The following is a 137,586-nucleotide window of genomic DNA, read 5'->3' as shown; positions in this document are numbered from 1 at the left end:
ACTGGAACAGCTGAGTGATCTACCTCCTGTCTCAGACCACTGTAGAACAGCTGAGTGATCTACCTCCTCCCTCAGACCACTAGAACATCTGAGTGACCTACCTCCTCCTTCAGAACACTGTAGAACAGCTGAGTGATCTACCTCCTCCCTCCGACCACTGGAACAGCTGAGTGATCTACCTCCTGTCTCAGACCACTGTAGAACAGCTGAGTGATCTACCTCCTCCCTCAGACCACTGTAGAACAGCTGAGTGATCTACCTCCTCCCTCAGACCACTGTAGAACAGCTGAGTGATCTACCTCCTTCCTCAGACCACTAGAACAGCTGAGTGATCTACCTCCTGTCTCAGACCACTAGAACAGCTGAGTAATCTACCTCGTCCCTCAGACCACTATAACAGCTGAGTAATCTACCTCCTCCCTCAGACCACTATAACAGCTGAGTGATCCACCTCCTCCCTCAGACCACTAGAACAGCTGAGTAATCTACCTCCTGTCTCAGACAACTAGAACAGCTGAGTGATCTACCTCCTCCCTCAGACCACTAGAACAGCTGAGTAATCTACCTCCTCCCTCAGACCACTAGAACAGCTGAGTAATCTAAAACCTGTCTCAGACCACTAGAACAGCTGAGTAATCTACCTCCTCCCTCAGACAACTAGAACAGCTGAGTAATCTAAAACCTGTCTCAGACCACTAGAACAGCTGAGTAATCTACCTCAACCCTCAGACCACTAGAACAGCTGAGTGATCTACCTCCTCCCTCAGACCACTGTAGAACAGCTGAGTGATCTACCTCCTCCCTCAGACCACTAGAACAGCTGAGTGATCTACCTCCTTTCTCAGACCACTAGAAGAGCTGAGTAATCTACTTCCTCCCTCAGACCACTAGAACAGCTGAGTAATCTACCTCCACCCTCAGACCACTAGAACAGCTGAGTAATCTACCTCCTCCCTCAGACCACTATAGAACAGCTGAGTGACCTACCTCCTCCCTCAGATCACTGTAGAACAGCTGAGTGATCTACCTCCTCCCTCAGACCACTGGAACAGCTGAGTGATCTACCTCCTGTCTCAGACCACTGTAGAACAGCTGAGTGATCTACCTCCTCCCTCAGACCACTAGAACATCTGAGTGACCTACCTCCTCCTTCAGAACACTGCAGAACAGCTGAGTGATCTACCTCCTCCCTCAGACCACTGGAACAGCTGAGTGATCTACCTCCTGTCTCAGACCACTGTAGAACAGCTGAGTGATCTACCTCCTCCCTCAGACCACTGTAGAACATCTGAGTGATCTACCTCCTCCCTCAGACCACTGTAGAACAGCTGAGTGATCTACCTCCTTCCTCAGACCACTAGAACAGCTGAGTGATCTACCTCCTGTCTCAGACCACTAGAACAGCTGAGTAATCTACCTCCTCCCTCAGACCACTATAACAGCTGAGTGATCTACCTCCTCCCTCAGACCACTGTAGAACAGCTGAGTGATCCACCTCCTCCCTCAGACCACTAGAACAGCTGAGTAATCTACCTCCTCCCTCAGACCACTGTAGAACAGCTGAGTCATCGACCTCCTGTCTCAGACCACTAGAACAGCTGAGTAATCTACCTCCTGTCTCAGACAACTAGAACAGCTGAGTGATCTACCTCCTCCCTCAGACCACTGTAGAACAGCTGAGTCATCTACCTCCTCCCTCAGACCACTAGAACAGCTGAGTCATCTACCTCCTCCCTCAGACCACTAGAACAGCTGAGTAATCTAAAACCTGTCTCAGACCACTAGAACAGCTGAGTAATCTACCTCCACCCTCAGACCACTAGAACAGCTGAGTAATCTACCTCCTCCCTCAGACCACTGTAGAACAGCTGAGTGATCTACCTCCTCCCCCAGACCACTGTAGAACAGCTGAGTGATCTACCTCCTCCCTCAGACCACTAGAACAGCTGAGTGATCAACCTCCTCCCTCAGACCACAGTAGAACAGCTGAGTGATCTACCTCCTCCCTCAGACCACTGTAGAACAGCTGAGTGATCTACCTCCTCCCTCAGACCACTGTAGAACAGCTGAGTGATCTACCTCCTCCCTCAGACCACAGTAGAACAGCTGAGTGATCTACCCATCCCTCAGACCACTGTAGAACAGCTGAGTGATCTACCTCCTCCCTCAGACCACTAGAACAGCTGAGTGATCTACCTCCTGTCTCAGACCACTAGAAGAGCTGAGTAATCTACTTCCTCCCTCAGACCACTAGAACAGCTGAGTAATCTACCTCCACCCTCAGACCACTAGAACAGCTGAGTAATCTACCTCCTTCCTCAGACCACTATAGAACAGCTGAGTGACCTACCTCCTCCCTCAGATCACTGTAGAACAGCTGAGTGATCTACCTCCTCCCTCAGACCACTGGAACAGCTGAGTGATCTACCTCCTGTCTCAGACCACTGTAGAACAGCTGAGTGATCTACCTCCTCCCTCAGACCACTAGAACATCTGAGTGACCTACCTCCTCCTTCAGAACACTGTAGAACAGCTGAGTGATCTACCTCCTCCCTCAGACCACTGGAACAGCTGAGTGATCTACCTCCTGTCTCAGACCACTGTAGAACAGCTGAGTGATCTACCTCCTCCCTCAGACCACTGTAGAACATCTGAGTGATCTACCTCCTCCCTCAGACCACTGTAGAACAGCTGAGTGATCTACCTCCTTCCTCAGACCACTAGAACAGCTGAGTGATCTACCTCCTGTCTCAGACCACTAGAACAGCTGAGTAATCTACCTCCTCCCTCAGACCACTATAACAGCTGAGTGATCTACCTCCTCCCTCAGACCACTGTAGAACAGCTGAGTGATCCACCTCCTCCCTCAGACCACTAGAACAGCTGAGTAATCTACCTCCTGTCTCAGACCACTGTAAAACAGCTGAGTGATCTACCTCCTGTCTCAGACAACTAGAACAGCTGAGTAATCTATCTCCTGTCTCAGACCACTAGAACAGCAGAGTAATCTACCTCCTCCCTCAGACCACTGTAGAACAGCTGAGTCATCGACCTCCTGTCTCAGACCACTAGAACAGCTGAGTAATCTACCTCCTGTCTCAGACAACTAGAACAGCTGAGTGATCTACCTCCTCCCTCAGACCACTGTAGAACAGCTGAGTCATCTACCTCCTCCCTCAGACCACTAGAACAGCTGAGTCATCTACCTCCTCCCTCAGACCACTAGAACAGCTGAGTAATCTAAAACCTGTCTCAGACCACTAGAACAGCTGAGTAATCTACCTCCACCCTCAGACCACTAGAACAGCTGAGTAATCTACCTCCTCCCTCAGACCACTGTAGAACAGCTGAGTGATCTACCTCCTCCCCCAGACCACTGTAGAACAGCTGAGTGATCTACCTCCTCCCTCAGACCACTAGAACAGCTGAGTGATCAACCTCCTCCCTCAGACCACAGTAGAACAGCTGAGTGATCTACCTCCTCCCTCAGACCACTGTAGAACATCTGAGTGATCTACCTCCTCCCTCAGACCACTGTAGAACAGCTGAGTGATCTACCTCCTCCCTCAGACCACTAGAACAGCTGAGTGATCTACCTCCTGTCTCAGACCACTAGAAGAGCTGAGTAATCTACTTCCTCCCTCAGACCACTAGAACAGCTGAGTAATCTACCTCCACCCTCAGACCACTAGAACAGCTGAGTAATCTACTTCCTCCCTCAGACCACTAGAACAGCTGAGTGATCTACCTCCTTTCTCAGACCACTGTAGAACAGCTGAGTAATCTACCTCCTCCCTTAGACCACTAGAACAGCTGAGTGATCTACCTCCTCCCTCAGACCACTAGAACAGCTGAGTGATCTACTACCTCCCTCAGACCACTGTAGAACAGCTGAGTGATCTACTACCTCCCTCAGACCACTGTAGAACAGCTGAGTGATCTACCTCCTCCCTCAGACCACTGGAACAGCTGAGTGATCTACCTCCTGTCTCAGACCACTGTAGAACAGCTGAGTGATCTACCTCCTCCCTCAGACCACTAGAACATCTGAGTGATCTACCTCCTCCCTCAGAACACTGTAGAACAGCTGAGTGATCTACCTCCTCCCTCAGACCACTAGAACATCTGAGTGATCTACCTCCTCCCTCAGAACACTGTAGAACAGCTGAGTGATCTACCTCCTCCCTCAGACCACTGGAACAGCTGAGTGATCTACCTCCTGTCTCAGACCACTGTAGAACAGCTGAGTGATCTACCTCCTCCCTCAGACCACTAGAACATCTGAGTGATCTACCTCCTCCCTCAGAACACTGTAGAACAGCTGAGTGATCTACCTCCTCCCTCAGACCACTGTAGAACAGCTGAGTGATCTACCTCCTCCCTCAGACCACTAGAACAGCTGAGTGATCTACCTCCTCCCTCAGACCACTAGAACAGCTGAGTGATCTACCTCCTCCCTCAGACCACTGTAGAACAGCTGAGTGATCTACCTCCTCCCTCAGACCACTGTAGAACAGCTGAGTGATCTCCCTCAGACCACTAGAACAGCTGAGTGATCTACCTCCTCCCTCAGACCACTAGAACAGCTGAGTAATCTACCTCCTGTCTCAGACCACTAGAACAGCTGAGTAATCGACTTCCTCCCTCAGACCACTAGAACAGCTGAGTGATCTACCTCCTCCCTCAGACCACTATAGAACAGCTGAGTAATCTACCTACTGTCTCAGACCACTAGAACAGCTGAGTAATCTACCTCCTGCCTCAGACCACTAGAACAGCTGAATAATCTACCTCCTGCCTCAGACCACTAGAACAGCTGAGTAATCTACCTCCTCCCTCAGACCACTAGAACAGCTGAGTGATCTACCTCCTCCCTCAGACCACTAGAACAGCTGAGTGATCTACCTCCTCCCTCAGACCACTAGAACAGCTGAGTGATCTACCTCCTGTCTCAGACCACTGTAGAACAGCTGAGTGATCTACCTCCTCCCTCAGACCACTAGAACAGCTGAGTGATCAACCTCCTCCCTCAGACCACAGTAGAACAGCTGAGTGATCTACCCATCCCTCAGACCACTGTAGAACAGCTGAGTGATCTACCTCCTCCCTCAGACCACTAGAACAGCTGAGTGATCTACCTCCTGTCTCAGACCACTAGAAGAGCTGAGTAATCTACTTCCTCCCTCAGACCACTAGAACAGCTGAGTAATCTACCTCCACCCTCAGACCACTAGAACAGCTGAGTAATCTACCTCCTCCCTCAGACCACTATAGAACAGCTGAGTGACCTACCTCCTCCCTCAGATCACTGTAGAACAGCTGAGTGATCTACCTCCTCCCTCAGACCACTGGAACAGCTGAGTGATCTACCTCCTGTCTCAGACCACTGTAGAACAGCTGAGTGATCTACCTCCTCCCTCAGACCACTAGAACATCTGAGTGACCTACATCCTCCTTCAGAACACTGTAGAACAGCTGAGTGATCTACCTCCTCCCTCAGACCACTGGAACAGCTGAGTGATCTACCTCCTGTCTCAGACCACTGTAGAACAGCTGAGTGATCTACCTCCTCCCTCAGACCACTGTAGAACAGCTGAGTGATCTACCTCCTCCCTCAGACCACTGTAGAACAGCTGAGTGATCTACCTCCTTCCTCAGACCACTAGAACAGCTGAGTGATCTACCTCCTGTCTCAGACCACTAGAACAGCTGAGTAATCTACCTCCTCCCTCAGACCACTATAACAGCTGAGTGATCTACCTCCTCCCTCAGACCACTGTAGAACAGCTGAGTGATCCACCTCCTCCCTCAGACCACTAGAACAGCTGAGTAATCTACCTCCTGTCTCAGACCACTGTAAAACAGCTGAGTGATCTACCTCCTGTCTCAGACAACTAGAACAGCTGAGTAATCTATCTCCTGTCTCAGACCACTAGAACAGCAGAGTAATCTACCTCCTCCCTCAGACCACTGTAGAACAGCTGAGTCATCGACCTCCTGTCTCAGACCACTAGAACAGCTGAGTAATCTACCTCCTGTCTCAGACAACTAGAACAGCTGAGCGATCTACCTCCTCCCTCAGACCACTGTAGAACAGCTGAGTCATCTACCTCCTCCCTCAGACCACTAGAACAGCTGAGTCATCTACCTCCTCCCTCAGACCACTAGAACAGCTGAGTAATCTAAAACCTGTCTCAGACCACTAGAACAGCTGAGTAATCTACCTCCACCCTCAGACCACTAGAACAGCTGAGTAATCTACCTCCTCCCTCAGACCACTGTAGAACAGCTGAGTGATCTACCTCCTCCCCCAGACCACTGTAGAACAGCTGAGTGATCTACCTCCTCCCTCAGACCACTAGAACAGCTGAGTGATCAACCTCCTCCCTCAGACCACAGTAGAACAGCTGAGTGATCTACCTCCTCCCTCAGACCACTGTAGAACAGCTGAGTGATCTACCTCCTCCCTCAGACCACTGTAGAACAGCTGAGTGATCTACCTCCTGTCTCAGACCACTAGAAGAGCTGAGTAATCTACTTCCTCCCTCAGACCACTAGAACAGCTGAGTAATCTACCTCCACCCTCAGACCACTAGAACAGCTGAGTAATCTACTTCCTCCCTCAGACCACTAGAACAGCTGAGTGATCTACCTCCTTTCTCAGACCACTGTAGAACAGCTGAGTAATCTAATTCCTCCCTTAGACCACTAGAACAGCTGAGTGATCTACCTCCTCCCTCAGACCACTAGAACAGCTGAGTGATCTACTACCTCCCTCAGACCACTGTAGAACAGCTGAGTGACCTACCTCCTCCCTCAGATCACTGTAGAACAGCTGAGTGATCTACCTCCTCCCTCAGACCACTGGAACAGCTGAGTGATCTACCTCCTGTCTCAGACCACTGTAGAACAGCTGAGTGATCTACCTCCTCCCTCAGACCACTAGAACATCTGAGTGATCTACCTCCTCCTTCAGAACACTGTAGAACAGCTGAGTGATCTACCTCCTCCCTCAGACCACTGGAACAGCTGAGTGATCTACCTCCTCCCTCAGAACACTGTAGAACAGCTGAGTGATCTACCTCCTCCCTCAGACCACTGGAACAGCTGAGTGATCTACCTCCTGTCTCAGACCACTGTAGAACAGCTGAGTGATCTACCTCCTCCCTCAGACCACTAGAACATCTGAGTGATCTACCTCCTCCCTCAGAACACTGTAGAACAGCTGAGTGATCTACCTCCTCCCTCAGACCACTGTAGAACAGCTGAGTGATCTACCTCCTCCCTCAGACCACTAGAACAGCTGAGTGATCTACCTCCTCCCTCAGACCACTAGAACAGCTGAGTGATCTACCTCCTCCCTCAGACCACTGTAGAACAGCTGAGTGATCTACCTCCTCCCTCAGACCACTGTAGAACAGCTGAGTGATCTCCCTCAGACCACTAGAACAGCTGAGTGATCTACCTCCTCCCTCAGACCACTAGAACAGCTGAGTGATCTACCTCCTGTCTCAGACCACTAGAACAGCTGAGTAATCTACCTCCTCCCTCAGACCACTATAACAGCTGAGTGATCTACCTCCTCCCTCAGACCACTGTAGAACAGCTGAGTGATCCACCTCCTCCCTCAGACCACTAGAACAGCTGAGTAATCTACCTCCTCCCTCAGACCACTGTAGAACAGCTGAGTCATCGACCTCCTGTCTCAGACCACTAGAACAGCTGAGTAATCTACCTCCTGTCTCAGACAACTAGAACAGCTGAGTGATCTACCTCCTCCCTCAGACCACTGTAGAACAGCTGAGTCATCTACCTCCTCCCTCAGACCACTAGAACAGCTGAGTCATCTACCTCCTCCCTCAGACCACTAGAACAGCTGAGTAATCTAAAACCTGTCTCAGACCACTAGAACAGCTGAGTAATCTACCTCCACCCTCAGACCACTAGAACAGCTGAGTAATCTACCTCCTCCCTCAGACCACTGTAGAACAGCTGAGTGATCTACCTCCTCCCCCAGACCACTGTAGAACAGCTGAGTGATCTACCTCCTCCCTCAGACCACTAGAACAGCTGAGTGATCAACCTCCTCCCTCAGACCACAGTAGAACAGCTGAGTGATCTACCTCCTCCCTCAGACCACTGTAGAACAGCTGAGTGATCTACCTCCTCCCTCAGACCACTGTAGAACAGCTGAGTGATCTACCTCCTCCCTCAGACCACAGTAGAACAGCTGAGTGATCTACCCATCCCTCAGACCACTGTAGAACAGCTGAGTGATCTACCTCCTCCCTCAGACCACTAGAACAGCTGAGTGATCTACCTCCTGTCTCAGACCACTAGAAGAGCTGAGTAATCTACTTCCTCCCTCAGACCACTAGAACAGCTGAGTAATCTACCTCCACCCTCAGACCACTAGAACAGCTGAGTAATCTACCTCCTTCCTCAGACCACTATAGAACAGCTGAGTGACCTACCTCCTCCCTCAGATCACTGTAGAACAGCTGAGTGATCTACCTCCTCCCTCAGACCACTGGAACAGCTGAGTGATCTACCTCCTGTCTCAGACCACTGTAGAACAGCTGAGTGATCTACCTCCTCCCTCAGACCACTAGAACATCTGAGTGACCTACCTCCTCCTTCAGAACACTGTAGAACAGCTGAGTGATCTACCTCCTCCCTCAGACCACTGGAACAGCTGAGTGATCTACCTCCTGTCTCAGACCACTGTAGAACAGCTGAGTGATCTACCTCCTCCCTCAGACCACTGTAGAACATCTGAGTGATCTACCTCCTCCCTCAGACCACTGTAGAACAGCTGAGTGATCTACCTCCTTCCTCAGACCACTAGAACAGCTGAGTGATCTACCTCCTGTCTCAGACCACTAGAACAGCTGAGTAATCTACCTCCTCCCTCAGACCACTATAACAGCTGAGTGATCTACCTCCTCCCTCAGACCACTGTAGAACAGCTGAGTGATCCACCTCCTCCCTCAGACCACTAGAACAGCTGAGTAATCTACCTCCTGTCTCAGACCACTGTAAAACAGCTGAGTGATCTACCTCCTGTCTCAGACAACTAGAACAGCTGAGTAATCTATCTCCTGTCTCAGACCACTAGAACAGCAGAGTAATCTACCTCCTCCCTCAGACCACTGTAGAACAGCTGAGTCATCGACCTCCTGTCTCAGACCACTAGAACAGCTGAGTAATCTACCTCCTGTCTCAGACAACTAGAACAGCTGAGTGATCTACCTCCTCCCTCAGACCACTGTAGAACAGCTGAGTCATCTACCTCCTCCCTCAGACCACTAGAACAGCTGAGTCATCTACCTCCTCCCTCAGACCACTAGAACAGCTGAGTAATCTAAAACCTGTCTCAGACCACTAGAACAGCTGAGTAATCTACCTCCACCCTCAGACCACTAGAACAGCTGAGTAATCTACCTCCTCCCTCAGACCACTGTAGAACAGCTGAGTGATCTACCTCCTCCCCCAGACCACTGTAGAACAGCTGAGTGATCTACCTCCTCCCTCAGACCACTAGAACAGCTGAGTGATCAACCTCCTCCCTCAGACCACAGTAGAACAGCTGAGTGATCTACCTCCTCCCTCAGACCACTGTAGAACAGCTGAGTGATCTACCTCCTCCCTCAGACCACTGTAGAACAGCTGAGTGATCTACCTCCTCCCTCAGACCACTGTAGAACAGCTGAGTGATCTACCTCCTCCCTCAGACCACTAGAACAGCTGAGTGATCTACCTCCTGTCTCAGACCACTAGAAGAGCTGAGTAATCTACTTCCTCCCTCAGACCACTAGAACAGCTGAGTAATCTACCTCCACCCTCAGACCACTAGAACAGCTGAGTAATCTACTTCCTCCCTCAGACCACTAGAACAGCTGAGTGATCTACCTCCTTTCTCAGACCACTGTAGAACAGCTGAGTAATCTACCTCCTCCCTTAGACCACTAGAACAGCTGAGTGATCTACCTCCTCCCTCAGACCACTAGAACAGCTGAGTGATCTACTACCTCCCTCAGACCACTGTAGAACAGCTGAGTGATCTACTACCTCCCTCAGACCACTGTAGAACAGCTGAGTGATCTACCTCCTCCCTCAGACCACTGGAACAGCTGAGTGATCTACCTCCTGTCTCAGACCACTGTAGAACAGCTGAGTGATCTACCTCCTCCCTCAGACCACTAGAACATCTGAGTGATCTACCTCCTCCCTCAGAACACTGTAGAACAGCTGAGTGATCTACCTCCTCCCTCAGACCACTAGAACATCTGAGTGATCTACCTCCTCCCTCAGAACACTGTAGAACAGCTGAGTGATCTACCTCCTCCCTCAGACCACTGGAACAGCTGAGTGATCTACCTCCTGTCTCAGACCACTGTAGAACAGCTGAGTGATCTACCTCCTCCCTCAGACCACTAGAACATCTGAGTGATCTACCTCCTCCCTCAGAACACTGTAGAACAGCTGAGTGATCTACCTCCTCCCTCAGACCACTGTAGAACAGCTGAGTGATCTACCTCCTCCCTCAGACCACTAGAACAGCTGAGTGATCTACCTCCTCCCTCAGACCACTAGAACAGCTGAGTGATCTACCTCCTCCCTCAGACCACTGTAGAACAGCTGAGTGATCTACCTCCTCCCTCAGACCACTGTAGAACAGCTGAGTGATCTCCCTCAGACCACTAGAACAGCTGAGTGATCTACCTCCTCCCTCAGACCACTAGAACAGCTGAGTAATCTACCTCCTGTCTCAGACCACTAGAACAGCTGAGTAATCGACTTCCTCCCTCAGACCACTAGAACAGCTGAGTGATCTACCTCCTCCCTCAGACCACTATAGAACAGCTGAGTAATCTACCTACTGTCTCAGACCACTAGAACAGCTGAGTAATCTACCTCCTGCCTCAGACCACTAGAACAGCTGAATAATCTACCTCCTGCCTCAGACCACTAGAACAGCTGAGTAATCTACCTCCTCCCTCAGACCACTAGAACAGCTGAGTGATCTACCTCCTCCCTCAGACCACTAGAACAGCTGAGTGATCTACCTCCTCCCTCAGACCACTAGAACAGCTGAGTGATCTACCTCCTGTCTCAGACCACTGTAGAACAGCTGAGTGATCTACCTCCTCCCTCAGACCACTAGAACAGCTGAGTGATCAACCTCCTCCCTCAGACCACAGTAGAACAGCTGAGTGATCTACCCATCCCTCAGACCACTGTAGAACAGCTGAGTGATCTACCTCCTCCCTCAGACCACTAGAACAGCTGAGTGATCTACCTCCTGTCTCAGACCACTAGAAGAGCTGAGTAATCTACTTCCTCCCTCAGACCACTAGAACAGCTGAGTAATCTACCTCCACCCTCAGACCACTAGAACAGCTGAGTAATCTACCTCCTCCCTCAGACCACTATAGAACAGCTGAGTGACCTACCTCCTCCCTCAGATCACTGTAGAACAGCTGAGTGATCTACCTCCTCCCTCAGACCACTGGAACAGCTGAGTGATCTACCTCCTGTCTCAGACCACTGTAGAACAGCTGAGTGATCTACCTCCTCCCTCAGACCACTAGAACATCTGAGTGACCTACATCCTCCTTCAGAACACTGTAGAACAGCTGAGTGATCTACCTCCTCCCTCAGACCACTGGAACAGCTGAGTGATCTACCTCCTGTCTCAGACCACTGTAGAACAGCTGAGTGATCTACCTCCTCCCTCAGACCACTGTAGAACAGCTGAGTGATCTACCTCCTCCCTCAGACCACTGTAGAACAGCTGAGTGATCTACCTCCTTCCTCAGACCACTAGAACAGCTGAGTGATCTACCTCCTGTCTCAGACCACTAGAACAGCTGAGTAATCTACCTCCTCCCTCAGACCACTATAACAGCTGAGTGATCTACCTCCTCCCTCAGACCACTGTAGAACAGCTGAGTGATCCACCTCCTCCCTCAGACCACTAGAACAGCTGAGTAATCTACCTCCTGTCTCAGACCACTGTAAAACAGCTGAGTGATCTACCTCCTGTCTCAGACAACTAGAACAGCTGAGTAATCTATCTCCTGTCTCAGACCACTAGAACAGCAGAGTAATCTACCTCCTCCCTCAGACCACTGTAGAACAGCTGAGTCATCGACCTCCTGTCTCAGACCACTAGAACAGCTGAGTAATCTACCTCCTGTCTCAGACAACTAGAACAGCTGAGCGATCTACCTCCTCCCTCAGACCACTGTAGAACAGCTGAGTCATCTACCTCCTCCCTCAGACCACTAGAACAGCTGAGTCATCTACCTCCTCCCTCAGACCACTAGAACAGCTGAGTAATCTAAAACCTGTCTCAGACCACTAGAACAGCTGAGTAATCTACCTCCACCCTCAGACCACTAGAACAGCTGAGTAATCTACCTCCTCCCTCAGACCACTGTAGAACAGCTGAGTGATCTACCTCCTCCCCCAGACCACTGTAGAACAGCTGAGTGATCTACCTCCTCCCTCAGACCACTAGAACAGCTGAGTGATCAACCTCCTCCCTCAGACCACAGTAGAACAGCTGAGTGATCTACCTCCTCCCTCAGACCACTGTAGAACAGCTGAGTGATCTACCTCCTCCCTCAGACCACTGTAGAACAGCTGAGTGATCTACCTCCTGTCTCAGACCACTAGAAGAGCTGAGTAATCTACTTCCTCCCTCAGACCACTAGAACAGCTGAGTAATCTACCTCCACCCTCAGACCACTAGAACAGCTGAGTAATCTACTTCCTCCCTCAGACCACTAGAACAGCTGAGTGATCTACCTCCTTTCTCAGACCACTGTAGAACAGCTGAGTAATCTAATTCCTCCCTTAGACCACTAGAACAGCTGAGTGATCTACCTCCTCCCTCAGACCACTAGAACAGCTGAGTGATCTACTACCTCCCTCAGACCACTGTAGAACAGCTGAGTGACCTACCTCCTCCCTCAGATCACTGTAGAACAGCTGAGTGATCTACCTCCTCCCTCAGACCACTGGAACAGCTGAGTGATCTACCTCCTGTCTCAGACCACTGTAGAACAGCTGAGTGATCTACCTCCTCCCTCAGACCACTAGAACATCTGAGTGATCTACCTCCTCCTTCAGAACACTGTAGAACAGCTGAGTGATCTACCTCCTCCCTCAGACCACTGGAACAGCTGAGTGATCTACCTCCTCCCTCAGAACACTGTAGAACAGCTGAGTGATCTACCTCCTCCCTCAGACCACTGGAACAGCTGAGTGATCTACCTCCTGTCTCAGACCACTGTAGAACAGCTGAGTGATCTACCTCCTCCCTCAGACCACTAGAACATCTGAGTGATCTACCTCCTCCCTCAGAACACTGTAGAACAGCTGAGTGATCTACCTCCTCCCTCAGACCACTGTAGAACAGCTGAGTGATCTACCTCCTCCCTCAGACCACTAGAACAGCTGAGTGATCTACCTCCTCCCTCAGACCACTAGAACAGCTGAGTGATCTACCTCCTCCCTCAGACCACTGTAGAACAGCTGAGTGATCTACCTCCTCCCTCAGACCACTGTAGAACAGCTGAGTGATCTCCCTCAGACCACTAGAACAGCTGAGTGATCTACCTCCTCCCTCAGACCACTAGAACAGCTGAGTAATCTACCTCCTGTCTCAGACCACTAGAACAGCTGAGTAATCGACTTCCTCCCTCAGACCACTAAAACAGCTGAGTAATCTCCCTCCACCCTCAGACCAATAGAACAGCTGAGTAATCTACTTCCTCCCTCAGACCACTAGAACAGCTGAGTGATCTACCTCCTCCCTCAGACCACTATAGAACAGCTGAGTAATCTACCTACTGTCTCAGACCACTAGAACAGCTGAGTAATCTACCTCCTGCCTCAGACCACTAGAACAGCTGAGTAATCTACCTCCTGCCTCAGACCACTAGAACAGCTGAGTAATCTACCTCCTGCCTCAGACCACTAGAACAGCTGAGTAATCTACCTCCTCCCTCAGACCACTAGAACAGCTGAGTGATCTACCTCCTCCCTCAGACCACTAGAACAGCTGAGTGATCTACCTCCTCCCTCAGACCACTAGAACAGCTGAGTGATCTACCTCCTGTCTCAGACCACTGTAGAACAGCTGAGTGATCTACCTCCTCCCTCAGACCACTGTAGAACAGCTGAGTGATCTACCTCCTCCCTCAGACCACTGTAGAACAGCTGAGTGATCTCCCTCAGACCACTAGAACAGCTGAGTGATCTACCTCCTCCCTCAGACCACTAGAACAGCTGAGTAATCTACCTCCTGTCTCAGACCACTAGAACAGCTGAGTAATCGACTTCCTCCCTCAGACCACTAAAACAGCTGAGTAATCTCCCTCCACCCTCAGACCAATAGAACAGCTGAGTAATCTACTTCCTCCCTCAGACCACTAGAACAGCTGAGTGATCTACCTCCTCCCTCAGACCACTATAGAACAGCTGAGTAATCTACCTACTGTCTCAGACCACTAGAACAGCTGAGTAATCTACCTCCTGCCTCAGACCACTAGAACAGCTGAGTAATCTACCTCCTGCCTCAGACCACTAGAACAGCTGAGTAATCTACCTCCTGCCTCAGACCACTAGAACAGCTGAGTAATCTACCTCCTCCCTCAGACCACTAGAACAGCTGAGTGATCTACCTCCTCCCTCAGACCACTAGAACAGCTGAGTGATCTACCTCCTCCCTCAGACCACTAGAACAGCTGAGTGATCTACCTCCTGTCTCAGACCACTGTAGAACAGCTGAGTGATCTACCTCCTCCCTCAGACCACTAGAACAGCTGAGTGATCTACCTCCTCTCTCAGACCACTGTAGAACAGCTGAGTGATCTCCCTCAGACCACTAGAAAACCTGAGTGATCTACCCCCTCCCTCAGACCACTATAACAGCTGAGTGATCTACCTCCTCCCTCAGACCACTGTAGAACAGCTGAGTGATCTACCTCCTCCCTCAGACCACTAGAACAGCTGAGTAATCTACCTCCTGTCTCAGACCACTAGAACAGCTGAGTAATCTACTTCCTCCCTCAGACCACTGTAGAACAGCTGAGTGATCTACCTCCTCCCTCAGACCACTGTAGAACAGCTGAGTGATCTACCTCCTCCCTCAGACCACTAGAACAGCTGAGTAATCTACAACCTGTCTCAGACCACTAGAACAGCTGAGTAATCTACCTCCTCCCTCAGACCACTGTAGAACAGCTGAGTAATATACCTCCTCCCTCAGACCACTGTAGAACAGCTGAGTGATCTACCTCCTCCTTCAGACCACTAGAACAGCTGAGTAATCTACCTCCTCCCTCAGACCACTAGAACAGCTGAGTAATCTACCTCCTCCCTCAGACCACTAGAACAGCTGAGTAATCTACCTCCTCCCTCAGACCACTAGAACAGCTGATTGATCTACCTCCTGTCTCAGACCACTAGAACTGCTGAGTGATCTACCTCCTTCCTCAGACCACTGTAGAACAGCTGAGTCATCTACCTCCTCCCTCAGACCACTGTAGAACAGCTGAGTGATCTACCTCCTCCCTCAGACCACTATAACAGCTGAGTTATCTACCTCCTCCCTCAGACCACTAGAACAGCTGAGTGATCTACCTCCTCCCTCAGACCACTGTAGAACAGCTGAGTGATCTACCTCCTGTCTCAGACCACTGTAGAACAGCTGAGTGATCTACCTCCTCTCTCAGACCACTGTTGAACAGCTGAGTGATCTACCTCCTTCCTCAGACCACTGGAACAGCTGAGTAATCTACCTCCTCCCTCAGACCACTGTAGAACAGCTGAGTGATCTACCTCCTGTCTCAGACCACTGTAGAACAGCTGAGTGATCTACCTCCTCCCTCAGACCACTAGAACAGCTGAGTGATCTACCTCCTGTCTCAGACCACTAGAACAGCTGAGTGATCTACCTCCTGTCTCAGACCACTGTAGAACAGCTGAGTAATCTACCTCCTTTCTCAGACCACTAGAACAGCTGAGTGATCTACCTCCTGTCTCAGACCACTAGAACAGCTGAGTGAGTCGTTAAATGCTTTTTTTGCCCTTCCATGTGACTTTATACACAGAAGACCTCTGCTAAACATAGAATCACATGGTTTATCAGTCTCTCTGTGACCCCCGATAACTACAAAGTTGCCAATATCTTTACAATTGATTCAAACAAGGGACGTTTGAAATTATGCTTCAAATGAAAACCGAGATGACTGCATTAAAATATCAGCAGTAGGCTTTAGGTCAATTTCAATCATATTGAAATATATTCCATGTTCAATATATTGACTTCTATTTTGCTACTTGTAGGCTACTGTCTGTAATTTGTCTCAATATATTTCATGATGTGTAACCTAACATGAACACAATGATGTGCCAAATCTGTGATTTAGCGCACTTTTATTGGGTAAACATTAGAATAAGCCTCCTCAATATTTGCTGCCATAGGTGATACAATTTCTCGAGGTGCTGAGCCGTCATCAGTTTTGTGAAATAGTTATAATGTTAAGGAAAGATTTGAATGGAGAAAACTGATCTGAGAGCAGTGCTCCCTTTTTTTCCCATCCTATCAGTATTGATACATGATCCACCAGACGTGATACCTTGTAGTGCTGCTGATCCAGTTTCTACTGGTCTGACTGAGGATATGAACTCTGACCTGTCCACCAGACGTGATACCTTGTAGTGCTGCTGATCCAGTTTCTACTGGTACGACTGAGGATATGAACTCTGACCTGTTCACCTGACGTGATACCTTGTAGACTGGTGTGACTGATTATATTATTATTGATGGTATTATTAATTCTCTCTCTCTCTCTCTCTCTCTCTCTCTCTCTACCTCTCTCTACCTCTCTACCTCTCTCTACCTCTCTCTCTCCCTCTACCTCTCTCTCTACCTCTACCTCTCTCTCTACCTCTACCTCTCTCTCTACCTCTACCTCTCTCTCTACCTCTCTCTCTACCTCTCTCTCTCTCTACCTCTCTCTCTCTCTACCTCTCTCTCTCTCTACCTCTCTCTCTCTCTACCTCTCTCTCTCTCTCTCTACCTCTCTCTCTCTACCTCTCTCTCTCTGAATACTAGGCTATGAAGAGCCAACTGACATTTACTCCTGAGGTGCTGGCCACCCCTCAGAGCCTGGTTCCTCTCTAAGTTTCTTCCTAGGTTCCTGCTATTCCAGGGAGTTTTTCCTAGCCACCGCGCTTCTACATCTGCATTGCTTGCTGTTTGGGGTTTTAGACTGGGTTTCTATTTAAGCCCTTTGTGACAACTGCTGATGTAAAAAATGTCTACTGTTAACGCATATGAAGCAGACCAGGCCAGGGTTTGGGGTTTGACAAGTCAATTGAAGAGGTAAAAATGACTTCCTTATTTGTTAATTTTGAAAATGTTCTGTCTTAATGAAAGGGACAAACTGACACATTTCCATGTTGGTCAAAAACAACTTTATAATGAAGGAGTGGCTTTGATTTGACGGCCTGAACATGTGCAGTTCGGCGCGAGATGACCGTTCGACCCGATGACATGTTTTTACGCACACGGTTCAAATAAACCAAATTGAATTTGTCACATGCGCGGAATACAACAGGTTTACACTTTACCATGAAATGCTTACTGACGAGCCCTTTCCAAAAAATGCAGAAAACACTCGTAGTAAGAAAAATGTGCTAAATAAAAAAAGGAAATAGTAACACAATAGAGTAACAATAATGAGTGTGACGTAGAAGTCCGTCACTGGCCGCGGGCAGCATTTGGTACTTTAACGCACGCACACATTCATCACTCCTCCCTGCTCCGTTATCAGATAAGTTAACAATGTGGGTCGACACACAAGTTAACGTCTCTATCTTAGTACATACATTTCACACTTACTTCAGTAACCAGTTAGGGTATAAAGAAATAAAGACAGGTGTTCATATTTAATATAAGCAATATTTAGTATACTTATCGATGTTATGGATGAGCACGGTTGTTTGTTCTGTTCCTCTCTCTCTCCATCTCTGTAGCTTCCAGGTATGCTGGATAAGGACCCGAGCTAAGGGAATTGGGCTTACTTTGTAGTGCCTGTCCGGAATGGCTCATTAATGTAAACGGGCATATTGGAAGACACTGTCAGTAGTGATGTAATTTTGTAAATGTTATATTGTGATGTTGTTTCATAAACGTGTTGCAATGTATATATTTTGGTATGTTTAGATAAATGGAAACTGTATGTTGAATAGGTAATTGCTTAATTAATTAGTATTAATTGTTCTGAGGGGAGGGGCTACCCCTACAAAAGGAGCCTCTCTTTCAGTTCATGGAGGGGCATTTTGGATTGAGCTGTGGGTGGGGCAGCTTTGTTTTTAAGCTGTCCCATAAGGTATACGTTTGATGGCAGTACTGTTGTTTTGTTCCGGAATCACTATGTAAATAAACACCGTTGCACAGAAGAACTTTTGCGGCTCCGCCATCTTTTTATTTTTTATAGAGGTTAGGTTTTCCAGTTTAGCCTTCTGGCCTACTCTACGTGACATATGGTGGCAGCAGTGGGATGGCGCACCGCAAATCAGTGAATTCCAACAAGAGAGGTAAAGGAATGCGTGCAGGATTGCGTTCTCAGCAGCAGCATCAACTGTCATAAAAGGTAATTGAAGTTGAAACTGGGTGGAATACCATGGAATCTTCTGGTGAAGAGGTTAATTATGAGAAACTAGGAGCCCGACCAAGGGGCCAAACACAACCAGAACTGTTTGAACTACCGGTTGAACCAGCAGATACAGCAATAAGAGACCAGCTAACTGAAGGAGCAGTTGGGGGACCAGAACCACACCCAACCATGGTAGCCCTTTTCCAGCAACTTTTCACCTGCCTTGAGAAGAGGGACGAAGACCTCAAGCAGGAGTTTCGGGGCCTACGCCAATCTATCCTCACAGATCCTCACCAAGTGGAACTCGTCAGTGAGAGCCCAAGATTGGGTCTGCCAACACCAGGACGACAAAGGCTCGACGCAGCAGGGACTTCAACTCCACAGCAGGATCCCCAAGCAGTAATGAGGCCAGCCCCAGCACCAGGAGACCAGTCCAGCAGTGTTAACGTTCATCTTCCAGCATTCCTGAGGAAGGAGCCAAAGATGCCCTCATACCAGCAGGGGGAGGACATTGAAAACTACTTGCTGAGGTTTGAGCGAATGGCCAAGACGTGGCAGTGGCCGGAAGTAGAGTGGACCTGCAGGCTTGTCCCATTGCTCACGGGCAAGGCCTTAGAGGCTTACACAGCAATGGATGAGGGGCTGTCCAACGTCTACAAGGGCTTGAAGGAAGCGCTGCTGATGAAGTTCGACATCTCCTCGGAGACCTACCGTCAACGCTTTAGAGTTGCATCGACGCCATCGGGTGAGTCACCGACAGAGACGTACCACCGCCTCAAGGGTCTCTACCGACGATGGGTTCAACCAGAGGAGAAGACACAGGACGAGATCGGTGAGGTCATCATCCTCGAGCAACTTCTACAAGTTCTACCACACGACATTCGAACCTGGGTTCGAGAGCATGAGCCCAAGGACGGGCTTATGGCGGCCAAGCTTGCGCTGCAGTACCATAATGCACGTAAAGGGGGCCCACCACGACCTGCAGCACCCGCTCCAAGGAGTCTCCGAGACACAAGGGACATCAGAGATACCCGAGATGGTGGAGGTAACTCTGGGGGTTATGTGTCTGGGAGGAGGGAGGTAAGGGATTATGCAGTTCGCTCTGATGGGAGGGGTCTGACCTGTTTTTACTGCCGACAGCAGGGGCACAAGGCTTCAATGTGTCCGCTACGTAAATCCAAGCTCTCAGGTTACTGTTATGTGCCCAGAGAGGGGGATGGTGTTCAGAATAGACAGACTGGGGAAGGGTCAGTCTTGGTACCTGTAAAAGTGAATGGTAAAAGTCTTACTGCAATGATTGACACCGGCAGTTCCCTGTCGTTGATCAGAAAATGTAATGTACCTGTTAATGACATTGATTACGGTCACCAGACACTGATCCAATGTGTCCATGGTGACCAGTCACAGCAGCCCACAGCTGAACTCACAGTGGAGATTCAGGGTCAGAAATACCTCCTCAAAGTTGGGGTAATGGAGAAGCTACCTTTTGAGATGATTTTGGGGAGGGATGTGCCTGTACTCTCTGATCTGTTGGGAAGTGTGGGGGGTCAGCTATATGAGCAGTCAGTTTGCCAGTCTGATGTTCAGGTGTCATGTTCAGTTGTCACTCGTGCACAGGCCAAAGCTGGTTTACAACCTCTGCCTGACTTGTGTGATAGTCTGTGTGAGGGGGGAACCAAAGGGCCCAGAAAGTCACGCCGCCAGCGGCGTCTTGAGAAGTATGTGGGAACCCCTGTACCTGTTGCTGATGTGTCTGGGTTAGAAGTGCAATGGGAAGTTCCACAAAATTTTGCTACACTACAGAAGTCTGACGCAACCTTGAAATTTTATTTGATAAGGCCTTAGCTGGGGACAGCCAATCTTCATGTGGGGGAATATACACAGTAGACAACCACATACTCTACCTTGGGTCAGAAGCAGATAGCAGGAAGTTAGTGGTGCCATCTACATGTAGACCACTTGTTCTCAACCTTGCACATACAGTTCCATGGGCAGGCCATCTAGGGCAACATAAGACCTATCTTAGGCTAGGCTCCCGTTTCTTTTGGCCCTCCATGTATACTGATGTACAAACATACTGCAAAACATGCCCCACGTGCCAGAAAACCAGTGCTGTCCGTAGGTCTGACCGGGCTCCTCTATGTTCACTGCCAGTTATCTCTACCCCATTCAAGAGAATTGCAATGGACATTGTTGGACCCTTGGAGAAGAGTAGTGCAGGTTACCAGTATATATTGGTGATCTGTGACTATGCCACCCGGTTCCCAGAAGCCTTCCCACTCCGTTCCATAACCACTCCAAAAATAATCAGTGCTCTTGTTCAGCTCTTTTCTCATGTAGGAATCCCAGATGAAATCCTGACGGACCAAGGCACAAACTTCACTTCACGACTGATGGTTCAACTCCACCGACAGCTGGGCATTAAAGGCTTGAGGACCACTCCCTACCATCCCCAAACGGATGGGCTTGTAGAGAGATTCAATCAAACGCTCAAGAATATGCTGAGGAAGTTTGTGGCTGACACTGGTAAAGACTGGGATAAGTGGTTACCCTTTCTGCTTTTTGCTTACAGGGAGGTGCCTCAGGCATCGACAGGTTTCTCACCATTCGAACTCCTCTATGGATGGCCAGTGCAGGGACCACTGGACCTGCTGAAGAAGTGCTGGGAAGGTTCCCCAGTAGCTACCTCAGGACAGGGGATTGTCCAGTACGTTCTCCAGATGCGAGACAGGCTGGAGCGGTACCGAGAGGACGCTAGGGCAAATCTTCAGCAAGCCCAGAAGGCCCAGAAGCGAGGGTATGACCAGCACGCTCGCCACAGAGCGTTTGAGCCAGGACAGAAAGTCCTGCTCCTCCTTCCCTCGTCTACCAGCAAGCTCCTTGCGCAGTGGCAAGGGCCGTACCTAATCGGGAGGAAGATGGGCCCGGTGACCTACGAGGTGCTGCACCCGGACAAGGGTAAGGAGAAGCAAACCTACCATGTGAACCTCCTCAAGGCCTGGGAGGAGAAAGGGGAACTCTCCAAGGTAAAGTCCTTTCTGGTCCGCAGAGTAGAAGAAGAGGACGAGTCAGATGGGGTCACAGAGGCATGGAAAGGACGAGCAGAGGTCATACTGGCTCACCTAGAAGAAGACAAGCAAGATGAGCTGAAGCAGCTGTTTGACAAGTATCCGGCCCTCTTCAGTCAGAGGCCAGGAAGAACCAAAGTCCTGGAACACGTCATTCATTTGAAGCCTGGCCAGAACCCTGTCCGCCAGCATCCTTACCGTGTGCCTGAGAGGCTGGTGGTAGCCCTCAAAGAAGAGGTCCACACCATGATAGAGATGGATGTTGTCGAGCCATCATCAAGTGAATGGAGCAGCCTTATTGTCATTGTCCCAAAGAAGGATGGCTCTTTGCGTGTCTGCATGGACTTCCGTAAGGTGAATGCCATCTCCCAGTTTGATGCCTACCCCATGCCCCGCATTGACGACTTACTGGAGAGAATCGGTAGAGCTCATTACATCACCACATTGGATCTCTGCAAAGGGTACTGGCAGGTGCCCCTGGACGAACAATCCAAGGCCTACACTGCCTTCCGGACACCGATGGGCCTGTTCCAGTTTAAGGTCATGCCGTTTGGCCTTCATGGGGCCCCTGCAACTTTCCAGAGGCTTATGGACAAGGTCCTCCAGGACTGTGACGATTACTGTGCTGCTTACTTGGATGACGTGGTGATCTACAGCCCCTCCTGGGAGGAGCACATACAGCATCTTAGCAGAGTCCTGGGGAAGATCCATGATGCAGGCCTCACGCTTAACCTCCTGAAGTGTGAGTGGGCAAAACAGGAGACTAAGTATCTGGGTTACCAGCTGGGTAAGGGTGAAGTTCGACCTCAGGTGGACAAAGTGGAGTCCATCAGGAACAGCCCTCAACCCAGAACCAAGACACAGGTGAAGTCCTTCCTAGGTCTGGCAGGATGGTACCGGAGATTCATTCCGCAGTTTTCGACCATCGCTGTCCCTCTAACCAACCTCACTTCAAAGGTGGCCAGCAACCCTGTGAAGTGGACTGAGGAGTGTGAGGAAGCCTTCAGGATACTGAAAAAACGACTGTGCTCATTCCCTGTTCTCCAGACCCCTGATTTTCAGAAGAGGTTTCTCGTGCAGGTGGACGCTTCGGCTGTGGGAATTGGAGCTGTACTGGCCCAAGGGGAGCCAGGAGAAGAGCTTCCTGTACTGTACCTGAGTCGGAAGCTGTTGCCGAGGGAAACCAGGTATTCGACAATCGAGAAGGAGTGCCTGGCTATAAAGTGGGCCCTAGATAGCCTCCGTTACTACCTTCTTGGGAGGGAATTTGACCTGCACACAGACCACAGAGCACTGACCTGGATCCAGACCATGAAGGACCGGAATTCTCGTGTGACCAGGTGGTATCTGGAGCTCCAGCCTTTCAGGTTCTGTGTCCGTCATAAGGCAGGAAAAGAAAATGTCACGGCAGACTACCTATCCAGACTCCCGAACCTGGTCGCTTCAGGAGAGGAGGAAGGTAATGTGACGTGGAAGTCCGTCACTGGCCGCGGGCAGCATTTGGTACTTTAACGCACGCACACATTCATCACTCCTCCCTGCTCCGTTATCAGATAAGTTAACAATGTGGGTCGACACAAGTTAACCTGTTAGGGCTAGGGGGCAGCATTGACACGGCTGGATAAAAAACATACCCGATTTAATCTGGTTACCACTCCTACTCAGTAACTAGAATATGCATATACTTATTACATATGGATAGAAAACACCCTAAATTTTCTAAAACTGTTTGAATGGTGTCTGTGAGTATAACAGAACTCAAATGGCAGGTCAAAACCTGAGAGATTCCTTTACAGGAAGTGGCCTGTCTGACCATTTCTGGAACTTCTTTGCCATCTCTATCATTTACTAAGGATCTCTGCTCTAACGTGACACTTCCCACGTCGTCCATAGGCTCTCAGAGCCCGGGAAAAAAGAGAATGTCGTCATTCCAGCCCCAGGCTGAAACACATTATCGCCTTTCTCAAGTGGCCCATCAAGAGACACTAGCTTATGCGCGTGACCCCGACCGCCCCCGCCTTTGGGATTTTTTCCTCTGTTTGCCGAAAAGGAGATTCCCTGTCGGAATTTTATCGCTTTTCTACGAGAAAAATGACGTAAAAATTGATTTTAAACAGCGGTTGACATGCTTCGACGTACGGCAATTGAATACTTTGAATTTTATTGTCAGGAATTGCGCCAAGCGCGCGACACTTCTTTACTATTTCGGATAGTGTCTGGAACGCACGAACAAAACGCCGCTATTCGGATATAACGATGGATTATTTTGGACCAAACCAACATTTGTTATTGAAGTAGACGTCCTGGGTGTGCATTCTGACGAAGACAACAAAAGGTAATGACATTTTTATAATAGTAAATATGATTATGGTGAGTGCTAAACTTGCCGGGTGTCTAAATAGCGAGCCCGTGATGCCTGGGCTATGTACTTAGAATATTGCAAAATGTGCTTTCACCAAAAAGCTATTTTAAAATCGGACATATCGAGTGCATAGAGGAGGTCTGTATCTATAATTCTTAAAATAATTGTTATGCTTTTTGTGAACGTTTATCGTGAGTAATTTAGTAAAATGTTAGCGAATTCCCCGTAAGTTTGCGGGGGGTATGCTAGTTCTGAACGTCACATGCTAATGTAAAAAGCTGGTTTTTGATATAAATATGAACTTGATTGAACAAAACATGCATGTATTGTATAACATAATGTCCTAGGGTTGTCATCTGATGAAGATCATCAAAGGTGAGTGCTGCATTTAGCTGTCTTCTGGGTTTTGGTGACATTATATGCTGGCTTGAAAAATGGGTGTCTGATTATTTCTGGCTTGGTACTCTGCTGACATAATCTAATGTTTTGCTTTCGTTGTAAAGCCTTTTTGAAATCGGACAGTGTGGTTAGATTAACGAGAGTCTTATCTTTAAATGGCTGTAAAATAGTCATATGTTTGAGAAATTGAAGTAATATGATTTTGAAGATTTTGAAAATCGCGCCACAGGATGGCAGTGGCTGTTACGTAGGTGGGACGAATTCGTCCCGCCGGTCCCATAGAGGTTAACGTCTCTATCTTAGTACATACATTTCACACTTACTTCAGTAACCAGTTAGGGTATAAAGAAATAAAGACAGGTGTTCATATTTAATATAAGCAATATTTAGTATACTTATCGATGTTATGGATGAGCACGGTTGTTTGTTCTGTTCCTCTCTCTCTCCATCTCTGTAGCTTCCAGGTATGCTGGATAAGGACCCGAGCTAAGGGAATTGGGCTTACTTTGTAGTGCCTGTCCGGAATGGCTCATTAATGTAAACGGACATATTGGAAGACACTGTCAGTAGTGATGTAATTTTGTAATGTTATATTGTGATGTTGTTTCATAAACGTGTTGCAATGTATATATTTTGGTATGTTTAGATAAATGGAAACTGTATGTTGAATAGGTAATTGCTTAATTAATTAGTGTTAATTGTTCTGAGGGGAGGGGCTACCCCTACAAAAGGAGCCTCTCTTTCAGTTCATGGAGGGGCATTTTGGATTGAGCTGTGGGTGGGGCAGCTTTGTTTTTAAGCTGTCCCATAAGGTATACGTTTGATGGCAGTACTGTTGTTTTGTTCCGGAATCACTATGTAAATAAACACCGTTGCACAGAAGAACTTTTGCGGCTCCGCCATCTTTTTATTTTTTATAGAGGTTAGGTTTTCCAGTTTAGCCTTCTGGCCTACTCTACGTGACAATGAGGCTATAAGGAGTACCAGTACTGAGTCAATGTGCAGGGGTACCAGGTAGTTGAGGTAATAATGAGACTATAAGGAGTACCAGTACTGAGTCAATGTGCAGGGGTACCAGGTAGTTGAGGTAATAATGAGACTATAAGGAGTACCAGTACTGAGTCAATGTGCAGGAGTACCAGGTAGTTGAGGTAATAATGAGACTATAAGGTGTACCAGTACTGAGTCAATGTGCAGGGGTAGCAGGTAGTTGAGGTAATTGAGGTAATATGTACATGTAGGTAGGGTTAAAAGTGACTAGGCAATCAAGATAGAGATTACATCTCCTCATCCAGGGACAGCACACACACACTCTCTCTCACACACACAAAGGGAGAGAACGTTGTGTTTGTTTAATATTGTTTTAGGACTATGAAAATGGACAAAGGGATTAGCCTATGGATTATGAAAACAACAAAAAGAAATGGGAAAATGGGAGAGGAGAAATGACTAGAGACAGTGTTGTTTAACTCTCTGACCATGACCCATGAGTTCTTCTTACCTTTGTTCAGTAGAAAAGTCTCCCTCTCTAAACACTATAGGTTCACCCATAGACCAGTCACTCTTCATGGACACACAGCTGGGTACAGGGGAGGCTGGTCTCTCCTGCTTGATTGGTCTTCAACACAACAGAGACAAACATTACATATCTCATCTACTCTGAACTCAGATGGGGAAACATAAGAGTTTCATTCCAAAAAGCTATATATCCATTTTCAGAAATGTTAGTAAATTAGCTTTTATTTCTTAAAGACATATTGAAAGAGATTGGTGTGTTTTTTGGGGTTGCAGGGCTACCAGGTAGTTGAGGTAATAATGAGACTATAAGGAGTACCAGTACTGAGGTATTTGAGGTAATATGTACATGTAGATCGGGGTAAAACAGACTAGGCAATCTGGATAGAGATTACATCTCCTCATCCAGGGAGTACACACACACACTCTCTCTCACACACACACACACACACACACACACACACACACACACACACACACACACACACACACACACACACACAGGGAGGGAATGTTGTGTTTGTTTAATATTATTTTAGGACTATGAAATGGACAAAATGATTAGCCTATGGATTATAAAAACAACAAAAAGAAATGGGAAAATGGGAGAGGAGAAATGACTAGAGACAGTGTTGTTTAACTCACTGACAATGACCCATGACTTCTTCTTACCTTTGTTCAGTAGAAAAGTCTCCCTCTCTTAACCATATAGGTAGATACATAGACGAGTCATTCTTCATGGACACACAGCTGGGTACAGGGGAGGCTGGTCTCTCCTGCTTGATTGGGCTTCAACAAAACAGAGACAAACATAACATCTCTCATCTACTCTGAGCTCAGATGGGGAAACATAAGAGATTCATTCTTAAATGCTATATATCCATTTTCTGAAACGTTTGTAAATTAATTGTTTAAAGAAATTATGAAAGAAAATATTTTTTTTTTCACTAGATAATCAAGGCATAGGGTTGTTCAATGACAGACATGCATTTGTTCAAAATCTATCACTTGATGGTGTCATTTCAGAGGGACAAATAATAATGTTTTTTTCCGCAAATTGTTATATATCTGCCTCACCCTCAAATGTGACCAAACGGCTGAATTTTGTCTTATGTAGCAAAATTTGAAAAAGTGTTTTTTACATTGGATAAAAGTAGAGAGTCAGGGCTATAAAATGGTGTATCATACACTACAGTTGAGGAACAATGGGAAAGTCATTCTGCTTTGAATGTTGATAAACTTGTAACCTCATTTTTGAGAAAATGTCCTTTGAACATTTTGGTATCTACTGGAGAGCTCTTCTTTGTCTACAGGGCTGTTACTTTGGCAGATAACGTCACCCATCTAAATAAATAGTTATATATATATATATAACTCTATATAAAAAGACAAGTCACACTCTTGTCTTTTTTTAATATATATATATATATATATATATATATATAATTAAATAAATGTATGTTGTTTTTGGTTTATGTCAGTTTCAATGTTTGTTATGATATAAGTGGTTTTGGTTGTAAGTGGTAAGATGAACTAAAAGATTTTATATTTCACAATTCTTAGTAATTACTACTTTAGTAAGGAATTACACATTATTCAGTACTACTGCAGTTGCTACATAATCCCAATAGATGGCAGCATAAGACCACAAATTACATTTCAGAAGATAAGTTTAGTTTTCTCCCTGGATACACCACCACTCCCCCTCACAGGAAAACTCCTGTGTGAGCGTCTTTCTGTCCCTTTCCACACTGCTAACGCAAGAGGAAGGACCGAAAAAGCATTTAACAGATTACTGTGACGTAATATAATGATGATTATCAATAAGCCTGAACATTAATTTAGTCACCTCTTCCATGTACATTCATTGTCAAATTCATCAACCTGCTCTGCCTTCTCCCGCTAGTAGTCAACTCAGCCTCGCTAAAAAGCTTGTGTCGTCACTCTGCCTTCTCGAGGGGCATGTTGAGGTAAATTTGCTAACCGGGAGGGTTGAATGATGTAATTTATTGGAGGTCTGGAAGACTTGTCTTTTCTATTCCGAGGTTGTTTACTCGCAATATCAGATATTAACATGATTTTTTATAACGCAAAAGTAACACAGGCCTAATACGAGATATATAGCTAACTAAAGTAATGTAACCATTTTAGAAAATCATGGGACATATAGTCTGTTGTTGCATACTATTTTATGTCAATCATATTGCTGCTTGTAGCCTATAACTGATGCTTCGTGATCTTATGCTGCCATCTATTGGAAATATTTAGCAATTAAAAGTTATTAATTCAGGAACAGACATTGGTGAGGCAGCTGAGAAATAAAGTGTATTTTTCTGGTTAATTCCTTAGATCAGTCTCAAACTTGCCCCACAACAATTGCTGGACCTTCTCATAGAGGTTACTCACATAGAGGTCACAGTTCAAACCACATTTGAAAAATAAAACTAATGTGGCTTGTTTATCAGGTGTTCTGCCTTGCAATAATATATGAAATTAACAAAACAAAAAAATGCTTAGACAGGTATTGATTAACAAAATAATCAAAATGCTATTTAGTACAATAATTGTATTTACTAACATAATGTTATTACTAAACTAGTTTCTAAAAGTGTTCTCGGCTACCTTACCCTAGAATTAGGGTTAAGGCTAAAATAGGTTATACCTAGGGTTAGGGATTAGGGTTGAAGTAGGTTATACGTAGAGTTAGGGCTAAAAAAGTTTGTATGTAGGTTAGGGGTTAGGGTTAAGGCAAAAATAGGTTATACCTAGGGTTAGAGTTTCTGTATAGCACTTTGTGACATCTGCTGATGTAAAAAGGGCTTTATGAATACATTTGATTGATTTTTAGGTTTCGGGTTTATAAGGTAAAAAATAGTGGCCGTCTGCAGGTATGACATAACTCATTCATGACACTTGCTAGGCTCATAATCTGAGGTAGCAACTGTGTCAGATCTACAAATCAATGAGCTAGACCTATCCACTTGGTTTGCAACTCAGTGAACCTGCACAACATTTGCTCAATTCAATGCCTACGAATGAAAATGTTGATGGATGTCAAATTACCCAGCAGCCATTTAGAAACAATAAGTTGTCAAAAAAAGTGTTGCTCGATAGAACTAATAGGGTGAAAAATGACCTAAAATAAGGCCTGTTTTTTTAGCCATTACTAAATCACAAGGGACATAACGTAATATTATGAAGCTGGGCTCACTGGTGGTTTCAATGAACTAGTTATCATCAGAAAAAACATCATGTGTCCAGTCTGTTTGTGGCGCCCCGAAAATAATATTAAAAAGTTTGGTCTTCGGATACAGAGGTTAAACACTTAAGATACCGTCCATCTAGTGAAAAGAGGAGAACCGGACAGAGATAGCCAGCATCCGTCAACGAGAGAGGGAGAAGCCCGCCACAGGATTTAACAGGTAGAAGAAACAACTCAGTCAAGTAGGCCTACTCCGCGACCCACAGAAACGCAGTCTTCTATGGACCAGTTTATGCCAAAGTCTATGTCTGAGGCAAAACAAGGCAAATTGATATTGCATTAGCTAAAATGATTGCCACCGATTTCCATACATTTTTGATCGTGGAGGACAGACGTTTTAGAAATTATTGCAATAGTCTAAATCCAATGTAACCAATTACAAGCAGGAAAACCCTTTCAAAATCACTTATTCCACAGCTGTACGAGAGCACACAGGCTTCATTGAGGGAAAGAGTCCAAAAAGCTACTGCAGTTTGCCTTACCACTGACTGCTGGACATCAAGGGTAACCACTTCTTACATGTCGGTTACATATCACTTCAGTGAAGATTTTTCGATGTCTAGCTGTCTTCTGGACTGCTTTGAGTTCAGCGACAGACACACCTCAGAGAACTTGACAGAGGAACTGTTGAGAGTGGCCAGAGAATGGCAAGTAGATGGAAAAGCGCTCTGTTGTGTTAGCGACAATGCAGCTAACATAACCAAAGCCATGAACATTTTTAAATGGACCCATCATCCATGTCTTGCCCACACAATTAACCTGATTGTAAGAGATGCTCTGAAGGTGATGAAGCCCACTGTGGACAAAGTGAAAGCAGCTGCTGAATACTTCCACAGGATCACAGTAGATGCTGAAAAACTAAAGTCTACACAACGTCAGATGGGGATGCCTGAGCTGAGGCCTAAACAAGACTGCACAACAAAGAGGAATTTAACATTTTATATGTTGAAGCGGTTTCTTGAGTCAAACGATGCCATCATCTCTACCCTGGCCATTGTCAATACCCCTGTTGATGCTCTGACCCAAGAGGAATGGGAGGTGGTGGAGGAGGTGTGCAGAGTCATGGAGCAGGTCACTGTGGAGATCAGTGAGGTACAGTAAGCAGTTATTACTACATCATTATTTATTCCAGTATTATATATGTATATGAGCAGTAGATGAGAATGTAGTATCAGTAGACAAAACATGAAACAGAACTATTAAGTTACTGTTCTCTCTTTTCAGCTATGTGACAGCTTCAAAAATGATACTCCTGTGTAAGGGTCTGCAGCGAATCACATTCAGCAGCCAGAGAGAAGCAAATGTATCCACAGGACATGTGACAGAGTTGATGGAAACCCTATGTTCATCAATGGACAGAAAGTTCCACAGAATGGAATATAATCACGTGCTATCAGAAACGCTGCACTTGACCCCAGGTTTAAGATGTTAGCCTTCAGTGATGCCAGAGCAATTGATGAGGCTCTTCAAAGAATAACTGTCACGGTTGTCGTAGGGTTTAGACCAAGACGCAGCGGGAAAATGTATACTCATCTTCTTTTATTAAAGGATAAAGAAGGAAAAACCAAAACAAACACGTATACAAAAACACGACGACAAAGAACAGGCCGGTAAGGCACAAAGCTATACACAGCAACAATCTCCCACAAAATCCCATGACAAAACACATACCTATTTATAGGACCTTCAATCAGAGGCAACGATAGACAGCTGCCTCCAACTGAAGGCCCCAACACCAATTAACTAAACATAGAAATACAAACGACTAGACTGAATATAGAACTAAACTGACATAGAACAATAACCAAAACCCTGGACTAATAAATCAAATACCCCTCTACATAAACAACCACCCTGAACCATATAAACCAAATACCCCTTCTACATGAACACATACACAAACACACCCTGAACCACATAAAACAAAACCCCCCTGCCACGTCCTGACCAAACTACAATAACAAAATAACCCCTATTACTGGTCAGGATGTGACAATAATCTCATTACCAGGGAGGGACAGCCCCAGCAGTCAGCTGAATCAGGTACCAGGGAAACAGGAAGAAGAGGGATCAGATGGAGCAGAAGCACCAGCAGTAGTGCCACAAACGTCTGCTGTTTGGATGCTGTTTGATGAGAGAGCAACTGGGTATGCAGCACGAAGGAATCCCTCAGCAGATGCCATAATGGAGGTCCGATCCTATTTGGTGGAGACCCTCCTCCAAAGATCTGCAGATCCTCTGAGCTGGTGGAAGAACAAGGCCTCTGTCTACCCACGGCTTACTAAAGTCATGACAGGGAGACTCTGCATAGTGGCCTCATCCGTTCCCTCTGAGAGGGTCTTCTCAAAAATGGGACAAATAATTATTGAGAGAAGAAACCGCATCAGCCCCTCGAAAGTGAGGCAGCTTGCATGAGCTTGCTCTCATAAAAGCAAAATATGGTCAGCATTGCTATGTGCTGCTGTTTATAACATGGCAATAAAGAAGAGTGTTGTGGACGAATCAGAATTAGTTGGGTAACATAGATAATTAAGATGTTTTATAAGTATAATATGCTTATTTGAGGTACTTGTCATTAGAAAGTGTCCATTGGACACTGGTGTCTTTTCAGTTGCACGTCTCCCTTAGCTGGGGCTCAGACACTTGGGGCCGAGAGAGGGGAGAGGAGTAACGCCCTGGCCATAGAGAGGTTTTTTGTTTGTTCTTTATTTTGGTTAGGCCAGGGTGTTACATTGGGTGGGCGTTCTATGTTCCTTTTTGAATTTTTTTGTATTTCTTTGTTTTGGGCCGTGTGTGGCTCCAAATCAGGCACAGCTGAAGTTCGTTGTTGCTGATTGGGAGTCACACATAAGGAGCATGTTTTTCCTTTGGGTTTTGTGGGTAATTGTTTCTGTTCAGTGTGTTACCTGTCAGTACTGTTTGGCTGTCGTTTTTCCTGTTTTTTTGTAGTGTTCTTTCGTCAATTAACCTGTTAGGGCTAGGGGGCAGCATTGACACGGCTGGATAAAAAACATACCCGATTTAATCTGGTTACCACTCCTACCCAGTAACTAGAATATGCATATACTTATTACATATGGATAGAAAACACCCTACATTTTCTAAAACTGTTTGAATGGTGTCTGTGAGTATAACAGAACTCAAATGGCAGGTCAAAACCTGAGAGATTCCTTTACAGGAAGTGGCCTGTCTGACCATTTGTTGAACTTCATTTTCCATCTCTATCATTTACTAAGGATCTCTGCTCTAACGTGACACTTCCCACGTCGTCCATAGGCGCTCAGAGCCCGGGAAAAAACAGAATGTCGTCATTCCAGCCCCAGGCTGAAACACATTATCGCCTTTCTCAAGTGGCCGATCAAGAGACACTAGCTTATGCGCGTGACCCCGACCGCCCCCGCCTTTGGGATTTTTTCCTCTGTTTGCCGAAAAGGAGATTCCCTGTCGGAATATTATCGCTTTTCTACGAGAAAAATGTCGTAAAAATTGATTTTAAACAGCGGTTGACATGCTTCGAAGTACGGTAATGGAATACTTAGAATTTTATTGTCACGAATTGCGCCATGCGCGTGACACTTCTTTACGAACAAAACGCCGCTATTCGGATATAACGATGGATTATTTTGGACCAAACCAACATTTGTTATTGAAGTAGCAGTCCTGGGTGTGTATTCTGACGAAGACAACAAAAGGTAATGAAACTTTTATAATAGTAAATATGATTATGGTGAGTGCTAAACTTGCCGGGTGTCTAAATAGCGAGCCCGTGATGCCTGGGCTATGTACTTAGAATATTGCAAAATGTGCTTTCACCAAAAAGCTATTTTAAAATCAGACATATCGAGTGCATAGAGGAGGTCTGTATCTATAATTCTTAAATTAATTGTTATGCTTTTTGTGAACGTTTATCGTGAGTAATTTAGTAAAATGTTTGCGAATTCCCCGGAAGTTTGCGGGGGGTATGCTAGTTCTGAACGTCACATGCTAATGTAAAAAGCTGGTTTTTGATATAAATATGAACTTGATTGAACAAAACATGCATGTATTGTATAACATAATGTCCTAGGGTAGTCATCTGATGAAGATCATCAAAGGTGAGTGCTGCATTTAGCTGTCTTCTGGGTTTTGGTGACATTATATGCTGGCTTGAAAAATGGGTGTCTGATTATTTCTGGCTTGGTACTCTGCTGACATAATCTAATGTTTTGCTTTCGTTGTAAAGCCTTTTTGAAATCGGACAGTGTGGTTAGATTAACGAGAGTCTTATCTTTAAATGGCTGTAAAATAGTCATATGTTTGAGAAATTGAAGTAATAGGATTTTTAAGGTTTTGAAAATCGCGCCACAGGATAGCCGTGGCTGTTACGTAGGTGGGACGAATTCGTCCCGCCTAGCCTAGAGAGGTTAAATGGCTGTAAAATAGTCACATGTTTGAGAAATTGAAGTAATAGGATTTTTAAGGTTTTGAAAATCGCGCCACAGGATAGCAGTGGCTGTTACGTAGGTGGGACGAATTCGTCCCGCCTAGCCTAGAGAGGTTAATGGGGAACCAATTACTAGTCTCCACAATGTCTGTGCGCAAGTCACTTCCTCCTTTTCTATTGGGGGAAGGTGTATGGCAGTGTCTGGAATCATTGTATGTCCTCTCTCATGTTGCACTTATCCTAGGATAGTGTATGACCTAGAGGCTCACTCCCCTCAGTGACCTTGTCCAGGAGTGGGGTCAAGAGGGGGTTTACTTGAGATGGGAGTATCTAGAGTTGACAATTGATTTATGCCATTGGATGAGTTGGTGGTTTTGTACTATGAAGTACCAGGAACGAGATTAGAACCTCGTCATAGGGACCAAACTGAATGATAATTTATAGCGAATGCTATCTGGCTATGGGATACTCCTCTCTCAAGTAAAAGTCTTTCTTTGTGAACAGTTCCTAAATATCTGTGGTTTGTCATGTCAAAAGGGGGTGGATCTTTGCTATAAAAGATCTCAGTAGCCATTGTGTTGTCACTTTCAATGGTTCATTAGAAATGGTGAATCATTGAAAGTCATTGCTAATGCAAAGCTTTTATTATTAAAGATGTAGTTTAAGTATAACTCTGACTGGTGTGTGAAGTTTATCTCTCCTTATTTGGTAATACAGAAATTATCACCACATTTGGTGACGGGGATGGGATGTGAATCTCTCTGCTATCTATCTATCTGCTCCTGACGACCTGGGTAAATCGTGCGCAAGGGATCCCTCAAACTTGGGATCTCAGGGAGACCAAACTTCGGGAATGGAGCAGATGGATCAACCTAAGATCTGAGAGGCAGCGAGCCGAGTGGATACCACATCCGGAACATAGTTTGAAAAAAAAGAGGTGAGCAAACCACACTTGAAGTCGAGTTTTTAGAAAAGCATCTGTTACGTAGGCTCTGAGTGTGTATTCCTTTTTGAGGGGGGCACCTTGGAGGCGTAAGCAGGGCCGAGTCAGAGGAGAGTAATCTGTGAGTTTGTGGACTCAAAGATCCTCTGCCACTGGTCGGTTGCAGTGACCTAGAGCCGTCCTAACACTGAATTGATCACAGTGGGGATTGGTGCGGTTTGTGGGGGTGAGGGGCCAGGGTGACTGTGTGTTCTGTGTGAAACACGGTACTTGGTGAAGCCCTATTGGAAGAAGGACCTCGTTCTGAAAGTGTCTGTGTGACTGTCTAAGTGACCCTCAGAAGTGGTGAATTCCAATTATTTTAAATGTGCTAGCCAGGTATGCCCTGGGTTACTCTGTGTGGGTGTTTTGTTTTGTAGGAGCGTTCTGTATGAGCGGGTAGGTTGACTCTGTGTGGGTAACCTTTCAATTATGTTCTGATGTTCTGTGTGGACATCTGACCGGTTCTGTGTGAGTATCTGACCAATCCTGTGTGGGTGATGATTAATGTTCTGTGTGAGTACCTAAGGCATTTCTGTTATAACTGTTTTTCTCTCCCTGTGTGTGTGTGTGTGTGTGTGTGTGAGTGAGATTTTGTGTTTGTGTGTGTGTGACTAAGGAGCCATGGGGCCATGCGCGCCGGTGCAAAGAACCAGGCATTCCAGGCCCTCCTACTGGAGCCTTGAAGGTTATGGTAGATAAATGGGGTAGGGATATTCTGGAACAGGTACCACTATGGCATAGAGAGGGTGGTTTTCCTTTGACAGGGACACTAAGTGTGATGCTGTTAGACGAGATAAGACAGAGATTGGTAGAGAAGGAAGGTAAACTAGGGAAAAAGGATCAAATTGACTGGGTGAAATTCAGGAAATGGGAAAGGGAAGCTGACAAACGAAAGAAGAGAGAGGACCCATTTCGGGGAAAACCCTGTCAGAATATGGTAGTTCAGACTGAGGAAGGAGAAAAGAAGGGGAAAGATGAAACAGTGAGAAGGAATAGGTAGGATGATGATGACAGAGACTGTCCCCCTCCCTACTGTACTCCTCAAATTCTCTACCCAGTGTTGCCGGACCTCCCTCCTCCTCAGCCGCCTCCTGCTGATCCTCTGGATGCAAGACCACTACAACCTGCAGCCCCACCCCCTGTCTCTCCCAGCACCACGGTGATTGATCGTCTGGCACAGAGACTGGCTGAAGTCCTGAAATTGTCTGGAGGCGCGGCCAGTCCCACTGGAGGCGCGGTGAAAGGAGCACGCCAGAAGGGTAAAAAGATCAACAATCCTTTTCTCAAGGCTCCTCCACTGAGCTCCAGTGAGGAAAGTGAGGATGGAGGGACACCCCAGCTGACTCACCCATTGAAGGACCGTCTACGGGCCAGGACGAAGAGGCGTGTCTCTACCCCCTCCCCATACGACCCAGCATCAGACATGTATCGACAATTCCCTCTGATGGCCTGTCCCAACCCTCAGCCTCGACCTGATGATGCTAATGCTGCTGCCGCCGCAGCATGGAACCCCATTGTGTATGTCCAGAGGACGTGGAGACATGATGAAATCAAAGACATTGTAGAAGACCTACCAGAACCAAGTAAGGACGCTGTGAAATATTCAGCAGAGATGAGGGTATTGGTGGGGCAGTACAAACCATCTGCTGCTGAGATAGCCCATATCTGTAAAAAGAAACTGGGACTCAGGTGGGTGGATGTACAGGGACAGTTTGATTGCAACTACCTGTGGGCTGAGAATGGTGCGTATCAGGACCAGATAACGGCTCTGCTGGCCAGGATTGTTGAGATGTATCCAACTAAGACCGACTGGACTGCCATCAGAGAATGCACTATGAAGAAAGATGAGGGCCTGGAGGCTTACAGAAAGAGACTTGAGACCTGTTTCAGGCTACACAGTGGTATCAGACCAAACGAACATGCATATGGGGATCTGCTGAAAGATGCCCTGGTGAGGGGTCTGACACAAGGCCTGGAGAAAGCTGTGAGGACTACCTGCATCAGTTGGGAGACTGAGCCATTAGCAACTGTGGTACAGCACTGGAAGCATGCTGAGAGACAACAAAGTACTCAGAAGGAAGAAAAAATTAACCTGTTGGGGCTACAGGTTAGCAATGAACCCCGAGCCGGGATTGCTAACAAGGCTGGAAATTCAAAACATCAAAAATCTAATAATTTCAATTTCTCAAACAATCAACTATTTTACACAATTTAAATGATAAACATCTCCTTAATCTAACCACATTGTTCGATTTTCAAAGAGGCTTTACGGCAAAAGCATAAAGTTAGATTATGTTAGGACAGTACATAGCCACAAAAGTACAAACATCCATTTTCAATTCAAGGTCAGGCATCACCAAAAGCAGAAACCAGCTTGAATTATGCACTAACTTTTGTCAATCTCCATCAGATGACACTCCTAGGACATTATGTTATACAATACATGCATTTTTTGTTCCATCAAGTTCATATTTATATCCAAAAACAGCATTTTACAGTAGCGTGAAATTCAGATTTTTTTCTTCTCTGAAATGCTTCCGGTGAACATAACAAAATTACTAATCGAAAACATTGGTAAATTATAATATTGTCATTCAAAGAATAATATATTATCATCTCGTAATTGCTACCGAATGGCCAGATCTCAAAATAACTTTACTGGGAAATCACATTTTGCAATAAACGGGGTGCTATGCTAAGAACAACAGGCTATGCTATACAGTTAGCATCATCTAAAATCGATAATAACATTGTAAATACCCCCTTACCTTTGATTATCTCCATCAGAAGGCAGGATCCCAGGTCCGGAAGGCATTCCAGGTCCGGAACAAATGTGGTTTCTTTTGACAAAGTTCATAATTTATGTCCAAATAACACCAAGTACTTAGCGTTCATTATGCTCCCACAAAACGTGGTGTGGGGCTGGTAAAATCACGCCGAAAAGCTAAAAAAACCTAGTAAATAATCTATTTATGTTCGTTCAAACATGTCAAATGTTGTTTAGCATTAATCTTTTGGTCCATTTTTAACGTTAAACATCAGTAATATTTTCACACAACCTATCCTATGTCTAGATAAAAAATGATGACAAACTCACGTTTCTCAGATTTATGCGCAGGCGCAAAAAAATGAAGTGATGACATGTCAACTTCCTTGGATTCTAATTTGCTCTCTGTTTATCATAGACGCTTCAAACAACTTTATAAAGATCGTTGACATCTAGTGGAAGCCGTAGGTGTTGCGAAATGAATACTTTCTCACTATGGTATCTATAAAACAATGACACTAAATAGTACAGTCACAAAATTCAAATTTTTTTGGATCTATTTTTCACAGGTTTTTGCCTGCAATATGAGTTTTGTTATAGTTACAGACACCATTCAAACTGTTTTAGAAAATTCAGAGTGTTTTCTATCCGAATGTGTTAATAATATGCATATCCTAGCTTCTGAGTTGGTGTAGGAGGCAGTTAAAAATGGGCACATATTTTTTTCAAAATGTCTCAATACTGCCCCCGAGCCCCAACAGGTTTTAAGGAAGAAAAAGTGAAGACACAGAAACTACAGGCTGCCCAGATGATGTTTTACCAGGGAGCAGCCCCAGCAGGGACAGGACAAGGGGGTGGAGTGCGCAAGTGCTACAACTGTGGGAAGCCGGGTCATTTTGCTGCTGACTGCGCCGAGCCAATGAATCCACAGAGGAACAAAGGCAGGGAGAAGAGGTGCCCAAAGGGAGGGGGCTAGAAGAGGAAGAAAAGGAGCACATGCATGGACAGCCCCATTCCAACAACAGCCGTGGCAGCCACGTCCCAACCAATGGCAGGTCGGGCCACCTCACGTGGTCCAGCAACAGCAACAGTGGAGTCCACAAGGAGTCCCATCAGGCAGAGGACAACCTGGAGTCTGGCAGATGGGGCCGCCGGCACAGACGACCCTGTACAATCCAGGATAGGGACAGGAGGAGGTGTATTGACATGATGAGGAGTCAGGGACAGTTGTGCTAAAATCCTCAGAGCAACAAGAGCATTTGTTTTTAAAGTGTCACACCCTTCCGAGAGTAGAGCCAACCGTGGAGGCTTGCGTCAATGATGAGTCAATAATATTTCTTGTTGATACTGGGGCTGCTATGTCTGTGATTAACTGCAAGGCTATGACAAAGCCTCGCATGTCTAATGAAACAGTCAAAACTGTAGGGGCTTCAGGCCTCCCATTCAGAGAGCAGGTAACTTTGCCTCTGCCTGTCTCCTTTTGTGAGGAGAAGTGTCAACATCGATTTCTCTACTCTGACCGCTGTCCTGTCAATCTGATGGGCAGGGACCTCCTGTGTAAACTGGGCATCAACATAACATGTGGCCGAACTGGTTTAACCATTATTCATGAGGAAGAGGAGGAAGGGGGGGAGCAATTGATGTTAATGTCTGAGTTTTGTGACTGGTATTATGCATGGGATGTTGATGATGAGGTGCCCAATATTGCTCGTGTTTTCTGTATGACCAAAACCCATTAGGGCCACGAGGGCAGTTTCATGTATGATGCAGGCTTACATTGCACCTCCCATTTTTCACCATTGACAAGAGATCTCCATTATGAGAAACAATGGCTGTGTGATACATTACAGAATGAGTCAGTGCAGTGTGAGGGTTTATACTGTAGCAGTGATTTTTGTGCTTTAGGGGTTAATCTAACACCTGCACAGAAAGAGCTCTACCTGTTTGAGGATATAGCACCACATGTGTCCCTGGCAAAATCAGACAGAGTAGAATGGGTGGATACTGGAATTTGGATGAAATGCTTGGTTGATGCTATAGACTGGGAGATGCGCCCTGATGGGTCAACTTATTCACCCAGCACACTGACAAGTTGTTACCCACTCAGTTGGGAAACGCCAACTGAGAGGGGTGTGCATGGGGTTGATCAGGTTTCTTTTTCTACCAATATCATGTTGTTGAGTGAAGACTCACCCCTCCTGAGAGGGGTCCCTGAATGCCTATGGGCAAGGGACAAATATGATTTTGGAAGAATAAAGGGAGCTGAACCAATGGTAGTCACTCCTAAAGATACCAGGCGCCCATCTAGAGCACAGTATCCACTCAGTAAGGAGGCAATAGCAGGTATTACTCCTGTTAATGCATCCCTGTTAGCTAATGGCGCTTTAATTCCCTGTCCAGAATCACCCTGTAACACCCCTATCTTGCCTGTTAGAAAACCTTCAGGACTTAAGGCATGTGAACGATGCAGTTTTTGCCCATGCCCCGGTGGTTCCTAATGTTACTACTCTGTTGGGGGCGGTACCACCCACAGCAGAGTGGTTCTCTGTGATTGATTTGACGAATGCATTTTTCAGTATTCCTGTGGCACCAGAATCTCAGTTCTGGTTTGCCTTCACGTTTCTAGGTAAGAGATTTATGTGGACTGTAGCTCCTATGGGTTATGTGAAATCCCCCCTATTTTTTCGGCAGCTTAAGCGCAAAATCTGGAGGGTTTTATACCCCTTGAGGGCAGCACTGATTCAGTATGTGGATGATTTGTTGTTGTGCTCCAGCTCAATGGAAGCTTGTGAAACTGATACTCGTGCTCTGTTGATATTTCTCGCTGAGAATGGCCACAAGGTTTCAAAGAAGAAGTTACAGTTGGTTTCACAGACAGTGAAGTATCTGGGTCATGACATCTCTCCCAATGGCAGGCAGCTGGGTAAAGAGAGGATACAGGCTATTCTCTCCGTCCCACAGCCGGTTACTAAACAACACATGATGTCATTGACTGGGATGGCAGGGTATTTTAGGGCGTGGTTACCTGACTATGCTGAGGTGGTGCAGCCGCTTGCTGACCTTATTTATGGCCACAAAATGGCTATGAATGACAAAATGAAGTGGACACCAGAGGGACTGACTGCTCTGACCAGACTGAAACAACTCATGACTACTTCTCCCTGTTTGGGACTCCCTGACCATTCTAAACCTTTTAACCTCTTTCTTTGTGAGAAAAATGGTTCATGGAGGAAAGCAGTGCCCCGGTTGGGTATTATTCCAAACAGCTGGACAGTGTAGCCAGAGGTCTGGTTTGTTGTTTGAGAGCTGTGGCTGCTGCTACTGAAGCTGTGTTGGCTTGTGCAGACATTGTTGCCACGTGTGAACTCACTGTACATGTTCCTCATGCTGTACATGCTCTTATTTCACAGGCAAAGACGGCCCATCTAAGACGGCCCACCAGCTCAACTGCTCCATTATCAGAATGTTCTCCTGACAATGTGTCATGTGACCCTGAAGAGGTGCACTGTGTTAACCTGTTATGGATAGGGGGCAGTATTTTCACGTCCGGATAAAAAACGTACCCGATTTAATCTGATTATTACCCCTGCCCAAAAACTAGAATATGCATATAATTATTAGCTTTGGATAGAAAACACTCCAAAGTTTCTAAAACTGTTTGAATGGTGTCTGTGAGTATAACAGAACTCATTTGGCAGGCCAAAACCTGAGAAGATTCTGTACAGGAAGTACCCTGTCTGACCATTTCTTGGCTTCTTGATCATCTCTATCCAAAACAAGGGATCTCTGCTGTTACGTGACACTTCCTACGGCTCCCATAGGCTCTCAGAAGGCGGCAAAAAGCTGAATCGTGGCTTTGCAGGCCCTGGCAGAAAAACATTAGCGCGTTTGGATAGTGGTCGGTCAGAGTACTATGAGACTGAGGCGCGTGCACGAGGCGACCCCATGTTTTTATTCTTTCGTCTTTGAATGTAAACAACGACTCCCGGTCGGAATATTATCGCTTTTTTACGAGAAAAATAGCATAAAAATTGATTTTAAACAGCGGTTGACATGCTTCGAAGTACGGTAATGGAATATTTAAAAAATGTTGTCACGAAACGCGTCGGGCGTGTAACCCTTCGTCACCCTTGGATAGTGTCTTGAACGCACAAACAAAACGCCGCTATTTGGATATAACTATGGATTATTTTGAACCAAATCAACATTTGTTATTGAAGTAGAAGTCCTGGGAGTGCATTCTGACGAAGAACAGGAAAGGTAATCAAACTTTTCTAATAGTAAATCGGAGTTTGGTGAGGGTCAAACTTGGTGGGTGTCAAAATAGCTAGCCTGTGATGGCGTGCTATCTACTCGGAATATTGCAAAATGTGCTTTCACTGAAAAGCTATTTTAAAATCGGACATAGCGAGTGCATAAAGGAGTTCTGTATCTATAATTCTTAAAATAATTGTTGTGTTTTTTGTGAACGTTTATCGTGAGTAATTTAGTAAATTCACCGGAAGTGTTCGGTGGGAATGCTAGTTCTGAACGTCACATGCTAATGTAAAAAGCTGGGTTTTGATATAAATATGAACTTGATTGAACAAAACATGCATGTATTGTATAACATAATGTCCTAGGCGTGTCATCTGATGAAGATCATCAAAGGTTAGTGCTGCATTTAGCTGTGGTTTTGTTTTTTGTGACATTATATGCTAGCTTGAAAAATGGGTGTCTGATTATTTCTGGCTGGGTACTCTGCTGACATAATCTAATGTTTTGCTTTCGCTGTAAAGCCTTTTTGAAATTGGACAGTGTGGTTAGATAAAGGAGAGTCTTGTCTTTAAAATGGTGTAAAATAGTCATATGTTTGAAAAATTGAAGTTTTTGTATTTTTGAGGAATTTCTAATTCGCGCCACGCCTATCATTGGATATTGGAGCAGGTGTTCCGCTAGCGGAACGTCTAGATGTAAGAGGTTAAATCCTGCTACTTTGTTGCCCACCGAGGACGGTGGAGAGCCGCACGACCGTGCTGCCCTGGTGGACCTTGTCTCTAAAACAAGGTCTGATTTAACTGATGTCCCTTTGCAAAATGCACATTTGGAACTGTTTGTAGATGGCTCTGCTCAGCGTTCTGAGAAAGGAGAACCATTGGTTGCGTATGCGGTTACTACTGCCTCAACCACACTGGAAAGTGCTGAATTACCCTCCCACCTTTCTGCTCAAGCAGCAGAACTCTTTGCACTCACTAGAGCTTGCATATTAGCTGAAGGCCAGTCTGCTAATATCTATACAGATAGCAGATATGCCTTTGGTGTGGTACATGATTTTGGTACTCTGTGGAAAGCGCATGGCTTCCTGACCTCCTCCGGTAAGACAATCTCTCATTCAAAACTTGTTGATAACTTGCTAAAGGCTATTTTGCTCCCTTCTGAAGTTGCTGTTTGTAAGTGCCTTGCTCATGCTAACTCTTCTGACCCTGTCTCCAAAGGTAATGCTATGACTGACTTGGCAGCTAAGGCAGCAGCTGTCTCCTTGGAGGCCCCTGTGTTACAGATGGTTTTACTTCCTGATCATAACCTCTTCTCTCCCCCTGATATCTCTGACTTGCAATCTTCTGTAGGTCCTGTTGAGTTGAGGAAGTGGAAACAACTATGTACATATGACCAGGTGCAGAAACTCTGGCTGGGCCCGGCTGGGCTACCAGTCTTACCACGTTCATGTTTCCCCAACTTAGCTAAGCTGTAACATGGTAGGGATCATGTGTCAAAGGGGGGAGTTGTTGATTTTGTAAATACATTTTGGTTTGCACCTGGGTTTTCTGTGTTTGCTGAACAATTTTGTGCAAAATGTGTGATTTGTATGACTAACAACATGGGAAGAGGGATTCCGATGCCACTGTCGACTCATCCAACCCCTGAAGGACCATTTGAACACATAATGATGCATTTTATTGAACTCTCTCCTTGTCAAGGTTACAAATATTGTCTGGTGATAGTGGATGCCTTCTCCAAGTGGGTAGAGGCTTTCCCATGTCGACATTCCACTGCTATGGCAGTAGCCAAGAATCTCCTTAGGGAGATCATCCCAAGGTGGGGGTTACCATCTAAATTAACCAGCAACAATGGCTCCCACTTTGTGAACCTGGTGATACAGACCTTGTCTGAGAGTCTGCAGATAGGCCTCAGGACCCATTGTAGCTATAGGCCGCAATCTGGCGGTTTAGTTGAACGAGCTAATCAGACCCTTAAATCTAAGATGGTGAAGCTTATGGCAGAGACAGGGCTTTCCTGGGTCACTGTGATGCCCCTGGCTCTGATGTACATGCGAGAGCGGCCCCACAGAACCACTGGATTAGCTCCTCATGAGGTTCTGACAGGTAGACCAATGAGGATGATCAATTCTCCCTTCCCACAGAACAAGCTGACACTGATGGGCTGTGACGATGACATGGTAAGTTATTGTACTGCTCTAAACAATGTTTTGAAGGCTATTTTCCTCAGGGTGAAAGCGTCTCTACCCTAGCCTCTGGTGGGGATCCTGCACAAACTGCAACCAGGTGACTGGGTGGTGGTGAAAGTCCTGAGACCAAAGCATTGGAACCAGCAGAGGTGGACTGGACCATACCAGGTGATGCTGATTACCCCCACTGCTGTTCGCGTAGCTGAGAGGTCTACTTGGATCCACGCCATCCACTGCAGGAAGGTGCCATACTGCCCACCAGACCCTGAGGATGGAGGACCAGAGACGCCGGAAGTCACCGACTAGATGGCCATGGGAGGATCAGGCCCAGACTCTACGCATAATGTTTCTTGCTCTTGTCTTGAGCCTTCTCATTACAGTTGTCATATGGACAGTGACTCAAGGACAACCGGTCCTGGAAAGACAACATGGTACGGACTCGACTGATGACCATTCAGTCCCATGGCGGGACTTAAATAACAGCCACTCCAGCTCAAGCCAACAGCAAGCTCAGGACAGGAGTCCAGCAAACAATAGCCGCTCCCATATCGAAAGAAGAAGAAGGTCGATGCATCCACTGGATGAGCACCATAGTAGGAATCACGAGGGAAACACTTGGTGGTCACTGCTTAACTATACAGTATAGACTGAACTGATGTTAGGAAATACCTCCTGTTATGTATGTAGCTTGTTTCCACATACAGAGATCTCCCCATTCTTACAGTATTCAGTAGAGGTCATCATTAATGGCACTCTATGTGCACTAGAAGTGCTCTTGTCCAATGAGAACACAGGGGGTCAACACTCACTAGGTAGAACACTGAGGGATAAATGCATTAATGGTAATTTGTCATCAACAAAAGATTTACGGGGGGGATTTGATTGTTCACATTGGTGCAGTAGAATCATCTTAGAACCTAGATCTCGTGTACCAGAACCTATTCAAGTCCAACCCCGGCGAACCCCATTTAGGACCTGTCATTGTCACAACCCAAGCAATATTTCAATACCACAATTTAATGAATCCTATCTGGGAATGTCAACAGGTGTCAATTATAGTGTTTTCCCAATAGGATGTAGCTGGAAGAAGGGAACATGCAGCTCTGGAAACCCCATTAGACTGAGGGTGGGGCACACAATTATTGATGTGGAAACTGACGATCGTTCTCCTCATCAATTTGGCTCAGCAACATTTACTGATCATTATTGGATCTGTGGTGATAATGCCTACCTCTACCTACCAACAAATTGGACAGGGTGCTGTATTTTTGGTAAACTAAACATCTCCCTTGTGGTAATGCATAAAACTAATTCCTCCATTCCAAGCAGGTTAAGACGAATTAAGAGGGGCATCTCGCAATCCAATTATGTCCCCAGTAACTCGCGACGATCCTTGAAATTGGAGAAGTTCTGGCGCGGTTTAATCCCCTGGTATGGGGCATCGGAGAATGCACATGAGTTGGATAGGCTAGGATATCATTTGGAATCCCTGGTAAATTTGACCACTGCAGGGTTTCTATGATAAGACCAGAGTTGCAAGCCACTCGACTCATGGCAACCCAAAATAGGGTGGCACTTGACATGTTGCTAGCACGTGAAGGAGGGGTGTGTCAAATTATAGGAGATCACTGCTGTACATTCATACCCCAGGGAGATTAAAATTAAACTAATGTAGTGGAACATTTGAAGGAGCTTAGTGGTGTTCTCGATAGGGAACACCAGCCTGACATCGACTGGAATCCGTTAGGGTGGGTTCAGTCAGTGTTTGGTGCTTGGGGAGCGACTATTTTCCACTGGCTCATCTATGGTCTAATATTACTGATTGCTCTGTTGCTAATTATCATTTGTGTGAAGAAATTGTTTAACCTCTTACATCTAGACGTTCCGCTAGCGGAACACCTGCTCCAATATCCAATGATAGGCGTGGCGCGAATTAGAAATTCCTCAAAAATACAAAAACTTCAATTTTTCAAACATATGACTATTTTACAGCATTTTAAAGACAAGACTCTCCTTTATCTAACCACACTGTCCGATTTCAAAAAGGCTTTACAGAGAAAGCAAAACATTAGATTATGTCAGCAGAGTACCCAGCCAGAAATAATCAGACACCCATTTTTCAAGCTAGCATATAATGTCACAAAAAACAAAACCACAGCTAAATGCAGCACTAACCTTTGATGATCTTCATCAGATGACACGCCTAGGACATTATGTTATACAATACATGCATGTTTTGTTCAATCAAGTTCATATTTATATAAAAAAACAGCTTTTTACATTAGCATGTGACATTCAGAACTAGCATTCCCACCGAACAATTCCGGTGAATTTACTAAATTACTCACGATAAACGTTCACAAAAAACATAACAATTATTTTAAGAATTATAGATACAGAACTCCTTTGTGCAATCGAGGTGTCCGATTTTAAAATAGCTTTTCGGTGAAAGCACATTTTGCAATATTCTGAGTAGATAGCCCAGCCATCACGGCTAGCTATTTTGACACCCACCAAGTTTAGCCCTGACCAAACTCCGATTTACTATTAGAAAAGTTTGATTACCTTTGGTGTTCTTCGTCAGAATGCACTCCCAGGACTGCTACTTCAATAACAAATGTTGGTTTGGTCCCAAATAATCCATAGTTATATCCAAATAGCGGCGTTTTGTTCGTGCGTTCAAGACACTATCCGAAGTGTAAATAAGGGTCACGCTCACGACGCATTTCGTGACAAAAAAATTCTAAATATTCCATTACCGTACTTCGAAGCATGTCAACCGCTGTTTAAAATCTATTTTTATGCCATTTTTCTCGTAAAAAAGCGATAATATTCCGACCGGGAGTGGTGGTTTTCGTTCAAAGACGAAAGAATAAAAACATGGAGTCGACTCGTGCACGCGCCTCAGTCTCATAGTACTGTGACCGGCCACTATCCAAACGCGCTACTGTTTTTCAACCAGGGCCTGCAAAGCCACGATTCAGCTTTTTGCCGCCTTCTGAGAGCCCATGGGAGCCGTAGGAAGTGTCACGTAACAGCAGAGATCCCCTGTATTGGATAGAGATAATCAAGAAGGCCAAGAAATGGTCAGACAGGGTACTTCCTGTACAGAATCTTCTCAGGTTTTGGCCTGCCAAATGAGTTCTGTTATACTCACAGACACCATTCAAACAGTTTTAGAAACTTTGGAGTGTTTTCTATCCAAAGCTAATAATTATATGCATATTGTAGTTTCTGGGCAGGAGTAATAATCAGATTAAATCGGGTACGTTTTTTATCCGGCCGTGAAAATACTGCCCCCTAGCCATAACAGGTTAATAAAGTGGTTGATGTTGTTCTTACTATGCCCTTGCTTGCAAATCAAGTAGGTGTAGATGAAGAATCTGAGATTGATGGATGACAATCAGGTTAACACAGGGAAATATTCTCACTGGACAGTGTAGATAGGGAGGGTTCACAGTATATGAATGATTTCCCTGACCTAGTCCCTATTCCTGACTACATCTCTAATGGTGGGGAACCCAATTCTGAGCATGAGGACTCAGAGGGATGACTGTCCTATCTGTTGTGATGAGGACTGTGTTTAGACACTGGTTCTCCTGTAATTTAGGGAGTATTTCTATGTTCTGTTTTTTTGTATTTTACTCAACAATATATTATTCTGTATGATTAAACATATGCAAGTCTGTCTTGTAGTATAAAGGTTGTAAACTCAGTTTCTGAAGGGAGAAATCTTACATGGAAATAAGGTACTCGACTTTGAAGGGATTTGTTTCACTATTTTCTTTCAATTTTCATTATGTATTTTTTTATTTTAATAATTCATATACTATGCAACTACTGTTAGTAAGGTACCATGTTACTGTTCTGATTCTCCAGAAGGGACGGAGTCCCTTGAGAGGGGAATGTGGAATCAGAATTAGTTGGGTAACATAGATAATTAAGATGTCTTATCTGCATAATATGCTTATGTAATATACTTGTTATTAGAATGTATCCCTTTGGTCTCTGGTGTTGGCAGTGGTACTTCTTCCCTCAGCTGGGGCTCAGTCACTTGGGGCCCAGAGAGGGGAGAGGTCAGGCTTGTCTTTCAAATGTCCTTGGTGCTATGCAGAATATCAGAAAGGGAAGAGGACAGGATGGAACATTGTCTTCATATGTGAATGTATCTGTTAAATCACGTGAAGGGATGACGTGATTAATGAGGAACCAATTACTGGTCTCCACAATGTCTGTGCGCAAGTCACTCCCTCCTTTTCTATTGGGGGAAGGTGTATGGCAGTGTCTGGAACCATTGCATGTCCTCTCTGATGTTACACTTATCCTAGGATAGTGTATGACCTAGAGGCTCACTCCCCCCAGTGACCTTGTCCAGGAGTGGGGTCAAGAGGGGGTTTACTTGAGATGGGAGTATCTAGAGTTGACAATTGATTTATGCCATTGGATGAGTTGGTGGTTTTGTACTATGAAGTACCAGGAACGAGATTAGAACCTTGTCATAGGGACCAAACTGAACGATAATTTATAGTGAATGCTATCTGGCTATGGGATACTCCTCTCTCAAGTAAAAGTCTTCCTTTGTGAACTGTTCTTAATATCTGCGGTTTGTCATGTCGACTAGGGGGGTGGATCTTTGCTATAAAAGATCTCAGTAGCCATTGTATTGACACTCTCAACGGTTCATTAGAAATGGCGAATCGTTGAAAGTCAGTGCTAATGCAAAGCTTTTATTATTAAAGATGTAGTTTAAGTATAACTCTGACTGGTGTGTGAAGTGTATCTCTCCTTATTTGGTAATACAGAAATTATCACCACATTTGGCGACGGGGATGGGATGTGTGTGCTATTGCAAAGCTCTTATTACATTTTACATTTTAGTCATTTAGCAGACGCTCTTATCCAGAGCGACTTACAGTAGTGAGTGCATACATTTCATACATTTTTTCCGTACTGGTCCCCCGTGGGAATCGAACCCACAACATGCATGGCGTTGCAAACACCATGCTCTACCAACTGATCACACAGGGGGTATTATTAAAGACGTAGTTTAAGTATAACTCTGACTGGTGTGTGAAGTTTGTCTCTCCTCATCTGGTAATACAGAAATGAACCACCACACCATATCGAATCACCATCATAGTTGCATCATAATTTACTTTAACATCATTGAAAAACACATCCCAGCATTTCCATGTATTTTTTATTTGTATCTATTTATTCCATAGCAATTGACATTTCATATGATCATGAAAGAAACCTTGCATTACTCTAGAGACGGCTTCGCTAAAGTACAAATGTATTCTATACAATATGTTATTATTCCCCAATGACCCTATTCTGGTATCTTCCCCTTGCTTGTTGTAAATATATATATAAACTTGTAGACAAATACATAAAAAAGATAGACAAACAACAAACATGTTAAATGATAAAACAGTTCTCGACAATAGTGAGAGAGAGAGAAGAGAAGAGAAAAGAGTGAGAGAAGAGAGCAAGATCAGTTGTGTATGTATAAGTCCTTATGTGTAAGCGAGCATGTACGTGTGTGTTAATATCCACTTCGTAGTGTTCAGATATTTTTACAGTTCCCATACTTTCTTTTTTTCGCAACCTGAAGTCCCTGTAGAATTTAGTACAGTCACGGTGTTATGGAGCTGTCTCGGAATAGCTGTCTATCTATAAAGAGTTTGTCCACAAGGAGAAAGGCACGCATACCCTTCTCCCTCTGTTGCCTCTGAACCGGATACATTCTCTTATGACGTTCGTTTATCTCACTTGGAAATTGGTAATTGAGACCGAATTTGGTCCCTTTAAGTTCCCTTCCCCTGCTTTTGATCAGCTCCTTTTGTTGGTAGCGTTCAAATTTTGTGATGATCGGTCTGGGACCATTGGTCTTGTCGCTTCGAGCTCCAAGTCTGTGTACTCGGTGGAAAGCCACCTTGTTTTCTCTATAGGGAGTTTCAAGGCAGATTGCATGAATTCTCTGATCGCGCCCTCTGGATTATTGGATGCGTCCTCAGGAATCCTAGAAAAAAATTGATTTTCAACCACGCTACGACTTTGTATATCTAGCAGCGACACCTTCATCACCCTATTTTCCCTGAGTAGACAATCCATGTTGGAATCGTGTATTTTTATCTTGGCTGTGAGTGCCTTGTTCTCTCCTTGGAGCGTGAGAATTTCACTCTGGCTGAACTCCAAACTCCCCCTCAGCCCTGCTACCTCCTCACACAACTTTTCCAGTGTTGCACGGATTCCAGTCAGAGCACTAGCCTCTACTTCAACAGTAAGTAAACCATCCGTGTCTGTAGATTCATCTGTTTTTCTTTTTTTTGTTGGGTTAGTCGGACAGCTGGTTGGCAACTCAGGATTTTACTCCCAAGAACCGGACATTATAATAGGACACATACTCAGTTATGTGGACACATACAATTATCATGTTCCATTGCAGTGTGTATGTGTGTCCAGTGTGTGTGTGTCTTTGTGTGTGTGTGTGTGTGTGTGTGTGTGTGTGTGTGTGTGTGTGTGTGTGTGTGTGTGTGTGTGTGTGTGTGTGTGTGTGTGTGTGTGTGTGTGTGTGTGTGTGTGTGTGTGTGTGTGTGTGTGTGTGTGTGTGTCTGAGTCTCTGTGTGTGTGTCCAGTGTGTGTGTGTGTGTGTCCAGTGTGTGTGTGTGTGTCCAGTGTGTGTGTCAAGTGTGTGTGTGTCCAGTGTGTGTGTGTGTGTCCAGTGTGTGTGTGTGTCCAGTGTGTGTGTCAAGTGTGTGTGTGTGTGTGTGTCCAGTGGTTGTGGCGCATCTAAACTGTTCTTTCAGGATCACAGAAAGAGACAGAGTTACTACTTACAGGAATAAACTGGCCCAAACTGGTGTGTGTTACTCCATGTATTTAAATGTCATATTCTGATCAAACATAAAACACACGATTAGAGTGAAACATCATGACACAGGGACACTGAGGAGTAGTCGTTGACATCCCAAACCCTAAACCCTGGATAGAGGGGCTCAGTGAATGTGGAGGTGAATGTGTACAGGTGGGTCAGTGTGTCAGAGGAGACTCTGTAGAAGGACAGAGTGCCGGCTGGCCAGTCCAGATACACTCCTACTCTGTGGGAGCTGGAGGAGGGGATGTCTATGGTAGTGAGATTATTATTGTGCCTGGCAGAGTAACTTTTGTCATAGCAGATCAGACTCCAGGACTTGTCATTGTAACCAATCAGACAGTCATTACCCCTTCCTCTCCTGTTGATTCCTTTATATGTCACTCCTATTCTAGCCCCTCCCCCTCTCCACTCTGCCTCCCAGTAACAGCGCCCAGTCAGACCCTCTCTACACAGCACCTGTTCATAGTCCTCAAATCTCTCTGGGTGATCAGGATACGGCTGCTCCTCTCTCCTACATGTCACCTTTCTGTTCTCCTCAGACAGAGAGAGGTGTCTGTTTACTGTGTTTAGGTCCAGTGTGAGATCACAGACATCTGATGGATGAAACCAGACACAATATTAGAAATCATCATCATTTACATTAGAATGTTAACTCACTTTTCACTAATTCATTTAATGTAGATGTTTCTAGGTATCAAAAAGAGAAGAGACTTGTTGAATGATCAAATGTTAAACTGTGGGGTAATATAAAACACACTTATTCCCATTAAATATACAGACACAAACATTGTCAAAGCAACTCTTTGTAAACTTTGTTGTCCCTGATCTCTGCTTCTGTAGAACTACAGCTGATATTTAATATGACCAAGTAAGTAATGATGGTGGTCTTTGACTTTGACTTAACTTGAATTAAGATTTATTCTTAGTCATATTCTTCACAGCAGTCAACACTCACATTTTCTAAGCCCAGGTTTCATTGTGTTCTCTCCACCATGTTCCACACTGCAGCGGTAGGCAGAAGAACAGACAGTCATTGAGGGATACACCTGAACACACAAACACACACACACACACACACACACACACACACACACACACACACACACACACACACACACACACACACACACACACACACACACACACACACACACACACACCTTTGTCCAAGTGGTGGTAAGACTGTTTGTCTTAACTAGCCTTAACTAGTCAAACATGTCTGATATGAACATTGACATAAACCCTCTACATACTTGAGTTTCTCCAGTCTGCATTGTGGATCCTCCAGTCCAGCAGAGAGCAGTCTGACTCCTGAGTCTCCTGGGTGATTGTAGCTCAGGTCCAGCTCTCTCAGGTGTGAGGGGTTTGACCTCAGAGCTGAGACCAGAGAAGCACAGCCTTCCTCTGTGACTAGACAGCCTGACAGCCTGCAAAGAGTCAAATCATATTAAAATCACACTGCTATTCTTTGGTGGTGAAAATAGGGGCAGTATATTATTTCAACATATTCAGATACATCAGTGTCCTGAAACCTGCCATATCTATTCAGAAATTAATGTATCACGTTAGAAAATTACAAATGATCAAAGTAGTGCTTTAATTTATAGGACAAATATTTGAGTAGACTGACCAGACCAGTTTAAAAAGCAGTATCAGTCAAAAGACAGACAGTGAGGTATCATATTTAGATTGTATTGAGTATACAGTCCACACCATATCTATTTTGGCAGTGAAGCAAACATTTTAAATGTGGCTCTATAGTCCAGCATTTTGAAATAAAGATCAAATGTTTCATATGAGGTGACGGTATATAACGTCACCTTTTATTTGAGGATATTTTAAGACATATGTTTCAAGTTTCGAATTGAAAGCACTTCATGTATCTAGTCCCCCTATTTGAAGAAGTCATAAGTATTCTAACCAATTAACATAGTGTATTAAAGCAGTCAGATTTTAGTATCAAGTCCCACTTGTTGGTTGCGTTTGCAGTTTGTTTTGGGTTGTGTTTTGCCCAATAAAAACTGAATGGTGGATGATGACCGGAGTCATTTTCTGTCTAAGTGAGTAGATAACATGTTTCTAAACACTACTAATGTAATCCTGGTGCCATGATTAAGAAAAATCATGAATTAATCATGAAAAATTGTGAGTAAGTTACAGAGGCTACAACAAAACATGCTAACCTCTCGCCATACCAATAACAGAGGCTACAACAAAACATGCTAACCTCTCACCATTACCAATAACAGAGGCTACAACAAAACATGCTAACCTCTCACCATTACCAATAACAGAGGCTACAACAAAACATGCTAACCTCTCACCATTACCAATAACAGAGGCTACAACAAAACATGCTAACCTCTCACCATTACCAATAACAGAGGCTACAACAAAACATGCTAACCTCTCACCATTACCACTAACAGAGGCTACAACAAAACATGCTAACCTCTCACCATTACCAATAACAGAGGCTACAACAAAACATGCTAACCTCTCACCATTACAAATAACAGAGACTACAACAAAACATGCTAACCTCTCACCATTACCAATAACATAGACTACAACAAGACATGCTAATCTCTCACCATTACCAATAACAGAGGCTACAACAAAACATGCTAACCTCTCACCATTACCAATAACAGAGGCTACAACAAAACATGCTAACCTCTCACCATTACCAATAACAGAGGCTACAACAAAACATGCTAACCTCTCACCATTACCAATAACATAGACTACAACAAAACATGCTAACCTCTCACCATTACCAATAACAGAGGCTACAACAAAACATGCTAACCTCTCACCATTACCAATAACAGAGGCTACAACAAAACATGCTAACCTCTCACCATTACCAATAACAGAGGCTACAACAAAACATGCTAACCTCTCACCATTACCAATAACAGAGGACACAACAAAACATGCTAACCTCTCACCATTACCAATAACAGAGGATACAACAAAACATGCTAACCTCTCACCATTACCAATAACAGAGGCTACAACAAAACATGCTAACCTCTCACCATTACCAATAACAGAGGCTACAACGAAACATGCTAACCTCTCACCATTACCAATAACAGAGGCTACAACAAAACATGCTAACCTCTCACCATTACCAATAACAGAGGCTACAACAAAACATGCTAACCTCTCACCATTACCAATAACAGAGGACACAACAAAACATGCTAACCTCTCACCATTACCAATAACAGAGGATACAACAAAACATGCTAACCTCTCACCATTACCAATAACAGAGGCTACAACAAAACATGCTAACCTCTCACCATTACCAATAACAGAGGCTACAACAAAACATGCTAACCTCTCACCATTACCAATAACAGAGGGGGTATGATCCTTGTACCTCTGTAACTTTGTCATTCATCATCATTCTCGATTCATTCATGATTATTCATAATCATGGTAGCATCCACATGAATGTAGAAGTGTTCAGAAACATCTTATATTCTTACTGACAATACAAGTGAAGTGACTCCAAAATGACAGGACATTATTCACCATTCAGTTTCTATTAGGAAAAACGTCATCCAAAACACAACTAAAACAAACTGTAAATGCATTCAACAAGTTAGTAGAATCACAAGCTTGATGTAATCACTGCAGGCATGGAACATGGGACCAAATAATAAACTTATGACTAAAAGAATTTGTCCAAATAATTAAGACTTCTAGATACATGAAGTGCTTTCATATCTAAATGGTGAAACAGATATGCATGAAAATACCCTCAAATAAAAGGTGACATTCTGTACTGTCTCCTAATATGAAACATTGTATCTCAAATCCAAAATGCTGGAGCATAGCACCACATTTAAAACTGTAAGCTTCACTGTCCAAACACATATGGTGTGGACTATGTGTGTCTGGTAAACACATGTGGATCTGGTGAACAGTTATCACTTGTTGACCAACTACAGGAATACTGACCTCAGAGTCTCCAGTTTACAGTGGGGATTCCCCAGTCCAGCAGAGAGCAGCTTCACTCCTGAATCCTTCAGGTCATTGTTTCTCAGGTCCAGCTCTCTCAGGTGTGAGGGGTTTGACCTCAGAGCTGAGACCAGAGAAGCACAGCTTTCCTCTGTGACTAGACAGCCTGACAGCCTGCCAAGAGTCAAATCTTTTAAAAACACAGTGGTGAAAATAGTGGCAGTATTTTTTTGAACATATTCAGATACATCAGTAACCTGAAACATGCCATATCTATTAAAACATGTATGTTTCATTATTAGAAATGACAAATGATCGAGGTATTGCCTGCAGATAGAATCATGTATAGTACAAATATTTGAGTAGACTGACCAGACCAGTTTAAAAAGCAGTATCAGTCAAAAGACAGACAGTGAGGTATCAGATTTAGATTGTATTGAGTATACAGTCCACACCATATCTATTTTGTCAGTGAAGTTAACATTTTAAATGTGGCTCCATACTCCAACATTTTGGATTTCAGATCAAATGATTTAAATGAGGTGACAGTATATAATCTCACCTTTTTATTCGAGGATATTTTAATAGGTATCTGCTTCACGTTTATTAATAAAAGCACTTTATGCATCTAGTCCCCCTATTTGGAGAAGTCATGAGTATTCTTACCAATTCACTTATATTGTATTAAAGTAGTCAAAGCATAGTATTTGGTCGTAAACTTCCTGGTTGCATTTGCAGTTAATTTTGGTTATGTTTCGGTGATGATGACTGGTGTAATTATCTGTTTAAGTGAGTAGACAACATGTTTCTAAACACTACTAAATTAGTCCTGATGATGCCTTGATTGAGAAAGATCATGAATGAATCATTAATAATAATGAGTGAGAAAGTTACTGAGGCTACAACAAAACATGCTAACCTCTCACCATTACCAATAACAGAGGCTACAACAAAACATGCTAACCTCTCACCATTACCAATAACAGAGGCTACAACAAAACATGCTAACCTCTCACCATTACCAATAACAGAGGCTACAACAAAACATGCTAACCTCTCACCATTACCAATAACAGAGGCTACAACAAAACATGCTAACCTCTCACCATTACCAATAACAGAGGCTACAACAAAACATGCTAACCTCTCACCATTACCAATAACAGAGGCTACAACAAAACATGCTAACCTCTCACCATTACCAATAACAGAGGCTACAACAAAACATGTTAACCTCTCACCATTACCAATAACAGAGGCTACAACAAAACACGCTAACCTCTCACCATTATCAATAACAGAGGCTACAACAAAACATGCTAACCTCTCACCATTACCAATAACAGAGGCTACAACAAAACATGCTAACCTCTCACCATTAACCTCAAATAAAAGGTTACATTCTGTACTGTCACCTAATATGAAACATTCTATCTCAAATCCAAAATGCTGGAGCATAGCACCAAATTTGTAACAGTAAGCTTCACTGTCCAAACACATATGGTGTGGACTATGTGTGTCTGGTAAACACATGTGGATCTGGTGAACAGTTATCACTTGTTGACCAACTACAGGAATACTGACCTCAGAGTCTCCAGTTTACAGTGGGGATTCCCCAGTCCAGCAGAGAGCAGCTCCACTCCTGAATCCTTCAGGTCATTGTTACTCAGATCCAGCTCTCTCAGATGTGAGGGGTTTGACCACAGAGCTGAGACCAGAGAAGCACAGCCTTCCTCTGTGACTAGACATCCTGACAGCCTGTAAAGTGTAAAATCATTTTAAAATCACACTGCTATTCTTTGGTAGTGAAAATAGTGGCAGTATATTTTTCTATATTTTCAGATACATCAGTGTCCTGAAACCTGCCATGTCTACCTGCCAATGTATCATTATTATAAATTACATATGAATAACAAATGATCAGAATATTGCTTGTCAATAGAAACCAATTCACTTATAGTGTTATTATTTATTTAAGTGTATTGACGTAGTCAAAACCATAGTATTTGGTCCCATATTAACTTGCACACAATGACTACATCAAGCTTGATTTGGTTGTGTTTTGCCCAAAAGTAACAGAATGGTGGATGATGAGTAGATAACTAGTTTATAAACACTATTAAAGTAATTCTGACTGCCACAATTAAGAAAAATCATGAATGAATCATTAATAATAATTAGTGAGAGAGTGTAATGGGAATTTTAATGTTTGTGCTTCTCTTATAACTCATTTCTGCGTTCCATTCATGAGCTGTTCTATAAACCTATTTCAGTGTTCATTCAAGTGGTTGACTGAACAAATCCTCATTATCAGTAACTGCAATTTGGCAGTAAGCCCACCCCTTGTTTTGAGAAGGAATGAAAGATATCTCAGTTTCAAGGTCTCAGCTTAGAGAGAAGAAGCCCCGTGACGTGTTGGTCTGTCACATGAATGAAACATAACGGTAATGATTAATTAGCCGTATATATAAGACAACTGCTGGGACTGCTCAGGAAGAGCTCCTGATTGACCATGGTGCATTGAGTTGGTTGGAACCTCAAAAGCCTGCTGACAATAAACAATGATTAATTTAATTAATTAAATAATTTAAGATTGACTTCAAGTGTCCCTTTCCACCACAAGAGATACAGAGGCCAAAGAGAAACATACTAACCTCTCACCATTACCGTCAAATAAAAGGTTACATTCTGGACTGTCACCTAATATGAAACATTCTATCACAAACCCAAAATGCCGGAAATGTAAAACTGTAAGCTTCACTGTCCCAAATACACATGGTGTGGACAATGTGTGCCTGGTAAACACATGTGGATCTGGTGAACAGTTATCACTTGTTGACCAACTACAGAAATACTGACCTCAGAGTCTCCAGTTTACAGTGGGGATTCCCCAGTCCATCAGAGAGCAGCTTCACTCCTGAATCCTTCAGGTCATTGTTACTCAGGTCCAGCTCTCTCAGGTGTGAGGGGTTTGACCTCAGCGCTGAGACCAGAGAAGCACAGCCTTCCTCTGTGACTCCACAGCCTGACAGCCTGCAAAGAGATCATCATGACTTCACAAACACACTGTTCATTTAACACAAGCAGTGAAGAAGGACAATGGCAGATGCATTTGGTTTATTCTCTCAAACAACATTTAGATTGATCTTCAGTCTCCTAGAATTGTATGGTCTTTTTGGTTTTACTAATGTGAACATCAATGTATTGATTCACTATGTTTTTCAATATAATATATCATATACATTATATAATACATACATTTCTCTAAACTTAATATTTCTTCCTCATTATTAGTACTTAAATGTCATTTTATTTACTCACAGAGCAGCTCTGGAGGCTTTGACCACTGGCAGCAGCCTCAGAAGACCTTCCTCTGATCGGGAGTATTTCTTCAGGTCAATCACATCCAGCTCCTTTTCTGAAGTCAGCAACACAAAGACCAGAGCTGACCACTGTGCAGGTGACAGGTTGGGTTTTGTGAGACTTCCTGATCTCAGGTAGCTTTGGATCTCCTCCACTAGAGAATGGTCATTCAGTTCATTCAGACAGTGGAACAGATTGATGCTCCTCTCTGGAGAGAGTTTCTCCCTGATCTTCTCCTTGATGTACTTGACTGTTTCTTCATGGGACTTTGAGCTGCTTCTTGTCTTTGTCAGTAGACCTCGTAAGTGCTTCTGATTGGACTCCAGTGAGAGGCCCAGAAGGAAGCGGAGGAACAGGTCCAGGTTTCCCGTCTCACTTTGTAAGGCTTTATCCACAGCACTCTTGTAAACAGTAACTTTAGACGTATCTCTAATTAACAGTGCAAAAAAGTTCCTGGACATTGATTTAGGTTTGTCCATTAGATTCTCATTGTTGTTGATGAATGAGAGGAACACATATACAGCAGCCAGAAACTCCTGAATGCTCAGATGCACGAAGCAGTATGCCTTGTCCTGGTACAGCCCACATTCCTCTTTAAAGAGCTGTGTGCACAATCCTGAGTACACTGAGGCTTCATTGACATCAATGCCAGCCTCTTTCAGGTCTTCTTCATAGAAAATCAGATTGCCCTTCACAAGCTGTTGAAAAGCCAGTTTTCCCAGTGACAGAATGCTCTCTTTATTCCAGTGTGGACCTGTTTCTTCTTTCCCAAGATACTTTTCATTCTTCTGTTTGGTATGAAACACCACAAGGTGTGTGTACATCTCAGTCAGAGTCTTGGGCATCTCTTCTGTCTTATGTTTCAGCATGTGTTCGAGGACTGTTGCAGAAATCCAACAGAAGACTGGAATGTGGCACATGATGTGGAGGCTCCTTGATGTCTTCATGTGTGAGATGATTCTGCTGGCCAGGTCCTCATCACTGAATCTCTTCCTGAAGTACTCCTCCTTCTGTGGGTCATTGAACCCTCGTACCTCTGTTACCTGGTCAACACACCCTGAAGGGATCTTATTGGCTGCTGCAGGTCGAGTAGTTATCCAGAGGAGAGCAGAGGGAAGCAGATTTCCCTGGATGAGATTTGTCAGCAGAACATCCACTGAGGTTGCCTCTGTGACGTCACAACAGATCTTGTTCTTCTGGAAGTCTAGGGGCAGTCGGCACTCATCCAGACCATCAAAGATGAACAGAACTTTGTACTTGTCGTAGTTGGAGATTCTTGAATGTTTGGTTTCCATTGAGAAGTGATTGAGAAGTTCAAGCAAAGTGTGTTTGTCCTCTTTCATCAAATTCAGCTCCCGAAAAGGGAATGAAAATACAAATTGGACATCCTGATTTGCTTTTGCTTCAGCCCAGTCCAGAATGAACTTCTGCACAGAGACTGTTTTTCCAATGCCAGCGACTCCCTTTGTCAGAACAGTTCTGATAAGTTTGTCTTGTCCAGTTAAGGGTTTGAAGATGTCATTACATTTGACTGCAGTCTCTGGTCTTGCTTGTTTCCTGGTTGTTGTCTCAATCTGTCTCAGCTCATGTTCATTATTGACCTCTCCTGTTCCACCCTCTGTGATGTAGAGCTCTGTGTAGATCTTATTGAGAAGTGTTGGGTTTCCTTGTTGAGCGATCCCCTCAAATACACATTGAAACTTCTTCTTTAGATTAGATTTGAGTTCACGTTGGCAAATCACAGCAAGTTCATCTGAATGAAGAAATAACACAGAGGATATTAATATTACGTTTGTTTTAATGTCTACAGTATTGTAGGACTGTTTTAAAGTTTCAAATTATAATCATTTATTCTCTTAACTGACTGTATAAATGTGTAAATATTTTCATAATGCATTACAGACTGGTGTGACTGATTATATTATTATTGGTATTAATGATGGTATTATTAATGTTGTCTCTCTCCCTCTGTCTAAATTAATCACCACAACACATCCCTGCTGCTACTTGATGAGGTCACTAGGTGTTGTGTTAAGGCTGCTACAATATCATTGAGTTACACAGCTGCTTTAGCTGTACTTTAGCTACAGCTTTTAAATGTTATAAAACAGCATTTAACATGAGGCAGACAGATCTTACAGTTCTCCAGTGTGTCAGCAAGCTCCTTCTGGTTCATTTTCCTCAGGACGTGCAGTGTGATCTTCAGAGCCCCCTCTCTGGCACTGCTCTCCTGCTTCTCATCTTCAGCATCCACCACTTCCTTATCCTGCTTCTGACTCTCAAAGCCTTCTGGGAGTTCTGGACAAAGAATCCTCTTGAACATCTTCAGCTCGTTCTTCACAAATGTAATAACATTCTCTTCAAGCAACTGAAATAAATCAAGTAAATAAGTTAAGCAAGAGAAGAAATGCTTTCTCATTAACACATTAATGAATGATTGACAGGTCAACTTGATTGAGGTAAACAAAAACAAATGTACATAACAGGACCACATACACTGAATATGGAGGCCAGGTCTGTTTGATGACTCTGGGAAGACTGACCACTGAGAATCTCTGACTCTGATCTCTCCTGTTGGTTTCTGTGGACAAAACATGAGATTACACCTCCTCATCCAGGGAGTACACACACACACACACACACACACACACACACACACACACACACACACACACACACACACACACACACACACAGGACTATCAAAAGGACTATGAAATGGATAAAAGGATAATCCTGTAGATTATGAAAACAACAACATGAAATGGGAAAATGGGAGAGGAGAAATGACTAGAGACAGTGTTGTTTAACTCACTGACCATGACCCATGAGTTCTTCTTACCTTTGTTCAGTAGAAAAGTCTCCCTCTCTAAACTTTATAGGTAGACCCATAGACCTGTCACTCTTCATGGACACACAGCTGGGTACAGGGGAGGCTGGTCTCTCCTGCTTGATTGGACTTCAACACAACAGAGACAAACATTACATATCTCATCTACTCTGAGCTCAGATGGGAAACATAAGAAGAGTTTCATTCCAAAACACAACATATCACTTTACAGAAATGTTCGTAAATTAGCTTTTATTTTTAAAAGAAATTATGAAAGAGATTGGTGTTTTTTCACTATCTAATCATGGCATGGGGTTGTTCAATGACAGACATGTATTTGTTTATAATCTATCACTTGATGTATTCATTTCTTTTTCAAAATGCTATATATCTGCCTCACTCTCAAATGTGGCTCAATTTAACTAAATGTGTGGTGTTTTTGGTTTATGTCAGTTTAATTGTTTGTTATGCTATAAATTGTTATTTTATGATTGTAAGTGCTAAAATTAACTAGTAATTCTGAGTAATTACTACTTTAGTAAGGAATAACACATATTTTCAGCACTACTGCAGTTGCTAAATAATTCCAATAGATGGGAACATAAGACCACAATGATATTTCAGAATATTAGTTTAGTTTTCTCCCTGGATGCACCACCACTCCCCACGCTTCTTTCTGTCCCTTTCCACACTGCTAACGCAAGAGGAAGGACTGAAAAAGCATTTAACAGATTACTGTGAAGTAATATAACGATGATTCATGTTTATTATTATCTGTTTTTATGTTCATGTTTTACACTTCATTAATGTACTACTCAAAAAAATAAAGGGAACACTTAAACAACACATCCTAGATCTGAATGAATGAAATAATCTTATTAAAAACTTTTTTCTTTAAATAGTTGAATGTGCTGACAACAAAACCACACAAAAATAATCTATGGAAATCCAATTTATCAACCCAAGGAGGTCTGGATTTGGAGTCACACTCAAAATTAAAGTGGAAAACCACACTACAGCCTGATCCAACTTTGATGTAATGTCCTTTAAATAAGTCAAAATGAGGCTCAATAGTGTGTGTGGCCTCCACGTGCCTGTATGACCTCCCTACAATGCCTGGGCATGCTCCTGATGAGGTGGCGGATGGTCTCCTGAGGGATCTCCTCCCAGACCTGGACTAAGGCATCCGCCAACTCCTGGACAGTCTGTGGTGCAACGTGGCGTTGGTGGATGGAGCGAGACATGATGTCCCAGATGTGCTCAATTGGATTCAGGTCTGGGGAACGGGCGGGCCAGTCCATAGCATCAATGCCTTCCTCTTGCAGGAACTGCTGACACACTCCAGCCACATGAGGTCTAGCATTGTCTTGCATTAGGAGGAACCCAGGGCCAACCGCACCAGCATATGGTCTCACAAGGGGTCTGAGGATCTCATCTCGGTACCTAATGGCAGTCAGGCTACCTCTGGCGAGCACATGGAGGGCTGTGTGGCCCCCCAAAGAAATGCCACCCCACACCATGACTGACCCACCGCCAAACCGGTCATGCTGGAGGATGTTGCAGGCAGCAGAACGTTCTCCACGGCGTCTCCAGACTCTGTCACATCTGTCACATGCTCAGTGTGAACCTGCTTTCATCTGTGAAGAGCACAGGGCGCCAGTGGCAAATTTGCCAATCTTGGTGTTCTCTGGCAAATGCCAAACGTCCTGCACGGTGTTGGGCTGTAAGCACAACCCCCACCTGTGGACGTCGGGCCCTCATACCACCCTCATGGAGTCCGTTTCTGACTGTTTGAGCAGACACATGCACATTTGTGGCCAGCTGGAGGTCATTTTGCAGGGCTCTGGCAGTGCTTCTCCTGCTCCTCCTTGCACAAAGGCGGAGGTAGCGGTCCTGCTGCTGGGTTGTTGCCCTCCTACGGCCTCCTCCACGTCTCCTGATGTACTGGCCTGTCTCCTGGTAGCGCCTCCATGCTCTGGACACTACGCTGACAGACACAGCAAACCTTCTTGCCACCGCTCGCATTGATGTGCCATCCTGGATGAGCTGCACTACCTGAGCCACTTGTGTGGGTTGTAGACTCCGTCTCATGCTACCACTAGAGTGAAAGCACCGCCAGCATTCAAAAGTGACCAAAACATCAGCCAGGAAGCATAGGAACTGAGAAGTGGTCTGTGGTCCCCACCTGCAGAACCACTCCTTTATTGGGGGTGTCTTGCTAATTGCCTATAATTTCCACCTGTTGTCTTTTCCATTTGCACAACAGCATGTGAAATGTATTGTCAATCAGTGTTGCTTCCTAAGTGGACAGTTTGATTTCACAGAAGTGTGATTGACTTGGAGTTCCATTGTGTTGTTTAAGTGTTCCCTTTATTTTTTTGAGCAGTGTAAAACGATTATCATTAAGCCTGAACATTAATTCGGTCACCTCTGGTCGAGAAAAACGTATTTTCCCAGCACATTCATTCTCTAATTCATCAACCAGCATCGACCTGCTCTGCCTTCTCGAGCAAGCCAGGGGCATGTTGAGGTAAATTTAATTTAAAGGTAAAATGTTGAGGTAAATTTACTAACCGGGAGGGTTGAATTATGTAATTTATTGGCGGGCTGGAAGACGCGGTCATCTTTTCTGTTCCGAGGTTGTTTACTCACAATATCAGATATTAAGATGATTTTTTATAATGCATGTATACTGAGGTTGAAGTTCTGAGTAGTGATCATTTACCCGGGGTTCAATACCTGCTATAGTGACTATTTTGTTGCTCTCCCAAAAGCAACACAGCCCTAATACGAGATATATAGCTAACTAAAGTAATGAGTGACCATTTTAGAAAATCATGGGACATATAGTCTGTGGTTGCATGCTATTTTATGTCAATCATATTGCTGCATGTAATGTTAGCATATAACTGATGTTTCGTGGTCTTATGCTGCCATCTTTTGAAAATATTTAGCAATTAAAAGTTATTAATTTACTTACAGACATTGGTGAGGCAGCTGAGAATAAAAAAAAAATGGAATGTGCCCAGCCTACTTGAGGCGCCCCGAAAATAATATTCAAAAGATTGGTCAATGGACACAGAGGGGTTAAACATTAAAGTTACCGTCCATCTAGTGAAGAGAGGAGAACCGGACAGAGGTAGCCAGCATCCGTCAACGAGAGAGGGGGGATAAGATAACTAGGATTCTGCTGGTAGAGTAGCTAGCTAGCTAGCTTACCTAGCTGTACCGACTAGTTAGGATAACTAGGATGCTGCTGGTAGAGTAGCTAGCTAGCTTACCTAACTGTACCGACTAGCTAGGATAACTAGGATGCTGCTGGTAGAGTAGCTAGCTAGCTATCTTACCTAGCTGTACCGACTAGCTAGGATAACTAGGATGCTGTTGGTAGAGTAGCTAGCTAGCTAGCTTACCTAGCTGTACCAACTAGCTAGGATAACTAGGATGCTGCTGGTAGAGTAGCTAGCTAGCTTACCTAGCTGTACCGACTAGCTAGGATAACTAGGATGCTGCTGGTAGAGTAGCTAGCTAGCTTACCTAGCTGTACCGACTAGCTAGGATAACTAGCAGGTCGTTCATCTGTCTCAATGATGATGACGAATCAGGTGAACCACAAAATTAAACAAGGATAGAGAGTGAAAAGGATCTGGCTACAAACATACTGTCCCTGACCTTAAAGCAAAAAGCAAATTGAACAATACATTTTGGCATCTCAACACTGTAGCGAACTCCATCGTTGTTCCCCAAGATCACCTCAGCCCACTCTGCGCGTAACCAGACAATATGCTTGGCGCCACACCGGACGTGGACGCGGACAGTTCTGTACGGGGACGCGGGCAGTTCCAGAACGCGGACATGAGCAGTGCAACACAATCAACTAAACCCACTCTTTACAATGGGTTACATTAGTAATATTCATTTTTTATTCTTATGTTAATAAGCAAACATTCAACTTTTTTTATAACAATATTTTGAGATCTAGGCCTGTATCCACAAAGCGTCTCAGAGTAGAGAATTGGTCATATAAGTGCTGAGAATAAAGACATTTTACACTTATGTGTATAAATTAAAGCCATGCATGAAGTCTCTAGTCCCACCTAGTCGGCAGATATTTAGGACACCTCGTGAGCTGTCCTAAGTAGTTAAGAGTTAACAGCAGGTGTCTTGATAATACTATAGAATAATGCAGCGAGTCAGTAGTTCCTGCTCCACATGTAAATGCTTTGTAGTAGTTAAAAATAATGTTTTGATATTTGATAAATCCATAAATAATGTAGACCTACATGCAACAGTATGTCTTGTGCTTTTGGCAATGATTTATGTATAATACTTATGTATAACAAGTGATACCATGTATGTCTCCAAAGCATTTTGTCTTCATTTTGGCAGATTAATTTATGCTAATTTCTGAAGATTAACTCAGGTTTTCGCCCAGCGGCTAAGGAGTTGGAGCTGTGGCAGGAGTTGGACCTGTGGTCGAAAGGTGGCTGGTTTATATCCCGGTCCAGGCACTGGAAAAAACGGGAGGAATTGATCTGACCACTGGAGGGCTGCTGGGTTCATATCCTCTAAACATTAACCTTTCATTGATCAGAACTCTAGAGGTTCTTCTTCACTGAACCCACAAATATATATCACTTTTAGTGGTTCCATATATTAAGGAAGTGATAGAAGCCTTTTTGGTTCTATAAGGAACCTTCTTTTCTAAGAGCGTAAAACAAACACATTTATCTTTTGATTATTTAATTATCTTCATCATGTTATTTCAAGTTCTCCCTTTGGAGCACAACATCACGTTGTTAAAAACAATCCTAAATTGGGCATGGCTACAAATTGGGCAATTGAAGGCATCTAGGGCGTAATATGTGTTCGATGAAAACGTTGTAGAAAACATTATTGGCAAGGGACTTGATGCCTACTATGCCAAAGCTATTTATCGTTGTTAAACGGGTGTGAAGAGTGTGTTGATATAACGGTAATATTGTCAAAATTCTGCTTGTAACAACCATCACAATTAGTTAAAAACCGATGCATTCCATTATATTAGGCAATAATTAAGAGTAGGCAAAGTGGTCGTATCATGTGAAAATTCTATCAAATGTCTTACATTGCAACGAGTACAGTCAGGGTGCCGTGGAACCCCTGCAGTACCTCCACAGACCCCGGATTGAGAACCCCTGATTTAGCAGATGCTCTTATCCAGAGAGATTTACAGTAAGTGCATTCATCTAAGATAGCTATTTATATTGGAAATAAACTTAATAAATTCTTCATAAAATTGTTATCTCACCTCTTAGCTTTGGTGTCATGTCCCCCAGAGAGATGTATTTTAAAGGCAGGGCCCCCCTCCTCTCTCTCCCCAGAGAGACTCATTTTAGAGGCAGGGCCCCCCTCCTCTCTCTCCCCAGAGAGACTCATTTTAGAGGCAAGGTCCCCCTCCTCTCTCTTCCCAGAGAGACTCATTTTAGAGCACTGACCCCTAAACAGAGATCCAGCATGTTGGTTGTGGTTAACACAGTGACAACTAAACAGAGATCCAGCATGTTGGTTGTGGTTAACACAGTGACAACTAAACAGAGATCCAACATGTTGGTTGTGGTTAACACAGTGACAACTAAACAGAGATCCAACATGTTGGTTGTGGTCAACACAGTGACAACTAAACAGAGATCCAGCATGTTGGTTGTGGTTAACACAGTGACAACTAAACAGTGATCCAACATGTTGGTTGTGGTTAACACAGTGACAACTAAACAGAGATCCAGCATGTTGGTTGTGGTTAACACAGTGACAACTAAACAGAGATCCAGCATGTTGGTTGTGGTTAACACAGTGACAACTAAACAGAGATAAAACATGTTGGTTGTGGTTAACACAGTGACAACTAAACAGAGATCCAGCATGTTGGTTGTGGTTAACACAGTGACAACTATTTATTGAAGGTCAATTGTTCTATTAATTATCTCTTAGAAATAAAACATTAACTAACAGACAGAGAAACAGTCAGGTGATTTAATGCATCACATGAACATGTAGTTGTGATTGATATTTTTCACATTTTCTCCATGTAGTGGAGATTTTATGTTGATGTTACATGATGTTATATTATGTAAAGTAGACTAGGTTATAATGTATTGTAGTGGGTTGTTAGTGATATGTAGATGTTATATTATGTAAAGTAGACTAGGTTATAATGTATAGTAGTGGGTTGTTAGTGATATGTAGATGTTATATTATGTAAAGTAGGCTAGGTTATAATGTATAGTAGTGGGTTGTTAGTGATATGTAGATGTTATATTATGTAAAGTAGACTAGGTTATAATGTATATTAGTGGGTTGTTAGTGATATGTAGATGTTATATTATGTAAAGTAGACTAGGTTATAATGTATATTAGTGGGTTGTTAGTGATATGTAGATGTTATATTATGTAAAGTAGACTAGGTTATAATGTATAGTAGTGGGTTGTTAGTGATATGTAGATGTGATATTATGTAAAGTATACTAGGTTATAATGTATAGTAGTGGGTTATTAGTGATATGTAGATGTGATATTATGTAAAGTAGATGAGGTTATAATGTATAGTAGTGGGTTATTAGTGATATGTAGATGTTATATTATGTAAAGTAGACTAGGTTATAATGTATAGTAGTGGGTTGTTAGTGATATGTAGATGTTATATTATGTAAAGTAGACTAGGTTATAATGTATAGTAGTGGGTTGTTAGTGATATGTAGATGTTATATTATGTAAAGTAGACTAGGTTATAATGTATTGTAGTGGGTTGTTAGTGATATGTAGATGTTATATTATGTAAAGTAGGCTAGGTTATAATGTATAGTAGTGGGTTGTTAGTGATATGTAGATGTTATATTATGTAAAGTAGACTAGGTTATAATGTATAGTAGTGGGTTGTTAGTGATATGTAGATGTTATATTATGTAAAGTAGACTAGGTTATAATGTATAGTAGTGGGTTGTTAGTGATATGTAGATGTTATATTATGTAAAGTAGACTAGGTTATAATGTATAGTAGTGGGTTGTTAGTGATATGTAGATGTTATATTATGTAAAGTAGGCTAGGTTATAATGTATAGTAGTGGGTTGTTAGTGATATGTAGATGTTATATTATGTAAAGTAGACTAGGTTATAATGTATAGTAGTGGGTTATTAGTGATATGTAGATGTTATATTATGTAAAGTAGGCTATGTTATAATGTATAGTAGTGGGTTATTAGTGATATGTAGATGTTATATTATGTAAAGTAGACTAGGTTAAAATGTATAGTAGTGGGTTATTAGTGATATGTAGATGTTATATTATGTAAAGTAGACTAGGTTATAATGTATAGTAGTGGGTTGTTAGGTGATATGTAGATGTTATATTATGTAAAGTAGGCTAGGTTATAATGTATAGTAGTGGGTTATTAGTGATATGTAGATGTTATATTATGTAAAGTAGACTAGGTTATAATGTATAGTAGTGGGTTATTAGTGATATGTAGATGTTATATTATGTAAAGTAGGCTAGGTTATAATGCATAGTAGTGGGTTATTAGTGATATGTAGATGTTATATTATGTAAAGTAGACTAGGTTATAATGTATAGTAGTGGGTTATTAGTGATATGTATATGTTATATTATGTAAAGTAGGCTAGGTTATAATGTATAGTAGTGGGTTATTAGTGATATGTAGATGTTATATTATGTAAAGTCACTTACAGTCACTGGTGCAGCCGCCTGTTTTCTTGCAGATGAAGTAGCTTTCATAGGCAACTCATTCAACCAGCCTAAACAACAGTAAATAAAATATGTCAAATGGTCAAAACCAAATCCTGATATAGCCATATACATTAGAGAGAATAATATTGTTACAGATGTTGGATCTTAATTTGACCTAGTTTGCTACAGCAGGAAAATAATCCTGCAGAAACAGGACAATTGAATTATTATGTGGATTATAATTAATGAACAATTTAAAAATGGAAAAGTGGAATTTATCATCATCTCAAACCTTTTAAAAGCGTAAATACACTCAAATATACGACACGTTTTAGTTTTCCTGTAACAGGGTGATCATATTTTTCTTTCCCCATGATGTGGCCCTCACCAACTGGGCATCTGGCCCATAGAGACTAAAGGACTATGATGTGGCCCTCACCAACTGGCCATCTGGCCCATAGAGACTAAAGGACTATGCTGTGGTCCTCACCAACTGGCCACTTGGCCCATAGAGACTAAATTACTATGCTGTGGCCCTCACCAACTGGCCCATGGAGACTAAAGGACTATGCTGTGGCCCTCACCAACTGGCCCATGGAGACTAAAGGACTATGCTGTGGCCCTCACCAACTGGCCACCTGGCCCATAGAGACTAAAGGACTATGCTGTGGCCCTCACCAACTGGCCCATGGAGACTAAAGGACTATGCTGTGGCCCTCACCAACTGGCCACCTGGCCCATAGAGACTAAAGGACTATGCTGTGGCCCTCACCAACTGGCCACCTGGTCCATAGAGACTAAAGGACTATGCTGTGGCCCTCACCAAAATCTAGTTGTGTATAATGTTGTACGTAAACTTTGTGTAAACTCTTCTGTCTGCATTCTGTCTCTAAATATTGTCATCACTAGCAGCACCATATCACCATGTAAAATGATGTGTACAGATGTAGGATCTTAATTTGATCACCCCTCACTGCAGAATAACTTTTCCAGGAAATATAAAACTTGTAGTGTATTTGAAGTTTAAAAAGGCTTCTGAAGTTTGTAATTTCCATTTAGTCATTTCAGATTTGAGCTTCCCTTAACAAAAAATGTAGTAACCCCTACAAAAATGTCCATTAATTATAATACACATAATAATTCACATTTCCTGTTGCTGCAGGAATATTTTCCTGCTGTAGTAAACTGACTCAAATTAAGATCCTACATCTGTATGTGCAAATGTACTTGGTGAATAAAGGTGATTGTGATTCTACAAAGGTTGAGTCTCTAGATTCCCTTGCTGCTCTGGAGAAATAATGACATGGTTGTCATGGTGATTTAAACAGGGACTGGTTATCTCCCAACTCTGATGTCATTTGTTACATTTCACCCTGTTGATAAAGGCAGCTACAAGGATGAACCCAGAAGACAACTCTAAATCAACACTTACTGATATTATCCTAAAATCCTTTCATTCGTATTATTGTACTACTTTGTTAATATTTTAGTGAACAGAGGGGCAGGGCAGTGAACCCAGATCGCTGGTGAAAAAGGAAAACACCCTATGCATGGCTGCCCATCCTGTGCAGCTCAGACGTTCGTCGTCGCCGGCCTTCTAGCTGCTGCTAAACCTACTGCTGGCAAACGCCCTTCAATCATCTACCCCGGACTTGTCTTGTCATCATTACTCACACCTGGTTCAAATCAACGCTCTATCTCTATGTACGTATAGTCACTTGTCTTTGTTGGTCATTGTAAATGTTGCTTGTTTTCCTGAGAGGAATCTATCCTACTGTTTTCTGAGTACTTTATTATTTTGCAATTTGGGTTTCGTCCCGCTTTTATCTATGGTGCGTAAATAAATTCAGTAGTTCTAAACCTGTGACTGCCTCCTGCCTAATCCTCTCTACACCAGTGACAATCTCTGCTCCTGACAGAAAAATATAATTTAAAAAAACAATCGCATCAATAGGGTTAACCCAGTATCAGTTTAAATCAAATCAAAGTTTAGTTGTCACTTACACCGAATACAACAGGTGTAGACCTTACAGTGAAATGCTTACTTACAGGCTTTAACCAATCGTGTGAAAAAAAAGGTGTGTGTGTGTGTGTGTGTGTGTGTGTGTGTGTGTGTGTGTGTGTGTGTGTGTGTGTGTGTGTGTGTGTGTGTGTGTGTGTGTGTGTGTGTGTGTGTGTGTGTGTGTGTGTAGGTAAGTAAAGAAATAAAACACCAGTAAAAATACATTTGAAAATAAGTGTAGCAAGGCTATATACAGACACTGGTTAGTCAGGCTTATTGAGGTAGTATGTACATGTGGTATGGTTAAAGTGACTATGCATATATGATGAAGTGGTGATTGTGGGTGGTGTTGGCGGGTGGTGGGACACAATGCAGATAGCCCGGTTAGCCAATGTGCGGGAGCACTGGTTGGTCGGGCCAATTGAGGTAGTATGTACATGAATGTATAGTTAAAGTGACTATGCATATAAGATAAACAGAGAGTAGCAACAGTGTAAAAGAGGGGTTGGGGGGGACGGCACACAATGCAAATAGTCCGGGTAACCATTTGTTTACATGTTCAGGAGTCTCATGGCTTGGGGGTAAAAACTGTTGAAAAGCCTTTTTGTCCTAGACTTGGCACTCCGGTATCGCTTGCCATGCGGCAGTAGAGAGGACAGTCTATGACTGGGGTGGCTGGGGTCTTTGATCATTTTTAAGGCCTTCCTCTGACACCGCCTGGTGTAGAGGTCCTGGACGGCAGGCAGCTTTGCCCCAGTGATGTACTGGGCCGTATGCACTACCCTGTGAAGTGCCTTGCGGTAGGAGGCTGAGCAATTGCCGTACCAGGCAATGATGCAACCGGTCAGGATGCTCTCAATGTTGCAGCTGTAGAACCTTTTGAGGATCTCAGGACCCATGCCAAATCTTTTTAGTTTCCTGAGGGGGAATAAGCTTCGTCGTGCCCTCTTCACGACTGTCTTGGTGTGTTTGGACCATTCTAGTTTTTTGTTGATGTGGACACCAATGAATTTGAAGCTCTCAACCTGCTCCACTACAGCCCCGTCGATGAGAATGGGGGCATGCTCGGTGCTCCTTTTCCTGTAGTCCACAATCATCTCCTTAGTCTTGGTTACGTTGAGGGATAGGTTGTTATTTTGGCACCACCCAGCCAGGTCTCTGACCTCCTCTCTATAGGCTGTCTCGTCGTTGTTGGTGATCAGGCATACCACTGTTGTGTCGTATTCAAACTTAATGATGGTGTTGGAGTTGTGCCTGGCCATGCAGTCGTGGGTGAACAGGGAGTACAGAGGGGAAAGAGCACGCATCCCTGGGGAGCTCCAGTGTTGAGGATCAGCGTGGCAGATGTGTTGCTACCTACCCTCACCTGGGGGCAGCCCGTCAGGAGGTCCAGGATCCAGTTGCAGAGGGAGGTGTTTAGTCCCAGGTTCCTTAGCTTAGTGATGAGCTTTGAGGGTACTATGGTGTTGAACGCTGAGCTGTAGTCAATGAATAGCATTCTCACATAAGTGTTCCTTTTGTCCAGGTGGGAATGGGCAATGTGGAGCGCAATAGAGATTGCATCATTTGTGGATCTGTTTGGGCGGTATGCAAATTGGAGTCGGTCTAGGGTTTCTGGGATAATGGTGTTGATGTGAGCCATTACTAGCCTTTCAAAGCACCTCATGGCTACGGACGTGAGTGCTATAGGTCGGTAGTCATTTAGGCAGGTTACCTTGGTGTTCTTGGGCACAGGGACTATGGTGGTCTGCTTGAAGCATGTTGGTATTACAGACTCAATCAGGGACATGTTGAAAATGTCAGTGAAGACACCTGCCAGTTGGTCAGCACATGCCCGGAGCACATGTCCTGGTAAACCGTCTGGCCCCGCAGCCTTGTGTATGTTGACCTGTTTAAAGGTCTTGTCTCACGTCGGCTACGGAGAGCGTGATCACACAGTCATCCAGAACAGCTGATGCTCTCATGCATGCCTCAGTGTTGCTTGCCTCGAAGCAAGCATAGAAGTGATTTAGCACAACTGGTAGGTTTGTGTCACTGGGCAGCTCGAGGCTGTGCTTCCCTTTGTAGTCTGTAATAGTTTGCAAGCCCTGCCACATCCGACGAGCGTCGGAGCCGGTGTAGTATGATTCAATCTTATCCCTGTGTTGACGCTTTGCCTGTTTGATGGTTTGTTGCAGGGCATAGCGGGATTTCTTGTAAGCTTCCGGGTTAGAGTCCCGCACCTTGAAAGCAGCAGCTCTACCCTTTAGCTTAGTGCGAATGTTGCCTGTAATCCATGGTTTTTTGTTGGGGCATGTATGTACAGTCACTGTGGGGACGACGTCCTCAATGCATTTATTGATAAAGCCAGTGACTGATGTGGTGTATTCCTCAATGTCATCGGAAGAATCCCGGAACATGCTCCAGTCTGTGATAGCAAAACAATCCTGTAGTTTAGCATCTGCTTCATCTGACCATTTTTTTATAGTCCGAGTCACTGGTGCTTCCTGCATTAATGTTTGCTTGTGAGCAGGAATCAGGAGAATAGAGTTGTGGTCGGATTTACCAAATGGAGGGCGAGGGAGAGCTTTGTACGTGTCTCTGTGTGTGGAGTACAGGTGATCTAGAATGTGTTTCCCTCTGGTTGCACATTTAACATGTTGATAGAGATTTGGTAGAACTGATTCAAGTTTCCCTACATTAAAGTCTCCGGCCACTGGGAGCGCCGCCTTTGGGGTTAACCCAGTATCAGTATAAATAGGGTTAACCCAGTATCAGTATGTCACAGATTTCTTCGTCGTCAGACGATATAGCGAAATCATCGTCGGAGAACGTGGACCAATACGCAGAGGAGTTAGTGCTCATCATCTTAATTTATTAAATGAATGTGCACACGTGAAAACAAGAAAGACAAATGACAGTTTTTCGCCGGTTATAACTAACAGTGCAAAATACAACTACCTACAACCTACCAAACAAACACACACCTACTTATAGGACTCCCAATCAGAGGCAACTAGAAACACCTGCCTCCAATTGAGAGTCCAGCACCCAAAACTACACATAGAAAAACAAACCTAGAACCTATACCAAAACTAACACACCCCACTACACCACACACAAAACCCCATAATACAAAACAAATATACCTCTGCCACGTCCTGACCAAATATAATACAAATAATACCTAAATATTGGTCAGGAAGTGATTTAATAGGGCTAACCCAGTATCAGTATAAATAGTGTTAACCCAGTATCAGTATAAATAGTGTTAACCCAGTATCAGTATTAATATTGCTAACCCAGTATCAGTATAAATAGTGTTAACCCAGTATCAGTATAAATAGTGATAACCCAGTATCAGTATAAACAGGGTTAACCCAGTATCAGTATAAACAGGGTTAACCCAGTATCAGTATAAACAGGGTTAACCCAGTATCAGTATAAACAGGGTTAACCCAGTATCAGTATAAACAGGGTTATCCCTATAGCTGCAATGGGAATTGTAACCTGGCTCACACTGCCCTCTATAAAAGCAAGTCCCTCCCTAGTGCTTCAACTACTCAGACCCCTCACACATCCGGTCCATGCATTCTGATGGCCTCACAGACACCATACCACTTCTGACACCAATGTAGCAAACAGCTGGGCAGGGAAGCGAACCCAGGTCGCACATGTAAAAGGCCAACAACCTACGCATCGCGACATTGGCACCAACTGTGTAACTTGGTTGGAATTGTGACGTGGCTCATATAGCGAGGATCACTACACTATAGAGGAACTATGATACAATTACATTACCATATGAAATGTAGAGAATCACTACACTATAGAGGAACTATGATACAATTACATTATCATATGAAATGTAGAGGATCACTACACTATAGTGGAACTATGATACAATTACATTATCATATGAAATGTAGAGGATCACTACACTATAGAGGAACTATGATACAATTACATTATCATATGAAATGTAGAGAATCACTACACTATAGAGGAACTATGATACAATTACATTATCATATGAAATGTAGAGGATCACTACACCATAGTGGAACTATGATATAATTACATTATCATATGAAATGTAGAGAATCACTACACTATAGAGGACCTATGATACAATTACATTATCATATGAAATGTAGAGAATCACTACACTATAGAGGAACTATGATACAATTACATTATCATATGAAATGTAGAGGATCACTACACCATAGTGGAACTATGATATAATTACATTATCATATGAAATGTAGAGGATCACTACACTATAGTGGAACTATGATACAATTACATTATCATATGAAATGTAGAGGATCACTACACTATAGAGGACCTATGATACAATTACATTATCATATGAAATGTAGAGGATCACTACATTATAGTGGAACTATGATACAATTACACTATCATATGAAATGTAGAGGATCACTACACTATAGTGGAACTATGATAGAATTACTGTCACGTCCTGACCAGCAGAGGGAGTAGTTGTTTAGTATTTTGGTCAGGACGTGGCAGAGGGATGTTTGTTTTGTATGGTGTGGGTTTTGTGTGTGTTGTAGAGGGGTGTTTGATTTATGTGTTCCTGGGTTTTGGGTGTATGTTCTAGGTTAGTATGTTCTAGGTTGTATTTCTGCATTCTGTCTAGTTTAGGTTTTCTATGTTTAGGTTTGGGTGCTGGACTCTCAATTGGAGGCAGGTGTTTCTCGTTGCCTCTGATTGAGAGTCCTGTATATGGGTAATTGTTTGGTGTAGTGTTTGTGGGAGATTGTTTCTTGTTTTGTGTGTGTGAGCATGACAAGACTGTTTTGTTGTTCGTGAGTTCTTCTTTTTGTTATTTTGGTGTTCACTTTGTTTTAAAATAAATGCAAGATGAGCATCCACATTCCTGCTGCGTTTTGGTCCTCCATTCCCGACGACAACCGTTACAATTACATTATCATATGAAATGTAGAGGATCACTACACTAAAGTGGAACTATGATACAATTACGTTATCATATGAAATGTAGAGGATCACTACACTATAGAGGAACTATGATACAATTACATTATCATAGGAAATGTAGAGGATCACTACACTATAGTGGAACTATGATACAATTACACTATCATATGAAATGTTAAATGTAGAACTATAATATCTGAATATTGATATATTGAATTTGACTTGACCACGTCCAGTCAGCTACATTTTGTCTGATTAAACTGACACCAACCTGTCTCAGTAGTAGTAGACTGTTAGGAGTGTTTTACTGTCATTCACTATACTAACATTACACCAACCTGTCTCAGTAGTAGTAGACTGTTAGGAGTGTTTTACTGTCATTCACTATACTAACATTACACCAACCTGTCTCAGTAGTAGTAGACTGTTAGGAGTGTTTTACTGTCATTCACTATACTAACATTACACCAACCTGTCTCAGTAGTAGTAGACTGTTAGGAGTGTTTTACTGTCATTCACTATACTAACATTACACCAACCTGTCTCAGTAGTAGTAGACTGTTAGGAGTGTTTTACTGTCATTCACTATAGTAACATTACACCAACCTGTCTCAGTAGTAGTAGACTGTTAGGAGTGTTTTACTGTCATTCACTATACTAACATTACACCAACCTGTCTCAGTAGTAGTAGACTGTTAGGAGTGTTTTACTGTCATTCACTATACTAACATTACACCAACCTGTCTCAGTAGTAGTAGACTGTTAGGAGTGTTTTACTGTCATTCAGTATACTAACTAGCCCTGGCAGGATTGTCACCTTGTAGCCTGACTTCATTGAGATTTTTTCTGTTCTGTTCTATATATTCTTATGGATGAGGTCTGAGATGGAATGTGAAGCTAACTGAAACTGGCTATTTTTAGAAAACCAGTATATCAAGCCTGTATCATAGTATACCCCTCAGGCTACGTTCAGGTTTCAGCAAGAGGCAGGTATCAACATGCCAAGTCTTAGGCTACAACCTGGGTTGTATTCATTAGTTTACTCCACAGCCAACAGTTTTAAAATGTTAAATAAAACATAAACAGTTTACTCTAAACGCTGTACAATGTGACCTAAACAGTTTCTGTTGCCAAATGTTTTGCTACGGTGGGCACAAATGAATACACACAACCTGTTTTGAGGAAGTGTAAGTTGTTGTTAGTCTCTCCACAATATTTATTTGTCTCTCTTTCACACAAAATACCTTTCTGAGTGAAAAGCATTAACAGTTGATTAGAAAGAGAAAATGTTTGTTAGTTGCTTGTTGTGTTTTAAGCCTGTTTTGAGAAGACAAGTTTATAGACCTATGATAAAGTACACTCTTTGAATAAAGGGTTCCAAACGGGTCCTCCGTCTGTCCCCATTGGAGACACTTTTGGGTTCCAGGTTTAACTCTTCTGGCTTCAGTGTAAAACCCTCTGTGGAAAGGGTTCTTCATGGAACCCAAAAGTGTTCTACCTAGTACCAAAAAGGGTTCTTCAAAGGGTTCTCCTATGGGGACAGCCAAAGAATCCTTTAGATTCTAGATAGTGTAGGAGCGATCACCCTGGGGCACACAGATGGGCACAGAACGAATTCACCCCCCGCATCTAATTTATATCAAAAACATTTTAAGGAGAGTAGGACTATTATAACACTGTCCACCAAAAATATCATCAACTATATGAATACACACAACAATACCATCAACTATATTAATACACATGACAATATCATCAACTATATGAATACACATAACAATATCATCAGCTATATGAATACACATAACAATATCATCAACTATATGAATACACATATCATCAACTATATTAATACACATAACAATATCATCAACTATATGAATACACATAACAATATCATCAACTATATTAACACACATAACAATATCATCAACTATATGAATACACATTACAATATCATCAACTATATTAATACACATAACAATATCATCAACTATATGAATACACATATCATCAACTATATTAATACACATAACAATATCATCAACTATATTAATACACATAACAATATCATCAACTATATTAATACACATTACAATATCATCAACTATATGAATACACAGAACAATATCATCAACTATATGAATACACATATCATCAACTATATTAATACACATAACAATATCATCAACTATATGAATACACATAACAATATCATCAACTATATGAATACACATATCATCAACTATATGAATACACATAACAATATCATCAACTATATGAATACACATAACAATATCATCAACTATATGAATACACATATCATCAACTATATGAATACACATAACAATATCATCAACTATATGAATACACATAACAATATCATCAACTATATTAATACATATAACAATATCACCAACTATATGAATACACAGAACAATCGTCGTCTTACCTTTTATCTCTCAATAGAAACAGAGTCTGAATGATCATTCGGTCGTTGAAAGTTACTTTTGTTTGCTCTGTTCATTTACATATCAGGTTCTGCCTGTTCTCGCTAAGACTCCTTCTCTTCATAGCTCTTACAATGTGCCTTGGCATACATTCTACAACTGTCTGGAACTCTATTGGAGGGATGTGACACCATTCTTCCACAAGAAATTCCATCATTTGGTGTTTTATTGATGGTTGTGTTCAACTCGGTTGAGACCTGGTGACTGAGACGGCCGTGGCATATTGTGAAACATCAGCAAGTTCAGCAGTCTTCATCACTGAAACTCCTGCCAATCGTGCCCCAACAATCACCAATCGTTAAGCTCTTATAGAGCAGGGTCGCAGTCTCTCCTGGTTGCAGCTCCTCTCTCCCCAGGGGTAGCAGCTCCTCTCCCCCCAGGGGTAGCAGCTCCTCTCTCCCCAGGAGTAGCAGCTCCTCTCTCCCCAGGGTTAGCAGCTCCTCTCTCCCCAGGGGTTGCAGCTCCTCTCTCCCCAGGGGTAGCAGCTCCTCTCTCCCCAGGGGTAGCAGCTCCTCTCTCCCCAGGGGTAGCAGCTCTTCTCTCCCCAGGGGTATGGCTCCTCTCTCACCAGGAGTAGCAGCTCCTCTCTCCCCAGGGGTAGCAGCGCCTCTCTCCCCTAGGAATTCTCTCCATCATATCCTGTTCTTCTGTTACTATCTCTGTGTCTTGTCTGATATCTCTCTCCATCACTGGAAAGATTGGTGAGGGTTAGGTCTATTACAATACAACATTCACAACATGACAACACAACTACATAACACCATTAAATACAGTTGGTTACTACAATACAACATTCACAACATGACAACACAACACCATTAAATATAGTTGGTTACTACAATTCAACGTTCACAACATGACAACACAACTACATAACACCATTAAATACAGTTGAGGGTTACTACAATACAACATTCACAACATGACAACACAACTACATAACACCATTAAATACAGTTGAGGGTTACTACAATACAACATTGACAACATGACAACACAACTACATAACACCATTAAATACAGTTGGTTACTGCAATACAACATTCACAACATGACAACACAACTATATAACACCATTAAATACAGTTGGTTACTACAATACAACATTCACAACATGACAACACAACTACATAACACCATTAAATACAGTTGGAATGTAGTTAGAACTCTCAAACTGTTTCCATCAAACAGAAAAACAACCAGAAATCTGGATCAACACATTTAGATTTCTAGATGCTGCTCTTTGCTGTTTCATTACCCAGACAGCTGTTTAAGGTCATACCAAGGCAGAGTGTAGTATCAGTATTTTAGGGGTCATAGGTCAGATCAGTGGTCATGGTTGATATTCATGGCCAAAAAAACTAACTTGAAAACCATTTTTCTCAGACTCACTGTTTGTGTAGATGCTCTTTGTCTTTGTAGGACAGTAGTTCAGGTGGCTGTTTGTGTAGATGCTGTTTATCTTTGTAGGACAGTAGATCAGGTGGCTGTTTGTGTAGATGCTGTTTGTCTTTGTAGGACAGTAGATCAGGTGGCTGTTTGTGTAGATGCTGTTTGTCTTGTAGGACAGTAGTTCAGGTGGCTGTTTGTGTAGATGCTGTTTGTCTTTGTAGGACAGTAGTTCAGGTGGCTGTTTGTGTAGATGCTGTTTGTCTTTGTAGGACAGTAGTTCAGATGGCTGTTTGTGTAGATGCTGTTTATCTTTGTAGGACAGTAGTTCAGGTGACTGTTTGTGTAGATGCTGTTTGTCTTGTAGGACAGTAGTTCAGGTGGCTGTTTGTGTAGATGCTGTTTGTCTTTGTAGGACAGTAGTTCAGGTGGCTGTTTGTGTAGATGCTGTTTGTCTTTGTAGGACAGTAGTTCAGATGGCTGTTTGTCTTTGTAGGACAGTAGTTCAGGTGGCTGTTTGTGTAGATGCTGTTTATCTTTGTAGGACAGTAGTTCAGGTGGCTGTTTGTGTAGATGCTGTTTGTCTTTGTAGGACAGTAGTTCAGGTGGCTGTTTGTCTTTGTAGGACAGTAGTTCAGGTGGCTGTTTGTGTAGATGCTGTTTATCTTTGTAGGACAGTAGTTCAGGTGGCTGTTTGTGTAGATGCTGTTTGTCTTGTAGGACAGTAGTTCAGGTGGCTGTTTGTGTAGATGCTGTTTGTCTTTGTAGGACAGTAGTTCAGGTGGCTGTTTGTGTAGATGCTGTTTGTCTTTGTAGGACAGTAGTTCAGATGGCTGTTTGTGTAGATGCTGTTTGTCTTTGTAGGACAGTAGTTCAGATGGCTGTTTGTGTAGATGCTGTTTGTCTTTGTAGGACAGTAGTTCAGGTGGCTGTTTGTGTAGATGCTGTTTATCTTTGTAGGACAGTAGTTCAGGTGGCTGTTTGTGTAGATGCTGTTTGTCTTTGTAGGACAGTAGTTCAGGTGGCTGTTTGTGAAGATGCTGTTTGTCTTTGTAGGACAGTAGTTCAGGTGGCTGGTTGTGTAGATGCTGTTTGTCTTTGTAGAGCAGTGGTTCAGGTGGCTGCCCTTGTACTTAGTCTGCCTCCTGTCCCTCCTATCGTAATGGTTACACCTTCCTGAAAACAATGACACCATACTTCGCTGAAACCTGTTCTGCTAGTTCAAGTCCTTAAAGACTAGAATGTTCCAATGTGATTACCCAAAAAGATGACAAGATAGTTCCCACATTCATCATCCAGGGTAACTGTCAAACAGATATGTGACATTTCTGGTTTGTCAATAACATGAGAACACTTTCTGCAGTGAGAGTGTAATGCAAGTCAAGCTGTCCTTGGATGAATGTCAACAAAATTTATAAACAGCATTGTTAATTAACTGTTGTAATAAAAAAAATCTATGCTGTCATTTTCTTTATGTTAGCTAGCTTTTTTAAATGTTTTATTGTTACAGACACCAGATAGGTGCAGTGAAATGTGTTGTTTTACAGGGTCAGTCATACTATTACGGCACCCCTAGAGCAAATTAGGTGTAAGTGCCTTGCTTAACCTCTCTGGCGCCGGCGTTCCGCTAGCGACCCACCTCGACAACATCCGGTGAAATTGCAGAGCGCCAAATTCAAAATACAGAAATAGTCATAATAAACATTCATAACAATACAAGTTTTATACATCGGCTTAGAGATGAACTTGTTGTTAATCCAGCTGCTTCGTCAGATTTCAAAAAGACTTTACGGCGAAAGCATACAATGTGATTATCTGAGGACAGCGCCCCGTTTTCAAAAGCATACAATCATTTTACAACCAAGTAAAGGAATTACAAAAGTCAGAAAGACCGATAAAAGTAATCACTTACCTTTGAAGATCTTCATATGGTTGCAGTCACAAGAGTCCCAGCTACACAATAAATGTTTGTTTTGTTCGATAAAGTCCCTCTTTATATCCCAAAATCTCAGTTTTGTTGGCGCATTGTGTTCAGTAATCCACTGGCTCCAAGGTGGTCAAACCATGCAGACGAATACATCCTAATAGTACCGGTAAAGTTCGTCGAAACATGTCAAATTATGTTTCTAATAAATACATTTACAGAGTGAACCTCTATCACAGTTTAATACATTTACAGAGTGATCCTCTATCACAGTTTAATACATTTACAGAGTGATCCTCTATCACAGTTTAATACATTTACAGAGTGAACCTCTATCACAGTTTAATACATTTACAGTGATCCTCTATCACAGTTTAATACATTTACATAGTGAACCTCTATCCCTATCACAGTTTAATACATTTACAGAGTGATCCTCTATCCCAGTTTAATACATTTACAAAGTGATACTCTATCACTATCACAGTTTAATAAATTTACAGATTGATCCTCTATCACAGTTTAATACATTTACAGAGTGATCCTCTATCCCAGTTTAACCTGTTAGGGCTAGGGGGCAGTATTGACACGGCTGGATAAAAAACGTACCCGATTTAATCTGGTTACTACTCCTGCCCAGTAACTAGAATATGCATATAATTATTGGCTTTGGATAGAACACACCCTAAAGTTTCTAAAACTGTTTGAATGGTGTCTGTGAGTATAACAGAACTCATATGGCAGGCAAAAACCTGAGAAGATTTCATGCAGGAAGTGGCCTGTCTGACAAGGTGTCGTTCTTCTTGCCTCTGTTTATTGAAGACTGAGGATCTCTGCTATAACGTGACACTTCCTACGGCTCCCATAGGCTCTCAGAAGGCGGCAAAAAGCTGAATCGTGGCTTTGCAGGCTCTGGCAGAAAAATGTAGCGTGTTTGGGTAGTGGCTGGTTACAGTACTGTGAGACTCAGGCGCGTGCCCGCGTCGACCGAATGCTTTGTTTTCTTTCCTCTGTTTACCTAAACGCAGATTCCCGGTCGGAATATTATCGCTTTTTTACGAGAAAAATTGCATAAAAATGGATTTTAAAAAGCGGTTGACATGCTTCGAAGTACGGTAATGGAATATTTAGATTTTTTTTGTCACGAATTGCGCCATGCTCGTGACCCTTATTTACACTTCGGATAGTGTCCTGAACGCACGAACAAAACACCGCTATTTGGATATAACGATGGATTATTTTGGAACAAACCAACATTTGTTATTGAAGTAGCAGTCCTGGGAGTGCATTCTGACGAAGAACATCAAAGGTAATCAAACTTTTGTAATAGTAAATCTGACTTTGGTCAGGGCTAAACTTGGTGGGTGTCTAAATAGCTAGCCGTGATGGCTGGGCTATCTACTCAGAATATTGCAAAATGTGCTTTCACCGAAAAGCTATTTTAAAATCGGACACCTCGATTGCACAAAGGAGTTCTGTATCTATAATTCTTAAAATAATTGTTATGTTTTTTGTGAACGTTTATCGTGAGTAATTTAGTAAATTCACCGGAGGTTTGCGGGGGGTATGCTAGTTCTGAACGTCACATGCTAATGTAAAAAGCTGTTTTTTGATATAAATATGAACTTGATTGAACAAAACATGCATGTATTGTAAAACATAATGTCCTAGGTGTGTCATCTGATGAAGATCATCAATGGTTAGTGCTGCATTTAGCTGTCTTCTGGGTTTTTGTGACATTATAGGCTAGCTTGAAAAATGGGTTTCTGATTATTTCTGGCTGGGTACTCTGCTGACATAATCTAATGTTTTGCTTTCGTTCTAAAGCCTTTTTGAAATCGGACAGTGTGGTTAGATTAACCTGTTAGGGCTAGGGGGCAGCATTGACACGGCTGGATAAAAAACATACCCGATTTAATCTGGTTACCACTCCTACTCAGTAACTAGAATATGCATATACTTATTACATATGGATAGAAAACACCCTAAATTTTCTAAAACTGTTTGAATGGTGTCTGTGAGTATAACAGAACTCAAATGGCAGGTCAAAACCTGAGAGATTCCTTTACAGGAAGTGGCCTGTCTGACCATTTCTGGAACTTCTTTGCCATCTCTATCATTTACTAAGGATCTCTGCTCTAACGTGACACTTCCCACGTCGTCCATAGGCTCTCAGAGCCCGGGAAAAAAGAGAATGTCGTCATTCCAGCCCCAGGCTGAAACACATTATCGCCTTTCTCAAGTGGCCCATCAAGAGACACTAGCTTATGCGCGTGACCCCGACCGCCCCCGCCTTTGGGATTTTTTCCTCTGTTTGCCGAAAAGGAGATTCCCTGTCGGAATTTTATCGCTTTTCTACGAGAAAAATGACGTAAAAATTGATTTTAAACAGCGGTTGACATGCTTCGACGTACGGCAATGGAATACTTTGAATTTTATTGTCAGGAATTGCGCCAAGCGCGCGACACTTCTTTACTATTTCGGATAGTGTCTGGAACGCACGAACAAAACGCCGCTATTCGGATATAACGATGGATTATTTTGGACCAAACCAACATTTGTTATTGAAGTAGACGTCCTGGGTGTGCATTCTGACGAAGACAACAAAAGGTAATGACATTTTTATAATAGTAAATATGATTATGGTGAGTGCTAAACTTGCAGGGTGTCTAAATAGCGAGCCCGTGATGCCTGGGCTATGTACTTAGAATATTGCAAAATGTGCTTTCACCAAAAAGCTATTTTAAAATCGGACATATCGAGTGCATAGAGGAGGTCTGTATCTATAATTCTTAAAATAATTGTTATGCTTTTTGTGAACGTTTATCGTGAGTAATTTAGTAAAATGTTAGCGAATTCCCCGTAAGTATGCTAGTTCTGAACGTCACATGCTAATGTAAAAAGCTGGTTTTTGATATAAATATGAACTTGATTGAACAAAACATGCATGTATTGTATAACATAATGTCCTAGGGTTGTCATCTGATGAAGATCATCAAAGGTGAGTGCTGCATTTAGCTGTCTTCTGGGTTTTGGTGACATTATATGCTGGCTTGAAAAATGGGTGTCTGATTATTTCTGGCTTGGTACTCTGCTGACATAATCTAATGTTTTGCTTTCGTTGTAAAGCCTTTTTGAAATCGGACAGTGTGGTTAGATTAACGAGAGTCTTATCTTTAAATGGCTGTAAAATAGTCATATGTTTGAGAAATTGAAGTAATAGGATTTTGAAGATTTTGAAAATCGCGCCACAGGCTGGCAGTGGCTGTTACGTAGGTGGGACGAATTCGTCCCGCCGGTCCCATAGAGGTTAACGAGAGTCTTGTCTTTAAAATGGTGTAAAAGAGTCATATGTTTGAGAAATTGAAGTAATAGCATTTCTAAGGTATTTGAAAATCGCGCCACGGGATTCAACTGGCTGTTGCGTAGGTGGGACGAATTCGTCCCGCCTAGACCAGAGAGGTTAAACTCAGCAGATACACCATCAGTCCCAGGAGACCTCCAACAGAAAAGGGACCAACAGGTGAGAAACAGTTCTGTTAAACTCAGCAGATACACCATCAGTCCCAGAAGACCTCCAACAGAAACAGTTCTGTTAAACTCAGCAGATACACCATCAGTCCCAGGAGACCTCCAACAGAAACAGTTCTGTTAAACTCAGCAGATACACCATCAGTCCCAGAAGTCCTCCAACAGAAAAGGGACCAACTGGTGAGAAACAGTTCTGTTAAACTCAGCAGATACACCATCAGTCCCAGGAGACCTCCAACAGAAACAGTTCTGTTAAACTCAGCAGATACACCATCAGTCCCAGGAGACCTCCAACAGAAAAGGGACTAACTGGTGAGAAACAGTTCTGTTAAACTCAGCACATACACCATCAGTCCCAGGAGACCTCCAACAGAAACAGTTCTGTTAAACTCAGCAGATACACCATCAGTCCCAGGAGACCTCCAACAGAAACAGTTCTGTTAAACTCTGCAGATACACCATCAGTCCCAGGAGACCTCCAACAGAAACAGTTCTGTTAAAATCAGCAGATACACCATCAGTCCCAGGAGTCCTCCAACAGAAACAGTTCTGTTAAACTCAGCAGATACACCATCAGTCCCCAGGAGACCTCCAACAGAAAAAGTTATGTTAAACTCAGCAGATACACCATCAGTCCCAGGAGACTTCCAACAGAAAAGGGACTAACTGGTGAGAAACAGTTATGTTAAACTCAGCAGATACACCATCAGTTCCAGGAGACCTCCAACAGAAAAGGGACCAACTGGTGAGAAACAGTTCTGTTAAACTCAGCAGATACACCATCAGTCCCAGGAGACCTCAAACAGAAACAGTTCTGTTAAACTCAGCAGATACACCATCAGTCCCCAGGAGACCTCCAACAGAAACAGTTCTGTTAAACTCAGCAGATACACCATCAGTTCCAGGAGTCCTCCAATCAGAAACAGTTCTGCTTAACTCAGCAGATACACCATCAGTCCCAGGAGACCTAAAACAGAAACAGTTCTGTTAAACTCAGCAGATACACCATCAGTCCCAGGAGACCTCCAACAGAAAAGGGACTAACTGGTGAGAAACAGTTCTGTTAAACTCGGCAGATACACCATCAGTCCCAGGAGTCCTCCAACAGAAAAGGGACTAACTGGTGAGAAACAGTTCTGTTAAACTCGGCAGATACACCATCAGTCCCAGGAGTCCTCCAACAGAAAAGGGACTAACTGGTGAGAAACAGTTCTGTTAAACTCAGCAGATACACCATCAGTCCCAGGAGAACTCCAACAGAAACAGTTCTGTTAAACTCAGCAGATACACCATCAGTCCCAGGAGACCTCCAACAGAAACAGTTCTGTTAAACTCAGCAGATACACCATCAGTCCCGGGAGACCTCCAACAGAAACAGTTCTGTTAAACTCAGCAGATACACCATCAATCCCCAGGAGACCTCCAACAGAAACAGTTCTGTTAAACTCAGCAGATACACCATCAGTCCCAGGAGACCTCCAACAGAAATGGGACCAACTGGTGAGAAACAGTTCTGTTAAACTCAGCAGATACACCATCAGTCCCAGGAGACCTCCAACAGAAACAGTTCTATTAAACTCAGAAGATACACCATCAGTCCCAGGAGACCTCCAACAGAAACAGTTCTATTAAACTCAGAAGATACAACATCAGTCCCAGGAGTCCTCCAACAGAAACAGTTCTGTTAAACTCAGCAGATACACCATCAGTCCCAGGAGACCTCCAACAGAAAAGGGACCAACTGGTGAGAAACAGTTCTGTTAAACTCAGCAGATACACCATCAGTCCCAGGAGTCCTCCAACAGAAACAGTTCTGTTAAACTCAGCAGATACACCATCAGTCCCCAGGAGACCTCCAACAGAAAAAGTTCTGTTAAACTCAGCAGATACACCATCAGTCCCAGGAGACTTCCAACAGAAAAGGGACTAACTGGTGAGAAACAGTTATGTTAAACTCAGCAGATACACCATCAGTTCCAGGAGACCTCCAACAGAAAAGGGACCAACTGGTGAGAAACAGTTCTGTTAAACTCAGCCGATACACCATCAGTCCCAGGAGACCTCAAACAGAAAGAGTTCTGTTAAACTCAGCAGATACACCATCAGTCCCCAGGAGACCTCCAACAGAAACAGTTCTGTTAAACTCAGCAGATACACCATCATTCCCAGGAGTCCTCCAATCAGAAACAGTTCTGCTTAACTCAGCAGATACACCATCAGTCCCAGGAGTCCTCCAACAGAAAAGGGACTAACGCGTGAGAAACAGTTCTGTTGAACTCGGCAGATACACCATCAGTCCCAGGAGACCTCCAACAGAAACAGTTCTGTTAAACTCAGCAGATACACCATCAGTCCCCAGGAGTCCTCCAACAGAAACAGTTCTGTTAAACTCAGCAGATACACCATCAGTCCCAGGAGACCTCCAACAGAAACAGTTCTGTTAAACTCAGCAGATACACCATCAGTCCCAGGAGACCTCCAACAGAAAAGGGACTAACTGGTGAGAAACAGTTCTGTTAAACTCGGCAGATACACCATCAGTCCCAAGAGTCCTCCAACAGAAAAGGGACTAACTGGTGAGAAACAGTTCTGTTAAACTCAGCAGATACACCATCAGTCCCAGGAGACCTCCAACAGAAACAGTTCTGTTTAACTCAGCAGATACACCATCAGTCCCAGGAGAACTCCAACAGAAACAGTTCTGTTAAACTCAGCAGATACACCATCAGTCCCGGTAGACCCCCAACAGAAACAGTTCTGTTAAACTCAGCAGATACACCATCAGTCCCAGGAGACCTCCAACAGAAACAGTTCTGTTAAACTCAGCAGATACACCATCAGTCCCAGGAGACCTCCAACAGAAAAGGGACCAATTGGTGAGAAACTGTTATGTTAAACTCAGCAGATACACCATCAGTCCCCAGGAGACCTCCAACAGAAACAGTTGTGTTAAACTCAGCAGATACACCATCAGTCCCAGGAGACCTCCAACAGAAACAGTTCTGTTAAAATCAGCAGATACACCATCAGTCCCAGGAGTCCTCCAACAGAAACAGTTATGTTAAACTCAGCAGATACACCATCAGTCCCCAGGAGACCTCCAACAGAAACAGTTCTGTTAAACTCAGCAGATACACCATCAGTCCCAGGAGACCTCCAACAGAAAAGGGACTAACTGGTGAGAAACAGTTATGTTAAACTCAGCAGATACACCATCAGTCCCAGGAAACCTCCAACAGAAAAGGGACCAATTGGTGAGAAACTGTTATGTTAAACTCAGCAGATACACCATCAGTCCCAGGAGACCTCCAACAGAAACAGTTCTATTAAACTCAGCAGACACACCATCAGTCCCAGGAGTCCTCCAACAGAAACAGTTCTGTTAAACTCAGCAGATACACCATCAGTCCCAGGAGACCTCCAACAGAAAAGGGACTAACTGGTGAGAAACAGTTATGTTAAACTCAGCAGATACACCATCAGTCCCAGGAGACCTCCAACAGAAAAGGGACCAACTGGTGAGAAACAGTTATGTTAAACTCAGCAGATACACTATCAGTCCCAGGAGACCTCCAACAGAAACAGTTCTATTAAACTCAGCAGATACACCATCAGTCCCAGGAGTCCTCCAATCAGAAACAGTTCTGTTAAACTCAGCAGATACACCATCAGTCCCAGGAGTCCTCCAACAGAAAAGGGACTAACTGGTGAGAAACAGTTCTGTTAAACTCGGCAGATACACCATCAGTCCCAGGAGACCTCCAACAGAAACAGTTCTGTTAAACTCAGCAGATACACCATCAGTCCCCAGGAGACCGCCAACAGAAAAAGTTCTGTTAAACTCAGCAGATACACCATCAGTCCCAGGAGTCCTCCAACAGAAACAGTTCTGTTAAACTCAGCAGATACACCATCAGTCCCCAGGAGACCTCCAACAGAAAAAGTTCTGTTAAACTCAGCAGATACACCATCAGTCCCAGGAGACTTCCAACAGAAAAGGGACTAACTGGTGAGAAACAGTTATGTTAAACTCAGCAGATACACCATCAGTTCCAGGAGACCTCCAACAGAAAAGGGACCAACTGGTGAGAAACAGTTCTGTTAAACTCAGCCGATACACCATCAGTCCCAGGAGACCTCAAACAGAAAGAGTTCTGTTAAACTCAGCAGATACACCATCAGTCCCCAGGAGACCTCCAACAGAAACAGTTCTGTTAAACTCAGCAGATACACCATCATTCCCAGGAGTCCTCCAATCAGAAACAGTTCTGCTTAACTCAGCAGATACACCATCAGTCCCAGGAGTCCTCCAACAGAAAAGGGACTAACGCGTGAGAAACAGTTCTGTTGAACTCGGCAGATACACCATCAGTCCCAGGAGACCTCCAACAGAAACAGTTCTGTTAAACTCAGCAGATACACCATCAGTCCCCAGGAGTCCTCCAACAGAAACAGTTCTGTTAAACTCAGCAGATACACCATCAGTCCCAGGAGACCTCCAACAGAAACAGTTCTGTTAAACTCAGCAGATACACCATCAGTCCCAGGAGACCTCCAACAGAAAAGGGACTAACTGGTGAGAAACAGTTCTGTTAAACTCGGCAGATACACCATCAGTCCCAAGAGTCCTCCAACAGAAAAGGGACTAACTGGTGAGAAACAGTTCTGTTAAACTCAGCAGATACACCATCAGTCCCAGGAGACCTCCAACAGAAACAGTTCTGTTTAACTCAGCAGATACACCATCAGTCCCAGGAGAACTCCAACAGAAACAGTTCTGTTAAACTCAGCAGATACACCATCAGTCCCGGTAGACCCCCAACAGAAACAGTTCTGTTAAACTCAGCAGATACACCATCAGTCCCAGGAGACCTCCAACAGAAACAGTTCTGTTAAACTCAGCAGATACACCATCAGTCCCAGGAGACCTCCAACAGAAAAGGGACTAACTGGTGAGAAACAGTTATGTTAAACTCAGCAGATACACCATCAGTCCCAGGAGACCTCCAACAGAAAAGGGACCAATTGGTGAGAAACTGTTATGTTAAACTCAGCAGATACACCATCAGTCCCCAGGAGACCTCCAACAGAAACAGTTGTGTTAAACTCAGCAGATACACCATCAGTCCCAGGAGACCTCCAACAGAAACAGTTCTGTTAAAATCAGCAGATACACCATCAGTCCCAGGAGTCCTCCAACAGAAACAGTTATGTTAAACTCAGCAGATACACCATCAGTCCCCAGGAGACCTCCAACAGAAACAGTTCTGTTAAACTCAGCAGATACACCATCAGTCCCAGGAGACCTCCAACAGAAAAGGGACTAACTGGTGAGAAACAGTTATGTTAAACTCAGCAGATACACCATCAGTCCCAGGAAACCTCCAACAGAAAAGGGACCAATTGGTGAGAAACTGTTATGTTAAACTCAGCAGATACACCATCAGTCCCAGGAGACCTCCAACAGAAACAGTTCTATTAAACTCAGCAGACACACCATCAGTCCCAGGAGTCCTCCAACAGAAACAGTTCTGTTAAACTCAGCAGATACACCATCAGTCCCAGGAGACCTCCAACAGAAAAGGGACTAACTGGTGAGAAACAGTTATGTTAAACTCAGCAGATACACCATCAGTCCCAGGAGACCTCCAACAGAAAAGGGACCAACTGGTGAGAAACAGTTATGTTAAACTCAGCAGATACACTATCAGTCCCAGGAGACCTCCAACAGAAACAGTTCTATTAAACTCAGCAGATACACCATCAGTCCCAGGAGTCCTCCAATCAGAAACAGTTCTGTTAAACTCAGCAGATACACCATCAGTCCCAGGAGTCCTCCAACAGAAAAGGGACTAACTGGTGAGAAACAGTTCTGTTAAACTCGGCAGATACACCATCAGTCCCAGGAGACCTCCAACAGAAACAGTTATGTTAAACTCAGAAGATACACCATCAGTCCCAGGAGACCTCCAACAGAAACAGTTATGTTAAACTCAGCAGATACACCATCATTCCCCAGGAGACCTCAAACAGAAAAGGGACCAACTGGTGAGAAACAGTTCTGTTAAACTCAGCAGATACACCATCAGTCCCAGGAGACCTCCAACAGAAACATTTCTGTTAAACTCAGCAGATACACCATCGGTCCCAGGAGACCTCCAACAGAAACAGTTCTGTTAAACTCAGCAGATACACCATCAGTCCCAGGAGACCTCCAACAGAAACAGTTCTGTTAAACTCAGCAGATACACCATCAGTCCCAGGAGTCCTCCAACAGAAAAGGGACTACCTGGTGAGAAACAGTTCTGTTAAACTCGGCAGATACACCATCAGTCCCAGGAGACCTCCAATAGAAACAGTTCTGTTAAACTCAGAAGATACACCATCAGTCCCAGGAGTCCTCCAACAGAATCAGTTCTGTTAAACTCAGCAGATACACCATCAGTCCCAGGAGACCTCCAACAGAAAAGGGACTAACTGGTGAGAAACAGTTCTGTTAACCTGTTAGTGCGAGGGGGCAGCATTTGCACGTCTGGATAAAAAGAATGTACCCGATTTAATCTGGTTACTAATCCTACCCAGTAACTAGAATATGCATATACTTATTATATATGGATAGAAAACACTCTAAAGTTTCTAAAACTGTTTGAATGGTGTCTGTGAGTATAACAGAACTCATTTGGCAGGCAAAACCCTGAGACATTTTCTGACAGGAAGTGGATACCTGATGTGTTGTATTGACTTTAAACCTATCCCATTGAAAAACACAGGGGCTGAGGAATATTTTGGCACTTCCTATTGCTTCCACTAGATGTCACCAACCTTTACAAAGTGTTTTGAGTCTTCTGGAGGGAGATCTGACCGAACAAGAGCCATGGAACGATGATGTCCCATTAGACACCTGGCGCGCGAGTTCATGTTGGGTACCCTCGTTCCAATACGTTATAAAAGAGTATGCATTCGTCCACCTTGAATATTATTCATGTTCTGGTTAAAAAAGGCCCTAATGATTTATGCTATACAACGTTTGACATGTTTGAACGAACGGAAATATATTTTTTCCCCTCGTTCATGACAAGAAGTCCGGCTGGCTTAGATCATGTGCTAACAAGACGGAGATTTTTGGACATAAATGATGAGCTTTTTTGAACAAAACTACATTCATTATGGACCTGTGATACCTGGAAGTGACATCTGATGAAGAGAATCAAAGGTAATGGATTATTTACATAGTATTTTCGATTTTAGATCTCCCCAACATGACGTCTAGTCTGTATCGCAACGCGTATTTTCCTGGGCGCAGTGCTCAGATTATTGCAAAGTGTGATTTCCCAGTAAGGTTATTTTTAAATCTGGCAAGTTGATTGCGTTCAAGAGATGTAAATCTATAATTCTTTAAATGACAATATAATATTTTACCAATGTTTTCTAATTTTAATTATTTAATTTGTGACGCTGACTTGACTGCCGGTTATTGGAGGGAAACGATTTCCTCAACATCAATGCCATAGTAAAACGCTGTTTTTGGATATAAATATGAACTTGATAGAACTAAAAATGCATGCATTGTCTAACATAATGTCCTAGGAGTGTCATCTGATGGAGATTGTAAAAGGTTAGTGCATCATTTTAGCTGGTTTTATGGTTTTGGTGACCCTGTCTTTGACTTGCCATAAACATTACACACAACTCTTGTAAATGTACTGTCCTAACATACTCTAAATTTATGCTTTCGCCGTAAAACCTTTTTGAAATCGTAAAACGTGGTTAGATTAAGGAGATGTTTATCTTTCAAATGGTGTAAAATAGTTGTATTTTTGGAAAATTTGAATTTTGACATTTATTTGGATTCAAATTTGCCGCTCTTGAAATGCACCTGCTGTTGATGGAGTGCACCACGGGTGGCACGCTAGCGTCCCACCTAGCCCATAGAGGTTAAACTCGGCAGATACACCATCAGTCCCAGGAGTCCTCCAACAGAAAAGGGACTAACTGGTGAGAAACAGTTCTGTTAAACTCAGCAGATACACCATCAGTCCCAGGAGACCTCCAACAGAAACAGTTCTGTTAAACTCAGCAGATACACCATCAGTCCCGGGAGACCTCCAACAGAAACAGTTCTGTTAAACTCAGCAGATACACCATCAGTCCCCACGAGACCTCCAACAGAAACAGTTCTGTTAAACTCAGCAGATACACCATCAGTCCCAGGAGACCTCCAACAGAAACAGTTCTGTTAAAATCAGCAGATACACCATCAGTCCCAGGAGACCTCCAACAGAAAAGGGACTAACTGGTGAGAAACAGTTCTGTTAAACTCAGCAGATACACCATCAGTCCCAGGAGACCTCCAACAGAAACAGTTCTGTTAAACTCAGCAGATACACCATCAGTCCCAGGAGTCCTCCAACAGAAAAGGGACCAACTGGTGAGACACAGTTCTGTTTAACTCAGCAGATACACCTTCAGTCCCAGGAGACCTGCAACAGAAACAGTTCTGTTAAACTCAGCAGATACACCATCAGTCCCAACAGACCTCCAACAGAAAACGGACCAACTGGTGAGAAACAGTTCTGTTAAACTCAGCAGATACACCATCAGTCCCAGGAGACCTCCAACAGAAACAGTTCTGTTAAACTCAGCAGATACACCATCAGTCCCAGGAGACCTCCAACAGAAAAGGGACTAACTGGTGAGAAACAGTTCTGTTAACCTGTTAGGGCTAGGGGGCAGTATTGACACGGCTGGATAAAAAACGTACCCGATTTAATCTGGTTACTACTCCTGCCCAGTAACTAGAATATGCATATAATTATTGGCTTTGGATAGAAAACACTCCAAAGTTTCTAAAACTGTTTGAATGGTGTCTGTGAGTATAACAGAACTCAAACGGCAGGTCAAAACCTGAGAAGATTCTGTACAGGAAGTACCCTGTCTGACCATTTCTTGGCCTTCTTTGCCATCTCTATCCATTACAAAGGATCTCTGCTGTTACGTGACATTTCCTACGGCTGCCATAGGCTCTCAGAAGGCGGCAAAAAGCTGAATCGTGGCTTTGCAGGCTCTGGCTGAAAAAAAGTAGCGCGTTTGGGTAGTGGCTGGTTACAGTACTGTGAGACTCAGGCTCGTGCCTGCGTCGACCGAAAGCATTGTTTTCTTTCCTCTGTTTACCTAAACGGAGATTCCCGGTCGGAATAGTATCGCTTTTTTACGAGAAAAATGGCATAAAAATGGATTTTAAACAGCGGTTGACATGCTTCGAAGTACGGTAATGGAATATTTAGAATTTTTTTGTCACGAATTGCGCCATGCTCGTGACCCTGATTTACCATTTCGGATAGTGTCTGGAACGCACGAACAAAACGCCGCTATTTGGATATAACGATGGATTATTTTGGACCAAACCAACATTTGTTATTGTAGCAGTCCTGGGAGTGCATTCTGACGAAGACAACAAAGGTAATCAAACTTTTGTAATAGTAAATCTGACTTTGGTCAGGGCTAAACTTGGTCGGTGTCTAACCTCTTATGGCTAGGGGGCAGTATTTTCACGGCTGATTAAAAAACGTACCCGATTTAATCTGGTTACTAATCCTACCCAGTAACTAGAATATGCATATACTTATATATGGATAGAAAACACCGTAAAGTTTCTAAAACTGTTTGAATGGTGTCTGTGAGTATAACAGAACTCAAATGGCAGGTCAAAACCTGAGAGATTCCTTTACAGGAAGTGGCCTGTCTGACCATTTCTGGAACTTCTTTGCCATCTCTATATTTTACTAAGGATCTCTGCTCTAACGTGACACTTCCTACGTCGTCCATAGGCGCTCAGAGCCCGGGAAAAACCTGAATGTCGTCATCCCAGCCCCAGGCTGAAACACATTATCGCCTTTCTCAAGTGGCCGATCAAGGGACTGTGGGCTTAGGCGCGTGACCTGGCCGCCCCCGTCTTTGTGATTTTTTCCTCTGTTTGCCAAAAAGGAGATTCCCGGTCGGAATATTATCGCTTCTCTACGAGAAAAATGGCATAAAAATTGATTTTAAACAGCGGTTGACATGCTTCGAAGTACGGTAATGGAATATTTAGAATTTTTTTGTCACGAATTGCGCCATGCGCGCGACCCTTCTTTACCATTTCGGATAGTGTCTGGAACGCACGAACAAAACGCCGCTATTCGGATATAACGATGGATTATTTTGTACCAAACCAACATTTGTTATTGAAGTAGCAGTCCTGGGAGTGCATTCTGACGAAGACAACAAAGGTAATGAAACTTTTGTAATAGTAAATCGGAGTTTGATCAGGGCTAAACTTGGTCAGTGTCTAAATGGCTAGCCGTGATGGCTGGGCTATCTACTGAGAATATTGCAAAATGTGCTTTCACCGAAAATCTATTTTAAAATCGGACATATCGAGTGCATAGAGGAGTTCTGTATCTATAATTCTTAAAATAATTATGTTTTTTGTGAACGTTTATCGTGAGTAATTTAGTAAATTCACCGGATGTTTGCGGGGGGTATGCTAGTTCTGAACGTCACATGCTAATGTAAAAAGCTGTTTTTTGATATAAATATGAACTTGATTGAACAAAACATGCATGTATTGTTATAACATAATGTCCTAGGATTGTCATCTGATGAAGATCATCAAAGGTTAGTGCTGCATTTAGCTGTCTTCTGGGTTTTTGTGACATTATATGCTAGCTTGAAAAATGGGTGTCTGATTATTTCTGGCTGGGTACTCTGCTGACATAATCTAATGTTTTGCTTTCGCTGTAAAGCCTTTTTGAAATCGGACAGTGTGGTTAGATTAACGAGAGTCTTGTCTTTAAAATGCTGTGAAATAGTCATATGTTTGAAAAATGGAAGTTTTCGGATTTTAGAGGAAATTGTATTTCGCGCCATGCCCATCATTGGATATTGGAGCAGGTGTTCCGCTAGCGGAACGTCTAGATGTAAGAGGTTTTTAACCTCTTGGGGCTAGGTGGGACGCTAGCGTGCCACCCGTGGTGCACTCCATCAACAGCAGGTGCATTTCAAGAGCGGCAAATTTGAATCCAAATAAATGTCAAAATTCAAATTTTTCAAAAATACAACTATGTTACACCATTTGAAAGATAAACATCTCCTTAATCTAACCACGTTTTACGATTTCAAAAAGGTTTTACGGCGAAAGCATAAATTTAGAGTATGTTAGGACAGTACATTTACAAGAGTTGTGTGTAATGTTTTGTCAAGTCAAAGACAGGGTCACCAAAACCATAAAACCAGCTAAAATGATACACTAACCTTTTACAATCTCCATCAGATGACACTCCTAGGACATTATGTTAGACAATGCATGCATTTTTAGTTCTATCAAGTTGATATTTATATCCAAAAACAGCGTTTTACTACGGCATTGATGTTGAGGAAATCGTTTCCCTCCAATAACCGGCAGTCAAGTCAGCGTCACAAATTAAATAATTAAAATTAGAAAACATTGGTAAAATATTATATTGTCATTTAAAGAATTATAGATTTACATCTTTTGAACGCAATCAACTTGCCAGATTTAAAAATAACCTTACTGGGAAATCACACTTTGCAATAATCTGAGCACTGTGCCCAGAAAAATACGCGTTGCGATACAGACTAGACGTCATGTTGGGGAGATCTAAAATCGAAAATACTATGTAAATAATCCATTACCTTTGATTCTCTTCATCAGATGTCACTTCCAGGTATCACAGGTCCATAACGAATGTAGTTTTGTTCAAAAAAGCTCATCATTTATGTCCAAAAATCTCCGTCTCGTTAGCACATGATGTAAGCCAGCCGGACTTCTCGTCATGAACGAGGGGAAAAAATATATTTCCGTTCGTTCAAACATGTCAAACGTTGTATAGCATAAATCATTAGGGCCTTTTTTAACCAGAACATGAATAATATTCAAGGTGGACGAATGCATAGTCTTTTATAACGTATTGGAACGAGGGTACCCAACATGAAGTAGCGCGCCAGGTGTCTAATGGGACATCACCGTTCCATGGCTCTTGTTCGGTCAGATCTCCCTCCAGAAGACTCAAAACACTTTGTAAAGGCTGGTGACATCTAGTGGAAGCAATAGGAAGTGCCAAAATATTCCTAAACCCCTGTGTTTTTCAATGGGATAGGTTTAAAGTCAATACAACACATCAGGTATCCACTTCCTGTCAGAAAATGTCTCAGGGTTTTGCCTGCCAAATGAGTTCTGTTATACTCACAGACACCATTCAAACAGTTTTGGAAACTTTAGAGTGTTTTCTATCCATATATAATAAGTATATGCATATTCTAGTTACTGGGTAGGATTAGTAACCAGATTAAATCGGGTACATTTTTTTTATCCAGACGTGCAAATGCTGCCCCCTAGACCCAACAGGTTAACCTGTTTGGGATAGGGGGCAGTATTTTCACGTCCGGATAAAAAACGTACCCGATTTAATCTGGTTACCCCTCCTACCCAGTAACTAGAATATGCATATACTTATTACATATGGATAGAAAACACCCTAAAGTTTCTAAAACTGTTTGAATGGTGTCTGTGAGTATAACAGAACTCATTTGGCAGGCAAAAACCTGAGAAGGTTTCATTCAGGAAGTGGCCTGTCTGACAATGTGTTGTTGTTCTTGCTTCTGTTTATTGAAGAGTCAGGATCTTAGCTGTAACGTGACATTTCCTAGGGCTCCAATAGGCTCTCAGAGCCCGGGAAAAACCTGAACGATGACGAGGCAGCCTCAGGCTGAAACACATTATCGCCTTTGCCAAGTGGCCCATCAGAGGACAATGGAATTAGGCGCGTGCCCGATTCGACCCAGTGATATATTTTCCTTCGGCTGTTTATCTAATTGCAGATTCCCGGTCGGAATATTATCGCTTTTTTACGAGAAAAATGGCATAAAAATTGATTTTAAACAGCGGTTGACATGCTTCGAAGTACGGTAATGAAATATTTAGAAATCTTTTGTCACGAAATGCGCCGTGCGCGCGACCGTTATTTACCATTGGGATAGTGTCTGGGACGCACGAACAAAACGTCGCTGTTGGAACATAACTATGGATTATTTTGGACCAAACCTACATTTGTTATTGAAGTAGAAGTCCTGGGAGTGCATTCTGATGAAGAACAGGAAAGGTAAGTCCATTTTTCTTACAGTAAATCTGATATTGGTGAGTGCTAAACCTGCTGGGTGTCTAAATAGCTAGCCCTGTGATGCCGGGCTATGTACTTAGAATATTGCAAAATGTGCTTTCACCGAAAAGCTATTTTAAAATCGGACATATCAAGTGCATAGAGGAGTAATGTATCTATAATTCTTAAAATAATTGTTATGCTTTTTGTGAACGTTTATCGTGAGTAATTTAGTAAATTGTTAGTAAATTCGCCGGAAGTTTGCGGGGGGTATGCTAGTTCTGAACTTCACATGCTAATGTAAAAAGCTGTTTTTTGATATAAATATGAACTTGATTGAACAAAACATGCATGTATTGTATAACATAATGTCCTAGATGTGTCATCTGATGAAGATCATCAAAGGTTAGTGCTGCATTTAGCTGTCTTCTGGGTTTTTGTGACATTATATGCTAGCTTGAAAAATGGGTGTCTGATTATTTCTGGCTTGGTACTCTGCTGACATAATCTAATGTTTTGCTTTCGTTGTAAAGCCTTTTTGAAATCGGAAAGTGTGGTTCAATTAACGAGAGTCTTGTCTTTAACCTCTATGGGCTAGGTGGGACGCTAGCGTGCCACCCGTGGTGCACTCCATCAACAGCAGGTGCATTTCAAGAGCGGCAAATTTGAATCCAAATAAATGTCAAATTCAAATTTTTCAAACATACAACTATTTTACACCCTTTGAAAGATAAACATCTCCTTAATCTAACCACGTTTTACGATTTCAAAAAAGGTTTTACGGCGAAAGCATAAATTTAGAGTATGTTAGGACAGTACATTTACAAGAGTTGTGTGTAATGTTTATGGCAAGTCAAAGACAGGGTCACCAAAACCATAAAACCAGCTAAAATGATGCACTAACCTTTTACAATCTCCATCAGATGACACTCCTAGGACATTATGTTAGACAATGCATGCATTTTTAGTTCTATCAAGTTCATATTTATATCCAAAAACAGCGTTTTACTATGGCATTGATGTTGAGGAAATCGTTTCCCTCCAATAACCGGCAGTCAAGTCAGCGTCACAAATTAAATAATTAAAATTAGAAAACATTGGTAAAATATTATATTGTCATTTAAAGAATTATAGATTTACATCTCTTGAACGCAATCAACTTGCCAGATTTAAAAATAACCTTACTGGGAAATCACACTTTGCAATAATCTGAGCACTGCGCCCAGAAAAATACGCGTTGCGATACAGACTAGACGTCATGTTGGGGAGATCTAAAATCGAAAATACTATGTAAATAATCCATTACCTTTGATTCTCTTCATCAGATGTCACTTCCAGGTATCACAGGTCCATAACGAATGTAGTTTTGTTCAAAAAAGCTCATCATTTATGTCCAAAAATCTCCGTCTTGTTAGCACATGATCTAAGCCAGCCGGACTTCTCGTCATGAACGAGGGGAAAAAATATATTTCCGTTCGTTCAAACATGTCAAACGTTGTATAGCATAAATCATTAGGGCCTTTTTTAACCAGAACATGAATAATATTCAAGGTGGACGAATGCATACTCTTTTATAACGTATTGGAACGAGGGTACCCAACATGAACTCGCGCGCCAGGTGTCTAATGGGACATCATCGTTCCATGGCTCTTGTTCGGTCAGATCTCCCTCCAGAAGACTCAAAACACTTTGTAAAGGCTGGTGACATCTAGTGGAAGCAATAGGAAGTGCCAAAATATTCCTCAGCCCCTGTGTTTTTCAATGGGATAGGTTTAAAGTCAATACAACACATCAGGTATCCACTTCCTGTCAGAAAATGTCTCAGGGTTTTGCCTGCCAAATGAGTTCTGTTATACTCACAGACACCATTCAAACAGTTTTAGAAACTTTAGAGTGTTTTCTATCCATATATAATAAGTATATGCATATTCTAGTTACTGGGTAGGATTAGTAACCAGATTAAATCGGGTACATTTTTTTTATCCAGACGTGCAAATGCTGCCCCCTAGCCCTAACAGGTTAAATAGCTGTAAAATAGTCATATGTTTGAGAAATTGAAGTAATAGGATTTTTAAGGTATTTGAAAATCGCGCCACAGGCTTCAACTGGCTGTTACGTAGGTGGGACGAATTCGTCCCGCCTAGCCCATAGAGGTTAACTAGCCTGATAAGTCAAACATGTCTGATATGAACATTGACATAAACCCTCTCCATACTTGAGTTTCTCCAGTCTGCAGTGTTGATCCTCCAGTCCAGCAGAGAGCAGTCTGACTCCTGAGTCTCCTGGGTGATTGTAGCTCAGGTCCAGCTCTCTCAGGTGTGAGGGGTTTGACCTCAGAGCTGAGGCCAGAGAAGCACAGCTTTCCTCTGTGACTTGACAGCCTGACAGCCTGACAAAGAGATCATCATGAATTCACAAACACACTGTTAATTTAACAAGTAGTGTAGAAGGACAATGGCAGATGCATTTGGTTTATTCTCTCCAACAACATATAGATTCATCTTCCTTCTAATATAATTGTATGGTTATATCGTCATACTAATGTGAACACCAATACACCGATTCAAAATGGTTTTCAATATAATATTATATACATGCAAAACAATGCATTTATTCAATACATTTTTCAATATAACATTATATACATATTTTTCTCTAAACTTCATATTTCTTCCTGATGATTAGTTCTTACATGTATTTTATTTAATCACAGAACAGCTCTGGAGGCTTTGACCACTGGCAGCAGCCTCAGAAGACCTTCCTCTGATCTGGAGTATTTCTTCAGGTCAAACACATCGAGCTCCTTTTCTGAAGTCAGCAACACAAAGACCAGAGCTGACCACTGCAGGTGACAGGTTGGGTTTTGAGAGACTTCCTGATCTCAGGTAGCTTTGGATCTCCTCCACTAGAAAATGGTCATTCAGTTCATTCAGACAGTGGAACAGATTGATGCTCCTTTCTGGGAAGGAAGAGACAGGTCCACACTGGAATAAAGAGATCATTCTGTCACTGGGAAAACTGGCTTTTCAACAGCTTGTGAATGGCATTCTGATTTTCTATGAAGAAGACCTGAAAGAGGCTGGCATTGATGTCAATGAAGCCTCAGTGTTCTCAGGATTGTGCACACAGCTCTTTAAAGAGGAATGTGGGCTGTACCAGGACAAGGTGTACTGCTTTGTTCATCTGAGCATTCAGGAGTTTCTGGCTGCTCTATATGTGTTTCTCTCATTTATCAACAACAATGAGAATGTAATGAACAATCTGAAAACAAAAGATGAGCCTGAAGTAACTTTCTACAAGAGTGATGGGAATCTAATGGACAAACTGCAAACAACGTCCAGGAACCTTTCTGTGAGGATCAGACAAAGGCGTAAAGTTACCGTCTACAAGAGTGCTGTGGATAAAGCCTTACAAAGTGAGACAGGAAACCTGGACCTGTTCCTCCGCTTCCTTCTGGGCCTCTCACTGGAGTCCAATCAGAAGCACTTAACGAGGTCTACTGACAAAGACAAGAAGAAGCTCACAGAGCCATGAAGAAACAGTCAAGTACATCAAGGAGAAGATCAGGGAGAATCCTTCTCCAAAGATACTTTTCATTCTTCTGTTTGGTATGAAACACCACAATGTGTGTGTACATCTCAGTCAGAGTCTTGGGCATCTCTTCTCTCTTATATTCCAACATGTGTTCAAGGACTATTGCAGAAATCCAACAGAAGACTGGAATGTGGCACATGATGTGGAGGCTCCTTGATGTCTTTATGTGTGAGATGATTCTGTTGGCCAGGTCCTCATCACGGAATCTCTTCCTGAAGTACTCCTCCTTCTGTGGGTCATTGAACTCTCGTACCTCTGTCACCTGGTCAACACATCCTGAAGGGATCTTATTGGCTGCTGCAGGTCGGGTAGTTATCCAGAGGAGAGCAGAGTGAAGCAGATTTCCCTTGATGAGATTTGTCAGCAGAACATCCACTGAGGTTGACTCTGTGACGTCACAACAGATCTTGTTCTTCTGGAAGTCTAGGGGCAGTCGGCACTCATCCAGACCATCAAAGATGAACAGAACTTTGTACTTGTTGTAGTTGGAGATTTTTGATTCTTTGGTTTCCATTGAGAAGTGATTGAGAAGTTCAATGAAAGTGTGTTTGTCCTCTTTCATCAAATTCAGCTCCCGAAAAGCGAATGAAAATACAAATTGGACATCCTGATTTGCTTTTCCTTCAGCCCAGTCCAGAATGAACTTCTGCACAGAGACTGTTTTTCCAATGCCAGCGACTCCCTTTGTCAGCACAGTTCTGATAAGTTTGTCTTGTCCAGGGGTTTGAAGATGTCGTTACATTTGATTGCAGTCTCTGGTCTTGCTTGTTTCCTGGTTGTGGTCTCAATCTGTCTCAGCTCATTTTCATTATTGACCTCTCCTGTTCCACCCTCTGTGATGTAGAGCTCTGTGTAGATCTTATTGAGAAGTGTTGGGTTTCCTTGTTTAGCGATCTCCTCAAATACACATTGAAACTTCTTCTTAAGATTAGATTTGAGTTCACGTTGGCAAATCACAGCAAGCTCATCTGAATGAAGAAATAACACAGAGGATATTAATATTATGTTTGTTTTAATGCCTACAGTATTGGAGGACTGTTGTAAAGTTTAAATTATAATAATTTATTATCTTAACTGTCTATGTAAATGTGTAAATGTTCTCATAATGTATTACAGACTGGTGTGACTGATTATATTATTATTGGTATTATTGATGGTATTATTAATGTTGTCTCTCTCTCTCTCTCTCTCTCTCTCTCTCTCTCTCTCTCTCTAATTGAATCACCACAACACATCCCTGCTGCTACTTGATGAGGTCACTAGGTGTTGTGTTGAGGCTGCTACAATATCATTGAGTTACACAGCTACTTTAGCTGTACTTTAGCTACAGCTTTTAAATGTTATAAAACAGCATTCAACATGAGGCAGACAGCTCTTACTTTTCTCTAGTGTGTCAGCAAGCTTCTTCTGGTTCATTTTCCTCAGGACGTGCAGTGTGATCTTCAGAGCCCCCTCTCTGGCACTGCTCTCCTGCTTCTCATCTTCAGCATCCACCACTTCCTTATCCTGCTTCTGACTCTCAAAGCCTTCTGGGAGTTCTGGACTAAGAATCCTCTTGAACATCTTCAGCTCGTTCTTCACAAATGTCATAATATTCTCTTCAAGCAACTGAAAAAAATTAAGTAAATAAGTTAAGCAAGAGAAGAAATGCTTTCTCATAAACACATTAATAAATGATTGACAGATTAACTTTACTTAAGCTTAACAAAAACAAATGTACATAACAGGACCACATACTCTGAATATGGAGGCCAGGTCTGTTTGATGACTCTGGGCAGACTGACCACTGAGAATCTCTGACTCTGATCTCTCCTGTTGGTTTCTGTGGACAAAACATGAGATTACATCTCCTCATCCAGGGAGTACACACACACACACACACACACACACACACACACACACACACACACACACACACACACACACACACACACACACACACACACACACACACACACACACACACACACACACACACACACACACACACACACACACACACACAGGAAGGGAATGTTGTGTTTGTTTAATATTGTTTTAGGACTATGAAATGGACAAAAGGATTAGCCTATGGATTATGAAAACAACGAAAATAAATGGTAAAATGTGAGAGGAGAAATGACTAGAGACAGTGTTGTTTAACTCACTGACCATGACCCATGAGTTCTTCTTACCTTTGTTCAGTAGAAAAGTCTCCCTCTCTAAAACATATAGGACGGTCCATAGACTGGTCACTCTTCATAGACACACAGCTGGGAACAGGGGAGGCTGGTCTCTCCTGCTCTATTGGTCTTCAACACAACAGAGACAAACATTACATCTCTCATCTACTCTGATCTCAGATGGGGATACATAAGAAGAGCTCGGGATCAGACAGACAGACAGACAGACAGACAGACAGACAGACAGACAGACAGACAGACAGACGAGACAGACACAGACACTTTGAGACAGACACAGACACAGTGAGACAGACACAGACAGACACAGACACAGACACAGAGACAGTGAGACAGAGACACAGACAGACACACAGAGAGACAGAGAGACACACAGAGACAGTGAGACAGACACAGAGACAGTGAGACAGACACAGAGACAGTGAGACACACAGAGACAGTGAGACAGACAGACAGACAGACAGACAGACAGACAGACAGACAGACAGACAGACAGACAGACAGACAGACAGACAGACAGACAGACAGACAGACAGACAGACAGACAGACAGACAGACAGACAGTGAGACAGACACAGACAGACAGACAGTGAGACAGACACAGACAGACAGACAGTGAGACAGACAGACAGACAGTGAGACAGACACAGACAGACAGACAGTGAGACAGACACAGACAGACAGACAGTGAGACAGACACAGACAGACAGACAGTGAGACAGACACAGACAGACAGACAGTGAGACAGACACAGACAGACAGACAGTGAGACAGACACAGACAGACAGTGAGACAGACAGACAGACGTAAGTGATAAAATTAACTAGAAGATTGTATATTTTGCAATTCTGAGTAATTACTACTTTAGTAAGGAATTAAACATCATTCAGTACTACTGCAGTTGCTACATAATTCCAATAGATGGCAGCATAAGACCACAAATGACATTTCAGAAGATTAGTTTTCTCCCTGGATACACCACCACTCCCCCTCACAGGAAAACTCCTGTGTAAGCTTCTTTCTGTCCCTTTCCATACTGCTAACGCAAGAGGAAGGACTGAAAAAGCATTTAACAGATTACTGTGAAGTAATATAATGATGATTCATGTTAATTATTACCTGTTTTTATGTGAAGAAGAAGGGCATGTTGAGGTAAATTTACTAACCGGGAGGGTTGAATGATGTAATTTATTGGTGGGCTGGAAGACGCACTCTTGTCTTTTCTGTTCCGAGGTTGTTTACTCCCAATATCAGATATTAAGATGATTTTTTATAATGCATGTATACTGAGGTTGAGGTTCTGACTAGTGATAATTTACCCGGGGTTCAATACCCGCTATAGTCACTATTTTGTTGCTCTCCCTGAAGCAACACAGCCCTAATACCAGATATATAGCTAACTAGAGTTACAATTTTAGAAAATCATGGGACATATAGTCTGTGGTTGCATGCTATTTTATGTCAATCATATTGCTGCTTGTAGCATATAACTGATGCTTCGTGGTCTTATGCTGCTGTTACGCACGCCTCTATGAAGAGGGAACGCAACACCCTGCTACAACTCAACTCCCCGTGGAGGTAAAGAGGTATGGCACTGTAGGTGGAGGTATAGAGGTATGGGACTGTAGGTGGAGGTAAAGAGGTATGGGACTGTAGGTGGAGGTAAAGAGGTATGGGACTGTAGGTGGAGGTAAAGAGGTTTGGGACTGTAGGAGTGAAAGAGGTATGGGACTGTAGGTGGAGTGAAAGAGGTATGGGACTGTAGGTGGAGTGAAAGAGGTATGGGACTGTAGGTGGAGTGAAAGAGGTATGGGACTGTAGGTGGAGGTAAAGAGGTTTGGGACTGTAGGTGGAGGTAAAGAGGTATGGGACTGTAGGTGGAGGTAAAGAGGTATGGGACTGTAGGTGGAGGTAAAGAGGTATGGGACTGTAGGTGGAGGTAAAGAGGTATGGGACTGTAGGTGGAGTGAAAGAGGTATGGGACTGTAGGTGGAGTGAAAGAGGTATGGGACTGTAGGTGGAGTGAAAGAGGTATGGGACTGTAGGTGGAGGTAAAGAGGTATGGGACTGTAGGTGGAGTGAAAGAGGTATGAGACTGTAGCTGGAGTGAAAGAGGTATGGGACTGTAGGTGGAGTGAAAGAGGTATGGGACTGTAGGTGGAGTGATAGAGGTATGGGATTGTAGGTGCGAGTAAGGATGACAAAAGGCAGAGAATTTACCATTTACTGGGAATTTATTCCTTCACACGGTAAATTTGGGGAAAAGGGGCTGGACAGAACCAAAGCAAAGAAAGTAAATGTAGCCCTCTCTCCTATTTTACCTGCCTCCCCACTACTGACCTAACTTAGCACCACCTGGTGACCTACCCACTACTGACCTAACTTGGCACCACCTGGTGACCTACCCACTACTTACCTAACTTAGCACCACCTGGTGACCTACCCACTACTTACCTAACTTAGCACCACCTGGTGCGCTAACCAAAATACAGGGGATGGTCCGCCCAGGTCTTACCTAGTGTGCATAGACAGTAAATAGTATGGGTTATGTATGCCCGCAGGTCTCTTGCCTAAGCACTCCCTAGGTGCCTTCCCCTTCCCCCCTGGGAACAAAAACAGAATACTACAAACAATGTCAATAATTAAAATAAACTGTGTCCTATTGACACACACAGGACGTACCAATCAGCTCTCTCTCTCTCAGCAACAACCAACACAGGACATACCAACCAGCTCTCTCTCTCAGCAACAACCAACACAGGACATACCAATCAGCTCTCTCTCTCTCTCTCTCTCTCTCTCTCAGCAACAACCAACACAGGACGTACCAATCAGCTCTCTCTCTCTCAGCAACAACCAATACAGGACATACTAATCAGCTCTCTCTCTCAGCAACAACCAACACAGGACATACCAATCAGCTCTCTCTCTCAGCAACAACCAACACAGGACATACCAATCAGCTCTCTCTCTCAGCAACAACCAACACAGGACATACCAATCAGATCTCTCTCTCAGCAACAACCAACACAGGACATACCAATCAGCTCTCTCTCTCAGCAACAACCAACACAGGACGTACCAATCAGCTCTCTCTCTCAGCAACAACCAACACAAGACATACTAATCAGCTCTCTCTCTCAGCAACAACCAACACAGGACATACCAATCAGCTCTCTCTCTCAGCAACAACCAACACAGGACATACCAATCAGCTCTCTCTCTCTCAGCAACAACCAACACAGGACATACCAATCAGCTCTCTCTCTCAGCAACAACCAACACAGGACATACCAATCAGCTCTCTCAGCAACAACCAACACAGGACATACCAATCAGCTCTCTCTCTCAGCAACAACCAACACAGGACGTACCAATCAGCTCTCTCTCAGCAACAACCAACACAGGACATACCAATCAGCTCTCTCTCTCTCTCAGCAACAACCAACACAGGACATACCAATCAGCTCTCTCTTTCAGCAACAACCAACACAGGACATACCAATCAGTGTTCCATTCCATTCATTAGCTATGGGCTCGCACTAGTATTCCATTCCATTCATTAGCTATGGGCTGGCACTAGTGTTCCATTCCATTCATTAGCTCTGGGTTGGCACTAGTGTTCCATTCCATTCATTAGCTATGGGCTCGCACTAGTGTTCCATTCCATTCATTAGCTATGGGCTCGCACTAGTGTTCCATTCCATTCATTAGCTATGGGCTCGCACTAGTGTTCCATTCCATTCATTAGCTATGGGCTCGCACTAGTGTTCCATTCCATTCATTAGCTATGGGCTCGTACTAGTGTTCCATTCCATTCGTTAGCTATGGGCTCGCATTAGTGTTCCAGCTTAGCCAACGTTCTAAAGCTGTTTTTCAGCCTTGGGGGAATTTTGACTCGTTCTATTATCCAGCCAAACTTTAGTAAGGAATTTTCAAATTATTCAGTTGTACTGCAGTTGCTAAATAATTCCAATAGATGGCAGCATAAGACCACAAATGATATTTCATAATATTAGTTTAGTTCTCCGTGGATACACCACCTCTCCCCGCGCTTCTTTCTGTCCCTCTCTACACTGCTGATGCAAGAGGAAGGACTGAAAAAGCGATGATTCATGTTTATTATTACCTGTTTTTATGCTCATGTTTTACACTTCATTAATATAACGATTATCATTAAGCCTGAACCTTAATTCAGTCACCTCTGGTCTAGAAAAACGTATTTTCCCAGTACATTTATTCTCTAATTCATCAACCAGCATCGACCTGCTCTGCCTTCTCGCGCAAGCCAGGGGCATGTTGAGGTAAATTTAATTTAAAGGTAAAATGTTGAGGTAAATTTACTAACCGGGAGGGTTGAATTATGTCATTTATTGGTGGGCTGGAAGACGCACTCGTCTTTTCTGTTCCGAGGTTGTTTACTCCCAATATCAGATATTAAGATGATTTTTTTATAATGCATGTATACTAAGGTTGAGGTTCTGACTAGTGATAATTTACCCGGGGTTCAATACCTGCTATAGTCACTATTATGTTGCTCTCCCAAAAGCAACACAGGCCTAATACGAGATATATAGCTAACTAAAGTAATGAGTGACCATTTTAGAAAATCATGGGACATATAGTCTGTGGTTGCATGCTATTTTATGTCAATCATATTGCTGCATGTAACGTTAGCATATAACTGATGTTTCGTGGTCTTATGCTGCCATCTATTGAAAATATTTAGCAATTAAAAGTTATTACTTTACTTACAGACATTGGTGAGGCAGCTGAGAATTAAAAAAAATGGAATGTGTCCAGCCTACTTGAGACGCCCCAAAAATAATAGCCAAAAGATTGGTCATTGGACACAGAGGGGTTAAACATTAAAGTTACCGTCCATCTAATGAAGAGAGGAGAACCGGACAGAGGTAGCCAGCATCCGTCAACGAGAGAGGGAGGATAGGATAACTAGGATGCTGATGGTAGAGTAGCTAGCTAGCTTACCTAGCTGTACCGACTAGCTAGGATAACAAGGATGCTGCTGGTAGAGTAGCTAGCTAGCTAGCTTACCTAGCTGTACCGACTAGCTAGGATAACTAGGATGCTGCTGGTAGAGTAGCTAGCTAGCTTACCTAGCTGTACCGACTAGCTTGGATAACTAGGGTACTGCTGGTAGAGTAGCTAGCTTACCTAGCTGTACTGACTAACTAGGATAACTAGGATGCTGCTGGTAGAGTAGCTAGCTAGGATAACTAGGATGCTGCTGGTAGAGTAGCTAGCTAGCTTACCGAGCTGTACCGACTAGCAAGGACAACTTGGATGCTGCTGGTAGAGTAGCTAGCTAGCTTACCTAGCTGTACCAACTAGCTAGGATAACTAGGATGCTGCTGGTAGAGTAGCTAGCTAGCTTACCTAGCTGTACCGACTAGCTAGGATAACTAGGATGCTGCTGGTAGAGTAGCTAGCTAGCTTACCTAGCTGTACCGACTAGCTTGGATAACTAGCAGGTCGTTCATCTGTCTCAATGATGATGACGAATCAGGTGAACCACAAAATGAAACAAGGATAGAGAGTGAAAAGGATCTGGCTACACTCATACTGTCCCTGACCAAAAAGCAAATTGAACAATAAACTTCGGCGTTTCAACACTGTAACAAACTCAGTCATTATTCCCCAAGGTCACCTCAGCACACTTTGCACATAACCGGACAATATGCTTGGCGCCACACCGGACGTGGATGCGGACGTTCTGTACGGGGACGCGGACAGTTCCAGAACGCGGACATGAGCAGTGCAACACAATCAACTAAACCCAGTCTTTACAGTGGGTTACATTAGTAATATTCATTTTTTATTATTATTATGTTAAACAAACATTCAACTTTTTTTATAACAATATTTTGAGATCTGGGCCCATATCCACAAAGCGTCTCAGAGTAGAAAATTGGTCGTATAAGTGCTGAGAAAAAATATATTTGACACTTATGGGTATAAATTAAAGCTATGCATGAAGTCTCTAGTCCCACCTAGTCGGCAGATATTTAGGACACCTCGTGAGCTGTCCTAAGTAGTTAAGCTTTAACAGCAGGTGTCTTGATAATACTATAGAATAATGCAGCGAGTCAGTGGTTCCTGCTCCACATGTAAATGCTTTGTAGTAGTTAAAAATAATGTTTTATATTTCTATATGATCAATCCATAAATAATATATGTCTTGTGCTTTTGGCAATGATTTATGTATAATAATTATGTATAACAAGTGATTATTTTGTCTTCATTTTGGCAGATTAACTCATGTTTATTTCTGAAGATTAACTCAGGTTTTCACCCAGCGGCTAAGGAGTTGGAGTGCGGCAGGAGTTGGACCTGTGGCCGAAAGGCGGCAGGTTCAAATCCTGGGCCGGGCGCTGGAAAAAACAGGCAGAATTGATCTGACCACTGGAGGGTTCACATCATCAAAACATTAACCTTTTGTTGATCAGAACTCGAGAAGTTCTTCTTCACTGAACCCAAAAATATATATAACTTTTTAGTGGTTCCATATAAGTGATAGAAGCTTTTTTGGTTCTATAAGGAACCTTCTTTTCTAAGAGTGTAAAATTAACACGTTTTTCTTTTGATTATTTAATTATCTACATCATGTTATTTCAAGTTCTCCCTTTGGAGAGCAACATCACGTTGTTAAAAAACAATCCTAAATTGGGCATGGCTATAAATTAGGCAAATTGAAGGCATCTCGGGCGTAATCTGTGTTCGATGAAAATGAACATTGTATGCAACGTTGTAGGCAACATTATTGGCAAGGGACTTGATGCCCACTATGCCAAAGCTATTTAGAGTTGTTAAACGGGTGTGAAGAGTGTGTTGATATAATGGTAAAATTGTCAAAATTCTTATTGTAACAACGATCAGAATTGGTAAAGAAAATATGCATTCCATTATATTAGTCAATAATTAAGAGTAGGCAAAGTGGTCGTGTCATGTGAAAATTCTATCAAATGTCAAACATTGCAACGAGTACAGTCAGGGTGCCGTGGAACCCCTGCAGTACCTCCACAGACCCCGGATTGAGAACCCCTGATTTAGCAGATGCTCTTATCCAGAGAGATTTACAGTAACTGCATTCATCTTAAGATAGCTATTTATTTTGGAAATAAACTTAATAAATTATTCCTAAAATTGTTATCTCACCTCTTAGCTTTGGTGTCATGTCCCCCAGAGAGATGCATTTTATAGACAGGGACCCCCTCCTCTTTCTCCCCAGAGAGACTCATTTTAGAGGCAGGTCCCCCCTCCTCTCTCTCCCCAGAGAGACTCATTTTTAGAGCACTGTCCCCTAAACAGAGATCCAGCATGTTGGTTGTGGTTAACACAGTGACAACTAATTATTGTTCTCATTTATTCATTATCTCTTTGAGAAATAAAACATTTACTAACAGACATAGAAACAGTCAGGTGATTTAATGCATCACATGAACATGTAGTTCTGACATTTCATCTCCATGGTAACTGTCAATAATAATAATAAGTCACTGTTAAGGTAGTTCTAGACAGTACAGCAACACAAGGCCATGTCTCACACTTATTTTTATTCATTAAAAGTAGGCTATTTATTGTCTTTCAATCTGTTCTTTTCTAAACTACCTGAGAATATAGACAGAAGGGCTAAAACGGACATGATTGATCTGATTGATCTGAGGGGGAAATCATTGATCCATTCAGAAAGTTTATTTGCATCAAGTAAGATATTTTATATTATGTAAAGTAGTGGGTTGTTAGTGATATGTAGGTGTTATATTATGTAAAGTAGACTAGGTTATAATGTATAGTAGTGGTTGTTAGTGATATGTAGATGTTATATAATATAAAGTAGACTAGGTTATAATGTATAGTGATCTAAATGTTTAGAGGTCTAAACCTCGACTCTGGCTCCCGAGTGGCACAGTAGTCTAAGACACTGCATCTCAGTGCAAGAGATGTCACTGTAGTCCCTGGATTGAATCCAGGCAGCATCACATCTGGCTGTGGTTGGGAGTCCCATAGGGCAGCTCACAATTGGAACAGTGTCGTCCATGTTTGGCCGGGCTAGGCGGTCTTTGTGAATAAGAATTTGTTCTTAACTGACTTGCCTAGTCAAATATATCATAGATGACCAGTCTAAATCTGTTCAGATCAACATAATGTTATAGTCCTACCAGTAGCAGGACAGAGAATGTACTGTATATAACCTACATATCATAGATGACCTGTCTAAACCTGTTCAGATCAGTTCACATAATGTTATAGTCCTACCAGTAGCAGGACAGAGAATGTACTGTATATAACCTACATATCATAGATGACCAGTCTAAACCTGTTCAGATCAACATAATGTTATAGTCCTACCAGTAGCAGGACAGAGAATGTAATGTATATAACCTACATATCATAGATGACCAGTCTAAACCTGTTCAGATCAACATAATGTTCTAGTCCTACCAGTAGCAGGACAGAGAATGTACTGTATATAACCTACATATCATAGATGACCAGTCTAAACCTGTTCAGATCAGTTCACAGAGATCATAGCTCAAACCTACTCTGATAATTGAATGTCTGACATAGACTAACCTTATAACAGTTTGTAGAAAGCCAAGACCAATGAGAGTTTGCCCATCTTTCCTACATATCAACACATTTATCCAACTTCTAATGTTACCGAGAAATATGTTCCACAGTTTCAACAGCCGTTTTGTAACTGCGTAGACTACACACTTACTTTCACGTTCATATGAGGAAATCACAAAACTTCTGACAGTCACTGGTGCAGCCGTCTGTTTTCTTGCAGATGAAGTAGCTTTCACTGGCAACTCATTCTACCAGCCTAAACAACAGTAAATACAAGATGTCAAATAACAATGGTCAAAGGAGAATACATGGAGACAGGTATTTTGCTACAGATGTAGGATCTTAATTTGAGACAGTTTACTACAGCAGGAAAAGTATGTGGATTATAATTAACATTTTAAAGTGGAATGTGGAAATGACAAACTTCAGAAGACTTTTAAAACATCAAATACACTACAAGTTTTAGTTTTCCTGCAACAGGGTGATCAAATTCAGATCCTACATCTGTACAGAGATGATGTCTTTTGTTAAATAAGGCAGTTTGAGTTATTAGCAATGAAGTTGTAACTGTCAGCTGCTGTAAACCTACGTGATTGGATGTTATAGACCCCCATCTGAACAGTTTCTTCCCCGTGCTTATAGCTTTTAGCTCTATGCTCAGTCTACCTAGTTCAATATATTGTTGTATGTAAACTTTGTGCAAACTCCACTGCCTGTATTCTGTCTCTTAATGTTTTCTATCACTAGCAGCACCATGTCACCATGTTAAATAATGTGTACAGATGTAGGATCTTCCCAACTCTGAGGAGATGTCATTTATTACATTTCACCCTGTTGATAAAGGCAACTAGAAGTCTAAACACAGAAGACAACTCTAAATCAACACTTACTGATATTATCCTAAAATCCTTTCACTCATTTTATTGTGTCTCTTTGTTCAACGAATGTCGGGTAGCCTATGCTATTAATATTGTAGGCAAACAGCGGGCAGGGAAGTGAATAGGCTTAACCCACATGGTGGGAATTGTTACATGGCTCACACTGTCCCAAATGCAATTTAAAAAAAAAAGCAAGTCTCAGACACCATTTCTGACACCAATGTAGTGATCAGCGGGGCAGGGAATCAAACTCAGGATGCACATGTAAAAGGCAAACAACCTAGACAACCTAAATTTTCTTAAAATTTTTATCCTGTTTTAGCATATAAAAAATGCTTGGAAAGATCAGAGGTTGGACCTAAGCAAGTGTTTAAATACTTCCCTACACATATAGAATATTGCCCATATGAAATGTAGAGGATCACTACACTATAGAGGAACTATGATACAATTACATTATCATATGAAATGTAGAGGATCACTACACTATAGAGGAACTATGATACAATTACATTATCATATGAAATGTAGAGGATCACTACACTATAGTAGAACTATGATACAATTACATTATCATATGAAATGTAGAGGATCACTACGCTATAGAGGAACTATGATACAATTACATTATCATATGAAATGTAGAGGATCACTACACTATAGAGGACCTATGATACAATTACATTATCATATGAAATGTAGAGGATCACTACACTATAGAGGAACTATGATACAATTACATTATCATATGAAATGTAGAGGATCACTACACTATAGTAGAACTATGATACAATTACATTATCATATGAAATGTAGAGGATCACTACACCATAGTGGAACTATGATATAATTACATTATCATATGAAATGTAGAGGATCACTACACTATAGTGGAACTATGATACAATTACATTATCATATGAAATGTTAAATGTAGAACTATAATATATGAATATTGATGTATTGAATTTGACTTGACCACGTCCAGTCAGCTCCATGTTGTATGATTAAACTGACACCAACCTGTCTCAGTAGTAGTAGACTGTTAGGGGTGTTTTACTGTCATTCACTATACTAACATTACACCAACATGTCTCAGTAGTAGTAGACTGTTAGGAGTGTTTTACTGTCATTCACTATACTAACATTACACCAACCTGTCTCAGTAGTAGTAGACTGTTAGGAGTGTTTTACTGTCATTCACTATACTAACATTACACCAACCTGTCTCAGTAGTAGTAGACTGTTAGGAGTGTTTTACTGTCATTCACTATACTAACATTACACCAACCTGTCTCAGTAGTAGTAGACTGTTAGGAGTGTTTTACTGTCATTCACTATACTAATATTACACCAACCTGTCTCAGTAGTAGTAGACTGTTAGGAGTGTTTTACTGTCATTCACTATACTAACATTACACCAACCTGTCTCAGTAGTAGTAGACTGTTAGGAGTGTTTTACTGTCATTCACTATACTAACATTACACCAACCTGTCTCAGTAGTAGTAGACTGTTAGGAGTGTTTTACTGTCATTCACTATACTAACATTACACCAACCTGTCTCAGTAGTAGTAGACTGTTAGGAGTGTTTTACTGTCATTCACTATACTAACATTACACCAACCTGTCTCAGTAGTAGTAGACTGTTAGGAGTGTTTTACTGTCATTCACTATACTAACATTACACCAACCTGTCTCAGTAGTAGTAGACTGTTAGGAGTGTTTTACTGTCATTCACTATACTAACATTACACCAACCTGTCTCAGTAGTAGTAGACTGTTAGGAGTGTTTTACTGTCATTCACTATACTAACATGTCACGTCCTGGCCAGTATAAGGTTAATTGTTTTTGTAGTTTGGTCAGGACGTGGCAGAGGGTATTTGTTTTATGTGGTTCGGGGTGTTGTGTTTGTGTAAAGGGTGTTTGATTTAGTATTTCTGGGTTTTTGGTTGATGGTCTATGTGGTTGTATTCTATGGTTAGTCTGGTGTGTGTGTTTCTATGTTTGGTTAATTGGGGTTGGGACTCTCAGTTGAAGGCAGGTGTTGTCTATCTGCCTTTGATTGAGAGTCCCATATATTAGGGTGTGTTTGTGTGTGTGATTTGTGGGTGATTATTCTGTGTATAGCCTTGTGCCTTACCAGACTGTTTATTTGTCGAGTGTTCGTTTTTTGTGTTTTGTTATTTTGTATGTTCATTTTTGAGATTAATTAAAAATCAAGATGAGCATTCACGTACCTGCTGCGTTTTGGTCCACATTTTCTGATGACGATTTCGCATTATCGTCAGAAGACGAAGACAACTGTGACAGAATCACCCACCACCAAAGGACCAAGCAGCAGAGGAAGGAGCAGACGGAGTTCGAGTTGGACTGGCGGGAGAAGTGGACTTGGGAGGAAGTTCTGGACGGGGCCGGACCCTGGCATCAGGCTGGGGATTATCGACGCCCGCAGTGGGAAATTGAGGCAGCCAAGGCAGAGAGGCGGTGGTACGAGGCCAAGTATGCGCTGAAGGAGAAGCACGAGAGGCACCCCCAAGAATATTTTGGGGGGGGGCACACGGGTAGTTTGGCTAGGCGTAAGAAGAGCCGGAAGCCAGCTACTCGTGGTTATATGGAGGAGCGTATGGGGTGGAGAGCGCTATGTTTCGCTGAGGAGCGCACTATCTCACCCATACGCACGCACAGTCCGGTGCGCGTTATTCCAGCCCCTCGCAGGTGCCGTGCTAGAGCGGGCATCCAGCCTGGTAGGAGGATGCCTGCGCAGCGCATCTGGTCGCCGGTACGCCTCCGAGGACCAGGCTACCCAACTCCCGCTCTACGCACGGCTACCATCAGGCCCCTGCACAGCCCAGTCTGCCCTGTACGAGCACCCCGCTCGTACAGGGCTACTAGTTCCATCCAGCCAAGGCGGGTTGTGCAGGAGGTAAGATCTAGACCGGCTGTGCGCCTCCATAGCCCTGGGTTTCCAGCTCCTGTCTCTCGTGCGGACCCGGAAGTGCGTCAACCCAGTCCGACTCGTCCTGTTCCCGCTCCCCGCACTAGCCTGGAGGTGCGTGTACATAATCTGGTAAGCCCAGTACCAGCACCACGCACCAGGCTACAAGTGCGTCAACCCAGCCTCGCCAGTCAACAGTCTTCATCAGAGCTGCCCGCCAGTCAACAGTCATCATCAGAGCTGCCCGCCAGTCAACAGTCATCGTCAGATCTGCCCGCCAGTCAACAGTCATCGTCAGATCTGCCCGCCAGTCAACAGTCATCGTCAGATCTGCCCGCCAGTCAACAGTCATCGTCAGAGCTGCCCGCCAGTCAACAGTCATCGTCAGAGCTGCCCGCCAGTCAACAGTCCTCGTCAGAGCTGCCCGCCAGTCAACAGTCATCGTCAGAGCTGCCCGCCAGTCAACAGTCATCGTCAGAGCTGCCCGCCAGTCAACAGTCATCGTCAGAGCTGCCCGCCAGTCAACAGTCGTCAGAGCTGCCCGCCAGTCAACAGTCGCCAGAGAGGTCAGACTGCGCTGAACTGCCGGAGTGGTCAGACTGCGCTGAACTGCCGGAGTGGTCAGACTGCGCTGAACTGCCGGAGTGGTCAGACTGCGCTGAACTGCCGGAGTGGCCAGACTGCGCTGAACTGCCGGAGTGGCCAGACTGCGCTGAACTGCCGGAGTGGCCAGACTGCGCTGAACTGCCGGAGTGGCCAGACTGCGCTGAACTGCCGGAGTGGCCAGACTGCCCTGAACTGCCGGAGTGGCCAGACTGCCCAGACTGCCCAGACTGTCCCGAATTGCCAGACTGCCCAGACTGTCCCGAATTGCCAGACTGCCCAGACTGTCCCGAATTGCCAGACTGCCCAGACTGTCCCGAATTGCCAGACTGCCCAGACTGTCCCGAATTGCCAGACTGCCCCGACTGCCCCCCGGCGATGCCAGACTGGCCCGACTGCCCCTCGGCGATGCCAGAGTGGCCCGACAGCCTGGAACGGCCGGAACCAGAGCCACCTCCAGAAATAGGTGGGTTGGGGAGGGGGGGTGTAGCACAGTGCCGTCGTTGACGGCAGCCACCCTCCCTTCCCTCCCTTTAGAAAAGGGGACTTTTTTTTGTTGGTGTTGCTTGGGGTTATTTTTTAAGGTGCTTCTGGGGTAGCACCTTTAAGGGGGGGTACTGTCACGTCCTGGCCAGTATAAGGTTAATTGTTTTTGTAGTTTGGTCAGGACGTGGCAGAGGGTATTTGTTTTATGTGGTTCGGGGTGTTGTGTTTGTGTAAAGGGTGTTTGATTTAGTATTTCTGGGTTTTTGGTTGATGGTCTATGTGGTTGTATTCTATGGTTAGTCTGGTGTGTGTGTTTCTATGTTTGGTTAATTGGGGTTGGGACTCTCAGTTGAAGGCAGGTGTTGTCTATCTGCCTTTGATTGAGAGTCCCATATATTAGGGTGTGTTTGTGTGTGTGATTTGTGGGTGATTATTCTGTGTATAGCCTTGTGCCTTACCAGACTGTTTATTTGTCGAGTGTTCGTTTTTTGTGTTTTGTTATTTTGTATGTTCATTTTTGAGATTAATTAAAAATCAAGATGAGCATTCACGTACCTGCTGCGTTTTGGTCCACATTTTCTGATGACGATTTCGCATTATCGTCAGAAGACGAAGACAACTGTGACATAACATTACACCAACCTGTCTCAGTAGTAGTAGACTGTTAGGGGTGTTTTACTGTCATTCACTATACTAACATTACACCATACATTTAATTTCTCTACACACTTTACAATAATCCCTGGGAAGAGTCTTACCTTGTAGCCTGAATTCACAACCAGAACATGTCAAGTCATTGAGATATTTTCTGTTCTGCTGAGAGAGCAGCTTCCTGATGACTAGCGCTCTGTATATTCTGATGGATGACGCCTGAGCTGGAATGTGAAGCTAACTGAAGCTGGCTAACTTTAGAAAACCAGTATATCAAGCCTGTATCATAGTATACGCCCCAGGGTACGTTCAGGTTACAGCAAGAGGCAGGTATCAACATGCCGAGTCGTAGGCAACAACCTGGGTTGTATTCATTAGTTTACTCCACAGCCAACAGTTTTAAAATGTTAAATAAAACATAAACAGTTTACTCTAAACGCTGTACAACGTTACCTAAACGGTTTCTGTTGCCAAATGTTTTGCTACGGTGGGCACTAATGAATACACACAACCTGTTTTGAGGAAGTGTAAGTTGTTGTTAGTCTCTCGAACAATATTTATTTGTCTCTCTTTCACACAACATACCTTCCTGAGTGAAAAGAGTTAACAGTAGATTATAAAGAGAACATGTTTGTTTGTTGCTTGTTGTGTTTTGAGAAGACAAGTCTATAGACCTATGATACAGTACATACTTAGAATAAAGGGTTCCAAACGGGTCCTCCGGCTGTCCCCATAGGAGATTATTTTGGGTTCCAGGTAGAACCCTTCTGGCTTCCATGTAGAACCCTCTGTGGAAATGGTTCTTAATGGAACCCAAAAGGGTTCTACCTAGTACCAAAAAGGGTTCTACAAAGGGTTCTCCTATGGGGACAGCCAAAGTGTCACGTCCTGGCCAGTATAAGGTTAATTAGTATTGTAGTTTGGTCAGGACGTGGCAGAGGGTATTCGTTTTATGTGGTTCGGGGTGGTGTGTTTGTTGAAGGGGCATTTGATTTAAACATTCCGGGGTTTTTGGGCACTGTTTGGTTTTCATGTATTCTATGTTAAGTCTAGTGTGTTTGTTTCTATGTTTTGGTTAATTGGGGTTGGGACTCTCAGTTGAAGGCAGGTGTTATCTATTTGCCTTTGATTGAGAGTCCCATATATTAGGGTGTGTTTGTGGTTGTCATTTGTGGGGAATTGTTGTGTGCACTGCGTTGGTTTGAGCCTGCCACACTGTCACCGGTGTAAGTACTGTTCATGGTTTTGTTTTTGGTTTTCCAGTGGATACTTTACTTGTTTTGTTGATTAAAGAAACATGAGTGTCCACACTTCCGCTGCGCCTTGGTCCGTCTCTCGCATGTATGACATTTTCAACGATGAGTACGACTTATTTTATGACACAAAGAACACTTTTAGATTGTAGATAGTGTAGGATCACCCTGGGGCACACAGATGCGCACAGAACGAATTCACCCCACATATCTAATTTATATCAAAAACATTTTAAGGAGAGTAGGACTATTATAACACTGTCCACCAAAAATATCATCAACTATATGAATACACACAACAATACCATCAACTATATGAATACACATAACAATATTATCAACTATATGAATACACACAACAATATCATCAACTATATGAATACACATGACAATATCATCAACTATATGAATACACATAATATCATCAAATATATTAATACACATAACTATATCATCAACTATATGAATACACATAACAATATCATCAACTATATGAATACACATAACAATATCATCAACTATATTAATACACACAACAATATCATCAACTATATGAATACACATAACAATATCATCAACTATATGAATACACATAACAATATCATCAACTATATGAATACACATAACAATATCATCAACTATATGAATACACATAATATCATCAACTATATTAATACACATAACAATATCATCAACTATATTAATACACATAATATCATCAACTATATGAATACACATAACAATATCATCAACTATATTAATACACATAATATCATCAACTATATTAATACACATAACAATCATCGTCTTACCTTTTATCTCTCAATAGAAACAGTCTGGATGACCATTCGGTCGTTGAAAGATAAATTCCATCATTTGGTGTTTTATTGATGGTTGTGTTCAACTCGGTTGAGACCTGGTGACTGAGACGACCGTGGCATATTGTGAAACATCAGCAAGTTCAGCAGTCTTCATCACTGAAGCTCCTGCCAAACATGCCTCAACAATCACCAATCGCTAAGCTCTTCCCGAGCAGGGTCACAGTCTCTCCTGGTTGCAGCTCCTCTCTCCCCAGGGGTAGCAGCTCCTCTCTCCCCAGGGGTAGCAGCTCCTCTCTCTCCCCAGGGGTAGCAACTCCTCTCTCCCCAGGGGTAGCAGCTCCTCTCTCCCCTAGGATTTGAAGACATTGGTGGCTTAGCCCATAGCCAGTAGGGGGGTCCAGGACAGAATTTCAACAGCTAAATCCTTGAATACATCTAAAGTGTATTGCCAAAAACCACTCCACAACTTCAAACATAGACTCTGACCTCTCCAATGAGCCACACTGATTAAATAATCCTACAACACCTAAACTCTCTCTCTCACACACACACACAATGCAGTAATTAGAATCCCTATAGCAGCTTACTGATACAGTCTGCTGTGTGCTCTCCCCTCTGCCTCTCTCCATCACTTTCTCTGTGTCGTCTGTTGCTGTCTCCGTGTCTTGTCTGGTGTCTCTCTCCATCACTTTCTCTGTGTCTTGTCTGGTGTCTCTCTCCCTCACTTTCTCTGTGTCATCTGTTGCTCTCTCTATGTTTTGTCTGGTGTCTCTCTCCATCATATCCTATTCTTCTGTTGCTGTCTCTGTGTCTTGTTTGGTGGCTCTCTCCGTCACTGGAAAAATTGGTGAGGGTTAGGCCTACTGCAATACAACATTCACAACATGACAACACAACTAGATAACACCATTAAATACAGTTGAGGGTTTCTACAATACAACATTCACAACATGACAACACAACTACATAACACCATTAAATACAGTTGAGGGTTACTACAATACAACATTCACAACATGACAACACAACTACATAACACCATTAAATACAGTTGGTTACTACAATACAACATTCACAACATGACAACACAACTACATAACACCATTAAATACAGTTGGCTACTACAATACAACATTCACAACATGATAACACAACTATATAACACCATTAAATACAGTTGGTTACTACAATACAACATTCACAACATGACAACACAACTACATAACACCATTAAATACAGTTGGAATGTAGTTAGAACTCTCAAACTGTTTCCATCAAACAGAAAAACAACAAGAAAGCTGGATCAACACATTTAGATTTCTACATAGTGCACTTTGCTTTTTCATTACCCATACAGCTGTTTAAGGTCATACCAAGGCAGAGTGCTGTATCAGTATTTTAGGGGTCATAGGTCAGATCAGTAGTCAGGGTTGATATGCATGGACTAGAAAACAAACTTTCAGGCCATTTTTCTCAGAATCACTGTTTGTGTAGACTGCTGTTTGTCTTTGAAGGGCAGTAGTTCAGGTGGCCGTAGGTACACCTTCCTGAAAACAATGACTCCATACTTTGCTGAAACCTGTTCTGCCAGTTTATGTCCTTAAAGATGTTCCATTGTGGTTACCCAAAAAGATGACAAGATAATTCACACATTCATCATCCAGCTCAGGTATTTGAACCAGTGTCCTTTCGGTTAGTGGCACAACACTCTAATCGCAAGCAATCTGACCAGTTTAATCACTGAAATGTGATACAAAATGATGCAACAGTCTGCTTTAGGACCATGTGGACACCTCCTAGTGGTGGGGTTGTTAGGAGTGTTTATCAGACCATGTGGACACCTCCTAGTGGTGGGGTTGTTAGGAGTGTTTATCAGACCATGTGGACACCTCCTAGTGGTGGGGTTGTTAGGAGTGTTTATCAGACCAAGTGGACACCTCCTAGTGGTCTGGTTGTTAGGAGTGTTTATCAGACCATGTGGACACCTCCTAGTGGTCTGGTTGTTAGGAGTGTTTATCAGACCAGTGGACACCTCCTAGTGGTGGGGTTGTTAGGAGTGTTTATCAGACCATGTGGATACCTCCTAGTGGTCTGGTTGTTAGGAGTGTTTATCAGACCATGTGGACACCTCCTAGTGGTGGGGTTGTTAGAAGTGTTTATCAGAACATGTGAACACCTCCTAGTGGTCTGGTTGTTAGGAGTGTTTATCAGACCATGTGGACACCTCCTAGTGGTCTGGTTGTTAGGAGTGTTTATCAGACCATGTGGACACCTCCTAGTGGTCTGGTTGTTAGGAGTGTTTATCAGACCATGTGAACACCTCCTAGTGGTCTGGTTGTTAGGAGTGTTTATCAGAACATGTGGACACCTCCTAGTGGTCTGGTTGTTAGGAGTGTTTATCAGACCATGTGGACACTGCTGCATCAGTTGATACAGGTGATAGTGTAGATAGACAAACCCCATGCTTCAGCCTATGTATTTATAGCCACTATGCTGCATCAGTTGATATAGGTGATTGTGTAGATAGACAAACCCCATGCTTCAGCCTATGTATTTATAGTCACTATGCTGCATCAGTTGATACAGGTGATAATGTAGATAGACAAACCCCATGCTTCAGCCTATGTATTTATAGTCACTATGCTGCATCAGTTGATACAGGTGATAATGTAGATAGACAAACCCCATGCTTCAGCCTATGTATTTATAGTCACTATGCTGCATCAGTTGATACAGGTGATAATGTAGATAGACAAACCCCATGCTTCAGCCTATGTATTTATAGCCACTATGCTGCATCAGTTGGGTTGCAGGTGATAATGCTTATTGCTAATAGCTGATAATATACCATCCATACAGGTTTTTTGGTCCAATATGTTAAAGTCATTTAACATCTGATAGACATTCAACAGGCTTTTGAACAAGACAGGTGATCTTTGTAATAACACTTTCTTCTTCAGCTCTCCTGGTCTTGGCAACAATACTCCCATGTTTTCTTGCATATTTTCCAACCTTAAAAAGCTCTGTTATTACTGTATGAATTGTTATTCATAGCATTGTTCCAGAAGTGTGTAATTACATTGTTTATCTCCATCTGGACCAACTCATGTTTTAATAGAGCTATTAAGCTTCCAATAGGATGCTCTGCCAGGGCCATTATCAGAGATAAACAGTGTAATGTCAATATAAACAACTCTATGGTCAGTAAGGGCCATTATCAGAGATAAACTGTGTAATGTCAATATAAACAGCTCTGTGGTCAGTAAGGGCCATTATCAGAGATAAACAGTGTAATGTCAATATAAACAGCTCTATGGTCAGTAAGGGCCATTATCAGAGATAAACAGTGTTATGTCAATATAAACAGCTCTATGGTCAGTAAGGGCCATTATCAGAGATAAACAGTGTAATGTCAATATAAACAGCTCTATGATCAGTAAGGGCCATTATCAGAGATAAACAGTGTAATGTCAATATAAACAGCTCTATGATCAGTAAGGGCCATTATCAGAGATAAACAGTGTAATGTCAATATAAACAGCTGTTACGGATACAAGTGTGTATCCTGTGTATTTCTTTTCTCTCCTTCTCCCCTCACAGGTGACAATCATCACTCCCCAATCAGTCATCAATCAGTCCCCAATCAGAAGACACCTGTTCCTTTTCCCTCAACCTATCACAGCCCCTTTCCCTTGGTTTAAAAACCCAGTCAGTTGTTTTCTCCCCAGCTCAAGATCAATCTTTGTGCTCATTCTCTCTCAATCTTGCTCTATGTTCCCAGCTCGCTTTCTGTATTGATCTCTCTTTTGGTTTGCAACTACATGTCACTTTGTCCATCCCACCTGTGAGTATTGTTTTTGTTAAAGTGTTGACTGTTTGTTTGTTGGTGAGAAAAGGGGGTACCAAGACAAGTCGCCCATGGGCATACATTACCCGTAGGAATACTTTGTCTAAGTACCCTAGTTAGAACTGGGCGGACCACCCACTGTATTTTTGGATAGTTAGCTAGCTGTTATTGAGGTAGGCTAGTCTAGCTTAGGGGTGTTTTTGGATTATTGTTTCTTTGCTTGGGTCCAGCTCAGCCCCTTTTCTCACACCCCATTACCATGTGTTTATAAATAAACCATTAGAGTTTGACGGTAGATTGTAGTTGTCTGTGGTTATTGGTTCTCACTGTTTCTTATCACTATTATAAGTTGCATGATGTTACGGTCTCGTTGCCATCCCCCCTAGACTGCAGGGCCAAAGGGATTCGTAACAACAGCTCTATGATCAGTAAGGGCCATTATCAGAGAAACAGTGTAATGTCAATATAAATAGCTCTATGATCAGTAAGGGCAGTGACCAGGATGTTAACCTGTTGGGGCTACAGGTTAGCAATGAACCCCGAGTCGGGATTGCTAACAAGGCTGGAAATTCAAAACATCAAAAATCTAATAATTTCAATTTCTCAAACCATCAACTATTTTACACTTTAAAAGATAAACATCTCCTTAATCTAACCACATTGTTCGATTTTCAAAGAGGCTTTACGGCAAAAGCATAAAGTTAGATTATGTTAGGACAGTACATAGCCACAAAAGTACAAACATCCATTTTCAATTCAAGGTCAGGTGTCACCAAAAGCAGAAACCAGCTTGAATTATGCACTAACTTTTGTCAATCTCCATCAGATGACACTCCTAGGACATTATGTTATACAATACATGCATTTTTTGTTCCATCAAGTTCATATTTATATCCAAAAACAGCATTTTACAGTAGCGTGAAATTCAGATTTTTTTCTTCTCTGAAATGCTTCCGGTGAACATAACAAAATTACTATTCGAAAACATTGGTAAATTATAATATTGTCATTCAAAGAATAATATATTATCATCTCGTAATTGCTACCGAATGGCCAGATCTCAAAATAACTTTACTGGGAAATCACATTTTGCAATAAACGGGGTGCTATGCTAAGAACAACAGGCTATGCTATACAGTTAGCATCATCTAAAATCGATAATAACATTGTAAATACCCCCTTACCTTTGATTATCTCCATCAGAAGGCAGGATCCCAGGTCCGGAAGGCATTCCAGGTCCGGAACAAATGTGGTTTCTTTTGACAAAGTTCATAATTTATGTCCAAATAACACCAAGTACTTAGCGTTCATTATGCTCCCACAAAACGTGGTTGGGGGGCTTGTAAAATCACGCCGAAAAGCTAAAAAAACCTAGTAAATAATCTATTTATGTTCGTTCAAACATGTCAAATGTTGTTTAGCATTAATCTTTTGGTCCATTTTTAACGTTAAACATCAGTAATATTTTCACACAACCTATCCTATGTCTAGATAAAAAATGATGACAAACTCACGTTTCTCAGATTTATGCGCAGGCGCAAAAAAATGAAGTGATGACATGTCAACTTCCTTGGATTCTAATTTGCTCTCTGTTTATCATAGACGCTTCAAACAACTTTATAAAGATCGTTGACATCTAGTGGAAGCCGTAGGTGTTGCGAAATGAATCCTTTCTCACTATGGTATCTATAAAACAATGACACTAAATAGTACAGTCACAAAATTCACATTTTTTTTTTATCTATTTTTCACAGGTTTTTGCCTGCAATATGAGTTTTGTTATACTTACAGACACCATTCAAACTGTTTTAGAAAATTCAGAGTTTTCTATCCGAATGTGTTAATAATATGCATATCCTAGCTTCTGAGTTGGTGTAGGAGGCAGTTAAAAATGGGCACATATTTTTTTCAAAATGTCTCAATACTGCCCCCGAGCCCCAACAGGTTAACAGAAATAGCCTGTTTATCAAAACATTTAGACACCAACCAAAGATCTGTGGTGATTGTCTGGACCGGGTCTTATTACTCCAAGTGAAAGACTAGTCATTAGGAAACTTTACTATCCAAATATCTATAATATCAAACCTTTCCATAAACTTCCTCAAAGAAATGAAATCCCCACCTACTATAAGTAAAGCATTAGGGAACTTGGTTAGCCAATGGAGAATACGCTTTTCCAAAGATTCAAGTCACTGATCATTTTCAAGTTTGTTATTGAACCAGTAAATGTTGGTAAGAATGATGTTGTTACAGTTGATGACAAGTCACAGAAAGTGACCAAAGGGTCCCAGTCTGAGTGCAAAATACTTCCATTGAAATTATTCATTAGAGTGGTGACTCCAGCATAGAGTTCAGAACCATGAGAGACAGAAACCATTTCCCCACTGACATCTGCAGAAGTTGATGTAAATCTGTTTTAAGCTGTTTGGCAATATAAAAATAAGGCTTTGCGCTATACATTATTTCTTAACCTGTTATGGCTAGGGGGCAGTATTTTCACGGCTGGATAAAAAACGTACCCGATTTAATCTGGTTACTACTCCTGCCCAGTAACTAGAATATGCATTTAATTATTGGCTTTGGATAGAAAACACTCAAGTTTCTGAAACTGTTTGAATGGTGTCTTTGAGTATAACAGAACTCAAATGGCAGGTCAAAACCTGAGAGATTCCTTTACAGGAAGTGGCCTGTCTGACCATTTCTTGAACTTCTTTGCCATCTCTATCTTTTACAAAGGATCTCTGCTCTAACGTGACACTTCCTACGTCTTCCATGGGCGCTCAGAGCCCGGGAAAAACCTGAATGTCGTCATCCCAGCCCCAGGCTGAAACACATTATCGCCTTTCTCAAGTGGCCGATCAAGGGACTGTGGGCTTAGGCGCGTGCCCTGGCCGCCCCCGTCTTTGTGATTTTTCCTCTGTTTGCCGAAAAGGAGATTCCCGGTCGGAATATTATCGCTTTTTTACGAGATAAATTGCATAAAAATTGATTTTAAACAGCGGTTGACATGCTTCGAAGTACGGTAATGGAATATTTAGAATTTTTTTTGTCACGAATTGCGCCATGCGCGCGACCCTGATTTACCATTTCGGATAGTGTCTGGGACGCACGAACAAAACGCCGCTATTTGGATATCGATGGATTATTTTGGACCAAACCAACATTTGTTATTGAAGTAGCAGTCCTGGGAGTGCATTCTGACGAAGACAACAAAAGGTAATCAAACTTTTATAATAGTAAATCTGATATTGGTGAGTGCTAAGCTATTTTAAAATCGGACATATCGAGCGCATAGAGGAGTTCTGTATCTATAATTCTTAAAATAATTGTTATGCTTTTTGTGAACGTTTATCGTGAGTAATTTAGTAAATTGTTAGCAAATTCCCCGGAAGTTTGCGGGGGGTATGCTAGTTCTGAACGTCACATGCTAATGTAAAAAGCTGTTTTTTGATATAAATATGAACTTGATTGAACAAAACATGCATGTATTGTATAACATAATGTCCTAGGTGTGTCATCTGATGAAGATCATCAAAGGTTAGTGCTGCATTTAGCTGTCTTCTGGGTTTTTGTGACATTATATGCTAGCTTGAAAAATGGGTGTCTGATTATTTCTGGTTGGTACTCTGCTGACATTATTTAATGTTTTGCTTTTGCTGTAAAGCCTTTTTGAAATCGGACAGTGTGGTTAGATAAAGGAGAGCCTTGTCTTTAAAATGCTGTGAAATAGTCATATGTTTGAAAAATTGAAGTTTTTGTATTTTTGAGGAATTTGTAATTCGCGCCACGCCTATCATTGGATATTGGAGCAGGTGTTCCGCTAGCGGAACGTCTAGATGTAAGAGGTTAACCTGTTGGGGATAGGGGGCAGTATTTGCACGGCCGGATAAAAAATGTACCCGATTTAATCTGGTTACTACTCCTGCCCAGTAACTAGAATATGCATATAATTGTTTGATTTGGATAGAAAACACCCTAAAGTTTCTAAAACTGTTTGAATGGTGTCTGTGAGTATAACAGAACTCATATGGCAGTCAAAACCCTGAGACAAATCCTGACAGGAAACTGAAATCTGATGTGTGGATATCACTTCAAACATTTGCCATTGAAACACACAGGGGCTTGTGAATCATTTAGCACTTCCTATGGCTTCCACTAGATGTCCCCAGTCTTTACAAAGTGGATTGAGTCTTCTATGGTAGTAACTGACCCAAAGAGAGGCTGTTGATATTGGTCACAGGTGATGGGCCATTACCATTGTGACGTCGGCGCCCATGGGTACTCTCCCTTTTCGAAACGTTTTGAAAAACAATGCAACCGTCCCAATGGAATATTATTGAAGCCCTGGTTGAAAAAGCCCCTAAAGATTTATGTTATACAACGTTTGACATGTTTGAACGAACTTAAATATATATTTTTTGCTCATTCCTGACGAGGAACGTGGTTCGATTCAGGAGAGGTGTATCTATAAAACGTTGTAAAATAGTCATATGTTTGAGAAATTGAAGTTATAGCATTTATGAGGTTTTGCTGATTAGGGTGGGACGCAAGCGTCCCACTGGCCCAGACAGGTTAAAAAAGAAAACACAAAAAATCCCCAATACCCCAACAAAACCAATAAACAAAACCCCCTAAACAATAAGGGAGGAAAGGGAAGGTGGCTGCCGTCAACGACGGCACTGTGCTACACCCTCCCTCCCCAACCCACCTATCCTGGAGGTGGCTCAGGTGCGGGACGTGGACCTCGCTCCACCCTCGGCGTCACCACTTCGGTGGCGCCGATAGCTGCGCCGGGCAGACGGGCCACTCGGGCTGACCCTGGCAGACGTACCACTCTGGCTGGGCCGGAGGACAGGCGGGCCACTCAGGCTGGGCCGGAGGACAGGCGGGCCACTCGGGCTGGGCCGGAGGACAGGCGGGCCACTCGGGCTGGGCCGGAGGACAGGCGGGCCACTCGGGCTGGGCCGGAGGACAGGCGGGCCACTCGGGCTGGGCCGGACTGTAAGGACTTGCCGTAGGCCTGGCTCTGGGCGCAGGCACAGGATTCACCAGGCTGGGGAGACTTGCAGGAGGCCTGGCTCTGGGTGCAGGCACAGCATCCACCAGGCTGGGGATACATGCAGGAGGCCTGGCTCTGGGAGCAGGCACAGGACTCACCAGGCTGGGGAGACATGCAGGATGCCTGGCTCTGGGAGCAGGCACAGGACTCACCAGGCTGTGGAGACATGCAGGAGGCCTGGCTCTGGGAGCAGGCACATGACTCAACAGGCTGGGGAAAGCTACTGGAGGTCTGGTCCGTGGAGGAGGCACAGGATAGACCGGGCTGTGGGGGAGCACTGGAGGCTCCGGGCTGAGGAGCGTTGCTGGAGGCTCAGGGCTGTAGGCCGTCTCTGTAGGCTCCGGACTGTAGGCCGTCTCTGCAGGCTTCGGACTGTAGGCCGTCTCTGCAGGCTTCGGACTGTAGGCCGTCTCTGCAGGCTTCGGACTGTAGGCCGTCTCTGCAGGCTTCGGACTGTAGGCCGTCTCTGCAGGCTTCGGACTGTAGGCCGTCTCTGCAGGCTCCGGACTGTAGGCCGTCTCTGCAGGCTCCGGACTGTAGGCCGTCTCTGCAGGCTCCGGACTGTAGGCCGTCTCTGCAGGCTCCGGACTGTAGGCCGTCTCTGCAGGCTCCGGACTGTAGGCCGTCTCTGCAGGCTCCGGACTGTAGGCCGTCTCTGCAGGCACCGGACTGTAGGCCGTCTCTGCAGGCTCCGGACTGTAAAACGTCGCCGGAAGCTCTTGACGGGGAACTGTCGCCGGAAGCTCTGGACGTGGAACTGTCGCCGGAAGCTCTGGACGTGGAACTGTCGCCGGAAGCTCTGGACGGGGAACTGTCGCCCGAGGCTCTGGACTGGGAGTGCGCACTACAAGGCTAGTGCGAAGAGCAGGAACAGGACGTGCTGGGCAGGCGCACTGGAGAGAGAGTGCGAGAGGCAGGCACATGCTTACCACAAAAAGCACGGGTAGTTGACTCAGGCCTCACCCCTGGTCCAGCCAAACTACCCGTATGCCCCCCCCCCCCCCCCAAAAGAAATTGTGGGCTGCCTCTCGTTCTTCCCGGGTAGGCTCCGATATCTGTCGATCACCTGGCCCCAAGTCCAGTCTCTCCTCCCAATCCACTCCTGATGAGACCAGGTGTCCATCCCCTCCCGAGAACGCTGCTTGATCCAGTTGTGGTTGGTAGTTCTGTAAAGATCATCTGAAAGAGGGGACCAAGATGCAGCGTGGTAAGTGCTCATATTAACTTTAACCTCTATGGGCTAGGTGGGACGCAAGCGTCCCACCCGTGGTGCACTCCATCAACAGCAGGTGCATTTCAAGAGCGGCAAATTTGAATCCAAATAAATGTCAAAATTCAAATTTTTCAAACATACAACTATTTTAAACCCTTTGAAAGATAAACATCTCCTTAATCTAACCACGTTTTACGATTTCGAAAAGGTTTTACGGCGAAAGCATAAATTTAGAGTATGTTAGGACAGTACATTTACAAGAGTTGTGTGTAATGTTTTGTCAATTCAAAGACAGGGTCACCAAAACCATAAAACCAGCTAAAATGATGCACTAACCTTTTACAATCTCCATCAGATGACACTCCTAGGACATTATGTTAGACAATGCATGCATTTTTAGTTCTATCAAGTTCATATTTATATCCAAAAACAGCGTTTTACTATGGCATTGATGTTGAGGAAATCGTTTCCCTCCAATAACCGGCAGTCAAGTCAGCACCACAAATTAAATAATTAAAATTAGAAAACATTGGTAAAATATTATATTGTCATTTAAAGAATTATAGATTTACATCTCTTGAACGCAATCAACTTGCCAGATTTAAAAATAACCTTACTGGGAAATCACACTTTGCAATAATCTGAGCACTGCGCCCAGAAAAATACGCGTTACGATACAGACTAGACGTCATGTTGGGGAGATCTAAAATCGAAAATACTATGTAAATAATCCATTACCTTTGATTCTCTTCATCAGATGTCACTTCCAGGTTTCACAGGTCCATAACGAATGTAGTTTTGTTCAAAAAAGCTCATCATTTATGTCCAAAAATCTCCGTCTTGTTAGCACATGATCTAAGCCAGCCGGACTTCTCGTCATGAACGAGGGGGAAAAATATATTTACGTTCGTTCAAACATGTCAAACGTTGTATAGCATAAATCATTAGGGCCTTTTTTAACCAGAACATGAATAATATTCAAGGTGGACGAATGCATTCTCTTTTATAACGTATTGGAACGAGGGTACCCAACATGAACTCGCGCGCCAGGTGTCTAATGGGCCATCATCGTTCCATGGCTCTTGTTCGGTCAGATCTCCCTCCAGAAGACTCAAAACACTATGTAAAGGCTGGTGACATCTAGTGGAAGCAATAGGAAGTGCCAAAATATTCCTCAGCCCCTGTGTTTTTCAATGGCATAGGTTTAAAGGTAATACAACACATCAGGTATCCACTTCCTGTCAGAAAATGTCTCAGGGTTTTGCCTGCCAAATGAGTTCTGTTATACTCACAGACACCATTCAAACAGTTTTAGAAACGTTAGCGTGTTTTCTATCCATATATAATAAGTATATGCATATTCTAGTTACTGGGTAGGATTAGTAACCAGATTAAATCGGGTACATTTTTTTTTATCCAGCCGTGCAAATACTGCCCCCTAGCCCTAACAGGTTAATGAATCACTTTAAATTACACAAGAAAACGAAAGTCAATAGTTCTGCCAGGTGAACACACAAGACAGAAAACAACTACCCACAAAACCCCAAAGGAAAACAGGCTGCCTAAGTATGACTCCCAATCAGTGACAACGATGTACAGCTGTCCCTGATTGAGAGCCATACCAGGCCAAAACAAAGGAAAAACAAAAACCTAGAAAAAAGGACATAGAATGCCCACCCAAATCACACCCTGACCAAACCTAAAATAGAGACATAAAAAAGTCTCTCTCAGGTCAGGGCGTGACACTGTGCCGAATTGATCTACGCAATCCGAGGAAGAGGAAATGAATCTGGCTTTGTGACACCGTTTACCTTACGGTAGTCCGTACAAAATCTGTTTGTTCCGTCCTGTTTACTGACCAAGATACAGGGAGAAGCCCAACTGGAGAAAGAAGGCTCTGCTATCTTACTCTCCAGCATGTACCTGACCTCAGCATCCAGACAACGCAGTTTCTCTGCAGAAACTCTATAGAACCGCTGACGAATGGGATCAGCATCTCCAATGTCAATATCATGCTCTATCAAGTTTGTACGTGTAGGCGTATCAGAAAACAAATCTGGAAATTTTCGAATCAGACCAACCATCTCTTTCCGCCCATCCACAGGTAGATGAGTTAGAAGGTTGTCCAAAATATCCAGTGTCTCTGAATTTTTCAATCTACCTTGCAGTATGCAATCGTCGGGACCAGGAACATCTTCCTCCTCATGCACAGACCTAGCATGAGAAGAACCAAAGGAAGTAACAGTATCAGCCAAAAGAACAGGTTTACCATCCTCTGTAGACTCCCACTGTTCAGTCCCAGAGTAATGTGTATAATAGGGTTTTAACAGATTTACATGGCACAGTTGGTGTGCTTTTCTCCGTTCTGGAGTGGCAACTAGATAATTTTGCTCAGTGTACTGGCGCACCACTGTATATGGACCTTGAAACTTGGCTTGAAAAGGAGAACCAACAATTGGCAGCAGAGCAAGAACCTGGTCACCTGGACTAAAGTGACGAGGCTCAGTTCGGCGATCAAATATGCCCTTCATCCTGTCCTGTGAAGACGATAGCTTTTCTTTAGCCATTTCACCAGCGGGCGTACAAGCGTCGCCGGAAATCACACACATAGGATAACAGGGACTGAGGACGCTCGGGAGACTTCCAGTCATCCTGGAGAACAGATAAAAGTCCACGCAACCTATGTCCAAACACAAGGTCATTTGGACTGAAACCTGTGCTCTCCTGTGAAACCTCCCTAGCGGCTAACAGTAACCAAGGCAACCCCTCCTCCCAATCCTTATCCATCTCAGTACAATAAGCTCTCAACAAAGACTTAAGTGTTTGATGGAAACGTTCCAGTGCTCCTTGACTTTGCGCATGATAGACGCTAGACAAATTGTGTTTAATATGGAGCTGTTGGAGAACCTGTCCAAAGAGATTAGAGGTGAAATTTGATCCTTGATCACTCTGAATGACCTTAGGGATTCCAAACAGTGAGAAAAACGGAGTCAAAGCTTTTAAAAGACTTAGTCGTGATAGACCGGAGAGGATAGGCAGCAGGAAACCTAGTGGTCTGACACATCACAGTCAACAAATAATTACTACCCTTTTTAGAACGAGGCAGAGGACCAACACAATCAATAATCAGGTACTCAAAAGGTTGGCTGAGTACAGGAATAGGCAACAGTGGTACATGCTTAACCTGTTATGGCTAGGGGGCAGTATTTTCATGGCTGGATAAAAAACGTACCCGATTTAATCTGGTTACTACTCCTGCCCAGTAACTAGAATATGCATATAATTATGGGCTTTGGATAGAAAACACTCAAGTTTCTAAAACTGTTTGAATGGTGTCTGTGAGTATAACAGAACTCAAATGGCAGGTCAAAACCTGAGAGATTCCTTTACAGGAAGTGGCCTGTCTGACCATTTCTTGAACTTCTTTGCCATCTCTATCTTTTACAAAGGATCTCTGCTCTAACGTGACACTTCCTACGTCTTCCATGGGCGCTCAGAGCCCGGGAAAAACCTGAATGTCGTCATCCCAGCCCCAGGCTGAAACACATTATCGCCTTTCTCAAGTGGCCGATCAAGGGACTGTGGGCTTAGGCGCGTGCCCTGGCCGCCCCCGTCTTTGTGATTTTTCCTCTGTTTGCCGAAAAGGAGATTCCCGGTCGGAATATTATCGCTTTTTTACGAGATAAATTGCATAAAAATTGATTTTAAACAGCGGTTGACATGCTTCGAAGTACGGTAATGGAATATTTAGAATTTTTTTTGTCACGAATTGCGCCATGCGCGCGACCCTGATTTACCATTTCGGATAGTGTCTGGGACGCACGAACAAAACGCCGCTATTTGGATATCGATGGATTATTTTGGACCAAACCAACATTTGTTATTGAAGTAGCAGTCCTGGGAGTGCATTCTGACGAAGACAACAAAAGGTAATCAAACTTTTATAATAGTAAATCTGATTTTGGTGAAGGCTAAACTTGCCGGGTGTCTAAATAGCTAGCCCGTGAAGGCTGGGCTATGTACTTAGAATATTGCAAAATGTGCTTTCACCAAAAAGCTATTTTAAAATCGGACATATCGAGTGCATAGAGGAGTTCTGTATCTATAATTCTTAAAATAATTGTTATGCTTTTTGTGAACGTTTATCGTGAGTAATTTAGTAAATTGTTAGCAAATTCCCCGGAAGTTTGCGGGGGGGTATGCTAGTTCTGAACGTCGCATGCTATTGTAAAAAGCTGTTTTTTGATATAAATATGAACTTGATTGAACAAAACATGCATGTATTGTATAACATAATGTCCTAGGTGTGTCATCTGATGAAGATCATCAAAGGTTAGTGCTGCATTTAGCTGTCTTCTGGGTTTTTGTGACATTATATGCTAGCTTGAAAAATGGGTGTCTGATTATTTCTGGCTTGGTACTCTGCTGACATAATCTAATGTTTTGCTTTCGCTGTAAAGCCTTTTTAAAATCGGACAGTGTGGTTAGATAAAGGAGAGTCTCGTCTTTAAAATGCTGTGAAATAGTCATATGTTTGAAAAATGGAAGTTTTAGTATTTTTGAGGAATTTGTAATTCGCGCCACACCTATCATTGGATATTGGAGCAGGTGTTCCGCTAGCGGAACGTCTAGATGTAAGATTAATAGCTTGATTAGGTTTACCAGTTAATTGACAGGTGTGACAAGTTCTGATGAAATCAGAAACATCTCTCTTCAATCTAGGCCAAAAGAAATGTCTTAATATGCGATTGTAGGTTTTCCTCACACCCATATGTCCAGCAACGTCATTGTGAGAAGTTGTCAAAACCAACTCACAGAGCTTAACTGGTACAACAACCTGACTAATCGCCTCCCCCAGAAAACAACTACCATGAGACACCCATTTTCTCATCAGGACATCCTCTTGGAGAAAATTGCCATGTGCGACATCACCCAACTGTTCCACAGGCACAATTTGGTCAATCAACTCTTCTAATGTGGGGTCAGACCGTTGCGCATCGATCGGGAGCGGGATACAGATAACGGGATAACAGGGAAAACAGTGACAGACGTCTTTGTGGTGTTCTCATTTATCGGCGCAGTGACCAGTTCGCCATGAATCATAGAACGTGTCACTGCACACGCAGAGAACACCTCTGGGGAAACTCTGCGCACTCTCATCAGGAATCCCTACAATTGATGGTTTAGTGGAAACCACTAGAGATGGAAACACGACAGGCCACACACGCTCACCAGCCAAGTTATTCCCAAGGATAACGTCAATACCCTCAATAGGCAATGAAGGACGCACCCCAACAACAACCTCACCTTTCACCAGTCCACAATCCAACATTAGTCTATGCAACGGAACTGACAGTGTTCAAACCTATTCCCCTAATTAGAACACTATTCCCCGAATCTCAGCAGAGAAGGGTAACACAGATTCCAACACAAATGATTCAGAGGCACCTGTGTCTCTTAGGATCTTCACTGGCACTAGGTTCTTACTTCCTAACAGAGACACAAAACCCTCCATAATGAAAGGTAAATGGTCTGGATCAATATGGACTTTCACATGCCCCTGGGCATGAGACAATGTGTCAGGAGTGAACTGATTTGGAACAGGCGCAGCTAACGCCTAAGGCTTAGATTTAACAAAAGCACCTGTACTGAATTTATCCTTAGACCTAAGAACTGGACATTCGTTTTTCCAATGACCTGAGCCTTGACAGTAGTGACACTCTTGACCAAAGTCAGTTTTACCACGGGAGTCAGGCTCAACCCTAGTTGAATAAAACTCTGCCCGTGAACCAGAGTATCTCGGTGAGCGAGGTCCAAATCTCTCCGAACGCCTACACTCAATCCGAATACGGGGTTCTGAAAAAACAGTTTTGTGAGTCAAAACATATTCGTCCGCCAAAACCGCAGCTTCAGCGACAGTTTTAACTTTCCATTCGTTAATGTACGTCGCTATACGATCAGGGATTGTGTCCTTAACCTGTTGGGTCTAGGGGGCAGCATTTGCACGTCTGGATAAAAAAAATGTACCCGATTTAATCTGGTTACTAATCCTACCCAGTAACTAGAATATGCATATACTTATTATATATGGATAGAAAACACTCTAAAGTTTCCAAAACTGTTTGAATGGTGTCTGTGAGTATAACAGAACTCATTTGGCAGGCAAAACCCTGAGACATTTTCTGACAGGAAGTGGATACCTGATGTGTTGTATTGACTTTAAACCTATCCCATTGAAAAACACAGGGGTTTAGGAATATTTTGCAAAGTGTGATTTCCCAGTAAGGTTATTTTTAAATCTGGCAAGTTGATTGCATTCAAGAGATGTAAATCTATAATTCTTTAAATGACAATATAATATTTTACCAATGTTTTCTAATTTTAATTATTTAATTTGTTACGCTGACTTGACTGCCGGTTATTGGAGGGAAACGATTTCCTCAACATCAATGCCATAGTAAAACGCTGTTTTTGGATATAAATATGAACTTGATAGAACTAAAAATGCATGCATTGTCTAACATAATGTCCTAGGAGTGTCATCTGATGGAGATTGTAAAAGGTTAGTGCATCATTTTAGCTGGTTTTATGGTTTTGGTGACCCTGTCTTTGAATTGACAAAACATTACACACAACTCTTGTAAATGTACTGTCCTAACATACTCTAAATTTATGCTTTCGCCGTAAAACCTTTTTGAAATCGTAAAACGTGGTTAGATTAAGGAGATGTTTATCTTTCAAATGGTGTAAAATAGTTGTATTTTTGAAAAATTTGAATTTTGACATTTATTTGGATTCAAATTTGCCGCTCTTGAAATGCACCTGCTGTTGATGGAGTGCACCACGGGTGGCACGCTAGCGTCCCACCTAGCCCCAAGAGGTTAAATTGCTCAGAGCCCTTGGAAAGTCATAACTGCAGAGGCGGAACACCAGCGATTAAACTGTGAAGATAATTGTCGCGCAAACTCAACATGAGTCTGCTTATCATCACTTTTTAAAGTACTAAATCGCTGGCGGTAAGCCTCAGGGACCAATTCGTAAATCTGTAACACAGCCGTTTTAACGTTATCATAAGAGAAACTGTCGGCTACACTAAGAGCTGAATATGCTTCCTGCGCTTTACCAGTCAGCACACACTGTAACGTTAAAGTGCGGTCAGAATCAGGCCAACTCTTAGCGTCAGCAACACGCTCAAACAACAAAAAGAATGTCTCAGGGTCCTTTTCATTAAACTGAGGCAACAACCGTAAATTCCCAACAATATCAAATGTGTCCGGGGCACGACCAAAAGAGGAACGACCCCTAGGTAAATCTGGGTCACCTTCCCAGA

The 137,586-nt window shown here is 43.0% G+C and overlaps 2 protein-coding genes and 2 long non-coding RNA genes across 4 annotated transcripts; all 4 read right to left on the bottom strand.

The window, feature by feature from the left end:
• Positions 1-49,092: 49,092 nt before the first annotated feature.
• On the bottom strand, positions 49,093-52,258 carry LOC145877447 (uncharacterized). The gene is made up of 3 exons (XR_014391760.1): positions 52,040-52,258; positions 51,742-51,788; positions 49,093-51,379 (listed from the first exon to the last, which is right to left on the bottom strand). It is a non-coding gene; the product is annotated as an uncharacterized LOC145877447 (long non-coding RNA).
• Positions 52,259-56,250: 3,992 nt separating this feature from the next.
• LOC123741765 (NLR family CARD domain-containing protein 3-like) lies at positions 56,251-83,451 on the bottom strand. Its single transcript, XM_082972965.1, has 9 exons — positions 78,083-83,451; positions 68,682-68,749; positions 66,248-66,436; positions 60,970-61,086; positions 60,624-60,708; positions 60,267-60,495; positions 58,086-59,880; positions 57,624-57,797; positions 56,251-56,522 (listed from the first exon to the last, which is right to left on the bottom strand). Exons 3-9 carry the CDS (start codon positions 66,418-66,420, stop codon positions 56,333-56,335), a joined length of 2,763 nt encoding a protein of 920 aa, XP_082829091.1. The 5' UTR covers positions 66,421-66,436; positions 68,682-68,749; positions 78,083-83,451; the 3' UTR covers positions 56,251-56,332.
• A 677-nt stretch (positions 83,452-84,128) lies between these two features.
• Positions 84,129-103,582, bottom strand: LOC123741763 (uncharacterized). The gene is made up of 5 exons (XM_082972967.1): positions 103,473-103,582; positions 103,115-103,343; positions 100,834-102,703; positions 100,357-100,530; positions 84,129-93,464 (listed from the first exon to the last, which is right to left on the bottom strand). Exons 2-3 carry the CDS (start codon positions 103,323-103,325, stop codon positions 102,423-102,425), a joined length of 492 nt encoding a protein of 163 aa, XP_082829093.1. The 5' UTR covers positions 103,326-103,343; positions 103,473-103,582; the 3' UTR covers positions 84,129-93,464; positions 100,357-100,530; positions 100,834-102,422.
• A 179-nt stretch (positions 103,583-103,761) lies between these two features.
• LOC123741764 (uncharacterized) lies at positions 103,762-118,284 on the bottom strand. The gene is made up of 4 exons (XR_014391759.1): positions 118,171-118,284; positions 112,659-112,763; positions 111,092-111,236; positions 103,762-104,026 (listed from the first exon to the last, which is right to left on the bottom strand). It is a non-coding gene; the product is annotated as an uncharacterized LOC123741764 (long non-coding RNA).
• Positions 118,285-137,586: the final 19,302 nt, after the last annotated feature.

Source organism: Salmo salar, chromosome 03, assembly GCF_965601325.2.
Source record: "Salmo salar chromosome 03, fSalSal1, whole genome shotgun sequence".
Lineage (NCBI taxonomy): Eukaryota > Metazoa > Chordata > Actinopteri > Salmoniformes > Salmonidae > Salmo > Salmo salar.
The sequence above is the reverse complement of the archived record's forward strand: the minus strand, read 5'-3'. Positions and strand labels throughout refer to the sequence as shown.

Bases quoted from the DNA above. Each gene is read 5' to 3' on its own strand.
- LOC123741763 (XM_082972967.1), bottom strand. From the start codon at position 103,325: ATGACATTTGTGAAGAACGAGCTGAAGATGTTCAAGAGGATTCTTAGT. The intron at 102,704-103,114 runs GTAAGAGCTGTC...TTCTTCATTCAG, and splicing joins TGCTGACACACTAGAGAAAA to ATGAGCTTGCTGTGATTTGC.
- LOC123741765 (XM_082972965.1), bottom strand. From the start codon at position 66,420: ATGAGTCTCTCTGGGAAGAGAGAGGAGGGGGACCTTGCCTCTAAAATG. The intron at 60,709-60,969 runs GTAAGAAGAACT...TTTTGTCCACAG, and splicing joins GACTTTTCTACTGAACAAAG to AAACCAACAGGAGAGATCAG. The intron at 59,881-60,266 runs GTAAGATCTGTC...TTCTTCATTCAG, and splicing joins TGCTGACACACTGGAGAACT to ATGAACTTGCTGTGATTTGC.